The sequence below is a fragment of the Eulemur rufifrons genome, chromosome 29, assembly GCF_041146395.1.
Source record: "Eulemur rufifrons isolate Redbay chromosome 29, OSU_ERuf_1, whole genome shotgun sequence".
NCBI lineage: Eukaryota > Metazoa > Chordata > Mammalia > Primates > Lemuridae > Eulemur > Eulemur rufifrons.
This window is the reverse complement of record NC_091011.1, coordinates 75,785,530-75,929,708: the sequence shown is the minus strand read 5'-3', so window position 1 is coordinate 75,929,708 and position 144,179 is coordinate 75,785,530. Positions and strand designations below refer to the sequence as shown.

Here is a 144,179-nt window from a genome sequence, read left to right as displayed (position 1 = left end):
AGGGATAAACATCTTTAAATCCACAGTCAAGAAAACTCCTTATGTTGTTTTCTAAAAGCACAGCATCAGGTTATACCTAGGTTGCATTTATATGCAGGCAGTGTAGGCATCTTATGTATGACCTGAGGTTTTACTGCCTTCGTGTTATTCTCCCAAGCTATGGCTGCTGCCTGAGCTTCCATTCTTAGCCCATGTTTAAGTTTAAGGCTTTGATATCTGTAAAAAGTAATAGCTACATCACACATATTTCTGTAGTGCTTTAAATTTCATATGCATTTTCTCATTTGATTTTCATAATACTTCTGCTAGGTAAGTAGGGCAGGTAATACTGTCCCATTTTGTACGTTAAGACACTGAAGCACTGAGGTCCAGGGAGGTTAAGAGATTTGCTACTTACTGACAAATGCTTTTTCTAATCTTAACTGTATGTGTGTATGTTCTAAAATGCAGACGTTGGACAAGTAAGAAATGGAAGCAATAAGTAGTCATTTAGGGTACAATGGTGGGTACATTGATGGTTTAAAACGCTTGGGAATAGCTTGCCATTCAGAAAGGAAAGGGTGCAGAATGGGATGAGACCCAAACTGTTGTTCCTTTTTTCCTGAGAAAAAAGAGAAATATTTCTGAAGCTATAGCCCCTTGAGAAAGAAGCTTACCTCAAGTAGACAGAATGTGCAGAATGTACTAGTAATCTAAATTAATCTTTTGAAATGAATATGTTTTCCCTTAAAGTTTATGGTTTCTGCCCGGGCATAGTGACTCACTCCTGTCATCTTAACATTTTGGGAGGCCGAGGCAGGAGGATCCCTTGAGCCCAGGAGTTGGAGACCAGACTGATTAGCATAGCAAGACCTATATCTACAAAAATATTTTAAAATTATTTTGGCATGGTGCTACGTGCCTATAGTCCTAGCTACTCAGGAAGCTGAGGTGGGAGAATTGCTTAAGCTTAGGAGTGCAAGGTTGCAGTGAGCTATGACTGCACCACTGCAGTCCAGCCTGGGAAACAGAATAAGACCCTATCTCAAATTAAAAAAAAAAAAAAATATTTATTGTTTCTTCCAAAAATATATTTACTATCACCAAAGAAAGGAAAATATTTGGTCAAATACAGAAAAAAGTTTTATAAAATAAGCTGGTATTTAACTTTCAATTCTAGAGTCAAGATTATTTTGTAGATATTTAGATGTCTTTTTTAAACCTTCCACATAGTATTGATTTCCTGACATTCTTCATTCAACTATTTATCACTGATTTCTCTGGGTAGTACAAATATCAATTCACAATAAAGACTTTTTTCCTTTCTCATCTCAAGAATGGTGTCAGAGGCAGAGCAGTTACCATACTTCCTACATATGCGCCATTTCTCCCTCTGATGAATACACTCTACTCTGTGTATGTTCCACAGATACTGCAGGCCAGGGTAGAGCCCTCCTTCCTAAGCCTCCTAGTTGGCCTGCCTTATACTCAGAATGTCTTTGTATTTTAACATATGCTGATGAATTGAAACCTGTAATGGTGGAGAAGAAGCAATGCCCCCAGTAAAATACAGTAAGCCCCTGGTATCTAGTAATATCTTAAAACACCACTGCATCATAAATGTGAAAGCCAGAACAAGCCTCAAGTCTTCTCAATGTAGAAAGTGTACACATACACATAATTACCCAAATCCAAAGGTTAGAGTACCAACTACTTTCCCTAGAAGCATCCATTTAAGTGGCTAGACTATCAAAGAGAGAAGAAGGGAGAGAAAATCTGGCTGAAAGGTCACCTTTAAAAGAATAATTTAAACAGTTATCCTCATGGTTTATATGAGGTCTCTGGAAGCTTATATGGGTTGAGTACAAATAATCAGAGATACTAAAACTTCTATCTTTAAACTTTAACCTAGGGATATAAAACCAGCTACTTGTGACTTAAGTATTGAATTTAGAAATTCACACCTCCCTTGTCCACTTTCCATTAGTTGTGCTCATAGAAGCAATAATAACCCAGACGGCTAAATCTATAGACTCATCTACTTTTAACAGATTTGCAAACTCCCTCATATCTTTTTAGAATTTTTAAAAAAATTTTTTAATTATCATAAAAAACTCATAACCCAAAATTTATCATTTTAATCATTTTTAAGTGTACAGTTCAGTAGAGTTAAGTATATTCACATTGTTTTACCTTTCTTATACCTTTTTTGAAGCCAGTAATACGCATTTTTTCTTGACATTTGAGATGGTAAGGCCAAAAAGAAATATTGCCAATTTCACTTCCGCATATATGAGAAAATGACTCCATTTTAAAACATGCTCTCTGATTTTCTAACTGCCAGTTCACTGCCAGTCATTTCAATACCTTCTAAATGAACAATGGCAAGGAAGTACAATCAAAGTTGGGGGGCAGGAAGTGTAATAGTTACTGGTATCTCACTTTGACTCCTTCCTGCCTTACTTTGTTCCTTAAAAGAATAACAATAAAATAAGATAATCAAAATTTAGTCTGCATAAATGAAGAGTCTAAGTGGTTGACTACTCAAGGAAGAATTATGTTCCTAGCTAACAGACCATTAATTGGAATCAATTCTTCAAAGAGCATAATTAACCAAGATATGTCTCTTTTAGAGATAAGGAGGAAATCCCCCACCATTGGGCAAGGAGCTTCTTACCTTAGAAAGAAAAAATAAAGGCTCATCTCTGTACCCTAGCCTTGTGTAGACAAACACAGGCAGAGCATAATCATGGCATGTCATGGTGGAGATCCTCATAGATTCGTGCACCCGAAATTGTGAGAAGCGCAAAATGTTTTCACTGTCTCCAAGGGATTTCCTGACACCAATAGAAGGATACAAAGCAGCACTGCTATTCCAGAGCCAAGAGAGCTCATTGTTCCTCAAAACTTCCTCTTCTGGGCATGACCCAGTATAGTTTGGAGCATAAATATTATAATTGTGGCAATCAGGATATAAATAATAACCCCAAAGGCCCTTGGGTCGGCTCTTAATTCCCAATTTGATGGTTTCTTTCATGAAAGCTTTTGCACTTTCTTCAAAGGTTGCTTTGGCTAAATATTCAATATCAGTAGCTGATCCATTCCTTTGCATATCAGAAATAAGCTTTCTTGACTTCTGTCTGTAGACATCTTTTGTATTCCAGTTTCGGGCCCACTGTGGTCGCCAGTATTCCCAGTCTATAACGGCAAGTCCACTGAAATCTTCAGCAGGGATGTAGTAATTAATGTCTTGGTCAGCTTTTTCCAGATGTACTTGCAAACTTATGTTCTGGGGGAGACCCCCATTAATGGGGACCCCCTCTGATGTATACCAGGGATAGTATCCCAATCTATTAACATAAAATATAGTGACATTTTGCCCCCTAGCCTTGGCCAGTGGGCTTCCAATCACCTGAAACATTTTCAAATTCAATCTTAAATTATATTTTCTCAAACACTGATCTGTTGGAGCATTCCAAGCAGCTATAAAGGGTTTCCTTTGATAAATTGGAAGTCGGGCAGGTTTTAGAGAAGACATAGACTTCAGAATAAAAAAGATAAAGAGCCATGATGTGAGATGTACTGGTTGAACAACACAAAGCCTTAATTGTCCTTCAGATAATAGTTTCATGATAAGATAAAAATCTTATGTTATCTTCTGCTTTGATGCACTTGGAAGACCTGTGGAGAGATTTGATTTTCTATTAGTGATAATTTTAAGGAAAAAGACTCAACTATTGAATGAATATCATTATCATACATTTATATGTTTAAGTGCATTTTACTTAAAGTCTTACGGAGAACTATAAATAAATTGAGGTATAGAAGCAAGTGTAGTGATCTTGCTTCTATTCAGGGGCCGACAATGCAATTCAACAAACATTCATGAAGTATCAGAGCCTTTGTCCAGAAAACAAAATGAATAAGTTATGGTCCTTGCCTTCAAGGAACCCATGATCAATAAAGATGTAAAATAATATTCACTATCACTTTGGAAAACTCATCAAATCCCAGGCATTATGCTTATGTGCTTTATAAATGTGCATCTTGTTTAATCTTACAATAACTGTATAAGGCTTATAATTACATTTCCATTCTACAAATGAGGAAACTGAGGCTTAGAGAGATGAAGCGGCTTGCCTGATCATTGTCACATTACATGGAAGGCAAGGCAATGTAAAATTGCAATAATAAAAATGCATAACAAGTGCCACATGATTATTTACTAGAGCAATTGCTTCTTGTGGGGGTAAGGAGTAGGTAGGAAGAGAAAGTGATTCAGTGTCAAAGAATGCCTCAGAGAAGACACTCAAGGTGAGCCCGGAATATAGGTAGGCGCTTGGTCGGTAGGAGAGAGAAGATAGCAACTACTTTGTCAAGTTGCCTTTTTAGTCATCATTTTGTAAAACGACTACAAAATAATTATTTTTCAAAGAGCTCGTCAAAGGGTTTGATGGCATAAAATCTTTACAATCTCCTATATTATTAAGATGAAAATGCATAATGGTTATGCCTAATGCCTAGTGAGGTTAGGGTCTATAGTTGACATTTGTCCTTTGGCTGAGGGCCCAGGATATGGACCCCTTTCCTCTGTAGTGAATTCTGGACCATATGTTTCTGGGTGGAAGACATTAAATAAGCCAAAATTTCCAGATGCTTTCCCAGCCTTCCTTGCAGTTTGGGTGCTGGTATATGACCGTGGTCAGGTCAATTAGATGTGTCCTATTCTAGACTTTGAGTTGGGGTCTTGAGATTGGAGGAGGTGACAGTGTCCAGGAGCAGCAGGCCTGTGAGGGCATCCAGACCCTGATGTCCATGGTGTTACTATTAAGTGGCAACATTGTCCTGATGGAACAGCACTTTTCTGCTCAAGTAAGGGAGGTTTTGATTCAGTTGCTTACAACCAGGAACTCTGATTGATAAGAGGCTGTTTACTTGGAATCTGGGGCTTTTGAGAGTTTCCTCCAGCAAAGCCATCATGTGTGCGCTGCCTCTTGTATGTCATTATCATTTTTAATCACCAGGTGTCCCCAGCCAAACCTCATAGCATTCCTCAGGCCTAGGACACTGAGGTAAACAAAAATTTTAATTCGTTTATAAAATTCTATTCAAAGACATTTAAGAAGTCCTGAGTAAATGGATATACACAAAATATCAGTTTTTAAGAGCTATAGAGGTAGATATTTTCATCCATTGAAATAATCTGTACTCCCCCACAACACAAAGGTGAACAAGAAAGTCATAACATGTAACCAAAATGTTTGTACCCCCATAATATCCTGAAATAAAAAAATAATAAAAAAATTTAAAAAATTAAAAAAATTTAAAAAATTAACTCAGAAGTATGATATAATATACTGAAAGTCTAAATTACAGATTGGAGAGAATAGTATATTCAAGGGAATTTAATTTTATGAGTATGAAAAGAATTGTGGTACTCAAGACTGCCCTTTCTCTTTGGTTTTTTATTATATTCTGCTCTAGAGTAAGAATAATGGATTTGTATAAGGAGTCATTAATGGGGGGGGTGGGAAAGCTTATCTTTACGTCTAAAATTCTTGTCAGAGAAGACTATACATATATACAAAAATAATCTCTGCTGGAACACTTCCTGTTTTTGGTTTCATTCAAAACATAGTTGTCAACAGACTACTGTTTCCCTCTTGGTCAGCCCCCTCTTCACTGCTACAAAATGTCCCCATTCATTTATTACAAAGTTACCAAGTGACTCTCTCCTTCTACCCTGGAATGTTACTATTCTCCTTATTCCAAGAACTGAAGGTGCCTGTTAAACGCAGTTGGCAGGCATAGCTCCTGATAAGGTATGTGTGAACAGAATGAAGACAGGCAGAATCAGTAAGTGAAATTCTGTGCTTGTCTTCTGCTTGCTGTATGTCTCGGGTTTCTGCTTCCCACACAGCCAGGTCACAGTGCTAGCGCACCCTCTGTCACTCTCCTGATTAAACATGGCTTGCTGTCAGGATATCCCCTCACGTGGCACCTTCCAGACACTTACCAGTTCCCCCACGGTGCAATCTGTAGCTGTCTGTCTCTCTGTCCTCTTTCCTTCAGCAGGGAACCTCCCCAGGCCTGCCCTTGCTTCATAACGCCGCTAGACCCCTTTCCCTCACCCCTCCCCATGCCACCAGAGTCCCCACTGCTGAGCTCTGCCTGCATCTCAACTAGCTGTCGGAGCACAGCAACCCAGGCAATTGTCTACACATAACCGTGAGTCACCATCGTTCCTTTTCCTTCTCCCTTCTCTCTTCCACAATCTTCCCAGGGAGATTTGCTCCTTTAAACAAATCTCTAAGTGGTAGAATTTTAGGAAGAGTTGACAAGATATTGAGGATAGGGATGATGAGTGAGAAAAGATTAACCTGGACTTGTCCCTTAAATTTTATCCCAGTTTTCTCTCCTCAGGAGCAAGATTTGTTCTGGGAACACATATGAAGGACCAGTTCCCTTCCTTCAACAGGGAAACTTCTATGAAAACATTTTGAAGGCCCACAGACCAGTGATTTCCAGTGAAATGACACATCCGTGAAAGCCGTAGGGTAGAGGGGAGTAGCTTTCTCTTCAGACTCCTCTGGTGGAAGGAAGAGTCACAGTGAGGAAGGCTTACATTGACCTTGGCGTCACAGTTCTAATCTTTTTGTCCCACTCAGGGGACTGTGACAAAAGCAGCACAATTATGGGGCCTATCTCAAGTAGGCCCCAGGACCTCACCTCATTCCCATTCCTTATTCCTGATGATGGAGGAGATCGTGAAGAAGGTGGGGAGGTTCCCTTATGGGAGACAGGACCACCATGTATAGCTGCAAAGAAGCCTCTGTCCCCTCCTCATTCCTATTTCCCCTGTAACTTCTTCCCCTTAAAGCTTAGTTACTTGTGATAAATTTTTTTTAAAAAGTAACCCCCAGCATTCAAAAGCTGGCGGTACTAACATCTAGCCTGTATAATGCTCCCATTAGACAATCTCACAGAATGTCAAATTTAAACAAGTTTACTCTCCAACTACAATAAAATGAGACAAAGCAAGGCCACTTCTTAATTTTGTTTAAGCACAGAAAAAAACAAAGTCACTGTGCAACCCACAAAATACCAAACATCCCTCTCTCCTGCCAAATGAATGACTGCTGTCCCCTACTTATTCCTATTTCCCCGTCACTCCTTCCCCATAGAAGCTTAATTGCTTGTGATAAATTAAAAAGAAAAAAAAAAAAGAGTAGCCCCCAGCATTCGAAAGCTGGCAGCACTCACAGCTAGGCCATATAATGCTCCCATTAGACAATGTCACAGAATGCTAACCTCAGACAGGTTTGCTCTCAGACCACAATAAAATGAGACAAAGCAAGGCCACTTTCTAATTTTGTCTGAGCACAAAAAAAAAACAAGGTCACTGTATAACTCACAAAATACCAAACGTCCTCTCTCTTACTAAATGAATGACTGCTATGCTATATTGAATACACAAAATTGCTTCCCTTCCAGTCTTCTTAAAAAAAACTTAAGTTTTGATATATGAAAATGACTATTTCAGTATTACTTTTGCTAATGGTGAATTCACTATTATTCAGTGTGAAAGACTGCATTTTTTGTGAAGCAAGAACATTTTGCATTTTTAAGAAAGGCAACTTGAGAGAGATGTTTTTCTTTCCAAAAAAGTATATAGTCTTTGTCTAAACGTATTATCCTCCTTTAGGACTTGAAATTTCTTGCAGCCAAGATCAACAGCTTTCTTGGAAAAGAACACAAAGTCTTAGGACCACATTTTGAATAAAATGTTCCCTCTGTCAACCTATTTTCAACTAAGCTCCCTAAAATAACATAATAAGTTGATTTAAATCTTCAAATTTCCAATTAAAGTTTTTGAACTAAAAAAATAATCCAGTGATCTGTGAAATGTCAGTTAAGTCCTTTCAATGTCCATAATCAAGATTATAAATAAAACACTCCCCTTCACCAAAATACGACCCATGCCATTGACTAGGAGGGCGGGGATACTAGTCAGGGTGACCACACAGAAACTAGGGCTGGGAGCTGAGGCCAGTGTCAGGCCTAAGGACCAGAACAATGTTTAAACAGGAGAGTTGGATCTGAATTGTCCAGATCTTGGATCTGAATGCCAGGGTGTAAGACTGGAGCGGAAGGGCAAGCATTTGAGAGACAAAAGGTTTTGGCCAGATCACATTGTCCCGTCTGAGGTAAACATGGATTAATTTCAAATTCTGCCTCAATCCTGCCAGGAATGGCTTGGAAACTAGGGTTTGCCTGTCTTTGCAAATAGCACTCATCTTTCTGAACAGGTATACATATTTTAGCAAGGTAAGAAATTAGAGCAAAGTGAAATGTGCGGGAATCGACCTCAACCTGTTTGCAATGAAGAAAGGGCACATTCCTAGTGGAAACAGAAAATTGGAAATTTCTATCTGAATTACCAATGCACAAAACCTTTCACCTAGAAATTCTGCTTCTGTGCAATTCATTGCAGCATTGCTTGTCATTGTTTCAAAGAGTGGAAACAAATGTTCATCCTTAGGGGAAAGGTTAAATAAAGCACGGCCTTCTATACAATAGAATACTATGCACCAGTAAAAAATAATAAGGTAATAATAATATCTTCATTTTGATATGCAGGTTCATGAGATATTAATATATTCTTTAAAATATATATGTGTTTTACACTTGTCTATACCTATGCTTCAATTTTTTAAAAATGTAAGGTGTATATAGAATGTTGTCATGTTTCTAAGAAAGGGATATAAATGTATATACACATATATAAATAATTTTCATACTTAAAAATATCTCTGGAGAGATGTTCAAGAAATGGTTGTATTGCTTGTTTCCAGGGAAGAGAATTGGATGGTTAAGTGAGAAAACTTGGCAGGGGTTGGCTGAGATTTTTTTGGGAAGCAACTTCTGTTGGGATTTTGTACTACGTTGCTGTAGTAGCAGATTCAAAACCATTAATTTAATTAAAAAACTGAAAGTTCTTTGGATATATAAAAGAAGACGCAAATTGATTCTGACTACAGCGTAAGGAATCAGTCATGGCTTCCTACAGAAAGTCACATCTGAGTTGGATTTTGTTACAAAGATCATTTTTATAATGTCACATGAGAAAATGGTGTGCTTTTCTGTAATCTAACAAGAAAAGCCCTTTTCAGAAAATAAGAAGGATTTTTTTTTTAATTGAAGTAACCACCATTAGCCAGAGCTTTAAATTAAGGCTCTATTCTGACACTTGGGTATTACAAGCTAATTACAGGTTGGTTAATTCCCTATGGTAAAGGAAAACTAATGGTGGTTAATAGTTTAATAGGTGTTTAATAGAAACAACGGTAGGCTTGAAGAAATTGACTAGTATTATCGTGCACCACAAAATGGAACACATAATGTCAGTATGTTATTTATCACAAGTAGATAAATATGCTATAGAGTAATAGGACTCCTCTGATTGTAAACATGGTAAAACTAGTGACAACAGATAAAAGTATTTGAAGGAATTGGATAAGAAAAAGATGGTTGTTCTGTTTTATTTCCTTGGCTACATGTTAGTTTTCGTGATTTATCTAATCTGATTTTAAATAACTTGGGAAGCAAGATTGTATGTTACCAATTAAACTTCCACATTTTTCTTAGATTTTCTTAAGGACTTCAATTTCATTTTATTTTACCCAATTATATACCTTTTTGATGAAAATCAACTTCTGACCTTGTTTTTTATTCTTTAATGTTCATGGCATTATTTTAATTTATTTTTATTCTTCCTCAGACTTTCCTTTTGTAAATCCTCTCTCAAATCTGATTGTTTTCTTTGACTTCTGTCCAACTACCCTGGTGTGTCTACAACACAAAATAAGGAAATCCCAGTGCAATGTAAAGAAGCCAGTAAAGAGTAAAGGTCAAAATCTCATTCTGTGGAGCCAGTTACCATCAGCAGAACACACTAGAAATTGCTCCAGTGGCATCATATTTATATGATACATAAAGTATCTCAAGTAACAATGATTCTAATATGTGTCACATTTATTGGAGGAATTCTGAAAGCCATGAAACAATCGGGTGAACTCAGCGGCACTCTAATTCTATCTGCTTGGTATGTAAGATGGTTGCATGTCAGAGAGAACACATGAGAGCTATGGAAAGGAAGGTTTTATGTAACAGGTGAAATTGAGAATCAAAACTGTTGTTAAGTTAATTCAAGTCAACATATGCTGATGACAGTACAAAAGTTTTGTCTTGTAAGGTTCCTGCTTTGTTTTGTTTTGTTTTAATGTAAGGTTTGAAAATAAGAAAAGCTATAGGTTAGTTACTCAGGAGCTGGCAATACAGGAGTTAGAGATACTGAGTTTTATTGCCTAAACTATCTTATTCAACTAATAATTTTTCAAATGTTTAACTTTTTCTTTGATATATGTAGTTACTGAAGTAAACATCTTTTTCCTCATTATTAGGATATTTCTTGACTTTAAGATTTTCTGCTCTTCAGTGAGTTAAATTACTTAAGATTTCTATTCCTTGTGCTGTTTTGGTACATATTCTTTATTTTCTGGAAAATCTAAATCTATCTACCTATATGTATGTATATGCAGATGTGTATCTATTTATCCCCTTCCCAATTACTTGCAGATTTTGTTTTTTGGTGTGCCTGTTGATTATTATTTCCAAATATTCAGTCCCTTGAATAGTATTTGGACAGAAAATTTAAATCCTCTTTTCTTGACCAAAAATTATCTGCTTTCTGAACCTTTTTAAATGTTGCATGTTTTTTAAAAACTCTGCAATATTTGATCCAAATAATAGTTATCTAGTACTGCCCACCATCGTAGGTATGATAACTGTAGATTGAAGTATGAGAAACACACTTCATTAAAGATTATGCAAAAATAAAATCTTGATCAAATAAATTCACTTAAACTCTAACGGAAAATATTTATGTCCACAAAGTTAGCTTGAGGAATTCTTCACAACTATCAGTTATTAAAAAATATTAAAGTTGTGGCTTTCTCCTAAAGCCCTATGTTCCTATGGCTTATTTGTAGGTAGTTTACTAGCCTGCTTTGTGAAACGGATGCTATCTCAAGTTAAGAATTGGGTTATGATAATCCAACATACTGCAAAAGCTGCTTTTCCAAGAAACTGTGCGCGTAAAGAAGGAATGAAGCAAGCCTTGAGTGAGTCATTAAAGCAATATAAATTTATAATAAATAACAAGTTAAATGAAATGTAACTTGTAACCATCAGTGACAAATGTGTTTTTTAGGGTGCTAAGTTCATAAAATCAAGCTCACATATTGAAAAGTACTGCATTTGAAAACTAATAAAGTAAGGTAGACTAAGAAAGAAATTGGGTATTCCAAGAAATTAAAATTAGTTTTCTTCTAACTTCTTTAATTTCTAAAAACAATCTTTAAAATTTTTCAAACAGGAAAAAAAAGTATATTTTACCTTTGCTTTTGTTTGCTGCTGGTCCTGTAGTCACCTGGTGCAAAGCAGAGGTTGAATGGCAAAGGATGCCCTGTCACAGTTCAGAGAAACATGTTATTACAGAGGTGACTCAGTCCTCTAAGTTATACAGGAGGCTTGCATTAAATCTCTTTACAACCAAAGTTAGACTCTCTTAAAAGCACTTTGGTGTACATGACCATGGCTTTCTGAAAATACCCAACTGAAATTCACCGACATAAGAAAGAAGAAAGAAAACTTTGAATCTTTAGTTGAAAAATGGGAAGGTAAAGAAAACTGTGTATGTAAGATTTCCAAATTAAAGAGAAAAACAACAGGTCAAGTGCTTTGTATCGTACAACATATATTATTTAAAAAATAGATATTAATATGCTATTCTTGATGACAATGAAATAATTGACTGTTAGTGGGCATTAGGTACCAACCTGAGTAAAAACATGAATTTACTGGAACTAATGGCTCAAGATGATGAGCTGAGCACATGTATTTATTTACTATGCCATTTTCAGCATATATCATTAGAAAAAATACAATATAAAGCTGAAAACAAGAATGAGCGACATGACTCAAACCCTTAAAAAGTAAGAAATTTTTAAGAATTAAACAAACAAACAAAACCACAGTAGAAAGTTTCTCTAGATGAGCTATTCCTTCCATTGGAAAGAAAACCCCTAATATCCAAATGGATATCCACACCCTAAAATGGATGTGGATAATGGGCAAATTATCAAGGCAATCAATTACAATATTGCTTCCAGTACAGCAGAATCAGTTAGACCATTCGACTGCCCACAATATGTAGAATGGCAAGCAGTAGAGACGTTTGACCCCAAGGTATTCAGATATAGAGAAAGCCCTTCCTATAGAGGGTTCAGAGTTTGTATGTTAGACCAATTACAAAAGCAGAGCTAAAAATGGACATAGCATTTGTTCTGTAAAATTTGGATTCAGTGAAAAGGCCACACTCAAGGATCCAGAAGGCCACATATGGCCCCAAGGCCACAGGTTCCCTACTCCTGGCTGAGTCTTTCCAGTGGTCATGGAAGGGATAAAAAAGGAAAGGCTGCACAACCCAGGAGGGAATTATACTCCTTTCCCATGATAATTTTCTCTTGCTTTGATAATTATGGGGTTCCCACCAACCTGCCTGTTTTCTACTTACATGGTCCAGATGAAATTTTACTTGTCAAAGTGCCACAGCCTCTTTCACAAAGTCTTCAGTCCATCTTCCCATTCAATGCAAGAGTACTGTTGAGTAAACATAGCCAAACAAATGTGGGGTGAGGGGAGGGAGCGGAACCCCAGGACAGATTTTTCAGTTACTCTTATACTTTATAAATATAAATGGATGACCAAAAATCACCACACATTTGATACAAGCCAGAGTATAAAAGAGAAGAAATTAACAAAGGGAACAATGGATCCAAGAGGAAATGGAACCGAATAAAATGTATAACAACAGAAATAATTTTTAAAATCTAATTAATATTCTCAGAGAGATTTAAGAAGCTGTTGAATCTACAAACCAAAGCAAAAGTACTATGAAAAAGGAGCAATCACGTTACAAAAAAAAAGAGTTCTTTAGAAATAAAAATGAATGTCACAATATGGCAGTGTTTTGGTCCATTTAGTTTTGCTATAACAGAACACCTGAGGCTGGGTAATTTATAAAGAAAAGACGTCTGTTTAACTCAAGGTTGTGCAGGCTGAGAAGTTCAAGTGCATGGCCTTGGCTTCTGGTGAGGGCTTTCCTGCTGTGTCATAATGTGGTAGAGAAGGTCAAAGGGGAGGTGGTCATGTGCCGAGAGGCAAAAGCAGAGTAGTGTCCTGCATTTTATAACAACCCGCTCTTCTTGAGGGAACTAATCCAGTCTCACCAGATTCAGAACTCACTCATCACCTTGAGAAAGGTGCCACGCCATTCATGAAAAATCTATGCCCATGACCCAAATACCTCCCACTAGCCCTTACCTCCCAACAGTGCCACACTGCGGATCAAATTTCAACATGAATTTTGGTAAGAACAAATAAACCATAGCCTAAACCATTGCCAGTGGCAATCAAACTAGTATTCTAGAAAAAGAGATGAGTACATCTATTATACAAAGCAAAAAAGACAAAAACTTAGACTATATGAGAGGAAAGCAACACAGAATACCAATAGAGAAAAGCCAAGACTTATCTAATAGTAATTTTATTTTATTTTATTTTTTAATTTTTTTACAAAAACTTCACAGCACTTTATTTCAATCTTTATCCAAAAATGTAAAAAGTGTTAAAAAAACATGTAGTTTTGAGCTTCAGACACTAACTTCCAATCCTCATAGACAAGTAGGGAGAGAGGGTGGGTCAAGATAAAAGTTCAGAGTTCCTCTATCCCTAGAGAAAAGGGAAGCCCCAGGCATGATGCAAGACCAGGACCCTGTGGAAAACAGACCCCTTTTCCCACTCAGGCCAAAGTCTCTTGAACCCAATCCCCATCCCAAGCTCTGCTCTTCAATGAAGAAGAAACATTTAAAAATTCTTGAAACTTGTCTGGGAACATGCGGCATGGCACCCCCACTTGGCAGCTAGCTGACCTGCTTTTTGGCAGGAAGAATGGGGCAAAATTCACCTTCCGCGTCTCTACTCTCCTGGTAACAATCCGGTGCTGCCCAGCGATCCACACAGGGCCAGAGCCCGGCTTCCAGAGGAAGGTTGCAGGTGTCTGGAGCGGGAAGCCATCCCCGATGGGCATGGTCTGGCAGGAAGACGTGAAGGCTGACGCAGGAACAAGCTCCTTTGGAGTCATTCTTCACTCCTTGTTCCTCTCATATTTAATCCATCAGCAAGTCCTTTTCAGTTTACCTTCAAAATATACCCAGACTTCTACCTTGCTACTGCTCTGGTTCAGGACACTATCGGCTCTCACCTGGATTATGGCAATAGCTTCCCAACTAGTTTCCCACAATCTGTTCTAAATACAATACACACACACACACACACACACACACACCCCTACATACACACACACATATATATTTCTCACTATGATGAAATAAGATAGAAATTAATAATAAAAATGGGATACACAAAAATCCTAGTTTTTTAGAGGTTAAAATTATGCTCCCAAGTAATAATTTGGTCAATGGAAATTTTAAAGAATACAATTTCAAACGAATTAGAAAAATAATAACTGGAATACCACATATTAAAACTTATAAATACAGCCAAAGTAATTCTCAGTGTTAAATGCCTAGTCATTAATGCTTTTGTTGACCAGGCAATCCATCTAATTGCAGGGGACCAGGAAATGTAAGGAGTGAATGAAATTTTGGATTCATCTCTGTCACAGCCTCAGGAACATGATTCGCATGCTCAGCCACCTGCCCTTGCCTAATTTCAGCTCTTTATTTTCCAGGGTTGCTTTTAGATTCATGATAAATATGCTTATTCTTTTTTAGAGATGACCTTACATTTTGTGGTTTGAAAAGAATATTGCAAGGCCTTTATAAATATTTATTAAAGGCCAAATTATAGTTCTAAGACCACTGTAAGCAATTTTTTTCTCTTTTTTTTTTAAATGAAGCAGTGTTGATGGAACGAGGGAACACACCTACTCTTTCACTTGTTAAGAATAAGGCACCGAGCAAGTAGAAGGGTGGAGGCTCTGGTGATTGCACAGTTTCTACAACCACAGCTTACCTATAATCACTGGGCCTTCCTTCTGCTTTAAACACATGAGTGACTTAAAAGGTACATAACTCAATGTGTTGCAACTAGCTCTTCAACTACCATTGGCAGGTTTCCATTTATAAAATTCCTATTGCATGACAGAGTCTTGAGTAATGGGAGCTTGAAAATTTGATTATTAACACAAGGCATTTAAAACTTACTGTAAAAATTTCCTTCAGAAGCCGGCAATGTCTTTAGAATATGTGAGGAAGTAGCACCATCTGGTGGGTGAATATGAAAGGCAAATGGGGGAATTGCTTATGGAGGAATGGGTAATTATGGGCACTTCCTTCAATTATTATTAGTGCCACAGGTGTAGTTAAGCTTCTAAATAAAAGTTGTTTCAGAGTTGTAGAATTGAGACCTGAAGGAACTAAATTGTCTTCTCAGAAAACAGGGTTAAATAGAAGGTGGATGACTTTTCAAATTACCATTTCTGATTGATAGCTATTCACATAAAACCCAGGTAAATTAAAGCAGGCTCTGCTAATGGTGAGAGGTTTGTTTACAACCTGGCATTATTATCACCAGAGAGCCAAGTGCCTTGGAAATTTTAGAAAGTTTACGTAGGCTAGGCCAAGCCCCTTAGTGTAAGCCTCCAATTCACTCAGCACTTACTAGTAAAAAGCCAGCAGGGGGCCCTTGTTCACACCTATTTGTTGTCTAGTTTTAGAAATAATGGTGAGGGTTTTTTTTTTTTGACAAAGGCAAAAAAAAAAATTGTTTTTTACTTTTCAGCTTTCAGGTATTTGGGCTCCATTTACATGAATGAAGCTTGAGGGCATTATGCTAAGTGAAATAAGTCAGACAGAGAAAGACAAATACTGTATGACAGACCTCACTTATAAGTGGAATCTAAAAAAGTCAAACTCATAGAAGCAGAGAGTAGACTGGTGGCTGCCAGGGGCTTGGGGGTGGAGAAAATAGGGAGATGTTGGTCAAACTTTCAGTTATAAGATGAAAAAGTTCTGGAGATCCAATGTACAGCACAGTGCCTGTAGTTAACAACACCGCATTGTATACTTGAAATTTACTAACACAGTAGATCTTAAATGTTCACATCATAAAAGAAAAAGGTAACTATGTATTAATTAACTTGATAGTGATAATCATTTTACAATACATACATATATCAAATCATCAGGTTGTACACCTTAAATTTATACAATTTTATTTCTCAATTGTACTTCAACAAAGCTGAAAAAGATTTAAATAAAAAATGAAAAAGATTTAAATAAAAAATGAAAAAGATTTAAAAAGCAACAAAACAAAAAACCCCACCATATAAGTGCTCCTTTTTTAAAAGAAAATTCAATTTATAGACTTTCTTTCTTAAAAATTTTGTGAGAATCTTTAAGCCAAAGTGACAGAAGGATTGTGTCAGTTTTGGCCAGGTCTGCATGACTCTTGCTGTGCCATCCTAGCTCCACTAATGGTTTTCTGTTCCCCATGAAGTCAAACCTTACACTGTTCTGTGTTTGAATTGCCACTTGGTGCCTTCAGTGCCTTTTAGGGATTTATAAATTGTCCTTATTTTTTGCATTGGCAAAAGTTCAGAGTTCATCTAAATATAACTTCACAGAGGCTTTGTTTCCTTGCAATATAGTTTGCAAATAGTTGGCTTCCTGATTTCTTGTAAGTTCTGGGGAAGGTTTTTATTTATTTTCTTGGCCCTATACTCTTAATCCAAGCATCCTATCCTATACATCTGTCACACAGCACTCAAGGAACTGGTTTTATTCTGCTACATTTTGGTAAGAATCTCTAGCATGTTGGGTCCAAGCTGTAAAGAGCCCACCATGATGCAGTCCCATGACTCTTCCTAGGTAACTATTAAACATTCCACTTGTAGCATTTCTGATTACTCCAGTCATGCTTATAGCTTGATAGTATACTCCCATGTCCTGAGATGCTCTATGTAACAACATGACCCAAGCAAGTTTAGGTCTTAGATTTCATCAGTTAGTTTGGCATAAAGACAAAAATATATTTAAAGTCAACTGTCTAGAAAATACATCAAATTGTTCTTAAGCAAAGAAGACAAAGAGGAACTATATTCACTGAGAGTTTATCGCATGGCAGGTACTAGTTGCCTTAAGGAATATTTTGGACCAGGTCAAGTTTCGAGCACAGTGTGAGGTCCTCCGTATGTCTGGATAGCACAGCTTCCTGTTATAGAATGTTCCAGGAGTTTCTTGACCATTATAGAATCTTCTGAAACACCAGACACACAGCTTGTTTTGCATGGCCCTAGACTGTCTGTAAAAGAGAACTCAGATTGGGTTCAGCTGTTATGTTCAGGCATCCACAAACCCATGTAGGGGAGTGGGATCCCCTGAAGGAGGCTGGCCTGAAGGGACCTCAGAGCCAGTCAGAAAAGGTCTGGAAGAACAGGCCTGAGCTGATAGGTCCCTGAATGTCGGAAGGAGCAGTGGATCATGGTAGCAGGAGACTGCTCTGGAACGTCCCTGATATTGGTCCTTTCTCCCTAAGTACCAATGTGCTGTGGAAGGGGAAGTCTGGGATGTAAGAGATCTGTTTGTAGGGGCCAAACTATTCTTCTGAGAGAAATATTTCTGACTCTAGAGGAGTTTTCCTACTGGCCAGAGAAGGAGAAAAGCAAGGGATCAGCAGTCTAGGGGTGAGACAGGACATGAGAACAAAGAGACCGTGGGCAAACCTCACACACAGGACCTCCCAGACAGAGTAAATTAACAGGAGGGGCTTCTATCAAAAGACTGAGTTTTGTGCTAGTCAAGCAGGTGTGGGCTCAAAGCCTTTAGATTTAGGATATATTAATAATTATATATATGATAGCTACATGTCCTGGCAGGGAAAGCCTAAGGCTATGTGTGTTATGTGCGTTTAACCCTCACAATCAATTTTGCAGAAGAAAAACTGAGGCCAGGTAAGGCCATTTACCTAAGTGTGCAGAGACAATAAGAGGCAGAGCCAAGAATCAAAACCAGAGCCGTCTGACTGCAAAAGCTAGGATCTTTCTTCCTACACTTTAAAGCTTTTCAAGATATGAAAAATTCAGTGGAGCATAACCAATAAACATTTATAGTGTTCCAAATAATAATGATAAAAAGCAACATAAACTGAGCAATTACTACATGCTGTGTGATCTGCCTGGGCAATAGTGTGATTTACTGAGAAATTGATCAGTATCTTGACTTTTTTTCCCTATTGTGTTTTCATCAGTGAAAGAATAATGTCAAGGCTCTATGCCCTTGAGGTCTGTATTGCTCTTATGCCCAGAGTGAGAGTTAATAGGACTCATCTCAAAGCCCTCAGCCAATGAAAGAGTTAAACTGGACTGTCCCAAAGGGGATGAAAATGAGGCTTTGGGAGAGCGGCCCAACCCTGAAGTTATTTCCCCTAATGGAAACGTGAGGAGGACTGTGGATTTCTCCTTGTGCTTGGACTCAGCACTCTGGAGGTAACAAGTCCTTATATGGAAACGGATGTTTGAATACAAATGAGAATTGGCCATTAATGTTGTGTCTTGAGCACCTTGTGTAAGATCTTTGTGACTATGCAGTCAGCAGAGAGGAACATTTTGAAGGGGTATCATGTCAGCGCACCGAAGGAGGCTGTCTCCAGTGTATAACAAACAAACAGTGCTCAACTACCATTGTGCATTTGAAAGACTGAGCTGCCACCCATGCCTGTGACGGTGGTGTGCGAAGTGGCTCTGTATACAGCAACCAAATGGAGCCAAGGAGGAAGTGGCCATCCCTACAGACCAAGAACCAGGCCCTCCCCCATTCTCCCAGGAATACATAAGCCCCGGGGATTTCATAAGCTCCAATGAAAATAACCACAGTTAGTAACTGGTATTGGACTTATCATTGAGCCTGATAAGTTGTGATTTGTAAATGCCTTTATTTAGAAAGTAAAGAAATGTAACATTTCTTGCATCTTGAGTGTCAAAGAGCTATTCATACCTTTACACAGAGAGTAACTCATTTTCTATTCACATAACATATTACCAAAGGTCTATTATTCTCTTTTTACAGATAAAGAAATTAAACATTAAAGTTCAGCAACTTGCCCACACAACTGATAAGCCTTTCAATAATATGAAGAATTTAGGCCTCTCAAACTTGCTGACTTTTTGGGAAGTACTACAATACAGTTCATCCCCATGCCTTGAAAACTAATTCAAGGAGTCTGTCACCACAAACTACATAAACAAATTGTTACCCAGCATAAACAGGATGTATAGCAGAATTCATTCTTTAAAAAATGTTTATTGATATTCAGTGATATGTAGGACATAATAGGGTTGTTCAGAAATAGGCATATCTTAGAATTTAGTTGTATAGATAAAACATATATCAATAAAGGTACCTTACACTAAATTTCAAGAGAGGGTTACAGATAATAAATGCTATGGGAATTTGGGTGGGACCTAGTAGATAGTACAACAGAAACATCACTAGATAATCAGTAAGACGACATCAGTTCTAATTCTGACATCAGCTGTCCTATTTCCAGCTCCTTAAATGTCAGGATTTTAATTTTTGTGTGCCTCAGATTCATCAGTTGGAACCTGTTGATAGTAAGATGTTCCCTTCTTTCCTCACAGGATTTTTAACATTATATGTGCAAAAATATTTACAAAACTTAATAAGCTATGTAAACAAATGAAAGACTTCATTGTTTCTCGTATTGCTTTAGTGTTATGTCTTCATGAGTCATGATAGCTATGATGGTCAATTTTATGCACCAACTAGAATAGTAGAATAGACTAATGTGGGTGGATCTTATCCAGTCACTTGAAGCCTGAAGAGAAAAGACTGAAGTTCTCCCTCAGAGAAGGAATTCTATCTCCAGACTGTGTCAGACTCAAGACAGTGAAATAAAATCCTGCCAGAATTTTCAGCCTACTCACCAGCCCTCCAAATTTAAGACTCTCCAGCCCCCATAATCATGTGATCCCAAATCCTTAAAAATCTCTCTCCCGTTCTCTCTCTCTCTAGCTCACTTGCTCTTGCTCTTGATCCTTCTCTCTCCAACCAATAGGATGTATATACACACACAAACATATATGTGTATGTACATGTATGTATATGTGTATATGCACATACATCCTATTGTATATTGCTTCTATTTCTCGGTAGAACCCTGACTAATACAAAGGCTGAACTAACAGCTTACTTTGACAAGAGAAATGTGGAAAACAATGAAAAGAACTTCAGAAAGTACTATTTTACTTTCCATATATTTTCTGTTGGTCAAATTATGAATATTTATGAAGTAGCCAATAATAGAGCATATGTTTTATAATAATAACTTCCATTATTTCAATGAAATATGCACATTATATGCCAAAGTAGGAAACATGATGACACAAGACTACTCACTGTTGTTTGGGGCAGCTGATTTGCCTGCTGTGGTCTATGTGTGTCATTGCTCAAGGTATTCTTTGCATTGGAATATCTTCCACCCCTTATCCAAATGGGCTATAGCCTATTCTCTGAGGCACAATTCAATGACCCTTCCAAGCTGAAATGCTCAATTCTTCTAACTGAAAGTGGTCACTACCTTTTCTGAACTCTATTCCTCTTATACTATCCATCACTTCATGTACTGAATTATAGCTATTTATGTGTTTGTGCTGTTTCCACCTCTAGAAATAATCTTCTTGAGGGTAGCATTTACTGATAAATCATAGTTTTTATCAGAGCCCACTATACCTTCTTGCTGAAGATGTTTTGATAAATATGTGCTAGATAGATAAAACTTCACAGGCCATTTCGGTCTCTGGAGTTTAAGCCCTTCTCTTTAATTTGTGCTATAAAACGTCCTATAAGCAATTTGTATCAGAGTAACTGTAATCTTTTATGTATGGTAGTGGTCTGGTTGTGAATATTTATTAGGTAGTGAAAGGATGAAAAGCAGTAGCATGAGGCTTTAGCTATCTAAAGAAGAGCTTGAAAATTGGCTTAAAATGCATTTGCAATGAAGGAATTGTATGAACAAAGGTAGTAAAATAGCACAGGCTTTGAAGTGTTCACTGGTGACTGCACAGTAACCAAGGTACTTCCTTGTTCTCACACCAAATGTTCTTGACATTTGTCAGTGATATAAACTGACTGCTAAATATGTAACAAAAGCAAAGTACAAGTATCTGTGTACCCATCAAATATTTTACTTTCAAAAATATTTATGTGCCTTCCATGAACAGTGTGTACTTTTCATCTAAATGCAGAACACTTTAGTAACTTCACAATATGTGAATAGACACAGTGGCACAAAGAGAACGACTTTTCAGGAGTTAAAAGTAGAGCTGAGATCTATTTTAGATACCAGAATTTTAAAATTCCAATTTAGCATGTTTGACAACCAATATTCTGTGTACATCTGGGAAAAATTAATCAAAATGGTATGGTTAGAGAACAGAGATTGGTTCCTGAGTTCTATTCAACTAGCTTCCTATTTTAATGCATCTAAAAGTCCCTAAGACCAGAATTACTCTAGAAGACAAGAATAGTAACCCACAATGCATTCAGTTCATTGAGCCCATATTTACAGGCTGATAACATGTACTATGTTGAGTGCTGGGGAGCAAAGCTCCTGTCCTCAAGAAGACCAATGTGTATTGGGAGGGGCTGGACACACATACCAAGCCAACTGGTTAAGTCTTGATTGTTGCTTAATGCTACTTTTGGTTTTTCCTGCTGTTGACTCACTATGGTAAAATAAATTGTGGCTTTTCCTGTCTTGCACCTGAAAAGGTGAAGTTTGCTCTCTTTATATTGCAATTGCCCCTGCCCCACTCAACAAACACGAACAGAGGAAGTTAAACTGTTCAGGGCCATTGAGGAAAATTGTATTTCCCCATCTCAGAAGGGGAGTGGATAGACATTATTGTTTGAATTTGAAGAGAGGAGTGACTGGGCCCTAGAGATGATTTCCTAAGGTGGGCAGGGACTTGGGTATTATTCCCATTCAGAATCCCAATAGGCGGCAGAACTTCTGATAAGAAATGCATGTAGGTAGCTGGAGACCTGATATTGCTGTGGCCTTGCGAGTCTTGGAGAAGGGTTGTAGGGCCGAGCTGAGCATGGAGGAAGGGTACTCCACAAGCAACAGAGCAGCCTACCTTCATGCAAGCCACATGGGCTTGAGCAATGGGCCTGACAATTAGGCAACTAGAAAGAGATCAAGTCAAGAATCCTCTCCTCCACGATGATATAGGATGAGCTATGTAATGCCCCTGGGAATCTTGAGTAATGCTAACGAAGGGCCTTTTAGTAATTAGTATTAGGCATGTTGACAAGAGAGTTCAAAGTGAAATACATTTTGATTTTTTAAAATAAAGTAATATATCTTTTGCTTCATGCAAGTCTTATGGACAAAAGTCATATCTCTTACAGTTAAAATAGATATAAGATATAAATGTGATAAGTATCAAAATAGAGAACATACTGTGTGCTAGAATGGCTCATAGGAGAAAACAACTACCACATCTCCTACGTTTTTTTTTTTTTTTTTTTTTTGAGACAGAGTCTCACTCTGTTGCCTAGGCTAGCATGAGTGCCGTGGCGTCAGCCTAGCTCACAGCAACCTCAAACTCCTGGGCTCAAGCAATCCTCCTGCCTCAGCCTCCCGAGTAGCTGGGACTACAGGCATGCGCCACCATGCCCGGCTAATTTTTTCTATATATATATTTAGCTGTCTATATAATTTCTTTCTATTTTTAGTAGAGATGGGGTCTCACTCTTGCTCAGGCTGGTCTCGAACTCCTGAGCTCAAACGATCCGCCCACCTCGGCCTCCCAGAGTGCTAGGATTACAGGCGTGAGCCACCGCGCCCGGCCTCTCCTACGTTTTAAAACTTGTTTGACCACTTTAGTGTTTCTCCATTGGAACATGTCTTAAAACGGATGCATATTTTTAATATTCTATTTTTTTCCTTTGATTTGCAAAAAATTAGCTGATATTTTAGAATTAAGGAAGTATCATAATTTCCTGTATGAAAATAAGAGGGCAAGAAAGATATCATAGAGGAACTGATTTTTTAGTTGACTCAAAAGATGAGTAGTGAACAAAGTCGAGTGAGGACAGCATGTGTGAAAGTAGAAATATGTGGAAAAATCACAGTGAGTACAAGAAAACTGGAGCATCATTGGCAAGCAAATGATTTGGCACCTCTTTGAACCAAAAGTACTTATTGAGCACTTATTTAGAGGGTATGAAAAATTATATTAATAAAAAAATTTACATAGAAACAAATTGCTTTACTGATTGACTTCTAGTAGTTAAAGCATAGTCAATGTTTTGAAAAAATGTGACCACTTCATTAGAAGCACATTCAGAGACTAAACTTTTAAATAAAATGATGAATCCTGTTTCCATTAAAAAGTGTTATGGCCTACATTTTGAACTTTGGGATTCTGGCTATTTGTAACTGCTTATGTGTAAGAGAGCTCAGGAAAGGTAGGGTAACTCTCCCAAGGAGAGTTTTGGGTTTGGGAGGGGTTTTTGAGACAGGGTCTCAATTTGTGGCCTGGCTTAGAGTACAGTGGCACAATCATAGCTCACTGCAACCTCAAACTCCTAGACTCAAGGGATCCTCCTGCCTCAGCCTCCCAAAGTGCTAGGATTACAAGTGTGAGCCACCGTGACCCGCCTGATTGTTTCGCATTTTTATTTTTGCTCAAGGGCTTGCCTCTTTTGACTGCAATGGGACCAAAAATTTACATTTTGCCTAGGATAGCAGATCAAAGCCTACATCATCTGGCAACGTATTTTCAAAGTAACCCAAGCCTGGTAGCACTTTTAAAGGTTGGCACACAGTGAGGCTGTCCATGAGTCCCATGCCTTCATCCAGCTCTGAGTTCAAAGAACTTCAAGAAACAAAGGGGAAGGAAGTAAAGATGTGTTTGTGGGAGGAACGGGAAATGAAGGAGTATAGCACATTATTGTTTTAATTAAATACCTGACATACACAATCTCTTTTGATCACATCATTGCGATATAGATATTATTACCCCCATTTTAAAGATAGTGAAACTGAGACTGAGGAAGTTAACTTGCCTTAGACAAGGTTAATCAAATAGTAAGTAAGTAGAAAATTGAGTGTAGGTCCTCTGAATTACAACTCATGTACTGCCCACTACCGCACATACACGGCACAGTGGCTAGCTAATCCCAGTGAGAGATTTTTTTTGTTTATTCAGAGAAATAAATATATTTAATTTTTCAATAATTGTTTATGGCACAAGTATTAAAGCAAATGGAAGAATAAAAGTGAATTATCCAACTACTTTAGATTAGAAAAACACCATTTCTCCCTTTGTTACACGCTATAGAAGCAGCCCCAACACAATTAACAGGATTTTAGTTGTTCAGGGTAGAGGTCACACAGCTCAGTATCTGACTTATTCTAAGATATGTACGGTAACAAGAGCAATAACCACATAATCCAACCTGTGACTGCCAAGGTCTCTCCCACATCCTGGAAGGCTCCTTGTTTTCAATGGACTTCATAGCCATTCTGAAAACTGGCAAATTCAAATCAAAGCAGATGTGGTTTGTAAAGCTCTTTATAGAGTTAAGGTAAGCAAATTTATTTGTAGCAAAACATGGGCAATGAAAGTCCTTTGGGATAAACCTTACTAAGTAACATTGCTGAAACACTGTGGATTTTTAACCACAAAGTAATTCCCTAGTAATCAGTTTCAAATGCTGACAAGATTGTTTTCTTCCTGGCTTCCTATTTCCGACCTCTCTAATTCCCTTCTTTAGCAACAGTGAGAATATTCCAAAATAATTCTTTCCAAGGACTCTCTGTCGGCAGCTGTGAAACCTCTAAACTTCTGTTTTCCTTTGGCTAGTCATTAAGTGAGGTCAGTGTGGGGCTTATGTCACATTTTCTAGTTGAATTAATCAGCTTCTCAACTGGTAAAAAAAAATGTAAGGTTCTGGATTACTAACATCCCAAGAGTTTCAAAAACCAATTATGATTTTGCTATTATGTACTACACAAAAAGTCTGTGCAAATTTTCTGAAATATGTAGGTTAGACATAGTTTGAACTCATTTTTTGGAAATCTTATTTTAAAAATCAAGACCAAGCATACTTTAAAATACCAGGAAAATTATTTATTATACAGATGGAAAACTAAAAGATATCCAAACCACAAAATTAAACTCCTTTTTACAAATGTGCTCTGTTGCTGTTACATGGAGACACACACACACACACACACACACACACACTGTCCGCGGGTACTCTCTGGAGGAAGTTCTTGCTAAAATAGTTAGATTAGATTATAAACACAGTTTATGACAATTATTTTATTGAAAGGGAGTAACCAAAAGCTAGTGTGCCTGGTGATGATTCAGCATACCTTTCTTTGGTAGAGGTTTAACACACCTATGAAAGTTCTCTTCAGGCTCTTATGGAGTTATTTGGCTGTCCAGTACTAAAGGGTACTCACCCATGACATAAAATCTAGTAGTTAAAATCATGGGTCATTCCTTAAATAATATTTAAAGAGCCTTTACATTGGGGTTCCAATTATCTTTTTAACCTTGTATTTGCCCTGCGTCATCTCAACCTATTCCCAGCAGCACGGAAGGAATATGGACTTACATAGACTTTCTTGTCATTCCTTCTTTGTACAAACAACTCTCTGGGCCTAGAAATACTTACACTCCTTCTGTGTCTGTCAGCATTTTAATTTTCTTCAAAGCTTTACTTACAAAGCAGCTCCACAGTGAAATCCTTTTCAATGACCCTGAGAATTGAGCGGTTCCTTCCATACACTTTAATAACACTTTGTTTACACCTTGTTCTATCACTTAACACAATCGTGTATGCTCTATCACTAGATTGATTCCACTATTATTTATAGAATGCTGGTGATGTGACAAGAAGTAAAAATCAGATTATGAAAAACCAATCAACAAAAAATAAGAAAAAAAAATAAGTCCCTGCAAAGAGGAGGCAAACCAAACCCGATATTTACATGCAACTTGAGGTTACAGGATCATGTCTGACTCATCTTTGCATTTGTTCTAGCCCAGGGCTTGATGTATAGGAGACATAGGATGAATATTTATTGAAATTAAGTGAATTGAATCAGAATTTCAGAGCTGAAACTCAGATTTCCTGATCATGAATAAAAGAAAAACATTTCCTTAAGGAGATACCTGCTCATGTCACTGCTATGCTCTAGAAAAAGTCAAAGAGGTTATTATATATAAAGATTATACATTTATTGACATACTGATTAAAATATTATAACTCCTCCTATAGTATAAACCTGTTAGTCAAGAACCTGGCCTTGAAAAATTCTGAACGTGATTAGACTATTCTTAACTATGTTCTGTGGGATATTAATATGTGTCATGGGAAAACAGGAGTTTCATGATGAAATAAATTTAAGAAACATTAAGTTACACCAAGTTAAAACATGTTTTATTATAAGACTTCTCAGAAGCCCAGGATGTGTTGTAAATTTCTGAAAAGGGGGGATGGACTATGATTCATTTTCCAAACTTATTCGACCAACGAATCCTTTCATCAATGAGGATCATATGAAGGGTCACCATGTAATTTATTGCCCAAACTGGGACACTTGAGGGTGAAAGTGAGAGCTAGTTAATAATTATGCCAGGCCAACAGGTGCAACCTGGAATTGTGCCAGGCAAACCAGGATGTATGGTGAATCTACTCACAGGGGATCTGTTTTCTTTGGAATTCACTTTGGAAAAAAACTAAATTAATATGGTCAATAATAAACCTATTTTATGTTAATATACATCTTAGTATTTGTATTGAAAATACCAACAGGAAGATCATAGCTCATTAAACATAATGATATATTTTGCTTTTCTAGCTCAGGGATCCTCGCTATTTTTATACCACTTTTCCTGAAACTATGTAATTTGAAAGATAGGGTTATATTGTTGGGGAGGAATAATACACAATACACTTAGCAGTTAGAAAGACGGTGGAAGAATACTGGCTTCTAGCCTGGAGGCCACTCCACTCAAAATACTTGAATTGTATCGGTCAACAATCTCTTCTTTCTTTTATATTATGGGTATTGACCACACTGTAAATGATTTAAAGTAGGAAAAGGCAGCAGTATCTCAGGCTTTGATGCAAGGGGGAAAAAAGTTCATACGGGAATCACCATTTATGAAGTAACTCAAGTTCTAGACTATCAGTGTCCATAAAAACACAATAAAAGTCACAATTTAATTTTGCAGGTTCCAATAGCCCCCTTAAAAACATTTTAAATAACAAGTAGAGTTAATTTTAATAACATTTGAACTCAATATATCCACAGCATTATTTAAATATACCATTAATATAAAATATTAATAGGATATTTTACTTTTATTTTTTTCATTACTAAATCTTGAAAATCACAATTCTGACTAGCCACATTTCAAGTGCCCATGTGGCCAGTGCCTACCATATTGGAGAGAGAGCTCTAAAACTATTCTTAGACATTTTATATTTGGCTGTTCAGATAATTTCATATATTCTTAGGTGATAATTCTAAGAAGGCTATACACCTTACTGAAGAAAAAGGAACAATGAAAATAGTAGCTGGTATTTCTTATATTCTTATGTGCCTGCCAGTGTCAAGTGTTTGATGTATATTATCTGATGTAATCCTTGGCCCTATGTGGTAGTTATTATTTTTATCACTATTTTATAAAATAGGAAACTAAGGCTGAGGAAGAAGAAATAACTTGCCCAAGGAAGTTGGCTAGTAAGATAGGGCAATGTAGTACAGTCTATAATAAGAGCAAGGATGATGATCTTGTACCCTAGTTTCAAATTCCAGATGAAATCCTTAGCAATATGATTTGGGCAGCCTATTTACTGAGTAAAAGTAATCAGCTACTATGTAAGGATTTAACACAAAACCTGTCACATATCAAGCTCAATAAATATTGGCTGTGTTGGTATTTCTATTATTGTTAATGTTGTTACAAAGAGGCAGAGCCAGGAATCAAACTCTGTCTGATCTTAGGGCCTACACTTTTAGTGAAAACTACATAATTTGCATCCAAGCAACATATTCTGTATTATAGCTAATTCCAAAAAATGAAATAATTTTACTGGTCATTGTATGGTAGTTTTTGATGTGTATTTGATATGTTTGTTTTTACTTTGCGAACTTCCCAAAGATGTTTTAAAAAGCCAAAGAAATAGATAATAAGTTCTCATGTTTTAAAAATGAGCCAAGGTGAATCAGTTTGAACTCTTTAGAAGAAAAACGTTATGTAAATCCAACAAACTACAACTAATGCAAGTTTTAAATAATTATGACATTTCAGGCAATTAAGCTCGATTCTCTCCTGAATCTACACCATTAAACAGTTAATCTAGAGATGGAGCCTTTAAAAAAATTTTATTTTGAAAATGTTCAAACATACTCACAACAGAGAAAATTTTATAATGAATCCCCATGAACCAATTATGCAGCTTCAACAATTAATAGCACTGTTTGATTTCTTGAATACCCTCACCACCACCGTTATCTCCATTGTATTATTTTAAAGCAAATTTCACATATCATATTATTTCACCTTTTAACATTACATTATATACTCCCAAAGGTAAGGATGTTCTAGGGAAAAATCTCAGGCCTATGCTGAAGATGCTATTGTCCAAAGGACAGACTTAATCTGGGAATCTGTTTCAATTCTCCCTCATTGTCACTGTCCCAAGACATTTCCAGGTTGTAGCACCGGTATCAGAATTCAATTTGATCTTGGACAACAGTTCTCAAACTTTTTCTTCTTAAGACCCCTTTGTATTCTCAAAGTTATTGAGGACCTCATAGGGCTTTGCTTTATGTGTGTTATATCTATTGATGTTTACTATATTAGAAATTAATGCTGAGAAATTTTTTAAAATATTTATTAATTCATTTTAAAGTACGCTGCGTGTGGTATGGCCCATGCCTGTAATCCTAGCACTTTGGGGGGGCCGAGGCAGGAGGATAGCTTGAGGCCAGGAGTTCGAGACCAGCCTAGGCAACATAGTCAGACACCCATCTCAAAAAAAAGAAAAAAATTTATTTTAAAATAACAATAAAGTTTAGTTGAAATGTGGAATCTGGAACCTTATATAAGCCTGTTACATATTAGCATGGATAACATATTTGTATGTCCATAGCTCTATTTTCCCAAAACATAAGTAAACTAGTGAGAAGAGTGGCACTGTTTTACAGTTTCACAACTCTCTTTAATGTCTGCTTAATAGAATTCATTTGGTTATTCATATCTACTTCTGCGTTTAATCTATTGCGATATATTGGTTAAAGAATATGAATAAATATAATTAATTTGGGTAAGAATTCTTTTTTTTTTTTTTTTTTTTTTTTGAGACAGAGTCTTGCTTTGTTGCCCAGGCTAGAGTGCCGTGGCGTCAGCCTAGCTCACAGCAACCTCAAACTCCTGGGCTTAAGCGATCCTACTGCCTCAGCCTCCCAAGTAGCTGGGACTACAGGCATGTGCCACCATGCCTGGCTAATTTTTTCTATATATATTTTAGTTGGCCAGATAATTTCTTTCTATTTGTAGTAGAGAAGGATCTCGCTCTTGCTCAGGCTGGTCTCGAACTCCTGACCTGGAGCGATCCACCCACCTCGGCCTCCCAGAGTGCTAGGATTACAGGCGTGAGCCACCATAGAATTCTTGATATAAATTAATAATATAGGTGAAAGTTTGGAGATTGACAATCAAAGTTTGAAGAAGAATAGGATATTTAGATTGTGAAAGTATCTCCCTACTGATTACTTATGAGTTACAAAAACAAAACTTGTAATTTTACAGTAGAAAAACCTGTGGACATCATCTTAACCAAGCTGACATCACCCAAATCGCAAACTGACATCATGTGCTCCTGATGGGATGCCTGAGATCACAATATCACTCACCTGTGCTCCTGCCAGAAGATTCATAGTCTGCATCTCATCACTGGGAAGCTTACATCAAAACACACTGTACAAAGCAGTTGCCCCAGAGTCTTAAAAATATCACTGTCATGAAAGATGAAAGAAAAAAATGCTCAGTTAAAACTCAATTAAAAGAAACTAAGAAAGACATGGCAGTTAAGTGGAATACATGATCATGAATTGGACCCCAGTCAATTGGCAAAATTTAAATATATATTGTATAATAGGTAGTTGCATCGAATTAGTGTTAAATTTTATGAATTTAATCAGTTTTTTTAAACTTTTTTATTTCAGCATATTACAAGGATACAAATGTTTAGGTTATGTATATTGCCTTTGCCCCACCCAAGTCAGAGCTACAAATGTGTCCATCCTCCAGAGGGTGCGCACTGCACCCATTAGGTGTGAATATACCCATCCCCTTTGCCGCCTTGCCATCTGCCCGACACTTGATGAATGTTATTACTATATGTGCACTTAAGTGTTAATCAGTTAATACCAATTTGATGGTGAGTACATGTGGTACTTGTCTTTCTATTCTTGGAATACTTCACTTAGTAGACTGGGATCCAGATCTATCCAAGATAATACAAGAGGTGCTAGATCACCATTGTTTTTTTGTGGCTAAGTAGTACTCCGTGGCATACCTATACTACATTTTATTAATCCACTCATGTATTGATGAGCACTTGGGTTGTTTCCTCATCTTTAAATTTGTGAATTGTGCTGCTATAAACATTCTAGTGTAGAAGTCTCTTTTATAGAAAATCTTTTGTTCTTTTGGGTAGATGCCTAGTAATGGGATTGCTGGATCAAATGATAGTTCTATGTGTAGCTCTTTGAGGTATCTGCATATTACTTTTCACAGAGGTTGTACTAGTTAATCATTGTTTTATGATTTTGTAAGAGAATATCTTTATTCTTAGGAAATACTGATGTGTTTTGGAATAAAGAAATGTAATGTCTGCAACTGTCTCTCAAAGGACTCCTGATAAAGTTGATATGAATAGGTAGTAGATAGATATGGAGTGACAAAGCAAATGTGGCAAAAAAACCCCACAATTGATAAATCTGCTTGAAAGGTATATAGGAGTTTCTAGCCGGCCGTGGTGGCTCACGCCTATAATCCTAGCACTCTGGGAGGCCGAGGCGGGTGGATCGTTTGAGCTCAGGAGTTCGAGACCAGCCTGAGCAAGAGTGAGGCCCCGTCTCTACTAAAAATAGAAAGAAATTATATGGACAGCTAAAATACATATAGAAAAATTAGCCGGGCATGGTGGCGCATGCCTGTAGTCCCAGCTACATGGGAGGCTGAGGCAGAATGATCGCTTGAGCCCAGGAGTTTGAGGTTGCTGTGAGCTAGGCTGATGCCACGGCACTCTAGCCCTGGCAACAGAGTGAGACTCTGTCTCAAAAAAAAAAAAAAAAAGAAAGAAAGGTATATAGGAGTTTCTTGTGCTATTCTTACAAGACTTCTGCGGGAAAATTATTTTGAAATAAGTAATTAAAAATAAAAATAATAATTTAGAATTTTAGAAATTCAGCTAATATTTCTCCTGGTATAAGTTAACAATGACTTATAGAAACAAACAAAGACATTAATGAAGAAATTTGCCCTGATCCTTTTCTGAAATTTTCCATTTCTGAAATATAAAATAAGGAAATGGAAAAATGAGTTCATGATGGAATTAAAATAATTCTGTTATTCCTTAGCACATTTTTTAAACTGAATACTTTTTTTATCAAGACAAAATTCTTTTTATAATCAAAATGCACTTATCTAGGACACAATCCAAAGAGGCTCACAGTTTTATGAAAATAAACAAATAATCTTTTTAAATTAATTCAAATCAACAAGTATATAGTGAAATCAAGTGCTAACAATACATTAAGCACCTAGAAAAATGAAAAATAGAAACACAGAACGTATCCTCAAGGAGTTTATAATTATATCAAGCCAAAAACTTTTGCATGTGTGAATTAAAAAGCAAAATAAGTGGCATATAATTTAGTGCTCAAATGTTATGTCTCAGTGAGCCCTGTCCAACAGAAGTATAATGCAAGCCACATGTGTAATTTTTAATTTTCTGGTAGCTACACTAAAAAAGTAAAAAGAAACAGGAAGTTTCATTTTAGTAATATGTTTTATTTAACACAATATATCAAAAATATTATTTCAACATATAATCAATATAAAAATGATTAATTTTTTACATTATTTTTTATATTGTCTTGGAAATCCAGTATGTACTTTACACTTACAGCATATCTCTATTCAGACCAGCTACGTTTCAAGTATTCAGCAGACACATGAGGTCAGTGACTACCATTCTGCACAGAGCAAGTATAAATCATGGTGGGAGAATTTCTCCCATAAAAGTGACACAATGACAGTGTATGGCTTAGAAATAGTCTCATCATCCTGAGGATGCAAATGAGTTTTTGTTAATAGTAACTACTCAAATTTGGTTAGCTTGTTATTCTCCTATGTATTTCATAGGACAATGGTCTGTTTCAAAATTCCTTCACTGTAATTATTTTTGCAGAGTTTCTAGGAATATCCTATGTGTGGTCACAACCAATCCTTTCACCGACTTTAGTTGAGAGATCATTTGAAGGGATGCATCATTGCTGTCCAAGGATATGTTCCCCGGTACCTCCCACATCTGCAGTTTAAGGATCAGAAAGGGCAGGACAGTTCACTCCCAACTCATCGTGCTGGTGCTGCAATGTGCGCTGCTCCAAAATGTAGAAAATATCTCTCTCCAAACCTCATCTTCACTCATGAAAACAGCACCTTCAGCTTCCACCCAAAGCACCGCTCTCCCAGGGGCTCTGATTCAAAACGAGATCAAGAAAGAGACATGTTGCCCTCCGTTGCATTTGTTTCTAGTTCCCAGGCTCCCATGCATAAAATTTCCTCAGACTTCCTGCAACCCCAAACAAAAGTCCTCATGGCAACTAACCCATGGAAATCAGGCTCTTCTTAGGTTTTTCCTACCAGTTTGCAAAAGATTCCCAGGAATGCCTGAGTACCAGCAGTAGGCCCAATCCAGTTTGAAACTGAGATCTCTGCCATGTAAGGATTTACAGGCAAGTTAAGATAACTTGAATGCAGAGAAATATAGAAATATATCTCGCTTTGTATAGTAAACATTTTCTTGAAACTTCTATATAAATTGAAAATGTGTAAATTAATTCTGTTTTAAAATGGATTAGAGAATGGTTAAGTGTTGAGTGTGCCTGTGAGAACCTCTTTTAATCCGATTCCTCTCATTTTCCAGATGAGTAAAGTGGCCTGGCCAGTATGAGCTTGCAAACTGGAGGTACATGGTATTTCCTCTGTTTTTCCATTCGGCTGCAGGTCTTCCAACTTCTGGGTTAAGGGGTTTTCCATTACGCCAGTTGCCTAGGGAAGTTTGCTATTTTAAAGATTCATCTGGAAAGTGACCAAAACTTTTGGAGTGTCATTTAACAAGGAGAAAAAAGACAAAACAAAATCCAGAGATTAGAATCGAGAAGGCTAAATCTAAGTTTCTGTCACAAATGGGCTGCACACAGCATTTTATATTATACATGGCACAAAGCAGAGTGACTTTGGTGTATTTTTGGTCTTATTCCAGGTACAACAAAGTCATTGGTTATTTTCTATTTATAGTTCTGGTATGGAATATAAAACATAGATTCTCATGGGATTTAAAAAATGTATAACTATTTTCTTAAAATATTTGAGTTGTTCTCCCATTCAATCATTTATGCTTTCAAGTGCTTATTTTGCACCTACAATGAATGAGACAAGAACTAAGCTAGGCTCCAGGTAGACAAAGTAGAAAAGACATTTTCCTTGCCCTCAAGTTGCTTGTAGAGGGACATAAAAACGAGAAGGCAAGCAATTTCAATATTGTCTATGGGAAAGATGCTCAAAGATGAGATACCTAACCCAGAGAAAACTTCCTGGAAGTAGGAATATCTAAGCCAAGATACTAAGTATGAGTTGGAATTAGCAAGAAAAAGGGTGGTAAAGGAGGTGGGAGATAAAGAACTTTGAGGTGAAGAGTCAGAAGGGAGTGTTTCAGAAGACCCAGAGGTGAGAGAACACAAGTTCAAGGAACTAAAGAGTTTCAGGGTTGAGAATGGCAAGAGATGAGGCAGGTGAGATATATGTGAGTCAGATCAGAAAAAGCCTTAAAGAACGCTAATGATCTAGACCTCATCCTGACGGGAATGGAAAATACTGAAGAGTTGCTGAGTAACTTGTGACAAGTCTGATTTGCATTTCAGGAAGATCCTCTGCTGCAGCATTGACTATGAATCAGAGGAAAAAGAGAGATTCATTAATTAGCATTTGCAGCTATCCCAGTAATAAAAGGTAGGCATGTGATCTAGGATGATGGTAACAGAGAAGGGCTGCCGAGAACAGCAAAGGACAGATTTAATGGCAAGAAAAGGCAGAATTGACAGGATTTGGTGGCCAATCGTAGGTCAAGGCAGGGGAGCATACCACACTGAGTGAGCAAAGCACAGGGGCAAGAATTAAGCATGTGAGGCAATGTCGCATTCACCCTTGATTCCCCCTGCGGAGCAGACCACCACTCGGGACAGAATGTGAAAGAAATGTTTCATGGATAGATGAATGTGGATTTATTGAGTGGCTGACTAAATGAAATCATTAATTAAGAAATCAGGGAACTTGAGGACGAGGTTAAAACAAAAAATGACCATTGCTTAACAAGAAGAAAGCTCAGTTTGAACAATTAAAAATTCCCATCTAGGTGGAGATTTCTTTGATATCTGGATAATGAACTTACAGGATTTAAGTAAAGCAAATAGTAACGGTTGACTCAAACAATCACTCGGTTGCCGTAAGAAACACATGTGTGCACACACACACCCTAACGTAAACTGGAATTGTTAAAATATCATGTAGGAAATGTATATTAAGTAAAAACATTCTATGTGATCAAATTTATCCAAAAAAATATAGGTTCACTGAAGTTATTCTTTTTTGAACTAGTATAAATTAAGCAAGTATAAATTAATACAAAATTTTAAAATCAATAATGTAAATTCAGATAGTGATCAATTTATACTTATCTCAATCTTCCATAGAAAAGGAAATAATTAAAGAGAATAACAAAGAAAACATTATTCCTAAATAGGTAAGTATTAAATAACTGAGATAGTAAATATTTATTTTTTAAAAAATGTAGGACTAGGCTTAAATCTGATAAACCCCAGTTTGTATGATTCTTTCCTATATAAGTACACAGATAGAAACTCATACAAGAAGAGCACATGGACTATTTGTGACATTAATAGCAAAAACTTCTTAATTGACTATAAAATCTAAAGAAGCAAAGAATAAATCTGAGCAAGAATCAGGAAAAAAACTGAAGACTTCCAGTAGCTTCCATGGGCAAGAATAGATTTAAACCATCATAAACATATAATAATGAATACTGGTTCCTATGACTTAGGTAAAAAAAAAAAAAAAAAAAAGAAAACCAAATTAAGACAGCTAATGATTCTTAGGAGACATTGTGGTGTGTCATGAATAGTTGGCACTATCGGTTCTTTCCACGGGTGTGGCCTGGCCTGCCATCAAATTCAGTTTTTTCACTCTAACATCAGCTGTCAGCTTCATTGTCCCTCACTTGGCAGATAGCCCTCTGTGCCCTTTGATCTATGCACCCCACCCCACTTCCTTCTAACTTGAGGAAGAAACTTCCCATGTAGCTTTCATCAGGCAGAGCTTGGCTTAGAGATAATTTTCTATAATTCTCTTCCAAAGATCCCTCATTTTCCACTGGTTTCATTGACTATTCCACAAGTCACAATTTCTTCACCACACAGATCCAACAAATGGACTGCTTTGTCCCTAATTCTTAGTTTCAGTCTCAGTTTTTTGTCTAGTCATTCGTTCCCACCACTAAGATGAAGGACTTTTTTAAAAAAAAAAAAAAAAGAAAGAAAAAATCTTTAGTCTATGGGTTTGAAATTTTGTATCAAAAGCATTGTTTTTTATGGTTGAAAATCCTATTATTTGTGCACCAGTCTCTCAGATGACAACTGTATCTAGATATCAGAGTATCAGGTGTCTCAGGTACCCATGATTATGTTCTTTCTACCCATCAAGATGCCCCACTTTTAAAATCTGGAGCCCTCATGCCCAGTATTGCCTCAACCATAGCCGGGTTCTATCCACCAAACACTCTGCTTCCAGTCTTAGTAACTTCTCTGCAAATCCAATTGTATTGTCAAGGTTCTCTAGAGAAACAGAACCAGTAGGAGATAGGTATATATATATCCAGCCTTCAAACTTGTCCTGAATTACACCAGCTTTCCTGGGTCACTAGCTTTTTATATGTAAAAAGCAGATTTATTATGAGGAATTGGCTCATAACTGGGGAGGCTCAGAAGTCCCATGATCTGCCCTCTGCAAATTGAAGACGCAGGAAAGCCGATGTAATTCAGTCTGAGTTAGAAGGCCTGAGAACTAGGGGAGCCAGTAGTGTTAATCCCGGTGTGAGAGCTAGAGAAGATGAGTTAAGACGTCCCAGCTCAAGCAGACAGGAAGGAAGCAAAAGTGGTGAATTCCTCCTTCCTCTGCCTTTTGTTCTATTTGCAACAGATGGGATGATGCCCGCCCACACTGGATAGAGCAATCTACTGTACTGAGTCTATTAATTCAAATGCTAATCTCACTCAGAAACATCCTCACAGACACCCTCAGAAATAATGTTTCACCTGGGCACCCTGTGGCCAGTCAAGTTGCCACATAAAACTAACCAACAAACAAGTAATTGGTGTGAAGTACAAACTATCCATAACAAAAATGCCAGGATATGATAACAACCAAAATGTTCTAAATTGCAACCAATGCATTGATACTGTCAGGGAGGTGACACAATACAGCATAGTTCCACCACTGATAAGCAGAAGAGAATTACAAGCTGGGTACCTGAAATCAAATACAAGTTCAAGTATAAGTAATAGCTTTGGAATTATGTAGGAGAGCAGCAACTGACAGATTTCCCTGATATTCAGTAAGGATGATTTCTTTCTTTTTTAGAGCAAATGAACTATGAATCCATGAGTTACAGATAAAGACGTACAAGCAATATATTTCATAAATTTCACCAGTGGCCATACAATAAGGATAATCTTTATGTAAATGTAATAAGGAGAGAAATGTTGGTCATGGAGAGAGGTCATGGGCAATCAACTGGGCATTTCACCATCAGTCACAAACAAGATCAACAATAAGATGCCTTAGCTCTCACTATTAATGTCAATTTATACTTTTGCATCCATATCCACATGTACATATATTACCATAGTTCTAAGCTGGGCAGATAGAAAAAAATGTTCCTAGATGAACATTTTCTGTTGTCATAATAGGTGGTGCTGCTGGCATCTAGTGGGTAGAGGCCAAGATGTTGCCAAACATCCTCTAATGCACAGGACAGTCCTTCAAAACAAAGAATTATACAGTCCAAAATATCATTAGTGCTAAGGTACAGCAACACTGATATGTAGTTATTGAAATCTTTATACAGGCAGACCTCATTTTGCATGGTACCATGTTGTCCGAGATTTGGTCTCTGTAAAGAGTGTGGAAACAATTTCAATAGGCATGAGATCCATTTAACATGGTACCATGCAAAGCAAGGACTACCTTTATTTAGTTGTCAGTTGAAGCTGCACTATCCATGATATTATAGCAAGAAAGAAAAAGCATTTTTAAAAATAGATCTCTTCAGCCTGCTCTTCCCAAGGCAGAATATTTAAATTCATGATGTCTGCAACTGGACTTCTCATTTTCTTTCTAAGATCTCTCTTCCTCGCTATCTTTTTCTATTAATGGTGTTACAGCAAGTGTTACAGTGGGTGGTGCTGAGGACAAACCAAGCAGCACACGGAGAGTCGGAGAATCAAGGTTTATTCGCTGGTGGGCTCAGAGGGGTCTCGCCACCAAATTCTGACCTCCATCTACCCGATTTTTCCCCCTTTTATTAAGTTGGGGTGGTCCTAAGCATTGGGTCTCAGGTAACTAAGGTAATAGATTAGTTGATGTGCCAGGTAATAGGTTAGTATTATGCTGATGCGGGTCTTCCGTGAGGGGTAGGGGTCTCAGGTGGCTGATGGAGGTTTTCCTTATCAATGGAACTACCACTATCTTTTTCTCTTCCTTCTCCTTAAGCCCCCCAATAAATTGCCAAGTCCTGGTGATTCTATTCCTATTACATTTACCACATCTCCTCCTTCATATTCTTAACACCACATCCCTAATCCATATCTTCCTTTTACCTTTCACAGACTACAACAACTTCATAATGAGGCACAGAATCTCTTTTTAATCATATCTAATATGCTTTATCCATTTTAAGCCTATGTAATAAATGAAACCTATTTACTAATTAATTACTTTCCTTAAAGCACGACCCTGATCATATAAATACTTGGCTTAAAAAGTTCTATTACCTCTCCACTGTCTACAGAAGAATCTAACTCCAATGTATTCTAGTTTCATTTCTCAGCACTCCTCTACATGACAAAGGTCCCTCCTGAGCAGGATTACAGCACTTCCTTATGTGATTACACCCTGCTCTTCCCAATCTCTGGGCCTTCGCTCACACTGTTCACCTTGCTAGAAACCTCTTCCCTGACTCATATCGCTACCTATTTTTCTAGAACTGTCTAGCTTTAATTTACCTTTTCTATGAAGTTTTCACTAGAACTTCCATGGTACATTTTTTTTTTAATATCCCACTTAAGGCAACGATTTCCAAAGGCCAGGCCACAAACTATCAATGACAAACCTTTTTCCTGTCCATGACAAAATGAGATACATAAGATCAATATAGTGGATTTTTTATAGAGGTATATTTATTCAGTTTAAAAAGTTGTCCTTTATTCTGACATTATGTCTATTTTGATATTAAAATACCCTCTCTCTTTAATGATTAAGCTAAAAAAAAAAAAAAAAGCCTTACTTGGCAAAAATGAAAGCTGATAACCATGTTTGTCATCTCAGTTTTTCAAGGAAATTTCACTGGTCTGTGAAATCCAAAAGTCTGCATATCATACTTTACCTATAATTCTTTTTTTTTTTTTTTGAGGGGCTGTCCTGTGCATTAGAGGATGTTTGGCAACATCTCTGGCCTCTACTCACTGGATGCTAGTAGCACCACCTATTATGACAACAAAAATATCTCCCTGGGGGCAAATGGTCAAGTTTTAGTAAATGGTCAAGTTTTTTGGTTTTTTATTTTTCAAATCTCTTTCCCTTATGGATTTGAAGTTGCTATTATTACTCTAGCAAATTATTTACAAAAGTACTAGGTAAACTGCAAAGTAGAGAGATGTTTGCATGCATAATCTCTTGCACTGTATTGTTAACTACAGTGGACACTGTGATGCATCACCCAGATCCTCCTTCCGGGAGGACTTGTTACCCCAGCTGCTGAGAGGGCTGTTGGCAGAGCCTTCAGCTGCCAGGTGCTTCAGGATTGCTCCAATTTCAGAGAGCCACCTCAGTCAAAGTCATGCCCTTGTCTTGGCAGTTCACACCCAATGACTCATTGACATCATCTTGAAAATACTCAGAAGGGCCATTATAACTCCAAAGGTTTTCTTGGACTGGGTAGAACTGTTGCCTGGTCTGCTCCACAATCATTCAACTTTTCCTTCCACCTACTCCTGCTTCCTTCCCCTCTCTTCCACAGGTATAGATCCCATGGAGTCTCCCATACACAATCTACTAACTCCATCTCAGAGTTGGCTTCCTATAGAACCCAACCTGCTTTATTAATTCTTTGAAATCCAAAACTATGTTTTTAATCTTTATATCCTCCTAAGAACTTTACACTGTATCTTGATCATGGTAGATACTTGATGAAATAAGAGAAGTTAATTAAGGTAGACCGTTTTGTTTGAATGTATAATTCTTCTTAGGAAAAAGGAAAAAAAAGATGACTAAATAGACAGAGTTAATAAAGTCATTATTTCTGTTTCTCTCACTGTGACTATATCACAAAAATTCTACGTCAGTATTGGTAGATTCTCATGTTGAATTTATAAGCTGACATGAAATATAAAATTTAAAATTTCAAAATAATATGACATACACTTAGAAAGGCTTGTAGGTCTCTACAAACAAACAGACACTGGCATACAAAAAGGAAATTTTTAGAAGGAAGAGGAGGCTTGTATACATCTTACCCAGGACAGAAGAGAGGTCAACCTCATTTGCCTGGTTTCATCACAAAAGGAACTGATGGACAATCTCCTCAGCTAGTCATCACAATGAATCAGCTCCATTTTTGGTTCCAGAGTAACTCCTCTTAACACTAAAATTTCAGGGAGGGAATTGTTTGCTTGGCCTGACTTAGAGCACATGCCCAGCTGTTCAAAGACAGGACATCTGGATCAACAATCCTATCAAGACTACATATAACAGGAGAAGAGGTAGCTCCTGAAATGGCAACTGAAGTGCTATTATAAGGGTGGTGCAGATGTACAGTACACGCTGATGAATCTGCCTGCCTTACACAAGTCTATCAGGTGACATAAGCAAAAAACATCCTGAGACTCATGGTCTCAGGATGAATCAAGGAAATATTGTAGCAGCCATTGCTAAGTGTAACCAAAATGCCCTTTAGTTTTACATATTCAGGAGTGCTAAATAAGTGGAAACATCTTAATAAAATAGACAGACAAACCAGAAAGTAGAAAATACAGATACTTAAATTATATCAACCAAACCTATGAAAATAAAGTGAGGACAGATTGCTTAAATTATTGAAATCAAATTGTCTGGAGTTTTTTTGACAATGGAAGTCTGATCATAAATGTTATTTATTTTTGCTGTAGCAATATAATTTCACAGCACCTATAATTCTGGATATATTAAGTGGCTGCCCAATACGAGATTACTTATTTTCTTATTCCTTTAAAGTTAACCTTAATCTTACATGTTTGGTTCTTTTTTAATTTATTTACATATCTTTGTGGTAGGATTGTCAGACAAAATACAGAATGCCTAGTTAAATTTGAATTTCAGATAAATAGCAAATAATTTTTTCATATAAGCAGTTCCAAGTATTGTATAGGACATACTTATGCTGAAATTATTCAGTGTTTATTTGAAATTCAAATGTACCTCGATGTCCTGCTTTTTCCCCCCTAAATCCAGCAACCCTACTTTGTGATATATATTCGACGTGTTTGATGTTTTTGGCTCTCATTTACCCTACCACTGGTACCATACTCCTCATTTCCTTTAGAAAACTATGTATCTCACTATTAATATACGTGGTGTAGATGGAACTGACCCATCTCCCCTAAGTACGTGATCCAAGCTTTATCAATCAAACTGCAAGGCCATGCCACAGTGATTGGTTTGGTCAGGCCAACAAGAGCTGACTAAGACTTTTGCTCTACTTGTGGAAAAGAGGAGTTTTTTGTTTTGTTTTGTTTTCTTTCCTTGTTGTTTTTCCTGAAATTATTGCTAAGCCGGTTGGTGGTATGTCCTGGAACTGCAGGAAGCCAGCACATGGACAGAGCCTGACCAAGAATTGTGGCTACAAAGGATAAAGCTGAAGGATGAAGAATGAAAAGCCAAGACCTACTGAAGTTACTGAGCCCTGGATCCAGCTAAGCCTGAAGAGGTATATCTTGGACTTTTCAGTTATGAGAATGAATACATCCAATTCATTTTTTTAAACATAAGCTACTTACACATAAATTTCTGCCAGCTGCAGTTGAAAGTCCCTTTTAGAAAAGATATTGTGAAGTAATAAAAGGCATATACAATAAAGTTATTAAATAGAAAATCAGAACCTAATGTAGGAGGACAAAAATGAGCCAATCCTAAAGGTTAACATAGTTTAATATTTTCCAGTGTATGATATGTGTACCACTGATAGTACATGAAATGATTTTAAACAGCACACAGATAATTTTTTAATAGTTTAATATTATTTTAATGTGAATTAATTATATAGCTAGCACATCACACCCAAGTGTTCTTTTAAAATATATTTGTTAAAGTAATGAAATAATTTTATTAAAATTGTAATATAAATCATTCTTCTGGAAGTATGAGGATATGGCAAACATCATGAAGTGTTATGCAAATGTCCCCAAATTTTGGAAACATTGACATAATTAATGTGATTATGCATCAAATTTTGTCTGAGTATCCTAGTAGCCAGGGGTGGGGCAGGCAATGGGGGAGAAATACATTATTTTATAACTATTATCAGAAAAGAAAAATTATGCCAGTGTTTCTGGAAAATCTATTCATTCTCTGCAGCTAAATTCCGAAAGAAACTTCTCATTTACTACATTTATAGAAAGATTATTAATTTTTATTACTTAAGAAAAATATCCTCAGCGATGGTTTTAAAATCAAATAAAATAATCAATATAAAGCTAATTCATAGTGTTTTTTCTTATAACAATCTTCTATTAAAGTCAAAAGTTTTAAAAATAGAACTTAGTGCATTGGTTCCATGAGAGACTTAAGTTAATATGGTACAACCACAACAGCCTTCCAGGGATTAAATTATAATAATAACAAAAAAGCTTAGGTTACCTAGGAGTTTCAGTGAAGTGCATTTCCATTGAATACTTTCATAAATCCCACATCTCTTGCTGGGTTTTGAAAGTAGCTGAATAGCAAACAATTAGGGTTTATGCTGTCTGAGGTAGTTTTAGAATACTTTGGGTTATATATTACTAACAGATTCATATGCTTTGAAAATCTAGAGAACAAAAGATAACTATTATTTAAGACAAAAGGAAAAAAGGCTTTTTATAATTCAAAGATTTCTGTAGCAACTACAATTAGGAACCTTTCATAATAGCTAAGAGATCAGCATAATGTCCTTCAGAACAGAATATGAGTTGTTAGAAATCCAAGTGCAGTGTTTTCAAGCCTTTTCAATTAGGAATTATAGGAATAGAGGTTGCGGAGTGGGAAATCAAGAATCTAGTTGTTGAAGAAAGAACAAGTAATATAATGGAACAACAGCAAGAGGCAAATGAGGGAAAGACCAGCAGTTGGCCTGGTAATGCATATCATGGAAAGGAAATTAAAATAGCTTAAGGAAGAGTAAGATGATAATAAATGAAGCCTAATCTAACAAGAGAGAGTGATAGTACATATCCAGAGAATAAACATATCCAGAAAATAGACGTCCTTGGAACAATGGTCTGCCTTACTAAGGAAGCAGGAAGAGTACATTGTTTGCTATTTTTAGGGATAAAGTAGTTTCAACCACAGCCTTGGTTTAAATAAATATGAAGACTAAGATAAAGAACTGCACTGTTTTGGTAGTGAATTAGTTGAAGAAATGCTGACTCCAGAAAGGTGGACTACAAAAGCAGTTGTTCCTTTAAGTTTTGGATAAATTTAAGAGTTTATATTTTTTATTCCATAAATATTTGACTTCTAATGGATTAATTTTGAAAAGACAAACTATTTCATTAGCAGATATTACTTCTGAAAAATTTATGGAAACTAAGAAGGGAATTATGGACCATCTATTAGAGTAACAGATCTTAAGTCCCTTTCTTACCACATTCCCCACAGAACTAACAGATATCCAATACTATGAGGAGCAGTAATTTCCCTACTTAATTTATGATTGTATTTAAAACAAAATATATAGTTGCAAAAACCCCTAATATATAGTTAATTGTATCATGACTATTTTTATCTATATCGACATGACCCCTCTTCCTTAGCCCTGCCCCAATCTGTTCAGAAAACAAGAAAATTCTTCTATATAGACAAATCATCTCTTGGTTATCATCTTTCTTCATCCTCGGAGTAACAATTTATTGTCGTATTTATCACTTATAGCTTTGTTAATTTAGAAGAATTAAAATGCAATAACTGTCAGAAATATATTTATTTTTCCTTGAGAAATTGGCCAGGTTTTTGATTAATACATATTTTGAATGATGAATCAAATGTTCAAAACAAGTAGCTTCTAAGTATTCGATGTTGCATTTTTTTACAATAGAGTATCTTTAGTCAAACTATATAAACATAACATGTTATTCCTGAGTAGTCCAGCACTATAATTAAATGTATTTCTATCGTTAAGAGACATTGCCACTTTCAAAAGAAAATTTTGTTTTCTTTGCTTATGAGATTGTTATGTATCAAGAGTGTCTGCGAAAAGGAAATAAGATTGGAGAGGAAGCTAGTAGCTGGCAAAAGGTCTTCCAATGAAGGTAGGAGAATTTTGAAGGAACTTACCTGGCTGCAGAGGATGACTTTGACAAATAGGTTAGAAGAGAAGTGTTAGCCACAATTCAAATATTTAGCGTTAGGAGCTCTGAGATGATTTAGCGAAAAAGGAGATTGAGAGCTGTATAAGAAACTTGCAGTAGTTTCTTAGCACTCTGAACAATCTTCCCTTTGTGCTCCCTCCCTTTCATTCTCTCCCTCCTCTTACATGCTTTTAATCATTAGCCAACAAATCCTTATTGACTATTCTCAATCTGTGCTAGGCAGTGGAGGATCATATTCATGCAAAATACACAGGCTTTGTAGCAGGTGCTGTTTCATATATTACTTCAACTTACTTCCTACAAGGCAATGATAGGTATTATCTCCATTGTACAGATAAGAGAACTGAGGTACAGTGAAGCCAAGTAATTTGACTTATGCAGAGCTGGTCTTCAACTCAGGTCTGACTATAATGTTTGCATTATTTTCATCATATTATGCTGTCTCTCGATGAATTTTTATACACATTTAATCAACAGCTGACGCTATGTAATAAACCAAACATATCCACATATTCTTTTTTACTTTTTTGGCTTTTCCATTTTTAGGCATAGGGGAATGAGGATCAGAAGAGGAAACAAATAAGTTTAATTTATTTTAAGCTAGGATGGAATTGCATGCAAGTTGCGACGTGGGCACAGAGGAACAAGTGGTGACTCACCTGGGAAATTCAGAGAAGGGTTCACAAAAGCGGTAAATATTTGACTTAATTATTGAAGGAAAACTCACCTGACAGACAAACTTGGGGAAACAGGAGAGGGGACATTCCAAACAGAGGGAATAAGGTGTGAGATGTTATCTTATGCAGCAACCTGGCATGATACCAAGTGGAATGGGAAAATGGTCTAGAAGAACAGACATCTGCATGAGAAATGAGCTGACCTGTGAGGCTCGCAATATCCTTCCAATTAATTCCCATTTGCTTTAGTTAGCCTGAGTCAGATTCTGTTGTTTGTAGAAACCTTCGGCAATTATGAACTTGAAATCTTAAGTGATTCTAAAATTTGTACCATGAAGGTGGTACTGCACTGAGGTCTGTATTAAAAGTAGGATTTTTATGTCCAGAGGATTGTAATTCTTACCACCCTCTTTTCTAACAGTTGGGCTTATAATGAATGTATGCATTTTCATACCACCAAAAACATATTTGTAATAGTGAAAAAAATGTAAAATTGTTTATATTCTCTTATGCACTTTTACCCATTGCTTTCTAAAATACTGGATGTTTTTTAAAACCAAAAGACATGGGATTGATTATATAATTTTTAGCTGAAAAGGACCTTAGCAATCATTAATTCATTCCTTTCATTTCACAAATGAGTAAACAGAAGCATACAAAGGTTGAGTGACTTCACTAAGATTATATGACTAGTTACTATCAGAAGCCAAATTAGAATAGCTAATCCCCGCTTGCCCAAGTGCCTATTTTGCCAGATGTGAACAATGAAGACATTCCACCTACAGACTCTACCCTATCTAGGTCTTAAACTGACAAGAATAAATCCCAGTGGTCCATTACCAGTTCCCTCCCCCCAAAAGGAATGTGATTCAGACATACTTTGTGTAATGCTGTCTGCATTATGTGCTTGGGGAGAGGCAGGAAGGTGGTTGGTTGGTGGTTGGTTGGTGGTGGTGGTGGTAAATTTAATCTCCTGCATGTTATCTTGAAGGTCAGTCCATCAGAATCACCAGGAGAGCTTGTTAAAACATAGATTGATGACTCCTATCCCTAGAGTTTCTGATTCAGCAGATCTAGATGGGGCCTGAGAATTTGCATTTCTAACAAGTTCTCAGGTGATCCTAATGCTGCTAGCTGAGGAACCACATTTTTACAACTACTGGTGTATGTCCCTCAGTCCCTAGTGATGCTGGCTTACTGACTTTTTGCCCTGGTTCTTGTTTTCACTTCAGTTTCCAATACTCCTTTGTACTGAACTTGCTTCCAGATGCTTCCAGACTTGCTTTCTAAGCCCAAGTCCTATTCTGGCAATCACATCATGCTAATTATTATCGGAAATCCCTAACAATATACCACACATTTCTCAATGTTAAGAATAAGAAAATGTAAAGATGAATAAGACATGATAACAGCTTTCAGAGAACCTTCAGGCTAATAAAGGAGACAGATATTTAAAAAGTAATTATAATTTGCAAATGGAAAATCTGTATATCACTGACTTTGACAATATGATATATTAAAATAACTTACTTCGATTTTCCTTAATGAACCAACTAAATAGCTATTTATAGATAAATGATATCAAAGTTTATGAATCTATAGTATCAGTCCATTCAACCATTAGTAACTTTCCAAGGATAAATAAACTAGTTAATGTAGGGGGAAAACATTGCTAGCTCTTCTTAAAGACTTTGTATGAGTACAGAAGATGAAATTTTTAAAAATTGCTTACTTTTTTACAATTTTATTATGCATGTAATGTAGTACATAAAAATGCTATCATCTTGATAAAATTGGAAAGCAACCATTATGTTTAAAATTTTATATTATTGCTTTGTCTTTAAAAAGACCCCTTCCCTAGTCATTGAATGTCCTGAAATTCCAACTATCCCCAATTGAATTAACTAGCTGCTGAGTACCTTTTGAACACCTTTTCTGTGTTCAGAGAATTCCTGACCTTATGAATCTGCAGATCCCTAAAGTTGAAGCTGAAATCTTAGGCTTCCTTGCAGCTAGGGCACAGGCATGTAGCCTTTCCAAATCAGACACACCCATGGGCAACTGCGATTTGAAAGCACATAAAGTGAACAAGCAGGTGGCACAGGGAATCCATTCTGGCAAGGGTAGCAGTGGTACATCCAGCTTTTAGAAACTCAGGAGTGATTATAATTTCTAATCCTCAGCTTTAGTGGTGGATTTACGGTGTCTGTGCCTAGAGATGACAACAGTCAAAAACTTACTCAAGGAGTTCCGCAATGAAACTTGGATGTAATTAGTCGCTGGGCAGAGGATGAATTAGGAAGTCTGACATTTGACCAACAGGCATTCCAGAAAGAGAACAGGAAAAAATTGAGGGGAGAAAATGATGTGAAAATAACACAAGAAAAATTTCCGGAACTGAAGGACATAAGTATTTAGATAAAAAGGGCCTTTTCAATACCCAGTACAATGAATATAAAAATATCCCACTATGGTGCATCATCAAATTTCAGTATTCCATGAACAAAGAGAAGATTCTAAAAACTTTTAGAGGTAATAGAGAGTCACATACAAAGGATCAGAATCAGAATAACATCATATTTCAACAGCAATGTTGAAAATTAAAAATCAGTGAAATAACACCTTCAAATACTGTAGAAAACTGATATTCAACCTGAAATTCTCTACCCTGTTAAATTATCAGCCAAGGGTGAAATTAGAATAAAACTATCAGATATGCAAGTTCTCAAAATTTTACTTTCTAGGTACTTTTTCTTAGGAAGTCACTAAAGGATGTACCCTACCAAAACAAAGGGGTAAACCAAGATAGATAACATGGGATACAAGAAACAAAGGGTTCAATACAGAAAGGAGGTGAAAGGAAATCCCAGTATGTTAACTAAAGAAAATTCCAGACAACAGCCATGTAGCAACAGTCCGGACTACTATGGGATGATGGAGGGCTTTAGGAGTGAGGTCTCCGATTAAAAAAATAAACTTAGTGCATCTAACAGATTCCTGATACATTTGATTATGTGGAACATAAGATGAGGAGAGATTTTATAGTTAAAAATAAAGGGGAAATGAAAAAATTAAAAGAAAATTTAATGAAATTAATGAGGAGGAAAACAATCTCAGCACAGTTAAATCAGTACAAGAATGTAAATATAATCATAGTGCAATACATGACTCATTACAGAATAACACACATTATCCTTTTTGATAATGATTTAAACACAAATTGTGCTATAACTATCAATATATTGGGGGAGAAGAAACAGGGAAGCAGTAGTTTGAAAGAAATCGTCAACATTTATAATAGGAAGTTAATAGATAATGCTTTAAATTGATCAATCAATAAATAGCAATTATCGTACTATTAAGAAAATACATATGAAAATACCAGAAAAAAACAGTTCAAAGAGTTCAAGGTGAGCAAATGGGGATAGAGAGGGGAGCATGGAGCTTCTATGTTTTATAGTATTATTCGATTTTTAAAATTATGTGTATTCATCACTTTTATAAAAATAAAAATTGATTTTAAAAATGTTAAATGGTAAAGACCATATTCTTTACCTCAATACTTCCAGTGAGGTAGTGGGACATGTGACATCTATAAATTATCCCAAGTATCCAAGCTGCCTACTCATCTGTAGTGGAGATTGACCTTGAGCACATCACAGTAAAGCAGCCAATGTTGTTCCTCTCTCATTTGGAATAATTAAATGAAGAGCTACTGAATATTCATTAAAGTTAAAGAGCAGCAGCCAGAAAACCGGTAAGCAGCATCCTGGGAACTATAATATATTTAGCTCTTCAAATCATTTCTTGAGTAAGGTATGTATCAAGTATCTGGAGACTAGGCCATATAGTGGTAGTAACTCTCACTGGTAATTTACTAGCATGAATAAGAATCCAATTTTCCACAAACATCAATAAGAAATTAGAATGGTTTGTAAATAAACTACCTATTCCTATAAAAGTAAGCCCCAAACAGGCTTATACTGAAATGCATTTTAAAAGGGGAGGAGAAAAAACAGTTTGCTATTAAATAGTTACTTTTCAAGATTTTAGTTGATGAAAAATAAAACATTTAACATTTACCTTGGGAGAACATGTACCAGGACAAATTCCCTTAAGCACTGCTATATGTAACATTTACATAAAAATGTGCAGAGATATTTTGCAACATGAATATTTATAAACATATGACACTGAAGGTTGCATGAAGGTAGTAGTGTTCATTGCCCATGCTGAATCCAGATTTGCTGTTGTTCTGTCTCTAAAATTCGGTTCTGCCATGGTCAAGCAGCTCCTCAGTACCAGCAATTATGGCTACAATGGCTGCTGAATGCCATTGATCCCTGTGTGTAGTTCTCTCTACATTCCCCCACCCTGAAGGGTGTCACTAGGCTTTAAATTATCAACAGTAGCAAGGAGGACAGGATGCTTCAGAGGACTTGTAATAGTACATAAACAATGACATCTGTAAAGAAGAAAAATGGATAACAAAGAACCAGAACAAAAGGAATTTGCAAAGAATATATAATGTAACAGCAGGAATGCATCTGAAAACATGCCCTCATTTCCATAAATAAGCTACCCTAATGTTTTCTGTTAAAGTGAAGGCTTTACCTTAAAGGATCATAGCAAAGAAGGAAAGAAGAAAATAAAAGTACTAGAATATATTCTACCTGAAAAAAGGAAAGTCAAACGGAAGAAATTAAACATAAGAATTGCCTTTTTCTTAGTTATATATTCATATACCTTTAATATAGCATATGCATTTTACATGTATATGAAGATAAAATCCCTACAGTCTTTGTAACCTAGCTTACAAACTTGTCAAGATGTTGAGTTGAAAGGAAATAGAGTGCTTATTTCCTGGATCAAATCCAATCTCTTCAAACTGGGTTAAAAAGAATTTTGAGATAAGAAAATAACTTGCCAAAGAAAACAGAGAGAAAGATGTCTTGTGTTCTGCCAGATATAGGATATGCTATCAAGAATGAAAGGAAGAAAGGACTAAAACTTTTGAAACAAATAACAGCCAGTACTGCCTGGTCTCAGGATTAAGCCTGGAAAAATAGAATCCTTTTTACATGGTGTTGGGGGAATCCTCCAATATTGCTTGTTCACATCTCAGACAAGTGATGAAGTCATATTTCCAGTGAAATGTTAATGCTTACATTTTCTATATTTTATGAACATTAACAAATATTTGGAAAAGCCAAGAGGAAAGCAAAAATAAAGGGTAGAAAATAAAAAATAATTTCGGGGACAAAGTACTATAGTTAAAATTTTGAGGAAAAATTGAAGAAATGGTTTGGATTTGAAAGGTCTATGACAGTCATAATTTTCAATCTTCGCGTCTAAAGAAAACAGAACAAGGGCAAATAGTGGTAGGCTAATAAGAGATTGTGAGATGGCTGGAACTCAACAGTTCTCAGCATGGGATAGATTCTTCAAGGCATCGCTATGGTCCATTCACGCTATTATTTCATAGCTTCTTCTTTTCACAGCCCTCTCCCAATTCTCTCTCCTGTTTTCAAAATAGTTTGGTGACCTACAAGTTCTAAGAGGCATTTCTAGCATAAAAATTATCTTTCAATTTTTATTAATTAAAAGTTAATAGGATTCCATCCCTGGATGTGTAGTTATTAATAGTTTTGTTAATTTGGCATACTGGGATATATATAAGCTATTAGGTGTAATATATAGCCTAATCAGAAATTCTGCTAACAAAGGGATTATGCCTCAAGTTCATCACCATATAAGAATTATGTATTGTAAATTTGAAGGACAGTTTTTGCAGAATCAGACTTAGATTGAAGAAAGGTAAAAATACATATTTCAAGTCAAATTTTGATCCTTTCTTTAGTTCAGGGAAAGTAGAACAGACCATAGGCAAAAACTGTCAATGATAAACAACTAATAACCACTATGGATCAGGTACTTTATATGTGCCATCTTTTTTAATGTTTTATAATTTATTTTATTTAAAACATTTTTTAATAGACACCTAATAATTATACATATTTATGGGGCACATAGTGATGTTGCTATACATATAATGTGTAGTGATCACATAAGGGTAATTAGTATATCAACATTTCAAACATTTATCATTTTTCTACTGGGAACATTCAATATCTTTTTAGCTATTTGAAACTATTTAATGTATTATTAACTACAGTCATCCTACAGTGTTGTAGAACACTAAACTTATTCCTCCTATCTAGCTGTAATTTTTTATTTCACAACTTTGAAGTAAGTGTAATTGTCTCTCTATATACTACATATTTATGAAACAGAAATTATTTTCATTTTAGAGATGAGGAAACAGACTCACAGAAGCAACTTGTCCAAAGTCCATGACGTTATAAGAGGCATAACATGAACTACTACTTCGGCCTATCTGAAGCCTGTACTTTTGGTACTGTACTTGTTAACAGGTTTAAAACATAAGGCTCTAATTCTTATCATTTCTCAAGAATTTTTAATGCTTTCTACTATAACTGTGCTTGAAATTTCCATATTTTATGTGAGAACGCCCAAAGCTATACAATCTCATTTTCCCTTGTACATTTATTCCTGCTCAGCCAATTTCATTAAGGGCAGCTTTAATTTTAATTTTTTATAATGTTCTCAAAATTCATTGAGATAGTTTATCAATTTGTTTAGTACATCAGAGATTTCTATTGGGAGCTATCAGAGATGTTAAAATCAAAGTTTTCCCAGTTTGTCATAGATGTTTTAACATAAAACTTTTTTTGTTTATTGAAATGGAGTATTTAGCCAACATGATGAAGTTTATGCAATAAATGCTAATACGTTAGCTGGGGAGAACAGTCAGATGCCTATTTTATGATTCATTGCAATCTGTATTATTTATCATTTCTATAATGCAAAATTTTGTTTTACAACAGTTGTTTAGTATTTAATTTACAGAACAAAGGAGGTTACCTTAGGTAACTTTCAATATTCTGAGGCATACAAATTAAAAAAAAAAAATTGAGATTTACTTCTAAGGACTAAACCAGATAAAGCATTTTTCTTTGTGACATCCCCAAGTAGGCACATTTATCTTGGCTAAAAAGAAAAACAAGATCTTTAGAGGCTGAGAGAGAGAAAAAGATTGGGGTGTGGGGGGAGATGTTTTCCAATTCAGGAGACAGGAAAAAACATGTTCAGGGACCTTAAAGGAATTTGAATTTAAATGTCACAAATACATTTATCCCACGTGACACGCCAGGTGGGCGGCAGAAGTCAAGTGCATTTGGTTTTTGTTACATCCATCAAGGAGATCTATTTCCCAATCCCGGGAGAGGCCTGTTTGTTCCTCCACTTCCACTGCTGCAGTGTGGACAAAGGTTGAGAAACCCCAGGCACCTGCGCCTCTGACCGAACCCGGCGAGGAACACAAGGGAGCGCGTCTCTTCTCCCAAAATTTCCGCCTCCAGTGTCCAGGCCTTTTTGACTAGGGGCTTGAGCGTCCCGCTTCCGCGCCCACCTGGGTCCTCACAGACGCTTCGCAAAGGTGTGCGCCCGCAGAAGGGAGGCCGGCTGCTCAGAGGCGGAGACGAACCTACATCCTCTCTTCAAGCAGCTGTCGCTGGGTCCGGGTACCCATACGACCAGGCGAGAGGCCAGAAGCCGAGGCTGGCGCCGCAGACCGCAGTTCCACTTCGCCCGCGACCAGCGCCTCGGCCGGAAGGGGGCGGGGCCTCGGGCCGGCGCGGCGAGGCCCGCCTGGGGTGGTGGGTTCCGAGCCGCGCGTTTCCGGTGCGCTCCCCCGCGTCCTCCGTGCTGTGGTCTCGTCCGCCCCCGCTGCCATGTTGGATTGTGCGGCCGCCGCCGCTGCCGCCGCCGCTGCGGGAGGGTTGGAGGAGGAGTTGAGAGTTTAGCGCAGTCGCCGGAGTGCGAGGACAACGACCATCCGGCACGAACCTAGCCGGGCGGGAGCTGGGAGCTTCCCTTTCTCAGCTTCTCCCTCCCTTGGCGACCTCCTCCCCGCGCCGGAGGAGCCGCGGGATGCTGCGACTCTGACCCCGTTCTTCCCCGCCCCTGTCACCGAGAGGGGGAACGAGGGCTCGCCCACTCGCCGGAGCAGACGGCCCTGGACTCCCAGCCCCGCCGGCGAAACCATGAGCTCCGGCCAGCAGCAGCCGCCGCCGCCGCGGCGGGTCACCAACGTGGGGTCCCTGCTGCTGACCCCGCAGGAGAACGAGTCCCTCTTCACCTTCCTCGGCAAGAAATGTGTGGTCAGTGGCCAAGACCCGCGTCGCCACCCCTGATGTTGCCTCACGGGCCCGAGCTTCGAGGCCGGGAAGTGGGAGTGGGGAAAGAGGCGGGAGCGGCGCGTGGAGGGTCCCGCAGCCGGCCAGGCCTCCCGCCGGCCCCGGCCCCGCGTCGGCGCCCTCGCCCTGCTCCCAGGGTGCGCGCCGGGGCGGCCGGACGCCGCCTTCCCGAGCCACTGGGGAACAAGGGAGTGTCACCTCCGCAGGCCTGCGGTGGAACCCAGCTTGGCCGGGCCCGGTCCGCGTCCTTGGTGCTGGTTAAAACTTTACTTTCAGGCCACAAGGGGATTTTCTTCTTGCACAAGCTGTTTGATCTCAGGAAGTGGGCCCCTGTTCTGGCTCTCGCTTCACCTACTACTTGATCTGGGGGTACTTTCCGTAACAATGCCCGGTTTGAAGAGTGCATAGATCTGGTAATGAAGCGGATCATTGATGGCTTTTAACCTCCCTTTAAAAGGATTCCAGGAGCGAATGAAGTCGAGTGCAGGTTTCTGGGCACTCTTCCGATCAGAGTAAGGGCAAGAAATGTTACTGCTCCCCGTTGCAGAGAAACAGGGTTTATTTCTCCAGCAATCTTGCCTAGGCCTGATTTCTCTTGGCCTCACAGATTTTTTTTTTTTTCCTTGATGGGAGGGGTGCTGCTCTCCCCGCAGCCATGCGCAAGGAAACCTCAGTCTCTGGTAGTTCTTGGCCTTTGGGGCCGAAAATGATTCTTAGGTTGAGTCTGTGTGGTGGATTCCAGCCCCAGATGGCTGGTTGGGAGCGAGCAGTTCTGCTGTGGGAAGGGGAATGTGTGTTGTTGACGGAAGCATTCATTACATTGGCTGCTGGCGCTTCTGGGGGTGGGGAGGTTCTGCTCCGCGGTGTAGGCCTTGTTGGGATCTTACTGAGGGTGACTGGCTTGAACTGTGGTTTGTTGAAATGCTGGCTGGGTCCCTTTCTTCCTTCTTTGCTTGCTAGCACCTGCAGAATATATACCACTGGAACCCAGGAAACACCTACGGAAATTTCAACAGAGCAGTACCATTTTATAACTTTTCTTAGTAATGTGAGATAAACCAGGCTACACCTGCTTTTTTAAGAAGCTAGAATTAGACAATTTCTGGAAAGTTACTGGATTAATTGTTAACTTTATAGGTGTCCACCCTTTGTATCTTGTGTCATCTAGTTGGGAGATTGAATCGTTCCCTTCAATTTCAGTTGTGTTTCATATTTCAGAATTTAGACTTTAAAGAACATTGAGTTTACTGACTAGAAGAATGAAACAAGAGGGATGGCTCAAAATCAGAGTTTAGGGTAACAACTTTAAAGATAATGAAGTCACTCCTCATCTTCCCCCACACACTTTTTTAAATAAATGAGAAAAGTCAGTGAGCAGGAAGTCACACAGCAATTTTGTAATGTAACAGAACTAGAAGACCGAACTCCTGATGCCTAGTCTTGTTATAGTTCTCACCACATCATGTTGTTTTAGAAGAGTTTTTTTTCTTATTATTGATTTATTTCTAAAAGTAGCATTCAAGTCATTTTTTTCACCAAAAACTAAAATAATTAAAACGTAAGATTCTTAAAGCAGCGGTAATTTTTGTATATTTTCAGCTTAGGAAAATCTCCAGCACTTTGAATGTTAATTCCCTGAAATGAGAAAAAAAAATTCAGTTTTGCTGGTTTATTACATTTGTTATTTAATCTGTATCAAAAAGGAAGTAGAGGTTTTATGTTTTACATACCGGACACATTATTTTAGGAAAGATGTTACATTTATACATTTGTATACTAATTGGTCTGTGCTTACCTATAGTATTTACTGGTTTCAAAAGATAATATAGAAGAACATTGTGGTAAAGATAGCATTGTGCATTGGTTAGCATAAGCAGATTGCCAAATAGGCTGTCAGTATTCAGTGCTCAATTTCTTTATCTTGTCTATTATTAATCAGCTTTACCTTTTGAATTTCTGTCATTTAAAACCACACAGTTGAAGTTACCTGTTCTCGTAGGATGAAATTATTTGGGCGATTAACTTTAAAATTTGAATTCCCCGGTTAATAAAGAGTGAAAGAAGAATGATATTTTAATTTTTGGGAATAAATTTCCCCCCTTTGCTTACTATGCAGCCTTTTGTAGTGTAAAACAATACTGAGATAAATAGTCTCATAGTAAATCCAACAATGAGATTTGCAGGTTAGACCAAATACAGAGCTCTGTCTGAGAATTCAAGAAACAAAGGAGAAGTGGTTAAAGTCCTAGCTCTGGAGGGGCTTCATTTCTTCTTTCATCCAAAAAACATTTATTGAGTAACTAAATTTTGAGATCAGCATCAGGGAAGGTTGATACTTGCCCTCAGGGAGCTTACCAGGTCTAAAAAGGGAAACAAATATATAAAATGATGAGTAAGTCAGTACTTCAGAGTTCTGTGGAAGAGGCTAGATGTCACAATGGAAGATGCCTTGGCTTTGTAATCAGCAAACAGCAAACATAGGGTCAAACTCAGGGTCATTTAGGACAAGTTTCTTAACCTTTCTGTCCTAGGTTTGATTTTTTTCATCTGTAAAATAGGGATATTATCTCATGGGGTGGTTGTGTAGATTAGGACTGTGTTTAAATATATGGAAACTATTTTTATAAAGTTTCAGGTTAGGTGATCAAAGGAGAGGATGGTTGGAGAGAGGATTAGTAAAACCTTAGAATAGGTGACACTTGAATATTTAAGATTACTAGGTATTCCTCAGGTTGATGAGAGACGTGATACAGCTTGGAAAGTTGGGAAACCTACTAACAGTTTGTTACAGAACAAGAAGGGTTTCTGCTTGGGTTCTCAAATTTAGGTATGCATTGGAATCATTGTAGAAATTATTAGAAATGTATATGGGTAGGCCCAATTCCTAGATAATACTTAGGTTCACTGGGTATGAGGTGGGCCTTAGAGATTTTTATTTTTAGCAAGCTTGACAGAGATTCTGACATATCCCAGTTTGAGAACCACTGCTGAAGTCCACTGTTTTGTTAGTGGGTAATCCTCAAGCACATAGGAAACCTTCGGTCTATATTTTGTGTGTTAAGGTTAAATTAAGTGAAAACAAGCATTTTTTGTACAGCATTTCTCTGACCCCTTAAGATATCAATGTGCATTTCATAGCTATAGGAGGGAAATACACTTGAGGAAGTATTGCACAAGTTAGTGGGTAACCACAATATCAGATTGACTTTTAGAAAGTTTTATAGGAAATGTTAGAGGCAGTATTGAAGGTGAGTTGAGGATTGTGAGAGTGGAGGCAAAGAAGATCAGATATGTGTTTACAGTACCGCACATGAAATATGATGAGCGCCTGAATTAAGGCAATAGTGGTGGGAATTCAAGGACAATTAAAACGTCTGCAGCAGAACTTAGTCCTAGTTAGACATAGAGGGTGAGGGAGGGAATTTCGCTAAAAACGGTACATTATAACCACCTCCAGAAAAAGTATGCAGAAATGTACATATCTCATTAACTGGAAATATGCCTAGATGTTAATGAGACTCCAGATTGGTGATTGGTTTTCATCGAGGAAGTGAATCTTCAGTAAATCTATTATGCCACAGTTTTTAGAAACATTTTGTAGAAATTGAGGTTTCATTTAAAGTTATATGTAATACATAAGTATTTATGTTATGTACTTTTACATAAAGTGAATAGTTCTGATGCCACTCATTAGCTGGCAGTGTTATAACAGGAGAACAAGTTTTACAGAGCCACCTCTGGTCTAAATGGATTGGGATTGATAATGTTGTTGACCATTACATTTCCCTGCTGTACTCACCTGGCTTGTTTTTTCAATAGTTAGTGATACTTAAGAGGGCATTTTTAGTAATCGACTTTAATCTTCATTTCTTTTAATTTTTCAGCACTTGCTTTCAATTATATTATCTAGTTAGTTTTCCTAACTAGAGTTCCTAGTGTTTCCTCACACTGTATATAATTATGAGAGATAGACTTATGCCTAGGTAGTCTATAATTTTTATAACATCTAGCACACAGATCAGTGAATACTTGATTGAATAATTATACTTGCTCCCTTTTTTATTCCTTAAGAGGTCATTCAGCATTTCTCATTGCTTGATCAGGTTGTTAAACCTTTCGTTTCGAATGCAGAAGGTATCTGGACTTTAATCTTTGTTTATTAGGAGAACAAAATGGTTTAATTCTGTTGCTTAATGAATATAGGTGGCGCAGTATGTTGTTTCTGTTCTAAATCAGACCTTTTAGATAGTGATTCTAGATAGAGGGAGAAATGTGCTTAGAGGGATGGATCATGGTCTTGCATGGTGATGGCCTGAGTAAGGCACAGCTGGTGGGAAGTTAGGGCTGGGAATGTAGTTCACCTTGAGTCACGAGGAAAGAGAAAAAGGTTAAAATTCACTGGATTTGGAATTACAAAGATGAGAAGATACCCTTGTATAGTATAGAGGAAAAGATGAGCACAAAAGTGTATGTAATATAGGGTGGACTGTAAGCACAAGAAGAGATTCAGAAGAGTCCAGCAGGACTGGGTTATAAGTCCTGTTTCTGGTTATTCTTAGCTCTATAGTGTAGGTGCATTTCTTAATCAGTATGAGCCTAAATGTCTAGATTTGTAAAATGGGCTTAGTCAAGGATTTCAAAGAATAGTGCAATAATTATGTAATTATGTACTTAGAGTACATGGCACTTACAGAGTGTTCTAGGAGTTTGAAGAAGCATAGAGTGTTCTAGGAGTTTGAAGAAGCATATGCAAGAAAGTTGTTAATAATATTCAGTACTCAGTTTAGATTTCCTGTTGCTGGCAGGGAGGATTTAGAGTAAAATTTTGAACTCTATTATAATATTGTTTTAATTTAGGTAAATCAATTCTTAACAATTTTGTTTAAAGTCAGTTAAGGAGCAGTTTGAATAAGTCTCTTTGGGGAGTTTTGGGCAATCAGAGCCTCCCTGGCTGCTGAGTGAAGAGAAAGAAAGGAGTACTCATGAAAGAGTTAGGAGTTCTGGATTTTAGTCCATGCTTTGCTGCCATTAATACCAAGAGACAGCAGAACCTCAGAAAGAACTTCTCTGAAACCCAATTGGATGCCTAAATTAGGCATTTCTGCTTCTTTTTTAGATGTGAAGGGCTAGGTTTTATCTTTTACTGTTAATATCTTTCTTGCTTTCTCAACCTCTGTTCTTGTTGTGGTCTGGATATTAGAATTATTGAAGGAAAAATATTACTGGGCCCTCGTTCCCATGCCTCTGGAGTTCTGCTACTCCCTTTTTGGCCCCCTCTCTCTCCTCTTTGTTGTGGACAGTTTTAGGAATTTTAGTTAAAATAACACTTCTTTAAAAGTTATCTTTTATGTAACACAAACATGGTATCTGTGAATAATGTCAGATTGTCAAGTTTAGAAATAAAATGAAATCTCATGCTTAAAAAGCAGATTTGACTAGGAAATTCAAGATTATCCACATGGTATATAATCAGAGCATGCTAAAGTGTTGGCTAAAGTGCAGAGTAGGGTTCCACTTGTAGTGCTGCTGAGCAGCTTCTACCATGTACATCAGTTTTCTAGTCTTCTAAAACATGATTTTTTAAAGTCTGTGTGAAAAGGGGTAAGAGTAAGATTTTTCCAAATGAACATGTGCTTGTAGTTGTTTGTTTTGCTTCTGTCCGTATACCATAGATTTTTTTTATGAATAATTTTAATGGAAGCGTGATGGTAGCTTGTTTTAGTTTTGAGTAGAAAAAGTAAATTTTAACAGAGGAGATATAGTTGAGCTTTTTAAAATTCTGTCTAGAAGTAATATTATAGCTTTGTTCCTTCCTGTAGATAAGAAACCCAGCATTATTAATAGAGTTCACTTTTACTGTAAAATTTCTGGAAACAAAATAAATCCATATATTCTTATTCACAGTAATAGAATATACATTGTTATTTATAAATGTAATTCTTATTGATATATGAACAATCTAGTATTTTAAAGTATGGTAAGTCCTTAACATTGTTAGGTTCTTGGAAACTTGACTTTAAGTGAAAGGATGTATTAATACAACCAGTTTTACCATAGACTAATTGATATAAACAAAAATTAAGTCCCTATAGCATATTTCTAGTCACAGAAAATCACCAAAATTCTAAATAAAGACCAAAACAGTTTTAATATTAAACACCAAAATAAATGTGAGCTATACATACATTAAGAAAGGTCAATAAAAACATGGTAATTATTTACCCAGTTCTTCCAGTTCAGGATCACGGGTGGTCTGAGCCTGTCCAAGCAGGTCAGGTTGCAAGATGAGAACCAACGCTGGACAGAACACCATTCCATTGCAGAGTGCTCTAGCTTCTAGGACAATGTAGACACACAAATGAACCTAATGTGCACATCTTTGGGATGTGGGAAGAAATCTGAATACCTGGAGAAAACCTATTGCAGATGTGGGGAGTATGTATAAACTCCACACAGACAGTGGCCCTGGCCAGGGATCTTTTTTTTTTTTTTTGCTCTCATCATTAGAGGACCTGCTGTATTAAGTACTGTTTAGTAATTAGAAGATATTTGGCATATTTAACTGTATTCATAAATGAATAACAAAAAATAAACCCCATTTTTATTTATTGCATCTATGTCAGTATTCTCAGAAGTATTAGAAGGTTGCAGCACCATAACAGCAATATAGGAGAGTGAAATTAATTAGAAAACATCATTTTCTCTATGGAGTTAATGTGTTGTAGAAGAATTGTGACCCTTTTTTAAAGAGACCAAATAATTGAATGTAGAGTGGAATAAATCTAGAAAAGCCCCCTTTAGAAAATAGGATTAATGAAAGATCTGTAATAACATCATATTTCAATTACTATGACCTCCTGTTAGTTTAATTGTTTTTTGCTGCGATTTGAACGTGTCCCCCTAAGTTCATGTGTTGGAAACAATCCCTAGTGCAACAGTGTTGAGGGGGTGGGACTTTAAGAGGTGATTAGGTCATGAGGGTTCTGCCCTCTTAAATGGATTAATTTGGTTGTTGTGGGAGTGGATTAGTTTTTCAGGGAGTGAGTTCTTGATAAAAGGGTGAGTTTGGATCCCTTCTTGTCACATGTTCTTTTGCCGTTCCACCATGGAATGATACAACAAGAAGGCCCTTGGCAGATGTGGGCTCATTGACCTTGGATTTCCCAGCCTCCAGAACTGTAAGAAATAAATGTCTGTTCTTTATAAATTATCAAGTCTCCGGTATTCTATTATAGCACCACAAAATGAACTATTAAGAAGACATTCTCAATATCCTTGGCTTCTTGGTTCTTCTGCCATGGTGATTTTTTAAACTTATCATTACTATTTTTTAAAATTAGAGACAGGGTCTCATGTTGCCCAAGTTGAAGTGAAGCAGCTGTTCAACAGGCACGATCATAGCACTCCGAAGCCTCGAACTCCTGTCCTCAAGCGATCCTTCCACCTCAGCCTCCCAAGTACATAGGACTGCAGGCGCACGTCACTGCACTTAAACTTATTTTTAATTTGACCTGAAGATTTACTGTAGAAATCCGTCTCTGGAGAAGAGTACACATTAAAGACCAGCTAGATTGAAGCAAAGAGGAATGTGAAAGACATCTAGGAATATAAGATGCTGTTAAAAATGATATGGGGAGATTTATAGTATCACAAGGCAAATACACAGTAACTTTAGGACAATGAAATGTTTTTCAAGTTGCATTTTAAAGTTAAACTTTTAGATTATTTTCTTTAGCCTATTGATATGACTGATTACAGTAGTTGATTTTTGAGTTATTTTCATTTAGTTCAAAATATTTTAAAATTTCTTTTGAGACTTTGACCCATGTGTTATTTAGAAGTATTTTGGAATTTTCTAGCTGTCTTTCTGTTATTAATTTCTAATTTAATTCCATTGTGATCTGAGAGCATACTCTGATTTCTATTCTTTTAAATTTGTTAGGGTGTGTTTTATCGCCCATGTGTAGTCTGTGTTGGTTATTATTCTATGTGCGCTTGAGAAGAATGTATAGATTTTGCAGTTGTTAGATGAAGTATTCTATACATGTCAACAAGATCCAGTTGATTTGGTGTTGTTAAGTTCAGCTATCAGTAATCCTTACTGATTTTTTGCTTGCCAGATCTTTCAATTACTGATAGGTAGGTGTTGAAATTTCTAACTAAAATGGTACAATTATCTATGTTTGTCCTTGCAGTTCTCTGGGCTTCTGCCTCCTGTATTTTTATACTCTGTTGTTAAGCACATACACTTTACAGATTGTTTTATCTTTTTGGAGTATTGACACCTTTATCATTATGTGTGCCCTTCTTTATCCCTGATAATTTTTTTTTTTAACTCTGAATCATGCTATGCCTGACATTAATATAGCTATTCCAACTTTCTTTCAATTTAGTGTTAGTATGGTATATCTTTCTCTGTCTCTTTGCTTTTAATTTATTTGTGTGTCTTTATATTTTAACTGGGTTTCTTGTAGATACTATAGTTAGATCTTTTTTTTTTTTTTTTTTTGTTGAGACAGAGTCTCACTTTGTTGCCCAGGCTAGAGTGAGTGCCGTGGCGTCAGCTTAGCTCACAGCAACCTCAAACTCCTGGGCTCAAGCGATCCTACTGCCTCAGCCTCCCGAGTAGCTGGGACTACAGGCATGCGCCACTATGCCCGGCTAATTTTTTCTGTATAGATTTTTAGGTGTCCATATAATGTCTTTCTATTTTTAGTAGAGACGGGGTCTCGCTCAGGCTGGTCTCGAACTCCTGACCTTGAGCAATCCACCCGCCTCGGCCTCCCAGAGTGCTAGGATTACAGGCATGAGCCACCGCGCCCGGCCTATAGTTAGATCTTTTTAAAAAATCTATTCTGACAGTCTTTGTCTTTTAATTGGTGTGTTTAAGAGTATTCATATATAAGATGATTATTGATATGGTTGGATTAATATCAGCTGTATTTGTAACTTTTTGTTGTCCTTGTTTTTTTTTCTTCCACTCTTTTTCTGCTTCCTTTGATTCAAAATTTTATGTGATTCCATTGTCTCTCTTCTCTTAGGATATCAATTATACTTCTGTTTAAAATTTTTTCAGTGGTTGCCCTATAATATGCAGTATACATTTACAACTAATCTAAGTTCAGTTTCAAATTACACTATACTGCTTCATGGGTAGTGAAGGTACTTTATAACAGAGTATTCCCAGTTTCTTTCTCCCATCCCTTATAACAGCAGTCCCAATCTTTTTGGTACCAGGGACCAGTTTCATAGAAGACAGTTTTTCCACGGACCAGGGATGGTTTTGGGATGATTCAAGTGCATGACATGTGTTGTGCAAACCTCTCTGCTAATGATAATGTATTTTCAGCCACTCCCCAGCTCTAGCATCACCTCCTCAACTCCACCTCAGATCATCAGGCATTAGATTCTCATGAGGAGTGGGCAACGTAGATCCCTCATATGCACAGTTTATAGTAGGGTTTGCACCCTAGGAGAATTTAATGCCACCACTGACTGACAGGAGGCAGTGCGCAGGTAGTGATGCGAGCGATGGGGAGCAGCTGTAAATACAGATGAAGCTTCGCTTGCTTGCCTGCCACTTACCTACTGTTGTGTGGCCCCGTTCCTAACAAGCCATGGACCAGTACTGATCTGCAGCCCAGGGGTTGGGGGCCGTAGCCTTATAACATTGCTGTCATTAATTTTACTTATCCAAAATTTATAATAACCTAAATATTTTGTTGCTTTTCTTATTTTAATCAAACTGTTACCTGTTAGATCAATTAAAAATAAGAAATATAAAAGATCTTACTTACCTTCATTTATTCCTTCTCTAACAATGTGTCCTTTATATATATTTGAGTTTCTGACCTATATCATTTTTCTTCTCTGGAGAACTTTTTACCATTTCTTACAAGGCAGGCCTGCTGGTAACAAATAACTTCAATTTTTGTTTGAGAAATTATTTCTCCTTCACTTTTGAAGGATAGTTTTGCTGGATATGGAATTTTAGGTTGGTAGATTTTTTTTTCTTTTAATACTTGAAATATTTCATTTCACTCTCTTCTATTTGCTTGGTTCCTAGAGAAGTCAAATACAATTCTTATCCTTTTCCCTCCACAGGACAAGCAAATTCCTCCAGTAGGAATTTTTAGGTTTATTTGAAGGCATGCTGAATGAATTCTTAATTTTTTGAGCCTCTCTTTGATGCACCTAATGATTATGATCTTTTCCCTGTTTTTGAGAAAGACCTAGGAAAGTTTGAGAAGCTTTTTAACTCTTTCATTAAACGTACTCTGAGAAATTATAATCTTATATTAAGGGGGCCCAAAGTAATGCTTATAGTATGTACCTATTCAGTAACTATTTATTGAATTTAACTGTCAGAAATTCACTATCAGAAAACCTGTAAATCAGGAATTGGTTTCATGCATACACCCACATACATACTCAAAGACTCATTTTAGTATTACATTTTAAATTGATTTGGTCATGTTGTATCTTTTTATTCCATAACCTTAGATCAACCTGTTCATTTCTAAAAACAAGAATCTTCCACAGAATGCTAGGAAACAGTTTGAAGGAATCCAAAAAATTATGTAATACACAGCTGTTAGACTTTAGAAAAAGCTCTAATAGCAGTCAAGTGACTTATTTAAAAAATATTTCTTTCTTATTAAAAATATAGTGCTCATTATTAAAGATTTAGACCTTCAATGTCCAATATATTACTTAGTAGCCATTAGCCACATATGGCTATTGAGCAATTGAAATGTGATTAATTCAAATTCAAATGTTTAGTAAGTATGAAATACTGGATTTCTAAGACGTAACACAAAAAAGGATGTAAACTATTTCATTAATATTTTAATATTGATTACATGTTGAAATAGTGATTTTTATGTATTCAGTAAATAAAATTTATTAAAATTAGTTTCACTTTTTATTTATATATTAGCAACTAAAAATTTGAAATTGGTTATTTGATTCACGTTATATTTCTTTTGGATAGTTCCAACTAGGCAGTTCACAGGGCAATAATGATAATAGATAAAATCCATCATCCAGAAATAACACTTATTAATGTTTTTATCCAAATCCTCCTAGGTTTTGTTTTGCATGAACTATTGAATGATGATGACACACATTATGTACTTATTCTCAGCAAACACACCTCCACAGGCACAGACATGAATTTTTTATGGACATTGTTTCATGTCAGTGAGTATTTCACTATTATGGACACATTATAGTGTCCATAATACATTATGTGGACACATTATGTGGATTCACCAATTCCCTAGGGATGGTCAGGTTTTTTTTTTCTCTCTCTCCCCTGCCAACATAGTGTTGCAGGGTGTGTGTGTGTGTACACATATTTTATCTATCTTCACAGACTTGATCTGTTACTTTACAAAGTTCAAGAAATAGGTTTGCTAAGTTAAAGGGTAAGCACTTTTTGAAATTTTTTTTGCCCTGCCAAATTCCACTTTCCAATAATTTGTACCTTTTATAATGATAATGTAGTGTATTCTTTGTAGTTCTTAAAAGTACCAATCCCCATGTAACATTAAACAAATATAAGTAGCCATATTTTTTGTATTTAATTTCATAAAAATTGTTCTGAATTTTAAAATGTGATTTTTTGAATGCTGGGCGTGATTTTGAATGCTGGACATGATTTTTCTAAGTATTTTTTGGGATATCTCAATTTGAAAATGAAAGTGAATGAGTGAGAAGATGAATATAATAATGTATTTTGCAGTCAAGTTTATGTATTTCCCTTGTAAAGTGAGGTATTGTTTCTTTTCAAATAAAGCAAGTAGGAAGGTTGCATTAATATTTATTGTTAATAGGAACTTTCTCCCTAAGTTATGTAGCTACCTTGAAACAAAATTGTGTCAAATATAAGAAGTCAGTAGTGTTTCGTGGTTTGCTTTAACACTTTTTCAGATAGTGATACTTTTCACTTACAAATTAAATTATAATTTTTATACAGTAAACTGCACAGATTTTAAATATTAAGTTTGATGAATTTTGACAAGTGAGACACTGTATAACCAGCACTTCAGAAATAATATTTATAATATCTGTAACACCTCAAAGAGATCCCTTGGGTCCCTAGTAGCCAATTACTTCCTAATTCCTGCCTCTCCCTCACTTTCCTCTCCACCCTTGGCAATTGCTTTCTGATTCACAACCTTATGGCTTAGTTATGCCTGCTTTGGCCTCTTTTACTCAGAATATTTTTGAAATTCATTTATGTTATTGCATACATGTTCCTTCTTTTTTATTGGTCAGTAGTGTTTCATTGATGAATATTCCACAATTTGTTTATGTGTTTTCCTGTTGATGGAGATTTGAGTTGTTTCCAGTTTTGGGCTATTATGAATAAGGTTCCTGTGAATGTTGTTTTGGTATGTGTGACATGTTTTTATTTCTTTTGGACAAATACCTAAGAGAGTAATTACATTGTCATGGGGAAGGTATATATTTATCTTTATAAGAAACTTTCAGATAGTTCTCCAAGTGGCTGTACAATTTTTGCACTTCCACCAATAATGTATGAGACTTCCAGTTGCACCATATTTTCTTCAACATTTGATCTGGTCCTTTTGATTTTGGCCATTCTAGTAGATGTGAAATGATATCTCAATGTGGTTTTTATTTACATTTCTTTGATGATTAATGATATTGAACACCTGTTTGTGTGCTTACTGGCCATTTGTGTATCTTTGTTTTTTATGTAGCTTTTGAGGTCTTTTGTTCATATATACAGTGGTTATTTATTAATGATTTGTAGTAATGCTTTATATATTCTGGACACAAGACTATTGTTAGAGAGATGTGCTTTAGATATTTTCTCCCAGTTTGTAGCTTGCATAATATTTTTAAAATGATGTTTTTTGATGGGCTAGATTTTTCAGCGTTGATAAGGACTAATTTATCATTGTTTTTCTTTTCTAGAAAATGCTTTTTGTATTATAAGAAATCTTGGCCTACGCCAAGGTCACAGTAACAGTCTTCTACTTCTTTTAGAAGCTCTGTACTCCTAGCTTTTTGTTTAGGTTTATGATTCATCTCTAATTTTTTTATGTGAAATTCATATGAGATGATCATATGAATTTTTTCTTTTCAGGTTCTTTTTTTATATAGTACTTATTTGATACAGTACCATTTGTTAAAAAGCCTTATCTTTCTTCATTGAATTGAATTGGAGCCTTTTTCATAAATTAGTCGACCATGTATGTTTGGATCTATTTCTGTATTCTAACCTGTCCCATTAATTTGTTTTTCTGTCCTTAATGCTAATATAATATTGATTTTATTATTGTAGTTAAAATCAGATATGGTTAGCCAACTTTTTTTCTCTTTTCAAGATTGTTTTGCCTATTCTATGTCCTTTGAATTTCCATCTAACTGTTGAAGTGAATGGGTCAGATTTCTTTCCTAAAGTCTGCTGGGATTTTGATTGGGATTGAATTAATCTATTGATCCATTTGGGGAGAATGGATATTGTAACAATGTTGAGTTTTTCAATGTATGAAAATATTTCAATATTTATTTATTTCTAGGAATTGATTTTTCTATGCTATTATAAGTGATACTTTAAAATTTTATTTCTAATTGTGAGTTGCTAACATATATAACTATATGTATTTTGGCCTTGTATGCTACACTGTTGCTAAATTCAATAATTCTAGTAGCTCTTTTTGCAAAAATTCTGTAGTTCTTTTTTGTGTTTGTGCCCAAACCTGGCATTCCATAATATTTTTTTATGGACATAACCATGTCTTCTGTGGGTAATGCCAGTTTTACTTCTTTCTTCTCCCATCTTTGTTCCTTTTTACTGTTCTTACCTTACTTATTTGGCTTGGACTTCTAATATTAATACAGTATTGAATATAAATAGTAAGAATGGACGTGCTAGCCTTGTTCTTGATATGTGTGGGGAAAGCAGGATTTTTCACAAATGCCCTTTATCAGATTGAAGAAGTTCCCTTCTGTCTAGTTTGCTGAGAGCTTTAATCATGAATGGGTATTAACTTTTGTCACATGATTTGTCTGTATATGTTGAAATGATCATATGATATTTTTCTTCATTCTGTTAATGTAGTGAAGTACCTTGATTTTAAAATGTTGAGCCAACCTTACATTCCTGACTTAAACCCCACTTGGTAATGATTATTCTTTTTTATGAATTGCTGTCTTTGACTTGCTAATATTTTAGATTTTCACATCCATATTCATGAGGTATTTTGGTCTGAAATTTTCATGTAATAACTTTGTTTTATTAACAGGATTTTGTTAACAGGATTAATGCTGGCTTTATAGAACCTTTAAAAAATATCCTTTAAATCTCTAGCTAATATGTAATGATGAAATTATGTTTGCTTTAAAACACTCATCTGTTTATCTTCCTTTCTTGTGACCAAAATTAACTATTAGGGATTCTTATAGACTTAATGTTCAGTTAAAATTTTTGGTTTAAAGAAGGAATTGATATTCCACCTCTGCCATTTAGAAGCCAGTGGGACATATAATTTAAATGTTTTTTTGCACTGAAACACAGTACAGTGGTTAATACAGGCTCTGCAGTAAGGCAAATTTGAATTTATAACCATATTCCGTCTGTTGCTACCTCTGTGACAATGGGCAAGTTACTAAATCTGATTCGGTTTTATTTTCCCCGTGTGTGAAATTGGTTCCTTCTAGGGTTGATGTTAAATAAGAAAATACAAGTAAAGTTCTCAGCACTGTGCCAGATACAAGTATTTAGTTCTAGATAGTTGATCTTAATATTTTTATTTGGGATACTGGTGAGGAAAAAGGCATATGATAGTTCAAGAAAGTGGTTTGGTTTTCGTTTTTCAGAAATATATCCCAATATAAATTAAAATAGAAATATGTTTCAGAGGTGTAAATTCCTTGTAAAATTACATGTGTTCTAATTGTTATCTTTGCGTATCTTTACAGTTTTCAAATTATTCCTTTCATTTCTTTAAAGATTGGCATCTTGAGTTTAGAAGTCCATGCCTTGTATTTTCTTAGCACGGTAGTGATGGGCATACTTAATATTTATTGAGCAATTAACTAGAACATTACGTTTATGTACATTGTATGTGCCACAACAATGTATAATATAAAAGATGGAACACCATCTATTTTTAAGACTGACTTGAAAACCACAAAATTGTTCGGTTAACCAAATGTACTGGAAATTATTTCCTGCTTTTGTGCTCATCTGACTATTGGCCTTGATGTGCTTTGAAAATTAGTTGGGGGAGGACATTCTTTGTAAAAATGTATGCTGACTTTGGTATGCTTTCTTTGTCCCCAGACTTTTACTCCCCCTTCTATGGGGGAAGATGTGGTAGAAGCAAATTCCTGTGGTTTTTGGCATTTAAAATATTAGGAATAGGGATGCATTAACAGGTTTTTCACCATGTCATATAAACATTTATGATGAATTGAAGTGCCAACAAGAAAATTGTCATTCTTCTAAAAAAAATTGAATACCACAGATTAGCAGTTTCTACTCTTCTGAAAAATTTATTTAAGATAATTTTGATAATGTAGCAATAATCAATATGATTCTAAGAAAGACACCGCTTTCAATTCAGCAAATGAATGCGTGCAAAATGTATATAAATTCTGTGCTAGACTACCTGGGGAATGGACACGCCTGGAGCTCTGACTTGGGGGGAAAGGCGGTACATGGGCAACGTATGTAACCTGCAATTCTGTATCCCCCATAACAATAAGATGAAATAAAAAAAAAAAATTCTGTGCTAGGGATTAAGGATACATAGTTGAAGAGTACATGGTCCTTGTTTTTAGAAGGTGAATTGTGTATTGGTGAAGCAGACCCCCACATGGGAACCTATAACAAGTCATTCTGTGATCAGTGCTTCATTAGATGTGTAAATGAAATATTATGGGAAAACAGAGAGGGAGAAGTATTTGCTTGAGGAAATCAGGAAAAACTCGATTGAGAGAGTGATATTTGAACTACATAATATGGAGTTTGAAAAGTTTCCAACATGATATTCTTACAGAGTAAACGCCATGAGCTGAGAAAAGTATGGCATGTTTGGGGGGGAGTGGTCTGCAGATTAGTTGGCTGCTGTCTCTGACATCTATTGGGTTAATAGCAAGAGATGAGTATGAAAGTATTGATTGGCTCAAACTAAAAAGAGCTTGAATCCTTGAAGAAGAGTTTGGACCTTATTTTTATCAAATAGGAACCTGTTATGTTTTGAACATTAATCTATATATTAAAAGATAGTTGGCAAGAATTCATGAAGGAGAGAATAAGAGGCGGAGTCTTCTCTTAGGGAGCTGTTACAATACTTCAGGTCAAAGCAACGTTAAGTTTCAAATCTCATTTATATACTTGTATGTAATAGCATATACATATAATGCAAAAGTTTGTCATTTCTTGTTGAATCTCATTAAAGTATCAGATATGAGAATATACACAATGTATACTTTAAGAAGTGTATTGTTAGTTAGGCTGGCTCAAGCAAAAAGGAATTTATTGACTACCAGAGGATCCCATGGAATCCAAAACAGAATTGAACAATAAGGCTTCAGCAACAGCAGGAGGTTGGGAAGCTCTGAGAAAAACAGCAGGAATCGGTGGAGCTTCTTTCCAGACATCTCCTCCTCCAACACATGAGTCTTGTGTCTCAGTTTGGAATTCTAAATTCCTGGGAGAGGATCTTAATTTAATTGGTTGAGCTTAGCACAGGTCCTTGTCCCTAGAGAGACGTCTCTAACATTGGAAGTATTGAGGGTGGGGAACAGGCAGTGCCTGCAAGATAGGTTTGTCATATATGTACAAGCTAGAGAAAACCTTGTTAAAATATAGTACATGGTTATTAATTCGATTTCTCACTGACCTAAACTTGTTTTAGATGCCATTGTGTAAAATATTTATTCTCTACTGTACTGAAGTGCTTTTTCAGTTACAATTCTGATCGCAGATTTGCAGATAGTAAAGATGTGAGGGTATCTTTCTTCTTTTTGGAAGCTTGGGCTTTTTTATGGTTCTCTCTATTTTAATTGACTAACTTGCTGAAAATAAAAGAAATAGTAATACCAGTCCTTTAATTACTAGTTTCTGTAGGCTAGTGATAGAGCTTTAAAATGAATTGATTGGAAATATTGCAATGAACTGATAAATCTGATAATATGAATATCATAATAATTAGCATTTAATAAGCACATAGAGTGCCAAACAATGTTCTCAGCACTTTATGAGTATTATTATTTCATTTAATCCTAATAACCCTTTTATGAAGGGACTGCTCAGAGCATTTTACGTATTAACTAAAAGTTTGTAATATTATTGCCATTTTATAGATGAGAAAACAGGGATAGGGTAGTTTACTAATTGCTTAAAATCACGTAGCTATTAAGTGGTGGAATCTATCCCAGAGTCTGTACTTTCAGTCATTAGACTGTTCATCCCTGGGACATCCCTGATTCTCTGCCCTCACCTGTGTCCAGTCAGAATTCAGGGCTCCCTTCTCAGGCCTTCCCAGAGAACTTTGGTTCTTGCTTTCAATTTGGTACTTGCTTTCACTTTGGTACTTATATCATACTTTTTTATGGTTATTTTTTTTAAACATGTCTCCTTTACTAGGTTATTAATTCCTTGAAGACAGGGACCATCTCTTAATTATCTATTTTTTGCACATAGTATTTGTTAAATTGAATTAATGCCCTGTTCAAATTTAGTCTCTAAGTTAGACATTTTGTGAATGAATATGATTTTGTTAATTCGTTTTATTATGAACATTCCTTTGTATAATGATCTCAACTCTGACCTTCCCTTGACCTTCTAAATTCCATATGACCTTCTAAATTCCATATGTTGTTCTAAGAAAGTATTTGCATAAAATCTCTTCCCTAGGACTTCCCAGAGCATTACTGTCCAACAGAACATTTTATGATGCTGTCTACTATGGTAGACACCTGTGGTTATTGAGCTCTTGAAATATAGCTTGTATGACTGAGGAACTGAAGTTTTAGCTTTATTTAAATAGCCACATGTGGTTAGGGCTACCTTATTAGACAGTGCAGCTCCAGAGAGCAGAAAGAAAAGGAGTCCAGACCCTAACAGTAGCATCTTACTTCTTTCCCTTCCACCCCCAGCCACCCAGATCTGGGGCTTACCTGGAAAGGACAGTAAAAGTGTGGAAAGCTTGTTTGACTCGAAGTGAAATCATTCCCAAATAATTCAGACATTTTTAAAACTATAGGACATTTAAGTTACTAAATGTGTACATGGGATCTAAGGGTCACCTTTTCTATTTAAAGAAAAAATCATCAGCTTGTTTTTGCCTTTATAGTGCATAATGCAATTTTATAGAGTAGTATTATATAAAATCCTCACATTCTTTCCCCTCCTCCTCCGAGTTCTTGATTTATTAGTGGTAAAGATGTTTTAAAAGAAAAAGAACATGACGTACTTTTTCCTTTTAATGCAGTCAGCTTCCTGTTCCTTTGAGGGGGGTGTCAATTGAATATCTAATTATGCATGTTCATTGAATTGCAGTAATAACTGGAGTTAGTCAAATGTATGTTGACTCATACATTTTGAATAAAAGTTGGTTTTTGAAACTAGCCGTGTTAAGCTTTCTGAGACAGTATAAACCCTAGTTTATTAAATAAATAATTTATTCAGCTTATTGACTAGCTCATTATTAATGTTTTATACTTTAATTCTAAATCTCTTAAGTTATGAATAGGATATAAATCTTAAAAACAAAACTTGAGAAAGGTTTCTTGCCCTTTTTGTTTTTGCCTGTCCAATTCTTATATATAATGTATGGGAAAGTCTCAAATGTTGTTCTTAAAGTCCTTAGTTAGATCATGTGTTGAATTTAAACTGTTTCTGGTAAAAAAAAAAAAAAAAAGTCCTTATATTTTTACCCCATGCTTTCAGATTCTCATGTTTTGTTCATTTGCTTTCAGATTTACCTTACCTTTGCATGTTCTTCCCCCACCTTGATTGTATATGTGTAAGTCAAGCAATTTAATTGTGCCTATTTGTATAATATATACATATATACCTGTGACTATCCTTAAATGCTTGGATAATTAAGAGTTGCTGAATATAGAATAACAAATATGGAAGATAAAGCCAATTGAATTTTAATTTTGCTTATCTTGATTTGTTTAAGAGTTCAAAAGAGAAAGTTTGTGAAAGAAATCATAGACATTGGCCTTCATTATAGACATAGGCTATCTCCCTATAGTAACCAATGTTTGTTTTTTGTTTAAGCCATTATAGGGACTGTAGTATGTTATTCAGCAATGTTCACTTTTAATTTTTAGGGGGAAGGCTTAAAAGGTATTCAAAATTCTTTCTGAGTTACAGTTTCTAGGTCAGAAAGATGATCTTTTTTTCCCCCCAGACTTGCACCATATTGTAACTTGAATAGATCTTTTTCTTCCCTTTGTGTGTGTATTTTTCAAATCAATATTTAATTTTGGAAAAGCTAAAATAGTCACATGGTTTATAAATGAAAACATATGAAAAGAAATTAAGTTTCTCTTATATCCGATCCTACATTTGCCTTGTCATCCCTTCCCTGACAAAACACATACGCACAGACAAAACCTCTAAACAGCTAGGAACTGATACTAGTTTTGTCTCTTCTCAGACAGTTCTGTGCATACTTAGGCAAATGCAAGTTATTTATTTTGTTTCTGCTGTTGTGTACAGAGGTCACCATACTCTACCTTTTGCATCTTGCCTTTTTTCCACACAAGTGTATCTCATCTATCTTTTCTTAAAGAGCCTATTTTTTAAAGCAGCTATATAGTGTCATATTGTGTAGCTGAACTGTAGTTTATTTCATAAGTGAGTGGGTGTTTTTCTTGGTGATCTAGAAAATTCCAGTTGCCTGAGTAATTTTGGATAATTTTAAGGTCTGAAGATTTGAATTAGTAAGCATAAGATTTAAAATACTTAATGGTTTGTTTTTTGTTTTTTTTAAGAGACAGGGTTTTGCTCTGTTGCCCAGGCTAGAGTGGAGTGCAGTGGCACATTCACAGATCACTGCATCCTTGAACTCGTAGGCTCAAGTGATTCTCCCACCTCAGCCTCTTGAGCAGCTGGGACTACAGACATGTGCCACCACACCTGGCTAATTTTTAAAATTTTTCATCGAGATAGGGTCTCGGTGTGTTACCCAGGCTGATCTTGAACTCTTGGCCTCAAGCAATCCTCCTGTTGGCCTTCCAAATTACTGGGATTACAGGCATGAGCCACCTCACCCAGCCTAAATACTTATTGATTCTGATAGAAATCTTTCTAAAGTGTGTTACCCCTTCAACCCTGATTTAGTTAAATAGACCAAATACATTACTAAACTTATTTCAGTTCTTATATGATAAATTGTATTGTCTATGTGAACATTTTGGGTACCGTATATTTTACTATGCTATATTTCTTGCTCCAGAGACTTTTGTTACTGTAGGATGCAAATTGTCTTATCCTGTTGTGTCTTCTGAATTTATTCATTTTTGACCATAGTGAGACTTGACTTTTAGGGTTGTTGATGGCCAGTTATAGCTCTTTTTTTTTTTTTTACACTGTTTATTTTTGATTCTGTAATATTTCTCATCCCTGCTAATAGTCAGAAACTTTCACTTTAGTGTTTTGTAGATTTGTTCCTATTCTTCTTAAGTAAGACTGAGCAATGCTTGCCTGTATTTTCTGAGAATGTGGCATAGACTAGAGAGAATTTATGGCAGTTCTGCTGTCAAGGAAGCATTAGATTGGGCTTCCTCCCAGGAGAGTTGTTATTAGTATCTGTGCCTCTTAATGTGAAAACCCCTGTATTAGCTATCTCAGATATCATAATTTTTCCTGTTATAGTTTTTGGTTTTTTTTTCTGAGGAGAAATTATTTTAGTTTCTCAGCATGTTTGCTTCTTATTGGCCTTTGACTCTATATTTCATCTTTTTTAATGGCATTTCCTATTCACTAAAAAATATTTAACCCAACCATTTGTGTAGCTTGAAAGGACCTATTTACCTGACCAGACCACTGACTTTTTTGAAGAGAATCTTTTTGGCAAGTTTCATTGATAAGAGGAACTGCTTCTTCCTTCTGATTTCTGATGACTAAAGCTGAACACAGTGTCTTGTTAGGCAAGCTTATGGTGCTTATCCTCATAAATAGTGAGCTGTGACAGTAGATTAAGTGTTAACACTTTGATTTGCTTTTAATTTTAACAATTATATAGTTGCATGCCATGTGCCTGGTATTGAGCTAGATGAATATAGAAATCAGACAGGACCCTATTCTCAAGGAATTGATGATGATCTGGTGAGGAGACCTAAGTGAACTGATTATAATACACTAATGTTTATAGTGAAGGCACTTAGACACTGTGGAAACTCAATGGATAGGCCTCTGTTCCACACTGAGGGAGAGTGGGGGATGGGGTCCCATAGATGATATCTGAGCTGAAGTTTGAAAGGCAAGCAGAGTTAGCCAGGTAGAAGGTTGAGAGAGGGTGTTTCACTTTTGGGAGTATGGATTTTGAAATGGAGAATCAGAATATGACGGAGGATAATAACTTTTGAGACAGTTCCATGTATCTTCAGCGGATGATGTGATAGATAACAGTGAGGTTGCACATGCATTTCTTCTTACGATTGGAATCACATTGTTTTCCTCATCATTTTGCTAATATTCTGCACTGATCAGACCACATGTAAAATATCTACTTCATTTTAACAAGGGTGACGAGACCGATAAGGGATTCATAAACTAGTTCATAAGAGGAATTATCAAAATAAATTTTACCTTAAAAAGAGATGACCTGAGAAGTAGTGTTGTTGGGAGCACTTCTCTGTGGAAACAAAAATGTCATTGCCACTACACAGAAATAAGAAGTATACTATAATTAGAGGACACTTTATATGCCTCCAGTTTTGTGTCATTGTAGCTACAGTGCCTAGCATTGTGCCTGCCACATAGCAAATACTCAACGGATGTTTGAATGAAAGAATCAAGAATACAATAACTATCGTATTGTATTCAGAAAAGAGATTTAGGTTAAGCATTAAAAATTTTCTAACTGAGCTGCTAAACAGCTAAAACAGTAAGATATTCTTATTGCTAAAACAGCTAATTTTTCCCTGAAGTTGTGAACTGCCCATTACAGCAAGCATTTAAGCAAATGCTATGTGATCATCTATTAAGAATGTTACGTGACGTATTCTTGAGAGTCTCCTGCTACACATACCCATTGGCATTTCCCACCTACCTTATTACGTGGTTTTTTGAAGTTGCTTGGCCTTGGTTTTAAGAAAACCAAGATAAGGTCACTGTATATTAAGAGGTTATCTCATTAAGTATGGGTTGGCAAAATGAATATATTGGCTTATATCATTGTTCATTTGCTTCACATAAAAAATGCTGTTGTTCTGGATTGATGTGTCATTTTCACACCCTAAGCAAGGCTGATCCAGGTTTTGTGGTCTGAACCTTTCATACAGTTTGGAGGGGCTTTTCCTTAAGAAAAAGGATCCAAAATTAAGTATAAAAGTGTTTATTTAGTATAAGAAAAGATCACAACAAATAAAAAATACCATAAACGTCACAAAATTTAGAAAAATAGTTTATTACTCATTATTATAACTTATTACTAATTTAACTTACTAGTAAGTTATTATTAATTAACTACCTGATATACTTCTTTGGTACTTTTTTCCTGCCTATTTTGGCCACATATTCATTGATTGCTTCTTTACATGACAACAGTTTTATATTTTCTTATAGAAAGGGCCTTTGTGTTTGGACAGGGCTTGACAAACTACTGTCCATGGACCAAATCCAGTCTGCTTGTTTTTTTTTTAAAATAAAGTTTTACTGCAGCACAGGCATTTCTGTATTATCTCTGGCTGCTTTTGTGCTCTCCATAGTGGCCAAGTTGAAAGAGACCATCTGGCCCACAAAGCCTAAAATAATAACTAACTGGCCTTTTGCAGAAAAAGACTCTTGCTCTATCATATTTGTTCAGAATTTATTTGTTATTGATAGTTGTGAAGCTGAAAGATAATTTTCGAAACCAATTACTAGTAATGCCACATCTGTAATTTCCTTCACTTTGCTTCAAGGATGCTTCTTGCCCAGGGAAGAACTTTATATATCAATTAGCTGGACTACCCCAGAAGTGTCCATGAAGTTTGGTCATATTAATAGTGTACCATACCCAGCAGGAGCTGGGCAGTGCTCATTCAGATCCTTAGCCTTGGGGTTAAAGATTGGGTCTAGATGCATCATGTGGTCCAGGAGGGACAGGACAGGTTATTGCCTTCAGGGATAGCTAGCTAGAGAGGAGCCCATAGGCATGAGGTTGGGGTTGCTGTTACCTCTTATGTGTCCCCAAGGGAGAACAAGCCAAGCCTTTCAATTAATTAATTAATTTATTTTTTGAGACAGAGTCTCACTCTGTCACCCAGGTGAGTGCCGTGTGTCTGCCTAGCTCACAGGAACCTCAAACTCCTTGGTTCAAGGGATCCTCCTGTCTCAGCCTCCCAAATAGCTGGGACTATAGGCATTACCACTACCATGCCCGGCTAATTAAGCGAAGCCTTTTAAGAGGATCTTCCAAGTGAAGGACCATGAAACTTAAACGTAATTGTCTTCATGGTAAATCTACTTTTATCCCAGGACATAACAGCTTATGTCTGTTTGGACTTTTTTCATAAAGATCCTTTCTTCCATGCACCTACAATCCTATACTTTCTACCACCCTCACTGCCAAGCCCCACTTCTCTTTTTCCTCCCAGAAAATAAGGTAAGAAACAAACCAAATTGGGGAGAGGGGCAATAGAAGAATAAAATTATGTTAAGGATATATGGTTCTTGGAGGATTATTTAGAGTATTTGCTATGTGGCAGGCACAATGCTAGGCACTGTAGCTACAATGACACAAAACTGGAGGCATATAAAGTGTGCTCTAATTAGAGCAAAAATATAACAAATGAAGAACTGGGATGAATTATTGAGTAGTGTATATTGAATATAAAATTAACAGCGAATTGGGAAGTTCATACAAACTGTATAATATATATGTGACCTTTGGCAAATAAACTGATTTCATCTGTAAAAGGAAGGGATTAGATTAAATGTTTGGTAAAATTTATGGTGAAATGTTATTAGATGCTATTTGGGTCTAGAATTCAGGAAGACACCAGTGGTCCTACCAGTGACCATAATACGTAGTACCTACTTTACCTACTTTTTCACCTTGTCATACCAAACTGTTCTTTGAGGGAAGAGTAATGGCAAAGTAGTAGCAGAGTAAAAGAAAACTCTCTCTCCCTCTCCCTCCCTCCCTCTCCCTGTCTCTCCCTCTCTCCCCCCCCTCCTCTCTCTCTTTCTCTCTCTTTCTCTTTTTCTTTTCCCTCTGTTATTATCAGGACTTGGGTCTCAGCCGGTAATGTTAAACTTTGGTGAGCTGAGGTGGGAATCCTAGGGTACCTCCTTCCCAACTTTGTTCCCTGAAAATCCAAACTTCAGGTTTTACTATATAATTCAACCAACCTTGTGAGAGAGACAGGGAAGAGGAGACAGAAGAGGAAAGAGAACAAAAACTCCTGCTAAGCAGGTCCACTTAAACTACAAGGAAGGGAGAGGCAAAAGAGCAAGCCACAACTATGAGCTGCCCTTTTAACAGTGTCCTCACCCATTTGCAAATATGACCCAGTCTGTGATAAGATCAGTATCCCTCTCAACCTTCATTTGTATATGGCTGTCCTTAAAGTAGAAACTTATGGAGAATAAAGTGTAAGCCTTGCCATTTATAGTTTTAACATCTGTAATTTTAATTGTTTGCATCTAATGCTAACAATCTATGCCACATAGTAATTTACAGTTTTCTAGATGTATAAATTTAAATTATAGGCACCATATGAGATTAGTGTATGGTTGTGACTTAGTGAATGAGCCTAGCCTACTGCCCAGGACACACCTTTCAGTATGACTTTTGTATATAATTTTTTAAATAGTTCAAAAAAGAATATGCACTGGTAATGAAAGTGAGGTCTAAAACTTTAATGATTTGTAACTAAAAAATTTTGATAACTTGTAATTTTAAACACATGTCCGGTAAAAATGGAATGGAGGAAGAAGCTAGAACCATCTATTATGGGCCATATGTTTTTAGTATATTAAAATAATCCCCTACATCTATTATCTATTGCTATAAACAAACCACCTAATAACTTTGTGACTTAAAGCAGTATCAGCATATTTCCCATGATTCTGTGGTTAGTCTGCTGGTGCCAACGAGGCTCGCTCCTGCACTTGCATTTAGCTACCACGTCTAATGGGGACCGGGCCCAGAAGGGATAGGTGGAATGGGCTAGGGCCTTGCTCTCCGTGTGGTCTTTGGTTTCACATTTTATGGCAGCAGTTTCAAGAAAACAAGCCACAATGTGCAAATTTACTGATGTCCTTTTGGTTAAAGCAAGCAAGTCAAATGGACAAATCCAGAATCAGTAGGGGTGGAGAATATGTAAGAACTTGGGTTAAGGGCCATTATAGGAATAATATACTATTATACCACATCTTTCTCCAGTCAAGGTTTCCAAACTGTGTATGGGTATTTATCTCTTTAAACCACAGAATTGAACCATGTGTGATATTACTTTAATATTAAATCTGTAACTTCTTCCCATGCCACTCTTCTCTTTCTTATCCCCTACCCTACACAGTTCCCAAACCTTCCCTAGCACTTTGCCATGGCAGGGTCTTTGTTGATGTGACTACTTAGAATCCTCTTTCCTCCCTACTTCATCTGACTCATCCCTTTTCATTCTTCAGGTTAAATGTCAATTTAGGGAAGCCTTCTACACTAGTTAGGTTTTACACTTTCCTTGCATACTGGATTTTTCCTGTATAGCATTTGTAATAGTTATTAATGCCTGTCTCCTTCATTAAACTGCATGTTTCTCAAGGACCCTATCTGTCTAATTCATTTTTGTATTTGACCCCATTTTCATTCCAGTTCTCATTCCCCAATTATCACAGTCCCTTGTACATAGTAAGTACTTTATAAACATTTGGTGAATAAATATGTCTAGCATGATAGTTTTCTTAAAAATCTACTAAGATCGAAAAGACTGGTCCTTAAGATGGCAGCTGTTTTTTATTTGGCTCCATTTCTCATCACTGTTGTGATTCTGTTTGTTACTTTTTGCTTTTGTCCTCCTCCTCCTCCTCCTCTTTATCCTCCTCCTCCATTCCTCCAGCTTTGCTTTTTTTAAAATTAACTGTTTCTTGTGGTGTCTTCTGTCTTTGCTGTATTCTTTTTTAATCTCTACTGGTTTTGTTTGTATGTTTGTTTTGTTTTCTCTTTCCTTTTCTGGTTATTTCTCATTTTGGAAATCACCAAGTGGTAAGACCCCTCATTTTCTCTTCCTGGATAGTTTTTAATGGTACTCACCACTTAGGAGTTGCTTGTTTACTGCCAGATGTATTGTTTTTATTTTTTAAATTGCTGGTTTCTGTATTGGGTTTTTGAGGTTGACATATAACTGAGGTGTTGTCATACTTCCATTATTTAGAAAATTGCCTGAGATCACTGCATAATTAACTATAAGAATTCAACCAAATTCTTTTCTTTTATACTTCCTTCTATAATGTGTAGATTAAAATCTCACAGTCATCTCTCGGTATCCACAGGGGATTGGTTCCAGGACTGCCTGTAGATACCAAAAGCCATGCATACTCAGACCCTGCAGAACTCGCCAGTATGAAAAGTCGGCCCTCCATATACTCTATTTTTGAGCAGCATGTGGTCGCAGATGTGGAACCCACTGATATGGTGGCTATTTATTCAAAAATAGTCCGCGTATAAGTGGACCCATGCAGTTAAAACCCATGTTGTTCAAGGATCAACTTTATATTTAGTATAATAACGGGTCATTTCTTATGAATGTATCATCAGAGCATCTAGGAATGTATTTAGAGCTTAGCTTTTATGTAATGGGGAAACTTAGGGTAGATTTTCCCAGATAAGTTTTTAGACATTAGGGCCAAGTACACACACAGACATGTACATACATATAAAAGTTGGAGTATTTGACTATTAATTTAGCACAAAGTGATCATAGAAAAGACTTAATGCTTATGATTTTTTCCCATACTCAGTTTACTTTGGATATTTCTTTAAAATATTTCTTTAAATGTTTTCTGTAACATTGTATGTTTTTTAGATTATTAAAATAATTATTACAGACAGTTATTTAGTATTAAGTCATCTTAGTATTTGTTGTAGGACGTTAATTGCTAAAAGCAGTGACCCATGAGTTCTGGTATTTTCCAGTCTTTCCTGTCATTTGCTTATTCTGTAATTAAAGAAACACCTGTTTTCCTGATCTAAAATTCTTATTCTGATCTGTTATATAACGTAGTTGTTCTAAAAATGTGAAAGGAATTTAAACAATAGAAATGCTAGATGTTCGTGGGTTAAGTCTTATTCAGGATGGTGCTCCTTTTAACAAAGTTGTTACATGTATAGAGGAAATTGGAAGAAGTGGCAGTCTTCTTAGTTTTGGGTTGGTGCGACAGTGGCTAATGTATACACAGGCAGTAGTGACTCTGAGAAGAGAGCCAGCTTCTCAAGATTGTCATGCCTGTTAAAGAGGGCTAAGAGTCCTACAGTTTTTATGAATGATTTGTGCTTGTTAAAAATTTTTATTTTGAAATAATTTCATACTTAGAGAAAAATTGCAAATATAGCAGAAAGAATTCCTATGTATCCTTTATCCAGATTTGCGAAATGTTTATAACATTTACCATGGATTGATCTCTCTTTCTCTCTCTTCCTCTCTCTTCCTTCCCTCACATGTGTGTGTGTGGATATGCATGCATACATGCATGTTATTTTTTTCTGACTAGCTTGAGAGTAAGTTGCAGACATAATGCCTCTTTACAATATTTCAGAGTGTATATATATATATCCTACAATCAAAGTCATTCTCTTACTATCACAGCATCATTATCAAAATCAGAACATGCAATTTTCAATTTAACAAATGTTTGTTTATTTGGGGACAACGTATAGGTGGAATGAAAGTATGGGCTTACAAAACTATTTTAAGTGCTTGAGGGAATTGCAGTTTGTTTAATGAGTAAGAAATCAATAACAAAGTTATTCTGTTTTAGAGTAGGATCAATGAAGAACAGTAACAGAAGATACACAAAAAAGTACTCTAGAAATGTGACGAAAAAGCAGACAATCATTTCAACCTAAAGAATCAGGCAAATACTTCTTGACTGGTGCAAAGTTAACTAATCCAAGAGAGGTGGAAGTGCCCTGTGGAAGTACAATGGGAGGGAATTCATTTTCCCAGAATACATCCCCTATCGTATTTCTGCCCTTGACAACCAAAGTTGTGAGGGTGAATGTGTTATTGCAGTTACTCAGTAGTGAAATATCAGGAATACATAAGATATGATAAGTTCTATTTCTACAAAAGTTGATACAGTACTTTTTTTTTCTTTTAATTAACAAATTTTAACCTTAACGTTATTGAGCTAATAAGAAATAGATTTCCCTTCCTGGGCACGTGTTCTTAGGTTGTTTTTCATTAATATCTTCTTGATTATGAAAGACAAGAAGTAATGGAGTTGATTAGCTGTAATTAATTTAAAAGAATGGAAGGAATGTTTTTAAAAACTTAATTAAGCCACTGTCAATCTAGAGTTTAAGGGATAGTTACTGTTTAATATTGTCTAGCATTTATATACTGTATTAAATGTGTGCAAGCTGTTCTTATAATTCTGAATTAATCAGAAAAGGCTTTACAAGGTACTATGGTATGTCATTTTCAGACTTTGCCAGTTTAAAGAAAAAAGTGAAATAGATACACTTAGATAAGATTGTAGCAAATTTTTAAAAATCCAGCTACGGAAAATTGCTTATCAATAGTTAGGTTTTCAGTTTTAGAATAAAGTTTATAATGCTAAACCATGTCTATGTGGGAAATTGTAGCATTGTTAAATGACTATTTCTTAAGGAGATGTTTTAAGAATTTGTTTTAAGTTTATATAAATGTGGATTTTTAATTTAGGATTTTTTTGTATTTTTTGTAAGTTCTTGTATGTAGCCACACGATGTATTACAACATTAATATTTGGTCCTTTGGCAAGGGGGTTTTCATAATGAAATTTCAGAGTCTATTAAAGAACATATTTTTTGTTCATAAGCTATAACTTGTTTTCTAGTTAAAAAGTAAAGTAGGGAGATTTTTAGATCTTCGTCTTGGCGTTATCTAGTTTCCTAATTGTTCTTCTTTTAAAAAATGATTGCATTTTGACAGTAATATGCTAAAAAAAAGGCTTTAATTTATATGAATTCTCATTAGAAAACAAATTTTCTCACTTGATTTTGAATTTTTCAGCCTGGTATTTGATACCTTTGGATAATGTATGCAAAATCCATTTTTCTGAAGTTTACAGTGCTAGGGGCAGGAAGCCTATGGTACTATCATCCTGAGATTGTACACTTGCAGAAAAATACAGGCATGTTTTGAGCAGGCCAAAGGTGTACCTATGTTCTTCAGTCTCCTCTTTGAAACCCAGTGTCCCAATATACACATTTTTTATGTTTCTAAGTTTTCAGAATTTTTAATGGCTCTTCTTGTGGAAATTTTCCTACTTCTTTGTGTCCTCATGACTCTGTGGGAAATTCAAAGATGAATTTAGTCTGTAAAGGTAAAAATGTACATTGAACACTGTTATGTGGGCAAATCTTTATGAACTTTTGATCTTACATTTCTGACTTTAGTATTGTTATAGAATGTTTGTACATATAGTACTTCTTTAGAATCCTTACCAAAGCAGGCAGTCCTCAGGCATAGCTAAGTAAACCTAAATCCACGTATTTCTAAATCTTAATGTCATCTAATTTTTATTACAAAGCCCAAATTCCATTGAACTAAGGTACCATAATTACTTAGCTCCTATTTTTAGTTATTTCTCTTCTTCCTATTTAAAAAACCATAATTAATATATGTCCATATGAAATATTTTTATATTTTCATTAAAATACAGATATCTTAACTTCTAAATTATTTTCTTGATTTGTAGCTTAGGCATGAGGTTACTAGATCAGGAAACATGATTTTTGCTTTCAGAGGTTTTATAAATGCTATTATCAGTAAATGTATGTATCACTTTTACAGAAACTAAGATTAGTTATATTCTAAGGTTGTAATATAATAGAAATCTAATGTAGACTAAACTGGAAGTTTCCATTGTTTGATGATACAGTCTTGAGGAAGTTGGCAGCAGTGGTGTACTGGAAAACCCTAATGCCCTAAGGTGCATGTAAGGAGTTAGCTTCTCTCCTGTGCATTTGAAAGGGTTCTCTCGGTACTACCCTGGGCAAAATCAAGATAGTAGTCACTTAAATCATTTTTCATATCAGTGTAGCTTTCAAACTGTCCACTTGTGCAAATAACTTAAAATCTTTTTTCCTCTCACTTTTGCCGTTTTTAAAAAAGAAGGATGATAATCTACCTTCCAGGGTGATAACATATTAAAAGTATATGGCATTATAATTAGTAACTATAAATCTTGCTTTCAAGTTTGACTTACACTAAAGTGATTAGCTGCTTTATAGAAGTCAGTCTTTACCAATACTACTATTTCATTGCTTAAATGGTTCACTTTATTGGGAAATTATACAGGAGTAAGAATACAGGATTTGAAGTCACAAATTGCTTGGATTGGAATATGGTTATTGTATTATTAATTACTACATAAGAAATTACTTCAAAAAGTAGTAGCTTAAAATAGCAATTAATGTTTATTATCTTTTTGTTTCTGTGGGTCCTGAATTCAGGAGCAGCTTAGCTGGGTAGTTGCAGTCAAGATATCAGCAGGGGCTGTGGTCATCTGAGTATTATTTTGAATGTAATGGTTATAAATTTTATATTTTGCAGACTATGTCTTCAGCAGTAGTACAGTTATATGCAGCAGATCGGAACTGTATGTGGTCAAAGAAATGCAGTGGTGTTGCTTGTCTTGTTAAGGACAATCCACAGAGATCTTATTTTTTAAGGATATTTGACATTAAGGTGAGTTTTGTTTTGCTTTCAATTTAAACTGTAGGCGATTAGGTTTTCTGCCTCAATTATAATTTACTATAGATTTATTTATCCTGTATGTAATATTTAAATTAAAATAATATTAGAAGGATGAAGCTTGGTTTTAGATATTAAAGTATGGACATGTGACCAAATGGGACTATGTCCTAACTCAGAACTTGAATGGTTTCCTATTTTATCTTCCCACTGCTACTACATATTAAAGCTCATTTTTAGAAAAAATTATGCCTTTAGGCCTTGGGCTTTCTCCACATTCTCTCTTTTTCTAATGATACTCTGTTCCATCTTATCCATTATAGAATAGCATACATAGTCCTTTCAGGGAACAACAAAAGAATATTTTAGCTTGGTGTGTACTGTTATTTAGCCCAGGTTTAAAGCATTATACAATATTTATAAAAATATATTTGCTACCCATTTTTTCTTATGTTGTTTCTCATAATAGGTGTATTCAGATTTTCACAGCTTTATATCCCTTACTCCCAATCATAAATCATATTGTCCTATGATTAGATGCCGTTTCTTAGGTATTCATCTCTTATAGTTGTTGTAAAAGTAATTATCATTTTGCTGAGGTGAAGTCTTCATTAGTTCTTTTAAATTCTTTCTGTAGATAAGTTTCCATGGTTAATATTTATATGTGGCAATAAGTATAATGGGATTTTAATTACCAAACACTAAAACTGCCTTTGAATTCTCGCGCACTAATGTGGTCAGACAGATCACAGTTGAACGTCTTTACATCTCTGGCCTCAGCTACTTTATTTGTAAAATGGGATGACCATCTGGGTCTGTTACCAAGTATTTCACTAAGATTAAATGAGATTTAAGTTACTGTACTTTGTAAATTACTGCTGCTTCCTTTTTTTTTTTCTTTTTTAAGAGAGAGGGTGTTGCTCTGTAGCCCAGGCTAGAGTACAGTGGTGGGAGCATGGGTCACTGCATGCAGCCTTGAACTTTGGGGCTCAAGGGATCCTCCACCTCAGCCTCCCAAGTAGCTGGGACTACAGGTGCATGCCACCATGTTGGGCTAATTTATTTATTTTTTTGGTAGAGATGAGATCTCGCTATGTTGCCCAGACTGGCGTTGAATTGCTGTCCTCAAATGATCCTCCTTCCTTGACCTCCCAAAATGCAGAGATTATAGGCATGAGCCAGCCAAACCTGGCTGATGAGTGCTTCTTAATATCTCCTTCCCCATACCAAGACAGCTGAGAGATGTGACATGCTTCTGTTAGTAACCGTGGCTTGTTGTCGTAGCGATTCTGCAGGATGGAGAACACAAGCATGGTTTGCTTTGATATATTTTTCGTCACCAATAAGAAGCACTATTTAGAAATGGAACACAAATACTACTCTACTAAAACTCAGAAGGGAATTCCATTACAGTGGTCATAATGTTGTGTACATTATATTTTACATATTTTAAAATTGTGATCTAGATGGAACCTTGCATTTCTGAATAGGGCAATGATTATGTTTCTCTAACCATCTATTTCCAGTTATAGATAACCATTGATGAACACTCACAATTAGCCACCTTTGGTATTAAAGTTAAATGTATTTTTTATACTATGGTGATCGATATGGCTATTATCCGTGGGTCTCTTATCCATAGTTTAAAATTGATGTGTTTTAATCATCAGTCTCTTTCTGCAGCATGATTGATACTACTTAATACCAGCATTTAATTAGCAGGCAACTCTGTAAAAGTTAAGAATTCGAAGATTGTTAATGAGCAGTACAGAAAAGATACATTTGACCGTCCTCCATCTATTAATATAAAATTGAGGAAGAGAGTATGATGTATTCCTGTAGTATTTGATGGCTCATGGTCTAAATACTGTTAATGAATTATGTATTGGTAATCAGTGCATGTATAAAAATATCCTATTCCTTCTACGTAAATTGATGGTCTCTAGTAATTACTCTGGTTACGTATTTGACCAAGTAAATGTATTTGGAAGTGCTTGGCTAATGAGATTGTATCTTAACATACTGAACTAAACTTGCTTGATATGTAGGTTTTACAAAAGAAACGTTCTCTAGTGTTTACTGTTTTGTTATTAAGAAATTACTGATTGAATTATCTGATGCTAATTATGTTATACATATATGTAATATATGTGTTTATAAAAGTTATTGTCTATATATGTGAACAATTCCTCAATATGAGCTATCTGCTTTGTTTTCCTAGAGTTTTTTTTTTTTGGTAGTTCTTATTTTAATTTTTATTTTTTTCTAGGATGGAAAACTATTGTGGGAACAAGAGCTATACAATAACTTTGTATATAATAGTCCTAGAGGATATTTTCATACCTTTGCTGGAGATGTAAGTCATATTTTTCTTTATTGCCATGTTTAATTTTTCCTTTGCCTTTTCTGATCCAAATTATTTATAGAGCCCTATTGAAAGATCAAATTCAGTGTACTATAGTTTTGCTGAAAATGAAGTATTTAGTTGATTATTTGAGTGTCTACTGTGATAGGTAACTTGGTAGTCTTTTATTTTAGGTTCTCCTTGCTTTTTGCCTTCTGAAGTTACTCAGATCATAAAATAACGTCTGCTAATAAAGTCAGCCTTTTTTCTTCAGAAGTGTACTTCTGTCGGTCATCATCACTTTTGTTACATAAGGCTAAATTTATGCATTTTTGTTCTTTCACCTTTTTTATGAAAACGTTTCAGACTTGTCAAGTTGCCCTTAATTTTGCCAATGAAGAAGAAGCAAAAAAATTCCGAAAAGCAGTTACAGACTTGTTGGGCCGGCGACAAAGGAAATCTGGTAACCCTCCCTTTTTTTTCCTTTTTTAAAGTAATTACTTAAAATGGGACAGCAAACTACAGCTCAAGGGACAAATGTGGTCCACTGCCTATTTTTGTAATTAATTTTATTGAAACACAGTTATATTCATTGGTTTACATTGCTTGTGGCTACTTTTTTGCCACAACACAGTTGAATAGCTACAACAAAGACTCTATAGCCCTCAAAGCCTGAAATTTACCATCTGGCCCTTTATATAAAAAAAAAAAAACATGTGATGGTTCCTACCTTAAAAGAAATGATATTTTTTTATTGAGAACTAATTTTTTCAGATTTACTGAAGGACCCATCCTAGTAACCATTTTTGTTGATAAAATTCCATGTATACTGATTCTTAAATTATATTTTTAATGTCCTCATTTGTAACTTACATATTTTAAAGTATTTAATACTTTTTCAACAAAGACTTTAGGCAAGTTTAGAAGCAAATAAGTAGAGTTGCAAACAAGATCTGTAAACATTACCTGTCTATTCTGTCCCTAATGCTATATACTATAAAACCGTAAGGAACTTAGTTTAGTGCATGAAACAACTCTCACATATATAAAACAATTAGAGAATATGCAGGGTAGTGTAGAGCTTTATTGGTGTAGAACTGTTGTTTAACAATAATAGTGTATAAAGCTTTTCTCTTTTAAAGTGGAGGATGATTAGGAAAGGTGAACGTCTCTAAAATTATCATCTTAAGCAGATTAGTTTTAGGAGAGAACATATGGGAGTTGAGATTGACAAACAGATACTCTTGAAACTAGCCATGTCCATGCACTCCTTGAAAAGTTTTTCTCTACTTCCAGGGGTACGTGTTACCCCAGTTTGAAGATCACTGTATTCAAGGATGTGCTTTTCCCAATAAGAGGAACTAAAGCAAGAAAAGGCACACACGGAAAATAGCCATCTAAAAACATATATTCATCTTTTATACGTCTTTATTGTTATTTTAGTAAGTTTCCAAGAGAGAGGTGAGGCAAAAATGAAAATCAAATGAACTAAATTGTTGCTTCACTATTGCCATGTTACTACTATATTCTACTTATTGTGAGTGAATAGGAGAATTATTAGGGGCCTATTATTTTTTGTTACTTTTGGGGACCAGGGGCATGTATCACTTGATTCCATGCTAGGAAAGGATTTAATGCTATGGTATTGAAACCACAACTTTAGGAATAAGTCACTGCTTATTTCAATGGCATCCTATGGTGCTAGGCCAGGGGCTTTCTGGGGCTCCTTTCAATCAAAATGTGACATTTTCAATATAAAAAAGGGCAAAAAATACTTCTTAAAATATAAAATAATTGATCTTGAAATTGACAAGTTAAAAATGCCTTTCACCTGGCACAGGCATTTTGTTTTATATAGTTCTTAAACTTGTAGGCAAAGTGTTTCAGAAACAGAAAGATCATAACATTAGGGAGGCAGCTGAGTCATCATTGGATAGCCCTTTATGCTGAGTCAAACTCCATCGTCACCTCTCTTTAACTTGGACACATGAGGTCCAACTTGTGGAGCAACAAAGAATTAGTCTATTTTCTTTTCTTCACAGTAGCCACTTAGTATTGGGAGCCATCTATCCTACTCTCCTTATTTCTTCTCTTCTTTAGTCTAACCAGTTCCAGTTTCTTGAACTATTCCTATGATATAGTTTATAGTCTTTTCATCCTAAATACTATGCTCTGAATCCACTATAGCTTTTACATCTGTTTCAAAATATGGTATTCAGATTGGAACACAGTACTTCATAGGTAGTCCAAGTACTGTGATACTAAAACATCCCTCAATTTGATTAAACACTGTTCTGATAATATTGCTAGCAAATGCCTCCCACCATTAGCTCACATTCTGATTGTTCAACCAAATCCTCACCCTCTTTTCACTTTCAAGCCAGGATGGTGTCATAAATCTAAGTAATTGCTTCTTAGAATTTATATTATACTCTGAACTTTTATATTATTATGTTTCCATTTTTGTGTCATCCACCAATTTAAACAGTATTTCCTTCCTGGGTACAGAGATAACATCACCTTGGAAATTGGGGCTTGACGTTTATTGACATAGGCAGGACTGGCTTACTTAAAATGTTTAAGAAAGTTACTTTATCAGATCTTCAGATAGAGTAATACATTTATATATCCCATTGCTAGGATTGTTAACTTGTGTACCAGTTGAATCCTATTGATTTTGGTTTGTGATTATTTATAAACTAATTGTTGTATCAGTTATTTATAACCTCAGAAAGTTTTATGTTAGAAAATTTGTGGAAATTACATTTAAAATTCTTCAACCACTTCTGAACTTTCTTAAAGCCAAAATAGTGTCTTGTTCTGAGCACACCTGGTATGTAAGAATATGAATGCAATGAATTGATAGACATTCTAGTTTTCCTCCTACCTAATTAATTGGTTGTAGCTTTTGAGTACTTTTGGTCTGTTCCGGTGCCTAGAGTTTTCTGGGTATTCTCATCCCCTTTGTGCTTTCATCCAGTCCCATAGCTTTGAAAACCATCTGTATGCTGATGACTCCCAAAGTGTTATCTTAGGTACTGACTTTTCCTCTGACCTTCAGACCCTGTCTGCTCAAGTTGGGTGACAGTATGGACTTTAGACTTAACATGTCTGGTCAGAATACTTGATCTATCTATGTCCATATTTCTAACCCCAGCACCACTCAGATCTGTTCCTATTCCTCTTCTATTCTTTCCTGCCTCAGTAAAAAGTATTTGCTCTACCTCATCGCTCAGGCTTACCATGATCCGTTATAAATCCTATCAGTGATTCCTGTTGGCTGTACCTTCAAAAATATGTCCTGGATCTGATTATTTCTTACCAGCTCTGCTGCTGCCATCCTAATCCAAGCCTCTGTGATCTGTCATTTAGGCTACCACTCTAGCTCCCCGAGTGGTCTCCATGCTGCCACTTAATTCCTTCTATTATCTCTTTTCCACACAGTAGTCAGAGTAAAATTTTAAAAACATAAATTAGATCATGTCACTTGCCCTATTCAAAACCCTGTAAGAGCTTCCTATCATATGCAGAATAAAATCTATAGTCCTTAACCACAGACTGTGGGATCCTACGTGATCCAGTCCCTGACTTTTCCTTCTGACTTGTTTCCTTTTACTGTGCCTTTTGCTCATGCCAATCTAGTCTTCATAATGTTCTTTTATGCTGTGCCCTCCTTAGGGCCTTTGAATATATGGTCCCCTTTGTCATTTTATTTAGATCTCTTCTTAAATGTCATTTCTTCCAAATGTCAGTTCTCCTTAATCACCTGTACATCAATTTAGTAGTGAGAGTTTAAGTGAGTTCAGTTTTTTATGTTTGTGGTGTATTACATATGTCTAATAATGTTTTCTAATTTATTTTCTAACAGAGAAAAGACGAGACCCCCCAAATGGTAAGCTCTTTTACAATCATTGATCAAAAAGATTTTAGATTATAGTTTAATTCTTATGGAAACATGTACCATACATTAATACCTAATATTTAGTATCTATGAGCAAATACTATAGTTTCTTGTGTTCTTATTTTAAATTAATTAATGACAGGTGAGACTTAGGAAACATACAATTCTTTGGGGTTTTTTTTTTTTTTTCATAACACAAAGGAAGAACACATAAGGTGAAGATCACTAATACTTATATTTTAATTCTGTATTCACAGTTGATTAAGTTTGGAAACTATACAGTCTGGTTTTAAGATCTTCCCTAAAGGCAGTAAATTTTATCTAACATTTGTTGATTTCCTACTTTAAGATTTATCCTTTTTTCTTATTTCAAAATAGTTATTTTATACTTTAATTTACTGTAATAGTGTGTTTAGAACTAATCGTAGCTCCATGTAACACCGTTCCTTAACTTAATAACGAACACTTGAAATATTGTGAATTCATTTTTTAAATATTTAATACCAGAGAGTAAAAGCAGAATACCAAGATGTAAAAGATAAGGTCTTCAACGGTTTTCATCCTGAATTCCATAAACTCTCCCTGAAATTATGTACTAAATGTTATAAGTATCTGTGTTCTTTTCTCTGGAAAGAGGATCTATGGTTTTCATCACATTTAAAAGGGTCCCTGACTATGAAGGTAAAGAACCATTGCACCAGGAACCTTCATTATAATAACAAATAAAGCTGCTTCTTTTTAAAAGCATCTCAAATCCTCTTATTAGAACTTGGAATGATTATTCAAGGAAGACTTCACTACATAACACAAAGTTGTTGTTCTTCTTCTTCTTCTTGTTTTTTTTTTTTTTTTTTTGGGGACAGAGTCTCGCTCTGTCACCCTGGGTAGAGTGCAGTGGTATTATCTAGCTCACAGCAACCTCAAACTCCTGGACTCAAGCGATCGCCCCCGAGTAGCTGGAACTACAGGTGTGCACCACCACGCCCAACTTATTTTTTCTATTTTTGTAGAGACGGGGGTCTTGGTCTTATTTAGGCTGGTCTCGAACTCCTGACCTCAAGGGTTCCTCCCACCTTGGCCTTCGGGAATGCTAGGATTACAGGTGTGAGCCACTGTGCCTAGCCCAAATTTCTAAATCTATGACAACTATTGGGGATTGTTGGGAATTTGTTTCTTATATATTGCCTTCTGATTTTGTCCTTAAATTTGTTTTCCTGACATAAAAACATGGACCCAATGTCACTGTGTTAAATTTTGAGTTATTTATCTTATTATTAATTTTTAAAAAAATGACCACCTTCAGTAGTGCTTACCATGTGCCAAGTATTGTACATTTTGACTTTCTTTTAAATGGAAATATTAATGCTTACTTCATAGGGCTGCTATGGGATTAAATGAGGTAATCAAAGTACTTATGGTGCTTAATAAATATTAGTTATTCTGATGAAGATGATGATAACAATAATAATAGCAGATACTATTAAATGATCATTTACTACCTGCCAGGTGATTTTTAACAGCCTTGTGAAGTAGCTCTTCTTATCCCCATTTTATAGAAGAGTAAACTCATCTATGAGGCACAGATAGGTAACTTGCTCAAGGTCACATAACTAGTAAGTGGTAGATCAGGATTCAGCCTCAAATGTTCTAACTCTAGAGGCTGGCCCCTTAACCACTATGCCTCAAGATGATCTTGAAGGATAAACTGAGACTTAGAGAGGTTAAGTCTCAAGTAACATGTCTCAAGATACATAGCTAGTAAGTGGCAGAGACAAAAGAAGTAGAAGCGGCTGAGTCACAAGTCATTCATCTGTGAACTTTTAATGTAGTGTTAGAATTTTTCCTTGATATGTATCTAGTGTTTTAATCTCTTTTTGAATTTATTAAATTATTTTGAGTTCAGTGAGCTTGTACAGTATTAAGCACCAACAGGGAAGACATTCTAGTGGTACTATCTAAAAATTTGGGGGGAAGTAACCCGAGATTTTAAGTACAGATGTTGTAGAAATCATATAATTAAAGTTAAGGATGTAAATGCTTGTCCCTTGGTATCTATGGAGGATTGGTTCCAGGATTCCCATGTACACCAAAATTCACTGTGCTCATGTCCCGGGTATGAAATGGCATAGTATTTGCATATAACCTATGCACATCCTTCGTATACTTTAAATCATCTCTAGATTACTTATAATACCTAACACAATTTAAATGCTGTGTGAATAGTTGTTACACTATGTTGTTTTGGGAATAATGACAAGAAAAAAAGGTCTGTACATGTTCAGTATGGATGCAACTACTTTTTTTTTTTTTACATTTTTGATCTATGGTTGGTTGCATCCATGGATGCAGAACCTATGGATACAGAAGGCTGACTGTTTTGTAAAAACATTTCATTTTTTCAATGCATATAAGTTATATTTCTGAACAAGCACCTAATTTCCATGAATAGGTAGAATTTGAAAATTCTTTATGTGACAGTGGTATCTCACAATTTTATTACCCCTACTAAGAGAGTCACTTATAATTAAATGAAATTTCTGTCTTTGAGATTGCTATTGGTTTTTTAAAAATCTTTAGTTATATAGTTTTAATCTTTTGGTGCAGTGGTCCCAAACTTTTTTTCATTAAACAAATGGAGAGGTTTTTTGTTTTAAATAGTGTCATTAAAGGGCAAAATTATACAGCACGTATTGCCAATACTTGTGTATTTATTTATAAAATATACATATGGTATGGCATTAATATATTACATACACAATAAAAAATGGAAGTTTTAATATTTTTTCCTACTTTGCAGTCGATTGATTATCTTACTCTCCCCACTAGGTGGATACCACTGTTTTGGAGGCAGCATTACTGTATTTGGTGTACTACCACTAGGTGGCAGTGGGCACCTTAACCATGTCTTGCAGGTGTCCACCGAGGTGCCTTTTCTCAGATCCTTATTTAGGTTATCAGTTTACCAGACCTTTTCAAATTGCAATTATTAAAAGGACAATTTATGTGGAATTTACATATATTCCTAAAATGCAATTCAGTATCTTCCTCACTAACTCCTTTAATTTCTTTATTGATCAGTCTCATATTTTAGCTTATATGCTTTCCAATGATACGTTCTCAGCTTCATGACTACTTGACATCAGAGGCCTTTGGGCCACCTGTTTCTCAAGTATTTTACCTTGGTGAGAGTTCTCTGCTTTTTATTTAATTAATGGGAAACTTGAGTTCTTTTAGATTTAAAATTAGCTAGAAATGTCAGTTCATAAGAATATTTAAAAACCTTTTCCTGTGACAGTTGTCCTTAATCAGGAGATAATTTATCATTTGTTTTTTGAAAAATAAGGAAAATATCCCCCTTCTTTTTCAGGGGGTCTGAAACAGCTACCAAGGTAGGTGGTAGGCGTTCTTAGGATGAGTGTAATTTCATAAATGGAATAACTAAACTTTACTAGAAATGACACAAGAGTACATATCTGTTACCAAATCTTCATAAACGTTACACTATTACAAAATGATTCTTTGCCTTAAACATGTTATCACTTTTTTAGTGTGTCATTTTTTAAATAGATATTTAATTAGGCTTTAGAATACCATTTTAAACTTATTTCCTAACATCTTCAAACTCTTAAGTTAATAATTATTGTTAACAGAAATAACCAAGAAACTAATTTCTTGGATGTGTAGAAAATCTTTTTTTCTAAATTCTGAAAGTTGTTAGTAAATATTTATTGAGTGATGAATCATTGGACTGCAAACTGAGAGAACTGATAAATTGTTAAAGAAATAATGTATTATGACATTTGTAAAGTTAGCATTATCAATCACTTTGTAGGTTGACTTTTGTGTAAAAGGTAGACTAGTTAATAGAAAGGGTAAGGGGCTAGGAACCAAGATAGCCGAGTTCACCTTTGCCTCTGATTGTAAACTTTATGCATCTCTGTAATCTAGATTTTCCTATGTAGCCTTATTTAAATAATGTTTTAACTAGTACTAATGGAATTTGTCTGTAATGATTCTAAAGAGGTAATGCCAAGGCTTTATAAACTGCGTGGCAGATACGTAACAGTATATCTATGCCTGATTTTTGGGGAGAGGGAAGAAGAGAAACAGTCAGACTACAGTAGAGCTAAACAGTGTTATTCATTATACATACCACTTAATGTTTTGTTACTGTCCTCTTCCTTCTTGAACCTTCTTTAGAGACAGCTGAAGTACTTTTTCTAGTAAGTTATAAATCAGGCTTACAAGAACTTTAACTTACTTTTCAGAAATAATATACTAGCTTGGATAATTTAAACCGTTAAATTTAATCCAACTCTTGTTTTCATTTGGATCACCTGTAGTATAATACAGATTGCTTTTATATAAGCTAAAACAGCTTAAAAATATTTTTTGTTGTTTTTTTCTTAAAAACCAATTATGGTGGTTTTTTTTGGTTTTGTTTTTTACTGGTGAATATGTCTGGTGGTTCCCTTATAGTTGCTATTTAAACACCTGTTTCAGGAAAGGGTGGTATAAATAGAGTGCTTAATTCTGATACTTCTAAATCTATCTTAATTCTTAAACTTTATTACATGTAAAGATAAGAGAGTAAATAGTAATTTATAGCATCTTGTTGTGGATGGTGTTGCTGATACTGACTGGTGAAGATAAGTTATAAGAACAGGGAGGGCAGAAAGGGAAGTAAGAAGTAAAAATAGGTCACTAGATCAGTCTATAAAGGTATGAGTGTGACCCCAGTTCAACCTCTGACCCTTGAATTCTGGATTTTCTCAATAAGTCCTTAGTAAATGCTAAAATCTGATAATGGAACAAATTTGAAAAGTTAAAGTTTTAATCTCCTGTTGATTTAATCAGTCCTTCAGATCATTCTGCGCTACTTAACTAACCTTTACTTCTTCATCCAGTTATTTTCGGTTTATTCCTTGACACTGAAAGAGCTTTTAGTGATTTTGTCCACATTATTCACTAGCTTCCATTTTTTCTAAGAATTATTTTTTGCCAATATCAGCGACTTCCCATGGATTTTTAAATGAAATTATAAATAAAACATTTAGATCTTTTATATACTATATTTATATGTAAATTGGCTTTCAGTATTAAAGGAAATAGCTGAATTTTGGTAATATTAAAATATTCATCTTTCCATATTATTTACCTGTCTGATAAGGTGACAGATGGCTTTCATGAATTTGTTTTAGCTCTGTTTCATCTTTAATAGTAGAGTTGAGAGAAAATAGGTTATATATAATTTACGCATGTAGGTAAACATTTTTCTTTCAGATAACTTTAAAGAATAGGATACATTTGAGATTTTTAATATAATTGAAGAATTACAGTCTAATTGGCATTTAATAATCACCTAATATATATTAACTTATAACTTTGTAAGATTTCTATTTGCCATTCTGTGATTGTGTTAGGGGTTTCCAAGACGGTCTCCATGGTCGGTGATTCACCATAAGGCCTCACAGGACTCAGTATATAGTTGTACTCATTGCAAAGATTTATTACAGTGAAAAGGTATAAAACACAGTCAGCAAAGGGAAAGACACATGGGATAAATTTCGTAGGAGACCACACACAAGCTTTTCCCAGTGTAGTCACAGACGATGTGTTTAAATCCTCCAGTAATGAATTGTGACAACATGTGAAATGTGTTTAAAGGAAAAGCTCATTTGAGACTTAGTGCCCAGGGTTTTTATTAGGGACTAGTCATGTCAGTATCCTTTGCCTAGCACATACCAAGATTCCAGACTCCCAGAAGGAAAGCAGGTGTTCTGTGCAAACCACATTGTCAGCACAGTTTAGGTACAGTGAGCCTACTTTATTAAGGAATGATAGGAGCCTTTTTGAAATCCAGGTTCCCAGATACCAGCTAAGGGCCAACCTTGCAAGTGGGCCTAAGGAGAGCAGTCTTAAGCTTGCTGTGTGTTAATTTTTTTCTCTGCACAATGGTAATAGTGTTAATATTTTATAAATTTTGAAAGTTGTCATTAATGTAATCACCTCAGAGAAACTTGATCTGATAGGAGGTTTTGTCAGAGAATCATAATATTAAAATGGGATCTCTATGGAGTGTGTGTTGTCTTTTAGTTAAATTTATAAGAAATTTTTAAGTTGAATACTTTGCATTCAGACTTTCTTGCTTATAAGAACAAGAATATTTCTGTGATTTATAAGACAAGTTTTGTGCTACATTTAGCATGACTTCTGAAGATGCTATTGATATCATCTGAAAGTGCCTGAGATATTTTTACGATTGATCCTTGCAGAAGATGAATGTTTTAATAATTTTTCCATTTTAAGTTTTTGAACTTAAAAAACTCTGTGCTTCTCATAGGGTTTATTTGTACTGATGGGAAAAATATTACTGGACTTAAATATGATAGTTTTGGAGAAAATGGTAGTAAAAATTTTATAAGTACTTTTTCTTCATGGACTAATAGTTGAAACAGAATTAGGACTAGATTTTTTTGTCCAATTTAAAACAAAGTAGATGCTTCTTTCATTAATAACTTTTTTTATCCTTGTTGTTCTGTGATATATACCATTTGACCGATGAGCAGTGTGTTGGGTATGAGGCTACTATAGTTAAAATTTAAGAGATCAGACCAATTAAATGGAAATTGTGGTTGGAAGTTCATATTCTTTATGAGATTTAATGTTATAAAAATACAAGTTTGCTTTGAAATAATGCATCTATGCTAGTGTGTTTAAGAATTTATTAGAGGTTTTTGAGATTCAGGCAGTACTTTATTACTTATAAACAAATTGTAGGTTTAAATTAAACCTATTTTGGCTTTATTTGTAGGTCCTAATCTACCCATGGCTACAGTTGACATAAAAAATCCAGAAATCACAACAAATAGATTTTACGGTCCACAAGTCAACAACATCTCTCATACCAAAGAAAAGAAGAAAGGAAAAGCTAAAAAGAAGAGATTAACCAAGGCAGATATTGGAACACCAAGCAATTTCCAGTGAGACAGTTCTTTTGTTGTTCTTATCTTCACTTTTGATGTATTCATTGCTGCTCTTGACTTGTTAGAAAATTTTGTTTTCTTTTTGGGAGGATGCTTACATTCATCACTTACATATTTTTTTAACTATGAGCTTTGTTGGAGCTTTTGGTTATTTTTTAAAAGGCAAATTGCTCAGTAGATGTTCTTTTAATCTTACATTTTATTTACTCTTCTACCTATCAGAAGAGAAAAATTAAAGTTGTTTCTTCTAATTATTGGACAAAAATGATTTCTTACTTCGCTTTATAAATAATATTTGGAAATTGCCTAGAGGCATTTCCTATAGGCAGTAAAAACCTTTAGTATTCATATAACATATTTCAAGCATCATTTTATTAGCTCATTACAAAACTCATGTCCTCTAAAATATTTGTATTCTTCTGCTATTTTGACTTTTAAGGAAATAGATGTTCAGAGAGAGCATAGTACGCAAAAATGTTTAGATTGAATTAGTAGCAGAGCCAGGGCTGGAATTCTGGTCTCCTGACTCCTTGTATGTAGTTTTTCCTAGAATATGGTTATGTCTATGAAAACCATTAAAAAAACCATTCAAAGCCAAATGTTTATTGGATTTCACATATATTATGGTTTTAATGCCCGTTATTTTATTTTCCTGTATTTTTCTATTTTCTCCTTTAGGCACATTGGACATGTTGGTTGGGATCCAAATACAGGCTTTGATGTAAGTATATTTTCAAGGCATGTATATTATTACTCTAAATATGTGGGAATGTTTTAGCCTATCTTTAATTTTTTATATTTATTCATTTTTGTGGATTTTAGTGTCTATATGAATGTACTTGTGTTTTACGTATGTATACCACTGAGGTTTGAAACCATAGTATTACTCATGGCTAAGTCTCTAAAAACAAATTTTTTGAATTCCTTGGCTTTATATACTATGTAAGTGAAATCCTTGTGCTTTGAAAATCAAGAGAAGAAAGTCATGTCTGCTAAGTCATAATTTTGGGGGAAAATATGCCAAATTACTGGAAAGTAGTATAATCAAATTCTGAATATTCAGTTGTTGAATTATCTAGATCTTTTCATTCTCTTACCGTTTTTGGCAATTTCATTCATTATTTTATAGCACTGTGAGCAAGGTAGCTGAAATTGCTGGTAAAAATTAATCAGGGTTTGAATAAACTATTTTGAAGAGAAATATTATTTGTGATTGGGGTCAAAAATCCTTTTGGTTATTTTTATTATAACTACACTTTTAATTCCACAAACATATATTGAGTGCCTCTTTGTGTTAGGCACTTTACAAAGTGCTTGGGATTATAGGGAGGTCCTTGCCATCAGATTTTCTAATTGATTTACTTTTTTTGTGTTTTTTCATGATTATGCATAAACTTATTTAGGACAAGGTGAAATAAGTAAGCATTGGAGATGTCTGAATAGGTTAGTAGAAATCTCAATGAAATGTCCTCTTTTTGAAAAGAGGGAACGAAAAAGAAATAGGATAAAACAGAAAATCTATTCTTTATCGGTTCAGTTTTTTTAATAAGAACGTTTAATTAGCATATAAATAATATAGCCATGTTAAAAGTTTATAAACTTAAAATAATTTCTTAAGAATATAGCTGAGAATTAATTTTTATCACGCTTATTTTTAGAAAATTGAGATAGATTTTTTATAGTTAGCAGTTATTTTATCTGTTGTAGCTGAATAATTTGGATCCAGAATTGAAGAATCTTTTTGATATGTGTGGAATCTCAGAGGCACAACTTAAAGACAGAGAAACATCAAAAGTTATATATGACTTTATTGAAAAAACAGGAGGCGTTGAAGCTGTTAAAAATGAACTACGAAGGCAAGGTAACTTATTTCTATTTAGGCATTTTGGTCTGTTTTTCTTTTGAATCTTTTGAGGTCAGTTTAATGGAAGACAGCTACATATATTCGCGTGAACCTTTCTTTGAGCAGCATGTTTGAATTTATGGACAAGTTATGTGGCCCATCGTACTATGTCTTACATTATTTCATATAACTAAAAAAACTTGGCATGGTTTTGTTTTAGTATTAAAAATTCTTTTATTAAATTCATGAAAATCCATACAAAATCTTTCAGATATTCTATTTTAGAATAAGAAATTATGGTTGCCTAAATGTTTTACTTATTGAATCCTAGAAATCACTTACTAAATTTTTATTATAATTCAGAAGCAACAATTTAAATATAATCACTCTAATTAGTAATGCAAACATTTTCAGAATATAAATACTATAACTTTCTGTTAATTTTGAAATACAAACTGTTTTTCTTGGATAAAGTCTAAAATTTTCTTTTTAGTACCTGAGAGCACAATTTGCAACGTAAAAGATCTGATAGTTTATTAAAGCACCTCGTATTTTAGTTGTGTCTTAACAATTATATTAAAATGCAGATAAAATAACTCAGTTTTCTAATATGACAGTCATGCCTTTGCCATCTTTTAATTTGGGATTCCTTTCTTTTCTTGTTCCTAGATTTTGCATACTCATAATACGAAGTATGGCAGAGTAAAACTTTCAGTTAAAGCATTCTTCTGAAGATTTTAACTGTCATTTTAAATTAGATATTTGGCTTACCTATTTTCCTGCCAGTGTTCAGTCAGTCTTTGATTGGTTGATTGATTCAGTCATTCGTTCATTCACATACTCAGTAAACATTATTATGCCAGCACCAGTCTCAGGATATTTAGATGTAAAGATAAGGTTTCTGCCTTCAGAAATCTTACAGTCTAGCATGGAAACAGATATGTAAGCAAGTGTAAGGTCATAAGTACTATTGTGGAAACACAGTTCTTTGGAAACTAGCATGATGCTAATTTATCTTAGTTTGCGAAAAATTACATTTCCAACTTCTGTGGATTTTTAAAAAACACACCTTGGGCGCAGTACCGTCGTTTCTAAATGTTCCCAGTTGGGTCACAATTACTGATAGTGTGTAGATAATAGCAGGTCTTGAGAACTTTTCTGTGTTCCTTGACTTTCTTTTTCTCCACTGTTACACCCACCTACACCTTACACTACCAGGTTTAATGTGCTCAGCGTCTCTCAGCTCTCTGAATTTGTAAGTTTATGAATTACTCTTGAACATTATTGGATCATCCATACTGCTGCCCTGTCACCTGAATAAACTAAGAGTTGACCATATTAACTTGATTAGGCTTGTTTTTTAAACTTTATTATTACTGCTTTTTATTTTACCTGTTTTTATAATATTAAATTAGACAAGGTCTTTCCTTAGTTGAATTACTTAAAACAAACCAAAAAAGACACAGGCATTAAAAAGCATGCTTTGGGAACAAAGGATAAGGTCTGAAAAATTCTTACTGTATTCAAGAACCTAACTCTTAGTATGGAACCTTTTAGATGCCAAAGAATGATTTTTTGTAAGACAGATTTTTTTAAAAAGGATTAGTAGAAAGGCAAATTAAGTTTGTTAAGGAAATGTTTTCTAGGCAGAACACATAGTGTAAATTAATATTAAAAAGTATCAAAAAATAAATTAGAAAGGGAAAAGTTGATGAAGTTGTTTTAAAAATGGCTTTATAAAACCTACTGAATCAAGTCTCTTGCCACTTTGTAAAATAATGTGATCAGACTTATAAAAAGGTAATAGACTTGTGATTTTCAACATTTCTTTGTGTGCAATTGTTTGAAGTCCATTAACTCATAGCAATCTGTTCTATAGGTTCACCACAATGGAGTGGTATGTATGTGAGACATTTGACCCAGTGCTCTAAATTGTGCATGCTGTGATATGTTGATTATCAAAGCAACTAAAGCTCATATGTCCTACCTCCAAATCTAACTTTCAGTGAGGTTTTGTACCCTGTACTTAAACTAATGTTTTGGGCATATGGATGCTAAAATAAAAGAAAACTAATTTTTATATGAGCCCAAGCTTATACTTTGTAATTTAGATAATTTCACTGAAATTTTGTGGATTAAAAAAAAAAAAAAAAACACTTTTTGCCCACAGCACCTCTGTTGTTTTATTATTACTAATTATATTTATTATTTTTAGTGATTGCTTTTCACATTTGCCATTTTTCCAGTAACCTGTATAAAATAAATTTACATTTATATATTAATTTGGGTTGGGGAGGGGGAACTAAACATAAATAAACATACAGTTCTACACATGCCTGTTCAGGTAGTTACCAATATTTCCGTAAATTTTAATTTGTGTTAAGTAAAATTTTTGTTTGTTTTATCTTGATGCAAGCACATGAGAATAGTTCTTTAATGTTTCTTGAATTCTATAATACTGCATTTTTTTAAAGTATAAGTTAATGTTATTTTATAATTTCTTCTTGTAATTCCTGTAAATATCTAGAGAGTTATTTCATACATACCAGTACTCTTAATATTAATAGTGATCTGAAATGGTATTTATTTTTAAGTGTATCAATCTTTTTTAATAGTATGCCATCAAGAAAGCTTTTTTCTGTAAGCTCCATTCTTTCTTCTTTTTAACTACACTTTGATAATAGCAGTTTTATAACTTTTGTTTCATGCTTTTTACTTTGTTTTTTAAAAATCTAAAAAATACTATTGTAATTCTGATTCTGGTGTTTGTGGTGACTTCAGAGTTTTGAAAATCTGTAGACTACAGACTTTCTCATAGTGGTGTGTGGTGTCTGCTTAGAAGACATTTTTGTGCATGTAAACCTAATTAACATCATTTCATCTGTCCTTTCCTCTCCTGTTTAATTCATTCACATTTTTACCTTGGGATATAGCATGTCTTTTGCATATTTTCTTTTAATGTAGATATAATATAGACTGTAAAAATTGAAAGTTGTTAATAGTTGTTTTCATCAAGAAAATACAAAGAAGTTTGCTGTCACTTTTCAAGATAATAGAAACCCTGAACTTGTGCTACACTCAAACTGGATGTAGCTGATAATTTATTCACTATAAATTAAGGCTCTTCCTTTTCTTGAGCAAAGATTTAGTGTTATTTGAATGGTGTTAGTGGAACCACAAATTATTCCAATAAATTTATTTACTGCAAGCTCAAGAGAACATTAGTTTTTTGTTATGTAAAACTCATACAAAAAATGATGAATCCAAAGTTGTTAGTGAAACCACAAGAAATGATTGTCTAAATACCATATGGAATAGGATAGGCTGACTCCTTTTCCTCTTGAATAACATGATCAAATCATAAAAATGTCAGTCTAGACAAATGTCATTGATATTTGAAATATAAAACTAAAACTTATTAAAATGAAATTTTGTATATGTTTGAAGGGTTTGATATATCATTTAGAGAGTATACATAATACATATATGCCATATCATCCCTTTTTTCGTCTTGATTGCAAAATATGTTAGAAAAGGGCTTTGTTTTTAGCTAGTTTTAAGCCTCCTTCTTTGAGTCCATTTATAAAATTGGGTGAATTTCAGTTGCAACACCCAGACTTCCACTGTACCTTGAGAGTGTATCATAGGAGCGTGCCACTATAATAGTCTATGTCTTAGTGGGATAACTCTTCCTGCTTTCAGCTTTATATGATTTCCAGTTTGAAAAATTTATATACCAGGATACAATAGCTATGTGAGTATTAGCCTTTCTGCATGTTTCATCCAGTGTTTATAATTACATTTGATAAATTTTTCTAGCATGATTCCCGTGATTGTCACAGATGAAATCGTAAAACACTGTTTTATTCCCTTTGAAATGAGGGCTTTTTTTCTCTCTGGTGTTATTGCATTATTGAGCATCTAATTTGTTCTTTGTAATTAAAATAGATATTTATAGTTGAATAGGTTGGTTAGGAATATCCATGGATACCACATTATACTTTGTACCGGTAAATACAAATAGCTGTTAGGGATTCTAGGATTTCTCTACTCCTAAAAATATTAATTTTTGTTTTTCAGTGAATGGAGAAATAATGAAGTATAATATTACATGAGTTTATGTATACTGTTGGTAAAACCATGAAGTAAAATAAATTTTAGTACTTTAAGGTTTTAGTTATATTCCTCAATATAGTTTAATGTTGCTCTGCTTTAAGTTTGATTTACTATTATATCTTACATTTTCACTTAAGTTGAATAAGAATACAAATATTACTATAGAATAATGGTAATTTTTTTATTAATAACTTTAATTTTTCACTTTATAGAAATTCTCAGTTAGCTAATAATCAGTTTATATCTCCTGAATAAGTGATTGAACATTTCTACTGAGCAAGTAGCCTCTCACAATACCATAACTAGAATTGTAGGCTCTTTTAGAAATATATGACATTATACTGTAAAGTACAGTATAAAGTACAAATATAAATTAGATGACAAAGGCTTACATTTTAAAAGGAAAGCATTATATTTGGGTTTTAGCTCAAATTGATGTTAATAAATTCTAATATGTTATACCACGCCATATAGTTATGAATGTGAATTAATTTTGTTAAAAAACTAAAATATATTTGATTCTTTAAAGAGGGAAGGTATTCATTGATTTTTACTAAAATGTAAAATAATGCTTATTAACCAAAATGTTTAATTTCATTGATATGATTTTGTTATTACATGAAGTAGAAAAGGGTTTATTCTCCTTACCTTCAGAACTGGTCCTAATTCCTGAAAACTAAATTCTACTGTTTTAGCCAATGTTTTTCAAGAAACAAAAGGAAGGTGATCTTTAAGCTGAAAGTTCCCAAATAAAATTGAAAATTAAATGAAAAGATGAGGCCCTTTTTTCTTGATATTATTTTGTTTTCATACTTGTTAAAGTGAGTTGCTTTTCAGTATGATGATTATGGGGGGAAAAAAGCATGCTTTCTTTTTTTCTGTTTTCATTTCAGCACCACCACCTCCACCACCATCAAGGGGAGGGCCGCCTCCTCCTCCTCCCCCTCCACATAGCTCGGGCCCTCCTCCTCCTCCTGCCAGAGGAAGAGGTGCTCCTCCCCCACCACCTTCAAGAGCTCCCACAATTGCACCTCCACCACCACCTCCTTCCAGGCCTGGTGTAGGAGTTCCTCCAGTGCCGCCAAATAGGATGTACCCTCCTCCACCTCCAGCTCTTCCCTCCTCAGCACCTTCAGGGCCTCCACCACCACCTCCACCTCTGTCAGTGGCAGGGTCAGCGGCACCACCCCCACCGCCTCCACCTCCTCCTCCACCTGGGCCTCCTCCTCCTGCTGGCCTCCCTTCTGATGGGGACCATCAAGTTCCAACTCCTGCAGGAAACAAAGCAGCTCTTTTAGATCAAATTAGAGAGGGTGCTCAACTAAAAAGAGTGGAACAGAACAGTCGACCAGTGTCCTGCTCTGGACGGGATGCACTTTTAGACCAGATACGACAGGGTATTCAACTAAAATCTGTAAGTAATCTGTTCTTTTCATTTTAGATCATCTATCATAATGGTATTTTAAAGTAATTTATAAGACATTTTGAAAGGTTTATTCTTTTGTATTTTTCCTCTTGCTATTTAGCTTTTTAACCCTATGGATATGTTAATATTTTTATGTACAATGAAATGCACAAACTTCTAATTCAGTTTTGATAACTATCTGTAACTGTGTAACCCATACTTAAAATGTAGATCATTTCTGTCACCTCAGAATGTTCCCTCAGGCCTTTCCCCAGTTAGTTCTTCCAAAACCAATCACTAATCGCCATAGATTAGTTTTACCTATTCTAGAATTTCATATAATTTTACAGTTTGCAATTCATTGTTCTAGACTTTACTTTTAAATAAAAGATACTTTAATTTAATAAAAAATTCTTATTAAACTATGGGAAATTAAAAATAACCCTACTTGAAACCAACTGCAATCACTTTTATAAATCTAAACTAGTAACTTAATAAAAATTAAATCATATTCTAAAGTTTCCATGTTCTGAAATTTGGATTAATAGAGAATCAGACTCATAGAAAATTGAAATAGTTCTAATAGAATTTCTGACAGTAATGGCAGATAATTTAGGATTATCTGAATTGGGTGAGATGATCATTTAATCTTCCAGAGGTCAGAAAACTTTTTTTTATAAAGGATCAGGTAGTAAATATTTTAGGCTTACAGGCCTTATAGTCTCTTGTTACAACTGCTCAACTCTGCTGTTGTATCACTGAAGCAGCCACAGACAGTACCTAAATGAATGGGCATGATTGTGTTCTATAAAACTTGTTTTTGGACACTGAAATTGAATTTCATATAATTTCACATCACAAATATTCTTCTTTTGGCTTTTTGTTTTAACCATTTAAAAATGTAAAAACCATCCTTAGCTTTTAAGGTATAAACAAACAAACAAACCAGGGGAAAAAACCAAAAATCCAGAGGACAGGCTAGATTTGGCCCATGGGCTATAGTTTGCTGAATCCTATCCTAGAGCCTAACCTGTCTATGTTTACATACTTTCTTCTGAGCTTTTATATGTATTGTGTTAACAGGACTTAAGGTAGGTAATGGATGGTAGATTTTCCTATGAGGAAAATGAAGATAACAGAAGGATATTTTAACTGAATTATTTTGCAATGTGAGGAATTAAAGTAACTTTCTAGATCTCAGAAGCTTTGGCTAGGAGGAGAGTGATGGCTAGGAAACAATTAATTGAATGAAAACATTTAAACTTATCATAGCATAGATTTAAGAAGCGTTTGAACTTTAAAGTACATCTAGATCTTTTCTTTACATGTATTCAGAATGGCAATCATTTTTGCTCCCTTTGGCATTTAGTTCAGACTGAAGGTTTCCAAGGAGCAGTTGAAGAACCTTAAAGAGTGGGTAGCGGAGAGAATTAATGTCAAAATGACCACAACTTAGGTTAATAGCAGGTTTTAATAAGGTCATTTGCTTTCAGCTTTTGCGTTGGAATCATTGCTAGCTCCTGCATCATTCTCATTCCCATATCTCCCACTCCTAGCCTACCTTTTTGTTTTTTCTTTTCTATTTCCTTGTCACAAGCTTTTGTTTTTTTCTCTCATTTAGCTATAATAAGGTGATATTTTATTTTTAATGAATAAAATTGAATCCTCTTTTCTTAATTTAAAAAGTTGGCAAGTTAAATTTATCTTTTTTTTTTTTTTTTTTTTTGAGACAGTCTCACTGTGTTGCCCAGGCTAGAGTGCCGTGGCGTCAGCCTAGCTCACAGCAACCTCAAACTGTTGGGCTCAAGCAATCCTCCTGCCTCAGCCTCTCGAGTAGCTGGGACTACAGGCATGCGCCACCATGCCCGGCTATTTTTTTCTGTATATATTTTTAGTTGTACAGATAATTTCTTTCTATTTTTAGTAGAGACGGGGTCTCGCTCTTGCTCAGGCTGGTCTCGAACTCCTGACCTTGCGCGATCCACCAGCCTCGGCCTCCCAGAGTGCTAGGATTACAGGTGTGAGCCATTGCGCCGGGAGGCTAAATTTTCTATTTACTCTCACCATTATTTATTTCCCATCCCAACCTATCCCTCCTACCCCCCACCAAAAAACCCCTGTCAGTTGATCTCTAAATTTCTTTTAGAGAGAAAAATATTTTCCATTCTAAGTGTAGGATAGTAGGCCATTTTTATCCTAGATAATCACTTTCCCAGCTAGGTACAGTGGCTCATGCCTATAATCCCAGTGCTTTGGGAGTCCAAGGTGGAAGGACTGCTTGACGCCGGGAGTTCAAGACCAGCCCCGGCAACGTAGCAAGACACTGTCTCTACAAAGATAAAAAAATAATTGGGTATGGTGTATTCCCCTTTACTTGGGAGGCTGAGAGGGGAGGATCACGTGAGTCCAGGAGTTTGAGGTTGCAGTGAGCTATGATTGTGCCACTGCACTCCAGCCTGGGCAGCAGAGCGAGACACTGTCTCATCATCATCATCATCACTTTCCTTTTGATAGCATTCAGTGTATTATCATAGAGTGCATAATCAGTACATTATTGGCATGTTATACATGTGATCTTAGTCCGTAATTTTATGTTTCAAAAACATAATCATTCTGTGGTTGAAATTTTTCTGGCTATGTTTCTTTAAATTTTCTGTATAAATCATCCATTCTGTGATGAATATGATGAACATAAAACCACAGATTTACTTTTAAAGAGCTAGCAGGAGGTATATAAATACTCACCTATTTTGAATTTGAATAATTGAAGTGTTCATAGTACTTCAAATAGCACCTTCTCTAAGAAAGTACTTAAAAAAATGTGTCTGTTGACTCTGTGTTTTTACTTTGTATTCTCTCCTTTATATTATCAGATTGCTTAAAGGTAATCTAAATGTCCTGGTTGTTATTGTACTTCTTTGAGAGCCTCATACAGAAATACAAAGCTCTGAAACTATTTCTGTTATCTTTTTCATTTGTGGCACTTCTATACTGGTAACAGTTAATATATAGTCCCTGAAACATAAATACTAATGAATGAGTTTGTATTTTCTGGGGACCTACTTTGAATTTTGTCAAAAAAGAAAAATAAAGGTCTTAAGTCCAGAAAGAGCAAGTAGTATTAGGAGAAGAGTTGTAAAGACCAAAATGCAAAATTTGTCTTAATAAAATAATTTTTTTGTGGGAAATGATTTAGAATGTCAAATAAATAAAAATATACATTTAAAAACTTAGATAATTATTTGGTACAGCTATGCTATTTCATCTTTAATTATACCAATATTATACCTTTACATACATGGATAATAGAAGTCCACAGACAAAATTCACAAAATGAATGTGTAAAAACAACTCCTAATTCTGGTCAAAGTGCACTTAGAGCAGTACTTTCTAAATTGTATTTTTCTTCCCTGAGCATGTACAGATTTCCTGTAATCTCTCTTTTTTAGTCTGAGTGTTGGAAGAAGAGATAATTTTGTATGGACTATCATCCTGAGAAATTAGATTTTAATGAGAGTCTTTGTTTTCTGAATGTAGTTTGGAGCAGATGGATGTACTTTAGTTAGGGATAGTTAGTTGCCTTGTGAGGCAAATATATTTTGAAAGCTTTTTAACTGATCTCAAAAGTTATACACTATGAGAAGGGAGTTTCATTTTGAATTACAATATATGCTTATTAGTTATAACTATATCATATGAAGTATAAATATAACATAAACATGTAGAGCTGAATTTTCTAGAACATAAGTTTCTATAGTTGCTCTTAGATATCTTAAATAGGCATCCCACTTAACAACTCTAGGAATGTAAATACTACGCTAGGTTTATAAAATATGCCTTTTGGTAATAGTTTTAAAGTTTATCATCTAAGGCTTTTTTTGTTGGAATGAACAGAAATAACTTAGCTGCAAGGGCAAGTATCATTCAGGAAAGGATTGAATTGTTAATCTAAATATAAACATTGATTTGGAAATGTATCGAGGGCTTATAGATTAAGAAGAAGAGGAAGTATTTCTTGAGTAATTCTTTTAAGACAGCAATTTATTTCTCCTTAATTTGTTTAATCCTGTCTTAGGCTTGATTCTTTTTAATTTTCTTTTAAGATAAGTGATTCTAAGATAGTAAGACTTCCTTGAAACAGAAATTCTTTACTAAGGATTTTTTATGGAGTTTTGCTAACTTTCTTTTCCAAGGTATGTGATGGCCAAGAGTCTACACCACCGACACCTGCACCCACTTCAGGAATTGTGGGCGCATTAATGGAAGTGATGCAGAAAAGGAGCAAAGCCATTCATTCTTCAGGTATTTATGTGTGTGTGTGTGTGTGTTATTTATTTGTTTAATAAATTTGATACTCTATTATTTTTGTTTTATGATTATCACTAACTTTCTCTGTGGTAATTGAGTAACTTGCTAATGTTGGTTCTAGGATATATTTTAAAAAATTATTGTCTCTGTGACTAGTCTGTCTGAAACTTAATGGATGCCAGGACACCACAGCAATAAATATAAATTGGAAGAACAGCTTCAGAAAAATGGCAATTTTGTTTCCTATAGCAAGAAATACTTAATAGAATCCCTAGCAAACAACCTCTAAACAAGGCTTGAGATCTTTGCATTTCATATCGCTCTGACATTCTTAAGACATAACAAATTCAAGAGGTTTTCTTGATCTGTGAGGGTTAGGGCCAAGAATTTAGATAATTTCCACTGTTTCTAGACTTTGCTAAAGAATACTAATTTTTTTTTTTTATTTATTTTTTTATTTTATTTTTTTTTTTGAGACAGAGTCTCACTCTGTTGCCCAGGCTAGAGTGAGTGCCGTGGCGTCAGCCTAGCTCACAGCAACCTCAAACTCCTGAGCTCAGGCGATCCTCCTGTCTCAGCCTCCCGAGTAGCTGGGACTACAGGCATGCACCACCATGCCCGGCTAATTTTTTCTATATATATTTTTTAGCTGTCCATATAATGTCTTTCTATTTTTAGTAGAGATGGGGTCTCGCTCTTGCTCAGGCTGGTCTCGAACTCCTGAGCTCAAACGATCCGCCCACCTCGGCCTCCCAGAGTGCTAGGATTACAGGCATGAGCCACCACGCCCGGCCAAGAATACTAATTTTTTAAAACCTTTTTTGTCATTTCCTAAAGATTTATTTGAATAAACCAGTACTTATTCTGAGGTTCTTATTAAACATATACATACCGCCATATAAATGAATATTGCTTTTAAAAAATAACAAGAATATGGATTTTGCTGACTGGAATGGTGGAGGTTTACTAAAGAGTTTCTCCAACATGATGTGCTAGAATCAGATCTTTATTCTTATTAGATCTATTATTTAATCTCTGAACCTCAATTTTTTTTATTTGTTATATGGAGAGAATTCACAAATGATATGATTGATGTGAGAATTAAACAAAATAGTATGTAACTAACAAGCAGATTACCTAGCACATAGTAAGTGCTCAATAAATGTTACTCCTTTTCTTTGTTTCTCTGTAAGGATGTGGATAGCTAAGATCCTTGAGCAATATTTATTATGGACATACTTGTTCCTATACTGCATTACAGAGATAAAGCAGGCTAATTCATTTCATAATTACTTACTGTGGAATAATAATAAAATTTTAACAGAACAACAAAAGTCCCTGCCTTCATGGAGAGTGTATTCTAAAAAGAGAAAGAGAAGCAATAAACAAAATAAATTAGAAAAAAATACATAGTGCTTTAAATGGTGACATGATACTAAGAACAAAAATTTTTCAGCTGAAAAGGGAGATACGGAGTTACAGGCTATGTATTGGGTGGGAGGTTCATTTTAAAATGGGATGATGAAGTCTAACTGAGGTGACATTTGTGAAAAGACCAGAAGTTCAGGGAGTGAACCAGGTAGAAAATTGGGAAAAGTGTGTCATATGGAATGAACAGTAAATGCAAAGTCTGTGAGTTTGAGAAACAACGAGGAGGTCAGTATGGCTGGAGCAAGGAGGGGAGGGAAAGAATAGTAAGGAATGAAGTATGAGAGGAAGTAGGGGGCCAGTAGTAAGGCTTTGAGAGCACTGAAAGTATATTGGCTTTTATTCTGAATGTGATGGCAGGGTCTTTAAAAGAGGAGTGGTAATGATCTAAGTAAGAGATGGTGGAGGCTTGAACCAGGTTTATAGCACCAATGAGAAGTGGTTAGATATTAGTTATGTTTTAAATGTGAACTGGGTTTGCTGATAGATAGGAAGTGAAGTTTGAAAGAAAGAGAGGAGTAAAGGATGACTGCAAGGTTTTTGACCTGAGCAACTGGAAGGGTGAAATTTTCTTAATAGAGAAAGTATAGAATAGGAAGAGAAAGTTTGAGAGGAAAAATTGGGAATTTTGTTTTGTGCATATTAAATTTGAGATACTTATTAAAAATTCAAATGTAGATATTGAGTAGGCATTTGGTTAGGAGTCTGGAATTCAACAGGAAAGGTCTGAACTGCTAATATAAGTTTGCATATCAATAAGACATACATAGATACATGGTATTTGAAGTTGTGGGACTGGGTGAGATCCAAGAAGTGGATATAGATAGAGAAGAGAAGATCTGATAAGATCTGAGGGCTGGTGAGTGTGGTATATAGAAGCCAAGTGAAGAAAATGTTTGAAGGGTGATCATCAGAAGTTCAGATGCTTCTGATATGTCAAAGATGAGGACAGGAAATTGAACTTTAATTAGAAGGGTAGAAAGAGAGACTGATAATTGGGACCGCCTACTCTATTTCCTTTATGGCTTAGTATTGACAAGGTTCCTGCCCATCACTAGAATTGATAGCTGAACAACACGTCAGTTGTATTTTTGACACCTTTTCTTTAGAAACAGTCATTAAAGGGGGGCCTTTGTTTTCCTAGGTTTGTTTTACTACTCTAAATGTTTATTTAGAAAACATTTATCTGCTATAGTTTACATTATTTTTGTCAGCAGATGGCCAAATTTTTCTCTGAAAAATGTGACCTTCTAACCTGATTCATCCTAAAAAGTTAGCTAAACTTTAAAGATATCACAATTGATACTGAAAATACTATAAAAAATATGGTTCCTTAAATTGAAAATTGTTTATAGGCAATTTTCTCACTCCACCTTTACCCCCAGGGTAGGTGTCAGATAGCATGCAGCAATAATTTGACATCAGTACTAAGTCTCAGCTTATCTGTTTGTATATCTGTCTCCGTACCACTCAAGGCAGGAAAAGTAGGTCCTTCATCAATGTATCGATGAATGAATATAGTGACTGGCATGGAAGAGAACATTATTGAATTGAGCCTGATGGCAAAAGTTTGAGATGGCAAGAATTCAGAATTCTTAGAATTCAGACTTGAGAGTAAACTCAGGTGACCAAACACCATGAAGTTCAGGCTGAATAGGAAAAGAAAATTAAAAAGATAACTTCAGATGTGGAAAATGCTCAAGAAAAATCTTGATAGCTGCTGATATCAGAGATAAAGTAAAGATCCTCATTCTGCCTAGAAGAGGGAAATGTAAGGTTTTTGTGAAATATATGATCATGAGGAAGCATTTATTGTGTTCTGATGTCTGTGGGTTCTGCTAAATACTTCGCTACAGTGAGTTTTTTTTACAGATATAATTCATACTATATAATTGTGATGATGTAATGAATATATAGCATGCTTTTTACTTATTTCTGGTCCTGTTTCTTTTAAATATTATTCCTGTGGTAGTACCTGATGATGGAATTATTAGCTACTTTTCTCTTCACCATAGATCCTGATAAATTCCCATCTTTTGTCACTGCAAATGGCAGCATAGTTGGGTATACTGGATGCTTTTCATCCAGGTAATTTTGTGAAGCATGTCTAATAAAAACTTTGGGTTGGGTATTATTTCCCTTACTAGTAAAGTAAACACAAAAGTTAACACAAAGTCAATTGAACTCCTTTCCAGATAAGTTCTGTAACAGTTTAGACCTGACCACCAGATTTAAATAAATAAAAAATAACTATTATTGTTGTAAGAACTTAGTTTGGGACCAAGCCAATTTATCTTTGTACCTGTCTGGCTTCTGTTTATTTTCAAGTTCTAATACTAGAGCTCAAGTACTTTATAAGTACTTTATAAAAACCTTCAAACAGTCTATTTTATATGGGGAAAATGAGCATCTAGCCCACACATAATGTCACATACTCAGATCTTATGGGCTCTTTATCATTGTGAAGTGCAATTGCCTAGCCACTATCTCACTGTACAAACTTGGCCTTTATGGGTTTTATGAGGTATATATATTTAAGAGGCTAGTAATTATGGAAAGTTGATATAATGTAGAAGTGTGCTCATAGAATTTGATGACATCTGAATTTTTATTCATTCTGTGAACAAGTATTTATTGAACATCTTCTGTGCAGCACTGTTCTGGTGTTCAGAACATGACAATAAATGAGACAGACAAAGTCCTTGCTATCGTGGAGCTTATATTCTAGTGTGAAAACTATTGATCCACAGTTAAATAGAAGAATTTCAGGTAGTGGTGAGTGTTATAAGGAAAATAAAATGGGATAGACAGTTACTGATTGTGAGGAAGGGATATACTTTACATATAGGATGGTCAGGAAAGAAAAGGAAGTGTTTTTTTTTGTGGCACCTAAATGATGAAAATACTCAGCCAAACAGAAAAAATTGCTACTGCTAAAGCTCTGAAGCAAGAATAAGCTTGGTAAATTTGAGGGACGTAAAGAAGCCATCTTACTAGAAATAGTGAATTGAAGGAGAGGGCATTATGAGAAAAGCTTGGGAGAGGAGGAGAGAAAGTAACTGGGCAAATCACATGGGGTCTTGTAGAGTGAGGTAACATCAGCTTTTATTCAAATAGCAGTGGTCAGCCACAGGAGAACCTTAAGAAAGGTAGCAACATGATATTTTTAAATCTTAGAATTTAAATAATATCATTCCATTTGCTGTGAGGTAAATAGACTATAGAGTTGCAATAATCCGAGCAGAGTATGGTAGTGGTGTGAGCAATAGCAGAAGTGGTGAGAAGGAGCAGACCTGATGACTGGACGGTGAAAAAAGAGGAAGCAATTATAAGTTCTAGGTTTTTGGTCTGTCACCTGAGAGGATGCCATTTATTGAGATGGAGCAGACTAGGGTGGCGGGGGAGAAGAAGGTTGAGGAAGGAGATAAAACTTCAGAAGTTTTGAGTTTGAGAATCCACATGAAGGATACAAGAAGGCAGTTGGGTTCATGATAGGCAAGTCTGAAATTCAGAAAGGACAACCCAAATGTGATTAACACATTAACAGACATACAGGTTGAAATTTGTTTGGTAGATGCTAAGGCACAAGGACCCAAATCTTTTGACTCCTATCTTAATCTTCACTTTACTTTTGAATGATCAAAGCCCTCCCCAGCTAAACCGCTTGTGATTTGTCAGTTATTCCAATGCAGATGCAGGCTATCTGGAGCAGTCTTTAAATTTGAGATTACATTGTTTAAAAAATATGTATTTTTATATCATCTAGTACTCTTTAGCCAGATGAGAGAGTCAAGTTCCCATGTACATATGTGGGTTGGAACATACTTCACGTAAGACTGATTTTAGTGGAATTTCAGCACTTTCATGGAATGGACTGTCCCAGATTTGTAACTGTTCAATGTTGTATTCACTTCACAGTGTATCAGGCACCAGCATTGCCATGGATTGCTTTCAAATAACCCTTCGTATAGAATTTTATATATATGTAGTTCTTTGGATGTATGTTATAAAATTTAAGCTATTTTAGTAATCTGCGTCCTCCAAGAATCAAACAGTTTGTCTTTCAGGAGTTAATAGAACTCACCCAAGAATTATTTAATGTCATTTTATTCTATGGATATATTTTAATTGTTTTGATGATTTGTTTCTAGATGAAGATGAAGATGAAGATGATGAAGAAGATTTTGAGGACGATGATGAATGGGAAGACTGATCTATATATTATATATATTTTTAAGGTGAAATACTAAACACTACTTTCTGTCTATGGGTTCTGTAAAATTATCATGTAAATGTTCTACCAATTTGCTGTATATTTTTGTTGCCTTTTTTGCTTTTTTTTATTAATCTGTGCAATACCTCATTTAATCTGTAAAGGTTTGTCATAATCCTCTACAAAGCTACTCCCTGTTATTGTGTGCAAGTTTACACCACAGTGCTCACTTGACTTGTGAATATTTTTCATTCCATCAACAAGGGAGTTTAAATATTATATGTGAGACTGACAAAAACCTTAATGTAATTTAGTTATAATGCCAGAAGGAAAACACTATTTTCATACCCTACTTTTTCTGTACCTAAATTTTCTTATAAAAATCTAGTATAGCACTACGTTCTTTTTTAAGTGATGAAAACCTTAGTTTCTTTAGCCCCTTCATTTTGAGTACAATGCTACATATGAATGTTGAAGCTGATAGATTGCACAGTTCTTTAGACATCACTACACTGATGCAGTTTCTCAAATTTTAGCAATATGCTCTACATAAAATCACTACAGAAATACTAGTGGAAAAAATCAGTAACACACCTCTTATAGCAATACTACCTGTTATTGGTACAGCAGTGGTATTTGCAGGCTGGATTCATAAGGAACCCTATATACCTGTTCTTGACTGAGGTTATTTTTATGCTATAGCAAATGTGGTAGGCTCTTTTTGACAAAAATTTAAAAATATTTTTGGTATTCTGAAACAGAAAAGTTAATATTTAAGTTGGAGTTTAGGGCGCTTGGGGAGTAGTTTCACTTTACATAAACTGAAAAGGGTATACATTATGGTTACACCAGTATTTGGTTAAAGATGCTATACAAATCAGAATGTTATTAAGATCATGTGGAATTTAAGTATTTTTATTTTGCAGTTTGTGTGGATTGAGGTTAATCTAGTTGGCAAAGAAATGCACTGTAATGCTGAACCTAACATGCCATAATTTTTATTTTGATAATTTCTCAAGGTTTTGGTCAAGTATCATGTGAAGGGTTATATTTTTCTTAAAAGATGGGTGGTCCCAATGTCAAATTTTCTTGGAACACATAACTGAGTGATAGATTTTTTTTTTAAAATAAAACTTTACAACCTGCACATTTGTTATGCATACTAAATGGTGTGTTAAAATTAGGGTTTCCTTGCCACTCTACAATACACTAATCTGCCTAAAGGTGGTTGTTTCATATTTATAGTGCTAATTATCACACCTACCTACTTTAAATTTTAGATAGAAAATTATCTGATTTAAATACAGACATATTTTTCTCACATTGAGTCATATGCAGAATGTAGTTCCAGATGTATTTCATTACTATAGTCACAATATCCAACTAAAAATTATGCTATCTAGAGTTGTACCGACCAAAATCTAGTATTGGCATGATCTTGACAGGCTGGACCTGCAAGATGTGGCTTGAATTTTAACCAGTTATCACATAATCTCTAGTGATCATGCATCTAGTTATCATAAGAAATAATTTAAAAGGTTTTGTTGCTGAAAGCAGTAAGTGGTGCAGTAAAATAGTTAAGTTATTCAAAGAATGTTACCTTCCTTGCAAGAGTAATTTAAAAACATGGGAAAGATTCTAGACTTTTTGTTTCTTGCAAAAACAGTGCCCTCTGCTGCTAGAAACCTTTTTCTGCTTATTATCATTTTTACTGTGGCTTGAGCTCAGTGAGTCTGGTGTGGATGAGGCTGAACAACTACTAACCAATAAAATTAGGAATTTGTGCAAATGATAAATGGAACATTATTATTTTAAATAATGTTAAGTATTTTTCTTTTCTTTTTGACATAAAAAAATTTAAATTTTCTAGAGATGTCTTTAAGGTAATGCCAATTTAAGATCTCTTTTAACTTTTGGCCAAGGAATTCAGGATCTTCCCAGCTAAATTTGGTATATAAATATTTATCAGGAACTTTTGAGAAGAGAATATCAATTCTTTGAGCTAAAAACACAATTTTAAACAAGTAAGATGAATGTGTAATTTGCCAAAGGTAATTACGTTTATTCTTTTTTCTTAAAGAAAAAAAGACGTTTTGTTGTTGTTATGCAAAGTCTGAATTACTATTGGTTGAAACACAGCAGCTGTGGAATTCAGTCCAGGCAGGAAGACTGAATCCACTTTACCAAGTAAGATAAAAGGTTGCATGTTTCAGTCCTCCACCATCTTGCACTGTGGGCAGCACTGTACCTGTGCATTGTCTGAAAGCCTCCCGCATATACTCCAGCTAAATGATTTGTCTGGTAGCCTTCGCATTTAACAAACTAGCATGAGGCTTTTTATATCTAAATGCTACGTGATAGACAATTTCTGCTAGCCACATATTGTATGTATGAGATTCATAAAGACTTTCAATCATTTCATTTTCAAACAACTGAAATTTTGTTTAGTATGTGAATTTTTTTTGAAATGTATAGTGAATAGGATGTTGCACTGGTGGCAATTCATCATGGAGCATAATAAAATTAATTTGACCCAAATAGCATAAAATAGTGTGTTTTTATTTGTTTATTGTTAAGAGATAAAAGTGCGTAAAAAAATTTCAAACTGCATAGCAAAGGGTACATGGCAGGGAATGATAACGGTTGAAGTTTTCAGCAGACTGCATGCCCTGAGAGTTAGAGTGTGCCATTAAATAAACATGGTGAGCAAAAGAATGTTACACCCTGTTCTGTTGGGAAACATGACAGCTGTTCAGTGGCTCCCCTGGAAGCCACTGCTGTGGCATACAGAGCATGCACATTGCAAGGTCAAACTGTTTGGAATTCTTTCATGTACCAAAAATATTGAAGTTTTTAAATCAGAATGATATTAGAGTTTACTGGTAGTTTCAATAAATGCCTAATATTAGCAGTTTGTGTGAGATATAGATACCTTTTAATAAATAGTATCAAAGAAGGTGTTCATTTTAAACAGGAAACTCTATTTTTGATAAATAGAATTTTCTGTTTCACTGCTCTGGCACAAGTGGGTGTCTGAAGATTAAACTGAGTTATGGAATCCAGTGTGTAGGATGCTACAAAATGCCTTTTAAGAGCTTTATCCAAGTTTAACAAACATTTAAAGAATAATTTTTTTTCTATTAAAAAGTTGTTTCTGTTATACAAACAGTTGAGAATATATTAAATTCTTAAAAAAATGTTTTTTAAAGAGAAATGTGCCTCAGAATTGTTCCTGCCATACATTTTTCTAATCAACAGAGATTCCTGAAATAACTCTTAGCAATGGAGTTCCTAAAGGACAAGCATAGAATAAGACCTATTTATAGTACAATAGAAAATCCTTTATGGAAAAGTTGGGAAATTTTACCTTGCCATGTTTATTTTATTGACATTGTCACATCCCACCTCCAAAACAGTGTTCTTTTATAATCTCTTGGTCATTTATTCATGGATTTTTTTTTTTTTTAACTTTTTAGGGAGCCACTGGGAAAAGGTGTAGTATTAATAAATGGACTGTTAGAAATGTGCTGGAAATATACTTTGTAGCTAATGCTAAGACTGCCTTTACTTCTGTATGTAATAGATGGTAGCCCTCCATTGCTGTGAGGAGCCTATTGAAAAATTTGTCTTTATAATAAAATGTGTCCAGATTCATCTACCATAGCTTTTAAAAAAATGTGTGTCAATGATTATACTTACTATTGATACTGTATTTGCTTTTACACAATCTAGTGGAAATCAAAACTGGTCACTGCATCACCATCAAGGTTGACAAATTAGGGTATGAATAGCAATTATTTTGAGTAAAATATAAAATAGTAGTTTATAGGTTGTTTTCATTTTAGTCAGATTTTGTGTATTGGAGAATTTTACTAAATTTGAAGTGGCCCCTGAATTCTTTAACAATCACCAAAATCTTCTACCTTAGGAAGGGTTTTTTTTTTTTTTAAGTTTTATAGACGAGAAAGTTCAGTTTTAACAGTATCAAATTTCATTACGGAACTTGAACAAAACACATTATTTTCTGTCTTGAATTGGTTGGCGTATCATGACCTAAATTTAGTTTTATCTTAGTTATTGCTATGTGTGAGGCTTTTCATCCAAACCTAATTCTAATGATTTTTTTAAAGCATCATATCACCATATTTAAACAGCTATTTATTAAGAACTAAATATGTGGTTTACATTAAGATACAACAGTGGAGTAAGATAGATCCCTACCTGCTAGCATCCTTTAAATCTAAAATACTTATTTCACAACTGAAAGACATTTGGAGACCATTGAGTTATATCAGAACAAGCAGGCATGTGGATTCCACCAAGCCCATGCTCTGATTTCACAGGTGAGAGTACCGTACCATAGAGTGGTTGGGCTTGCCCAAGGTCAGTTAGAGGTATCTAATATTGCATGCCAGATCTGAGACTAGTTCATTTGTTCTTCTTCATGCACCATAATGTTATATCCTTTTCTCTATTTTTTCTTAAGGATAAATTGCAGATTTAGTTTGTTTCTAAAAGATTTATGGCTATGTCACCCTTTCTTTCTCTCATAATATCTGGGTGTTGATGGAAGCCATCAGCATCCTGTGTCCGCCTCTGCCCAGAAAAGCTGGCTTGCTTTGAGGAACCAGTCTCTGACTCGGAAGCATGTGATTGTGTTTTGGCTCAATGGTGGTGGTCACTCTACATTGCCCAAGTATTTGGTCATCACAGGGCACTGCTGTCATTTAGTATTGAGTTGAAATAAGGTCGAGCTTTTCATTGTATATCAAAATTATTTTTGTTTTTTATGAGTGTAAATAGAAATTGTGCTCAAACATAATTTTGTAAACCTTTATGATCAACTTTTCTGACAGAAAATTAGTTTGAAAACATAATAATCTTATTGAATAATTTTCAGTCAGCAGCTGCACTGTCAATTTAAAGACCGGGAGTTCTTCCAAGGAACACAAGGACAAACTGAACACTTTAAATGCAATTTCCTGGCTTTATTATGAGAGAAGGGAGATTCTAATTTGGTTCCACGTACTTCGACATTATTGGAAAAGAGGCAGGAAAATAAAGCATGGATCTAGTAGTCGTGGTGTTAGAAGAAACAAGTGAAAGTAAAAGGTATTATGTCCAGTTCACTATAGGGAAACAAAGCTGTTCATGTCTCAATTCTATAGTTGTCTGTAAAGCAAGTATAATTTAGCCCATTAAATCGGCTTCTGACGTAAAAAGAAACAACTTTTTTTTTTTTTTAGCTAGGGTGGAAGTCTAAGAAGGCAGAGAATAGAAAGAATATGTGTTTGTAAGCTTTTTTTTTTTTAAGATTGATGATTGAGAGAATGCTCAGCCAGTAGAATTATTAATAAGAATGGTATTTGAATCTCCATTTTGAAGGATGAAAACTTTTAATAAGAAGAAGCTGATAAAATTATTTTTTGTTTATTCAACAAGGATGTGATTGTATAAGGGCCAAATTTTACTCAGATTATTAGCTAAATCTCAATGAACCCCAGACCAGCAGTCCCCAACCTTTTTGGCACCAGGGACTGGTTTCATGGAAGACAGTTTTTTCACAGATGAGGGGTAGGGTTGGGGTGTGTTGGTTTTGGGATGATTCAAGTGCATTACGTTAATTATGCAGTCAAACTGCTCTGCTAATGATAATCTGTATTTGCAGCTACTCCTCAGCACTAGCATCACTGCCTCAGCTCCACCTCAGATCATCAGGCATTAGATTCTCATAAGGAGCATACAACGTAGATCTCTCCCATGAACAATTTACAGTAGGGTTCACGCTCCTACGAGAATCTGATGCCACTGATCTGACAGAAGGCAGAGCTTACACTGTGATGTGAGTGAATAGGAGCGGCTGTAAATACAGATGAAGCCTTGCTTGCTTGCCCACTGCTCACATCCTGCTGTATGGTCCAGCTAATCTTTCTGTTTATTGTAGAAATGGAGTCTCGCTCTTGCTCAGGCTGGTCTTGAGTACCTGAGCTCAAGTAATCCTCCCGCCTTGGCCTCCCAGAGTGCTAAGATTACAGGCGTGAGCCACCGCACCCGGCCATTTATTTATATTGATGTATATAAAATGTAGTTATAGAACCACCCTGACCTTTGGAAATTAAGAATTTGCTAGGTACAAGGAGAAGAAATTAGTGCACAAATTCTCCTCAGGCTGACTCCATTTGTTTTGAGAAATCTCTTTTCAGCCATAAGTTATGATTCTTAAGAAGTTTTCATGACTGCACTGAGCATCTAATCCAATTAGAAAATTATGGTAAAACACAAAAGCGTAAGGAAGAGATTTATATTTGTAATCATTACCTACAAGACTGGCAATGGATTCAGTGGTGAAAACAGGCAGTTTTATGCTGGGTTGTTCATGTGAAATTTCTGTATAATTTACCTCTAAATATGGGGAGAGTTTAAATCACTGATGTAATATAGGAAATGTATGCATATCCTTTAATCGTTTTGTCAAAGCTAAATCAGCATTTCTCAATGGCTGTTCTGGAAAAAGCACGGTTAGACATGGAATTTTGGACATGCACAAATCTCAGTGTTCAACATGCTGTTCAGAGAAATGTAGGTGCGGGTGGCATTTCAGACTAATGATCTATTTCTTCTGAAACAACTGGCTTGAATAAATAGGTACCTTGACAATGGTATTAATTGACTTACTAGAACCGTTTTGGCCAAGTCTTCTGGAGGAGCAGAAATCATACTATGTAGAGTTTAAAATGTAGAAAACTACCTTTCCCAGGTGTTTGGTTTCAAGGCCTAAATTTCCAATGGCATTTTTTTCCACAGCATCTTCTCAAAAGATAGAAACTACTGTACAGTGTTGAGCACAAAACCAGAATAAACAACAGGCTTCTGAGGCTTAAGGGGCTTGATTCTCAGTCTTCATTTACTGCTTCTCTTGAAAGTATTGCCCCCTTAAATCACTCTCCAGCTTTGCTTTTTCTCTGATTTATGGCAATAACCTCCATTCTGCTTACTACTTATAGAAAGTATCCAATACAATTTTGTTTTATAGTTCCTACCATTCCCTCTTACTTCCCTCCCCTCTTACAGCAATTAATAGTAACTGTCAGGTATTAAAAGGGCAGGGGGCATATGAAATGCACAAAGGAGGATTTGGTTTTGCATGTGTGGGTTCTGAAACTTAAAGGTGAATTGATATTGGAGGATGGGGAACACAGTGAAAACTTCACGGACTTCTTATAATGACAAGAACACCCTCAAATATTGGCCCTGCATTGTGGTGGCAATACCTTTACCAGTCCATAGAAGTGTTTTTCTAATAAACACTTTCCAAAAGGCACAGTCGACACCTGCCCACTAAGTTCAGATTTCCCCAGTGTAGAGTGCCCTCTGACTTCCTCAGGGGGGCATCTTCTGGCCTTGCTTCCTTTCTAGAGAGGGGGTGTTACATGGGCCCTCACCTAGTTTCTGACTGGACTACTTTGGATGACAATGATGAAGCCCTTTAAAGGGACCGCCAAAAGTCTAATGGCTGTGCTCACTCCATCCCCAGGCTTTTCATCACTGAGATGTTTTTCCTTTGAGGAAAATCATGTTGAAAGCATTCATTATAATACTAACCAGTACTTATTAAGTGTTGGGTACTGCATGAAATGTTTTATATGAGCAAGACATTCCAATTTTTCAGCTAAGGCAAATGAAACTTAGATTAAATAATTTGCACAAAGTTAAATAGCTAGTAGATGGCAGAGCTGGGCATCAAACTCAAGTCTATCTTAATAAAAACCCTTTACCACTATAGTACCCTGCCTGCCAGGTGGCATTAAGACAACAGAGATGGTATGGATAAAAAATAAAAGTGTTACTCCAATATTTTCAACTATAGAAGGCTTGGGATTTTTCTGCTTATGCACATGCAAAGACCCAAAGAAAAATGCATTTTGTTTTCAAAAGAACAAAAATGCAACAGAAAGAAAAATATAATCATAATCATGCAGCTAAAGCAGCAGCCACTAAGGCAAGCATAGGCAAGTTTTGAGATTAGGACAGCCCCAGATTTTTGGAGTATGTAAATAGAATACCTTTTATAATTTCTCTTTGGTTTGCTCATCCCTGAACCGCATTCCTTAACTCCAGCACCATTAAAATACTTTTTTTCCATTTGAAATATCAGATTAGGTAACTGGTATGTTTGAGTAATCCCAAGTGCTTCATAAATGATTACACAAGAATTTATTTGGAATTACCTCAGAGTCCTCTTTGTGAATTTGAAGTAATCTCTGCCAGTGTCATCTTAAGCATTTCCTATTTCTTTCATATTAACCCAATGGTGATTTTTAATTTATGGATGTCAAGAACAACTTGGATTTGTTTCCCTTTTTTTTTTTTTATGTTTTGCTTATTTTTTTTAAAGTTTGCATTTTTTAAAGGCAGCTTTTATTAATGACAGCTGCTAGGGTAAAAGGATTGCAATCCATCCCAACAAGTTCTGACAGGTCAAGATTCCTTAAATTTTCTGCACACGTCTCTGCAAAGAGTCACCGAAAATTTGTGGCAGCATTTAGAGAAAAAGTTGGTGAGTATTACCTTGCTCCTCTTGAATGTGATATTTTCAGCCATCTGCTGCTTTCCTGCAGAGTCTCCACAACTCCCAATTGATAACTTGTTGAAAAAGCAAGAGTTGCAGAAGATTGAAGTATAACTTCTAGAAAGGCATTCACAAATAGGTACAAATAAATGTATTTTCCCTCTGACACTTCCCCTTAAATGGGATTTAAGAGGGAAAAACAAATGCTTCAGTTCTCCAATTTTACTTCAATGTAGTGTCCTTTTGACCTGCTCTTTGTTGAATCATTTGTTCATGTGAATGTATTGGATTTTAATCTGCGGTGCTACCACTAACCCACCCCCAGCTTGAAGTGGAATTATTCTATGATCAATTCAGGAAAGATAGCTTGCAAATTGTAACCTGAGAGTGACTAGATAATTTGTTTTTGTGTTTATGTAACAGGGATTAGTGGATCATCTGAGATTTCATTCAGGGAGAGAGAGAAATTTAGCAGTTTATGCCATGACTACAGTATTTTGATGTGAGGAGATTGCCATACTTTTCAGGTACATGCCTAATTTTAAAAAATTCTAAATATATGACTCCAAAAACGTTGTGGTGCTGTTTAACTTGTAAAGATTATATAGTTAATTAGACAATGTGTCAATCTGGAACAAGTGATAAGTCATCTGAAAATTATGCCAGAGTAGCCAATGTACAAAGAGATAATACTTCAAAGTAGAAACCTCAGCTATAAGATTGCAAATTTGTCTAATGAACTCAAGAGTTAGGGTTTTAAAGATTATAATAATTTTTCCCCAGGATGGTTTATTTAGGGAACAGGACTTCCATTTCCAGTTGTCAATCACTGGCTTGCCCAAAGGATCTCCCGACTGAAGCCTGCACAGCCACTCATGACTACAGCCTGACCACTGCCCCCAGATCACACGTAGTAAAGGGGTGGAGTCTGAGGGAGGAGGATTATTAGCAAGAGTGGATGTGGATATATTTGGAACTCTGCCTCTAAAATGTGGCAATGTTAGAGTGAAATGGAACAGTGAAATACCTTCACTGGCTGCTCCTTAGTGATACGTACCTTGGAGCCGCTGAGCCTTCATGGGTAGGTCCTGCTCTGACCTAGACTTTGGGACCAGTCTCACCCCTATAACCCTGTTTTTCAACCATGAGCCTTTTTGATTAACATAAAAATTTTGAATTCAGAATAAATATTTGTGGGTAAAAACAAAACTGAAGACAAATGATTTGTTTTCAGGTTGTACACAACAAGACAAGACATTCTTATATTCGTCTCCTGTTGCACCATTCCCCAATGCCTCCACTCTGGAGACCCTTATTTTATAAGGCGCTCTAGGCCATTTGCTCTTGAACTATCCAAACAGGACCAGTGACTAGTACTCTTGTTTTGTTCCTAGGCTCCACCTGTCCCATCTGAGCTACTCCCTTACCTCCTTGCCTGCCATCTAGTTCAGATCTGGAGTATAGCTTGCCTAGCCCATCTCCTTCCCTGCCAAGGATGGAGGTCAAATGCCTTAAGCCCCATTGCCAAAGTCTAGGTCACTGCTTGCTCTGGTTGAACCCCATGGTTACATGTCCCACACATGCACCCACCTCCAGCACCACCACTACAAGGACCCCATGGTAATGACTTTCCTACCTAGACTGCTTTTTATTTGCTGACTCAATGTCTCTCCACATAAAGCCATCCAAATGGGCTCTGGGCTTACCCACCATTAATCCATGTTTTGATCCACAGATCTTGGTATCCTTCTTCAAGACGTAAAAGCCATGGAATACAGCAATTCCATCAATAAGCAGTTCACTTCATTGGGGAGCTTACCACGTTACCACAGAGTCCAATAATATTACACACTAAATGTATTTGAGGGTCAAATACTTAACATTTATTCTCCCTCTTTGGCTTGGAAATATTTTGGTATGTCAACATGTCATCTAAGTATATGGTTTTCAAAAATAATATCTTTTCTGTCATGAAGTTCCAAAACGAGTGAGCGATTGGGGTGTTCTTCATAGCTAAGCAAAACCATTCATATAATATCTGGTCATTGAACAATGGAAAAGGATCCCTTACTACTGATGGCCAGCGTGGGAGGAGGAGTGAGAGGATACTGGCATGTCATCTCTTCGTTGTTGAGTAGCCAATTATCTCCATCTATTCAAATATATGTATTGAGTCCTTGCTGTTTTTAAGGCCCAAAGATAAGATATAGTGCTGGACCTCCAGGATATCAATCCAGTAGGGTAGCACAAAGATTAAGACATGTATACAAACAGTATAATGCAAGGCAAAATGTAGTAGGTACCATAAAACTCTGAATGAGGGACACTGAAGACTCGGAAGACAAACAAATTTCACAGAAGTGAACCTTGAAAAAATAAGTAGCTTATTTTCCAAGGAGATGGAAAAAAGGGCATTCTGAACTGAAGATGGCAGGAGCAAAAACAAGGAGGTGGGGAAGCCAGGATGGTGTGTGAGGAGCAAGAGCTGAGTCTTAGGCTGACTGAAGGTGTTGAGTGAACTAGAGCCATTTTCTATCAGGCAAATCATAGCCATTGTACAATATCAGAAATACAGAATGCCATTACCATAAAAACTACCATGTAAGTAAAGTATCTTTTCTAGGGGTCATTCATTCACTCAACAAACATTTATCAGCTGCATTTGACCCTGGGACACTAACAAGACCAGGCATGGCTGATGTCCTTAAAGAGCTCATGTGGCAAGTACTATGTTAGAGCTTGTCATCGATGTTGAGTCTATGGAAATCAAAGACAGCTAATTGTACAGTGGGAAAACGGGAGGGGTGAGGGTAGAGAAAACTGCAATGAGTTATATGCAAGACCGGAATACAGCAGGAGCAGGTTTTGGAAGAGGAAGATGAGTTTAGTTTTAAATATATTATGTCTGAGATGCCATTTGAATCTGTGGGTCTAGAATTGTAAGGGTAAAATTTATGCTACAGTAGGGATGTAGGAGTCATGGTGTGAATGGTATTTAAAGATAGGGGTTTAGATGAGGTCACCTAGGGAGATTGTGGAGTAGAACACAGGCTCTATTGAAGGGTGTGTTTTTCCCCATCTCCTTGGGTCAATAAGCTAGTCATCTCTCAAAGCCTTTTTTGAAGGATGAGTAGGTGTTAACCAGATGTAAAGAGTGGGAAGGGAATTCCAAACAGGTAGATGGCATGTGTAAAGGTGTTTGTCAAGAGGTGGGCATCACTTGTTCAGTGAACTGCAAGTTACTCAGTAATGGCTCAAGCACAGGCTACATGAGGACAAACAATGGAAGATGAGGCAGAAAAATAATCAAGATCATGTCATTCTGTAGAATATGGGTTACCACAAAAGAATTTTAAGCAGGTCACTGAAGTGATCAGAATAGCATTTTGGAAAAATATCACTCTGGCACGTTGAAGGCAAATTGGGAGTGAAAAAGAATGTAGACAGAGAAAACAGGAAGCAACAGCAATACAATAGTCCAGACAACAGATTGTCAATGACTCAGCAAGGGTTTTGTGGTGGTCAAGGAGAGGATGTACCATTTTACAGAGGGGAGAAAATTCTATTCGCAATTATAACTTTAGGGTGGCTCCTGTTAAATAAAAGACCCTTTAATCTGCTGACCACATTGACCAGTTTGGATATGCAGAGATAGAGCTAGAACTGCCTTTGGGGAGGAGAGAGCTGAATTTGCTGTGCATAGTAGGAAAAATTTAGAATTCTCAAGAGTAATCTAGGAGGGTAGTAATGAATGAAGCAGAATCATGAGAAGAGGAAGGGAGTGATACACTAGCAAATAAATGCAGACCGTTTTGTGGGATTAAATAGCCAGTGAGAAAAAATCTCTAGTGGTGAGTTAACCAGAGGATTTTTACTAACAGGGCATCTCTCTGTTCGATTTGAAGTGGTTTGTGTTGCTGTAATGTCAACTCCATATTCATTTCCCCAATTTTCATGCAATATTGAGTTTGTGGAAATCAAGAAAGCGGGCTAAAGTGGTCAATGTGGTTTGGAATGGAGACATTAATCATCGGTTTGCAAAGTGCAGACTTAAAATATGGAGCCAAAGGGGGCCACAAGCAGATAGGCCTCCCCCTGCCCACACTTCCATCCAGGAATTCTAGAACTTCTGCAGAAGACTTTGGACTGTCAAAGATGGAATGAAGTTTTCAGTCTACTTTATCTGGATCTTAGATATATAAGTTTATATAGGTATATATACGTGAAATATTTTTTCTCATGTCAAGTAAAATGACATACCAGATGTGCCTTCTTTATCCTGAGACTTTGTAGACCCTCTGACTCTCACGTTTTGAAGCATTGCACTACACTCTTCATCTTGGGGAGTCATGCCATGCTACCCCTACAGTCTGATTTTCATCTCCACTGTCTTACGGACTTGCTCTGACCCAGGTCAACAATTCTTGTTAACACTTTCAAGCTCTAGGACTCATTGAGGCATTTTATGCTATTGACTGCTCCTTCCTTAGCGCAGCTCTCTGCTTCGCAACACGACTCTCCTCTGGTTTCTCTCTGTCCTCTCCAGTCATACTCAGACTCTGCTACTCTCTACAGTCTGCGGAGTTGGTCTCATTCAAACCCCCACATCCTTACTGCCAGCACAAATCCCATGCCCACCCACCATTCTAGATCCATTCAAGCGGACAGGCACCTCAGACATAGTGTATCTTAAACTGAACCCATCTTCCTCTTGCCAAACCTGCTCCTGCTATATCCCTTGTCCCATTTTGTGGCATTTTGGATCACCCAAATTCCAGGCCCAGCCAAGAATGCAGGGGTCAACCTAGACTCTGCTCTTCTGTTGCTCCCTGCCACCTACATCTAACTAGTAACCAAATTCTTTGGCGTTGATGCTTGCTTAGTCACTGTTCTGTCGGTTGTGACCTCCTCACACCTACGAAGTGTTCACAGTTAGAGTCTGTATCACTTTGTTTTTAGACCATTATACTGGTCTCCTAACTCGTCTTCCTGCCACCAGCCTGGGCCTCATTGAATCTGTGCTGCTTTTGGTTACACAGTCATATTTTAAAAGCGTATAAAAAACATCATGTCACTTCTCTTGAAATCCTTTGGTTCTCCTCCTGGCTTTCATAATTAAGTTCACATTCCTTAGCTTACACTAAGTTGTTCAGGACAGGTTCCTGTGGCTGTCAGCCCAGACCAGCCTTTTTAAGCAGACATAGAAATTTTTACCAGATTTTTGAAATGCATCTTACTAATACAGGCTCTGTGGTTCATATAGGCATGTAATTTGGCTGAGAGAAACTTGGTAAACATGACAATTTGGTCAAAACCTAATTTCCAGTTTTGGTGTACCACAATGATGCCACACAACTCTAGTCTATCTGGGAGATGCCTTTTTAGCTGTGATTTGTCGGCCAATCATTTCTTCCAAGGGCTTTTGCAAAAGTTAAAAGTTAGAATAACTGAACACTAAAGGATGAGCCAAAACAAACAAAATATGTAACACCAGAGAGAAGACCAATCAAAATAATCTATCCAACAGTTACTGAAATTTCTTAAATAAAATGAGGTTGCTTAACAGTATGTAAGCTATCTTCCCCTTTTTGTAGAAAAAATAGTTGTAGGTATGTTCAAATATGCATTTAAAAGGATTCAAGAAGATATACACTAAAAGCAGTATTGTTCTGTGTGGGTGGGAGTATGGGGATTCTTTTTGTCCTTTTGTGTATATTTATGTTCTGATTTTTCCTAAATGATCACATACAATAATAGTCTTATTCTTACTCCACCCAAATTTTCAATACTAGAAAAAAAAGGCTGAAATATTAACTTTTTACCAAATTGTTGGTTTTATAGAATTACATTGTCTTATGATTTCCAGCCCTTTTCTATAATACCCTGTTTCCTCAAATTGAAATGTCCTTCCCCATTCCCTACCCCCATCACGAGATTTTTTTTTTTTTTTTTTTTTTTTTTTTTTTTAGCCTGGTGATGTCTCTATTCTTTAAAAATCCAGATTAAGTATCACCTTCTCTGAGAATATTTCCTTTACCCCCATATCTGCTTTAGGTCAAGGTTTAATGGTAAAATTTGGCTCAAATTCATCCAACACCTATTTTTGTACAGCTTGTGAACTAAGAGTTTTTATTCTTCTAGAAGGGTCGATTTCCTTAGGATTCCCGGTGCTTTGAGGTAGAGGGCAATTTCTAATTTGACTTGTTCTTTCCAGCACAGAGGAGAGTGCCTTGTACATGGGAGCCACTTGATAAATAAATGCGTGGGTGCATGAAGGAATGGTGCATGCTCCCTCCTTACATGAGAGTGTAAGTTACATGAGGACAGGGGTTTTATTCCTTTTGTTCACTGTGTATCTCTAGTGTCTGGAAGAGTATCTGGAACATGGTAGGCACTCAGAAAATATTTGTGGACCTTAAGTCCATCAATGTTGGTATCATATTTCTGAGTTTTGTAAGTCTTAGATTAATTCTTAATCTTTTAGAACATGCTATTTGGCAATTTATCAAAACAAAAGTCCCCCTTAGTAGCCTCAGAAAAACAAAAAAGGGACAGTTTTAACTTTGTTGTGAAACAAAGTAGTTATGAACTCTTTGCAAGAACATGTTGATTTACCCGTGTCTTTAGTGCATCTGAATGTAGACATTGCAACCTGTTATTACTGCTTCCTTTCACTCACTGGTCGTAACTATCTCATGGCAGGTATTAAATCAAGATCCTGCTGACACTGAGTTATTAAATACCTGTGGCAGCAGGGCTTGTGAAGCAGAGTGGACTCAGCATCCTGGCCCTGTTGCAAAGCAGGATGAGCTGTACTTGCAGAGATTAATGTGCACATATTAATCACAGCCTAAACACTTCATCTGCTCTTGGACAGTTTCCCTCCCAGTGAGTTGAAAGCTCTTTATAGAGGATGAACTAATTAGTTTTCCTACCAGCTCGATGAGTTTCCAGGGAGGATGAGCTAGGATCCCTGTTCTGTGCTGAATAATGATCATCATAATACTTTGCATGCTCACAGTACTGAATTCTGAAATAACATGTTCTAAAAATGTTTTTTCTTAGTGCTAAATGTACCCATTTAATATCTGATCACACCATACATACTTGTCTTATTATGGACTTTATAATATTTTGTTTTATAGATTGAATGTGAAAGTCTATATCTTAAATTTTGTGATGTGCCTAGTAAGTGCATGTTGTTCTCTCCTAAGACACAAAAAGCTCCCGAAAGGCAGCCTTTTAAAATGCAAAGGAGAAAACATGTGTCCTAATCACTCACTTGTGGTGAGAAGCCCTGGCCAGTCTCCCCATCCCAAATAGCACCCAGCAACACACGCTGGCCTTTCCTCTTCACTCAGGAGGGCTGCTGCACACCTCCCTTCTGGGATTCCTGCATGGATTAATCAATGACCCAGTTTATCAGCAAACTTTTTTTGCTCCTCTGTCTTATCAGAATGGATTTAGAAGCTGTTTACCTCTCACTCCTCCTCTTCAATTTAGAACAGCCCCATCCTTGTGCACATACAAGGGGCAGGGGAAAGGAAGGTCTGTCTTGTCTTTCTGTTCTAAATTCACACACACACATGCATACACCTTTTTAAAAACCTAAATTTTAGCCTTTGTTTCTTTGAACAACAAGAATGAACATAATTATGAACACTGATGGAAAGCGGTCAAAATAGTGAAATTACTACCAAAGAAATGGAAATCTCCACTGTTCTAAGGATGGGGAGCCTGATTTGTGTCTGGATGGAAGCAGAGACGTGCAGTGATGTAGGAGTGTGGGCTTTATGGTCAGGGACACCAACATTAACCTCTCTACGCTTCAGTTTCTTCATCTCTAAAATGGGGATAGCACCTCTTAGTGCTGTTGTGAAAAGTGCATGAGACAACTTAGTTCAGAAAATGTCCCTCACCCTCCCCCACCACATGGAGCCAGGCCACTGACTTAAGTCACAGGACTCTGAAACCCTCTTTAAGTGATTGTATCAGTGATCCTTATTCAGTAAGAGAATGGCTGAACAGTAGAGACACACTAAAGGAACAAGACTGAAGAACTGGTGGAGAAATTTTCTAGTGAAACACAAGCCTCTCAGTTGTAGATAACCCAAAACTCTGTATATGAAACAATTCTTGAATGAGTGGCCCAGAGAGCTTGCCAAGACCACAGTCATAATCTGTAGGACACAAAGGATACATCACTAATCATAGTTAATACAAAAGACTTTAGAAAGGATTTATAGCTTTTCATAAATTAGAGTGGAGGACTAGCGTGGAGTGAAAGCAATTCACTACATCTTTCTCTGTTTGATTTCAGACCCTTCTTAGGTGCCAAGGGCAGGGTGGAAGGATAGCTGGGGATTGCAAATACAGGTGCCCATGTCCCCAAATGTATTTTGTGAATGTTGGCATCATCACAATTTGTGTAGAGCAAAAAAAAAAAAAAAAAAAAAGGCTGAGACCCACTGGACTAAGGCTTGTCCAAGGAGAATATAAAGGGAGACTTTGAATAGTTCGTCTTTAGCATCAGCTACAAGGTAGCTTTGAATTTAGGGGGCTTATCTTCTAGGCATTCCCCTAGTATTCATTTCCTTCCTACCAAGAAACTTCCTAACTTTCGATTTCTTTTTCTTCCAGAATAATTGATTTTAATAATGGTTAAGTTGACTTCTGTGTACCTATTGGACTTATGGAAATATGGGAGCATCAGCTGCCATCCTGGGTCTAGCATCCATAAATGCAAGATGGTAATGGCCACATTGCCGTCTTTTCCCAACCCTTTATCTCATTATCAAAAGAGGCTTTTAAGAAGGTTCTTGATTCTAGTCCTTTAAAAAGAAGTCTGATCAGATTTTCTTAGACATGAGGAAACAAAGAATGCAAATGCTAAGGACCCAAACCTTGTTTGGGTGAGAATGTAATATTTTTAATATTCAGTAACATTACATACACACCTGAAAGATGTATCAACTCACAGAAAAGTATTAGTTTGGCTTTAAAAAAAAAAAAAGGGAAAACTTCAAATGTATTGGGATTACAAAAATAACAGCAGATTTCATTAACTCGTTATAGCTCAGAGTTACCAACACATCCAGAGATATGAAGAGCATCTTTAAATTAACTGCTTCTTGCCAATAGAAATCTCACAACATAAAAAAGAAGTTTATGTTCATATTTACAGAAGAAAAATGCTATTGTTTCTTAAAATTCTCTTTGGAATTAATAGGTGAGGCTATTTTTAAAGTCAGGGAACATTTCAAATTGAAGAAGTTATTTTAGAAACATCTCACAATCCATTTTATTTAATACCACTGAACAGTTCTGCATCCTCTTCTAAAGATCGTGTTTTTATCGCAGAGCTTCTGGAACTTCCACCTACAAAAATAGGGGATTTTCTTTCAATGAAACAACACAAATGATAGAGTGAAAAAATACCTGTTAGGGTATGTCTCTAGCCGGATTCTCTGAGAGGAACTCAAACACAGACTGATTATTGCTGCATAATTTATATTATAAATTAGGTATCAATCACTTGCAACTCTGGGGTAAAAGTTTTGACAAGTGATGAATCCTTTTGGGAGGTAGATTATACTCCCTGATTTTCTTATTAAAGGAATTGGGATTTTTATATGTTGGGGTGTCTTAAAATGGTCCTGGCCCTTATAAGACTCAGAGGCTAAGAAGGTGGCCCAGCCATACCTCTCCAATGGAACTGTCCTCACTCACATGCCTGCTCCTATGCTTCCAACTTGGTATGCTTACTCCCACACACTAAAATACTTTAAAATATTAATACGTTTTTTGAGAGGAGACTCGAGTACCATCATGCAATGGAGGCCAACTCATTCACTAAATCTGCACCCGAATGTCCGTTCTAAGGTCACTCACCCGCCTCAGCTGTCTCATGCTGCTTCCCCGAATCGCTTCCATGAGATTCTCATGAGCTGATCTCTGTGGGGTAGAAGGTCGAGAACTGTCTTCCGTTTTCTTCTCTTGCACTGACCTCAGAGAATTTTTTATTTCCTTTAGGACATTGTTTGGCTGTTTCTTAACCTTTTTCCCTTTTTTCTTTTTCTGTCCATTTTGTAATGCCCGTTTGGCACTCTCCTGTTGTTTGATGACTTCTGCAATGTTTCGGGTGACGAGCTTTTTCTCTGGGAGTGGAGGCGGAGGAGGGGGCGGCGGTGGAGGTAGACTCTGGGGAGGAGGAGGGGGAGGAGGAGGAGGAGGAGGAGGAGGAGGCGGGGGGGTGGCAACAGGAGACAGAGGACGGCTCCTCACAGTCTGGACTTTCCTGGGCGCTTTGGGGGATGACCAGGGAGAGTGCCTGGGCGATGCGTACGGGGAAGAGCCAGGCGTTCCTCTTTGCCAGACTTTGGTCCTGAGATTGGATCCTCCATCACAGCCCTCTTGCTGTTTTTGCTCCTGCCTCCGCTTTTGCCTCTGTTTATCCATATTTCTTGTCAAAATGCTCGTCATGCTCATCCGCGGTCCCGGGAGCTCGAAGTGGTAGCCCAGCCGCAGCAGCGTGGTGTTCTCCTTCAGCAGCTTGACGATCTCCATCTCCACCTGGCTGCCCATGATGTGCCGCTGGTTGTGGAAGCGCAGCTCCGTGAGCACCGTGTTGTGCTGCAGCGCCCTCATGATGGCCAGGATCCCCTTTCCTGTGATGAAGTTGGACTCCACGTTGACGCTGGTGATGTGCTCGTTGACTCTGAGCATGTCCGCGATGGCGATGGCTGCGCTGTCGTCGGCGCGCGTGTTGGCCAGGCTGAAGGTCTTCACCACCGTGTTGTCCTTGAGGGCCTCAGCGAAGCGGGTGAGGGTCTGCGTCGTGATGTTCTCGATATTGTTCAGATTGACTTCCGTGGTGTCGGGGTCGTTGTTTTTAATCTTGTCCAAAGCATCCTCAGTAACCGTAGGATTTCCACAAGGGTGAATGGCGGCTGGTGGCTCTGTGTTCCTTCTACTGCTGTCGTTGGTCAAATTTATGTTCTCTATTTGACTTTTAAATGTCTTTGGCTTAGAGCTGTCAGAATTGACACTATCGTAACTGACAGTTCCATTAATACCTCTTGCGGTTTCAATTGTTCTTTCCTCTTCATCACTGTCTTCCTCCTCCTCTTCCTCCTCTTCCTCCTCCTCTTCTGTATACACCTCCTCAGAAACCTCACTGTTAGTTTCAGTGAAGATAAGCTCTTCCTCACTCTCCTCTTTTTCTTCTTCCGCAACCTAAAGAGTATGGTGTCATCATTAAGTTTTTCATTTTTAAGCACATTTTTAAAAATTTACAAAAGTAGCACATGGCAAGTATTACAATACAAAAGTCTATAATTAAAAAAAAAAAAGTCAGCAATCCCCTGCTTCTGATCTCCTTAGGTGTGGTGACCAAGGTTAGCATTTTGTTGCATAACTCTCAGTAGCTTTTTATATACGAATATTTCTTTTGTTTGCTACACGATATCCAGAATTCAATTACTGAATAAAAATTTATTATCATCTTGTCAATTTGAACAAATAAGTCAGAACTTCAGCTTTGGAAAACCCCTGATGAATTTTCAATCTCTTGACTGCCGACTCTTAACTACTCGACTCCTCGTCTGCTTCAATTTAGCAAATTCAACCCTCCGTCTGGAATTACCCCTCTGTCCTTCCTTACTTCTCCGCCCCAAACAAACGTTGCAGCAAAAATATACAACACGTTAATGAGTTCCCCTTTTTGATGTTCAAAAATTCTTCCCCAAATTTGCCATCCACAGTAGATGTGACAAGAGCCAAGTGCTCTCTGCCCTGGCTTGTCTCAGTGTAGACAGAAGCAGGGGTGTCATTTGCTCCTCCAGCACTTTTCTGCTTGATGCACGAGAGTCCGGCACCGGGACGCGGAGACTCCACACCACCTGAGGGCGCTGCTGCTCCGGTCCCTGGTCTGGGGAAGAGGAGCTTAGGGGGCGGTGCTGCTGCTCAGGACAGCAGGAGGTCAAAACCCCGCTTTATGCAGAAAACACTCAGGTCACCCTTTCAGCAAATCAGCTTGCAACCTGCAGTGAGGTCAGGGTGAAATGAGATGGGCTGCAGAAGACAAGAAGATAATCACCCGTGGTGCTCGCTGGATTCTAACCAGTAATGTGGAAACAGCACAGAACAGGAGAAACTCTTGAAGTAAGTCTCTGCCCAGCCTGATGGTCTTAAATTATTTAGCAGGTATCAATTATGAAAGGCTTTCAGGCAAACACAATTTCGGTCTACCTTTGTCTTTCCTGTTTACAAGACTTACTGTACAAAGAAGCCCACGTGTCTGTGGCCATACCACCCTGAGCTGCCCAATGTCGTCTGAGCTTGTGAAGCTAAGCAGAGTCCTGGTTAGTACTTGGATGGGAGAAGCCCAAGTGACCTTTCTTTCTCTTTTTCTTGCTATCCTTTCTTTTTCTTTTCTTTCTTTCTTTTTTTTTTTTGACAGAGTCTCGCTCTGTTGCCCGGGCTAGAGTGACGTGGCATCAGCCTAGCTCACAGCAACCTCAAACTCGTGAGCTCAAGCGATCGTCCTGCCTCAGCCTCCCTAGTAGCTGGAACTACAGGTGTGCACTACTACACTTGGCTAATTTTTTCTATTTTTAGTAGTTCCTGGTTAATTATTTCTATTTTTTAGTAGAGACGGGGTCTCTTGCTCAGGCTGGTCTTGAACTCCTGAGTGCAAGTGATCCTCCTACCTCGGCCTCCCAGAGTGCTAGGATTACAGGCGTGAGCCCCGCGCCTGGCCTTTTGCTATCTTTTCTTATTAAAAAAAAAATAAAGGAAAGTCTAAAAATTGATGACAGAGCCCAGTGTTCCCTCATGCTATCTGATCAGTCCTTTCTCTTTATAATCTCTGAAGCCCTAGGGCCCTCCTCTGTCCTCAAAGCCCTGATTCTTCCCTCTACAATGGCAACTTTTTTTTTTTTTTTTTTTTTTTTTGACCCCCAGGGCTCCTGCTGCCTGAGGCATGTGGATGAGCTTTAGAAAACACTGTACTTGTTTCCAGGTTTGTTTGCCTGGTTGCTATCACAGAACAGCTTCCAGTTATCCACTTGTTTGGAGTGGCAGGCACCAAGTGATGGCCTGGGGAAGGGGTCAGCCACTCCTGGGATGACCTGCCCAGTCTTAATTTACTCTCTTCTTCAGGAGCAGGAGAGAAAGGGATACTCAGAGAGAGGGAGAGAGAGAGAGAGAGAGAGAGAGACAGAGATGTCTGGTGGTAGCTGGCTGCAAGTCACAACCCAAAAACACCAAAGAAAGAGCTTGGCTCTAGCTAACCCTCTTGGCATGTGTGAGGAGAGTAGGAAGACTTATCTGACCAGCAGAGGAATAAATGGATTAACTGGAGGAAGGAAAGAATTGTAGGCTGAGTTCTCACCGCCCCCCCCCCGCCCTAAATCCTGTATAATTCTATGCCATCTCAGCTCTGTGTGTGTGCATGTGTTTGTAAGTGTGTGTTTTTAGCTGTTTTAGTACTTGGAAGTGAGGGGGTCTGTCTCAAAATCCAAGGTGTATGGCTTTTTATGCCACCATTAAATTTTATCCCCTTTGTTTTTACAAAGACCTTTAGGCTCTAACTGCAAGAGCTGTGTTTCCCTCAAAATGTATCTGGAAAGATAATTATTTAGCAAAGTGAGTTGTCATGTAACATCTAAATGACACCTCACTTGGAAAGCCTTCTTTGACACCCCCCTCAAATTAGCCCTGCAATACAGGCTCTCATAGCATTCTACCTCCCCCATAAAGTATCCATCAACTTTGTTAGGTTATTAGTATTAGGTTATTAAGACTGTTAGCTGGGTGAGGGCAGGGCCATGTCTGTTTTGCTCACCTAGCACAGTGCTTAGCATGTTGTAGGAGTTCAATGAATATTTGTTTCCTGAATGGATCTAAGTTGACATTGATCAGCAGCAGCTGAGAGTCAGGTCTAGCTCTAGGAGAAAGCAATGATAGAGGGGGATGGGGGTGGGTGGTAAGGAGACCAACTCTCCCAGTTTGGCTAAGCCTGAAGTGTTGCCCAGGTAGCAGGATTTTTAGTTCTAAAATCTAGATAGTCTTGGAGAATCTGAGATGGTTAGTCACTAGGTGGGGGACATCTGGAAAAAGCACACCAGAAGAGAGAAAGGTGCCTAGAGATGGGAGGTAGAAGGAAGCCAAAAACAGACTTTGCCTACTTTGTAAATGATTCTGGCACTAGGGGGACTGTTCTATTGCAGATTTCCTTTATGCCATGGCCTTGGCGTTAACGCTGATACGTTGGAGAATGGAGGTGGGAAGCGGGGGTAGGGTGAGGAGGTGGGGGATGGTGAGGGGTGGAGTGGGGAGAAGGTGGATGTTGGTACACTTGGAGAACACATAAAGCAATGAGACGGAGGTGGCCAAGCATTTCTCACGGTCACCTCCCTGACATCATTCCTTGAACCAAGAGGCAAGAGGCTTGGTTTTCAGTTCTGGTTCTGTTTCTGCCCGTAAAGAACTGATTGACTTTAGACAGGCCACTAAACCTCTTGGGTCTCAAAGAAATTACAGTATACAGTTACCCTTGAACAACAAGGGTGTGAACTGCACGGGTCCACTTATATGTGGATTTTCTTCTGCCTCTGCCACCCCTGAGACAGCAAGAACAACCCCCTCTCTTCCACCTCAGCCTACTGAACACGAAGACAATGAGGATGAAGAACTTTATGATGATTCACTTCCACTTAATGAATAGTAAATATAGTTTCTCTTCCTTAAGATTTTCTTAACATTTCCTTTTCTGTAGCTTACTTCATTGTAAGAATACAGTATATAATATATATAATATTCAAAATATGTGTTAATAGACTGTTCATGTTATCAGTAAGGCTTTTGGCCAACCGTAGGCTATGAGTAGTTAAGTTTGGGGGGAGTCAAAAGTTAGATGTGGATTTTGGACTGGGGGGGTTGGTTGCCCTAACCCCTGTGTTGTTCAAGGGTCAAGTGTAGTTGAACAGTTCTTAACCTTTAGTGCGTGTCATAATCACCTCGAGGGCTTGTGAGACAACAGATCCTTGGGCCCCATCCCCAGAGTTGCTCATTCAGCAGATCGAGGGGAGCCCTAGAATGTGCAGTTCCAAGAAGTTCCCGTGTGATGCTGCTGATTGGGCATCCACAATCTTGAGATGGTCTTTGTGCCAACAGAACTCAGTTTGAATTTCAGTTCTACTTGCAAACTGTTAACGTTGAATAAGTTTCTTAACCTCACGCAGTCTCACGTGCAGAAAGGTAAGAAGGAAGGGAGATAATGTGTATGTAACGTGAGGAAACGCATTGGCACCTGTGCCCGAGGTGCAGCAGATGCCCCTGCTGGGGGAGCTGGGCCACTGGGTCTCCTAGGGCCCCTGGGAACGTAGCGCAGCGTAAGTTTGCGTGAACCCAGGTGGGCAGCAGGCCGTCATTCTACAGGCGGTGCACTTGACTTTCATAAGCCTTTACAGGGCACCCGATAACCAAGACCCCTCACCGCTTCTCATGCTCCCTACCATGGCGCTTTTCATGCAGCTGCCCCCGACCCACCCCTCAGCTGCTTTGAGTTTTTCCAGTGGTGGGAATCAGATTTGCACCCCCCATCAGCAAGCTTCTGCTCAGCACTCCCTGTGACTACAGACAGCTGGCCGGCGGGGAAAGTGTGGTGGGAGAAAAGTTAACTAGCCGAGAAAGGAATCAAAGTTCATAAACACGGCAGCCTTTCTAATTGAGCTGATAAGCCATTGGCAGTGATCAGCAGAACCTTTGGCAGGCTCAGGTGGGTTTTGTCAGCAGCTGACAACAGGCTTTGCTCTTTGGTTCCCACCACTGTCATGACATTATGACATTAAAATGCCTTTGTTGGGTTATTGCTACAGTTGGCTGTTATGAGCTGGATGTTCTGAGACAATTTTATTCTTTTTATTAGGGGAATTCTTTAACAACTGTAATAAAAATGTCATTATATTTTATCAGACTTTAGATACTCATTCCCACATCATAGGGAAAAAAAAAACCCTCTTAAAATGATGGTTGTGGAGGAATTGACTATCTTTCCTCCTCACCTCCCCTTCTAGCTCCTCAATACGGTGGCTGCTGTGGCCTTGGCAGACACTGGCCAGATCCCAGTGGCCCTTCCTACGATGATTGACATGGACAAAGCTCACACATATCTTGCTGCAATTGTGGCCCACATACCCTATCATCAAGATCAGCTAACAGCGCCTAGATTAGTACTGTGGAAGTCTTGCCGTCGGCTTTAGGCCAATTTGACTTTAGACGATTCCTGTAGAGTGCAGGGGTTTTAAACTGTTGTTCCTGGCTGACCTGTGTCCTTCCGTAAATTCAGGGAGAATTTCTTTGTCATATTAACATTGCATTGCCATTGCTCTTTTCCTTAAGCACAGTCTTTTGAACTTGCTTCTGGTATTGACTCATTTGGCAAATTCAAAGTAACTGTTTACTAGGCAGCACACAAGAGCTTGGTAGACTTGAGTTCCAATATAAGCACATTTCCTGGCCTCAGAATCACCATTATAAAGTAGGAAGGAGTCTTAGCGATCATCCACACAGGTGCACTTAACCTGGGTCCTCAGATGGGTTTCAGGATGTGTGTCATATGAAAATCCTATGCAAAAGGATTGTATATATTTGCATAAGTACATATGTATTTTCTTGAGGAGAAGGTCCATAACTTATCAAAATCTCAAAAGGGTTCTTGATTCGCAAAAGAAACATTGTATCTAACTCCCTCAATGGACAGAGAGAAAGAGAATCCTGAAGAAGTGACTGTTTAAGGTCTAACAACCTAATGACGGAGCAGGGACTAGAAACAAGGCCCCCCGACTCTCAGTTCCATGTACTTCCCACCACCCCACACTTCTTGGTGTTGGAAAAAAAGAACTATTTTTACTATAGCCACTATCACAGTTAAAGCAACCAGAATTCCCATTTTTGTGCTTATAGGAGAAAATAAATGTGCTTAATTGAAACACACACACACACACACACACACACACTTCAGAAACTTACATGCTATATCACCAAACTTATAGCTCAAATAAAACTTCCGTTTAGAAAAATATTTAAACCCATACCTTGGCTGTGAATTATTTTCCTCTTGAGGTTCCCATTTTTAGTCAATCAAAGAACCCCAGTTAAGCATTTTACATATTATGATCCATTGGGTGGCCACAGAAGTTACATGACCATCTCAGCCTAAGAAATTTTTCAGTAGCAGGTACAAATGGGTTATAAGAAGATTAGCGTGATAAGGACTGAGAAGTTAGAGAAAGCGAAGATGCCTGGGTTGGGGTGGGGTGGTGGGAGTAGCCAGGGAAAAGTCCCAGGAGCCTACCTTTCCACACTCCCCCAGCCTCTCCTTCTCCAAGAGTTTTTGGGACTCCTTTTCCCAATAAGCCATCAGTGCCTCTCTGCTGAATGTCCCCGTGGGGGTTTTCTCCGTCAGACTCTTTTGCCTTAGCCCCACGGGGAGGTTGTGATCAGGTTCAATGTCTTCCAGCTCTCGCTCCAGCTCCTTGAGTTCCTCAGCCGACAGAGAGGCCAGGAGCTCGTCCTCATCGATGGATTCATATTTACTAAGTCCTCTTCTGTAGCCAAAGGTAGACATGGTCCCTGCTTTGTCAGACCCGCAAGGAGCTTGAAGAATCAGGCATTCAAGGCTGCCAGCAGCAGGCAGAGAGGCAAGTGGGAAGGCAGGCCAGCAACTGTGTGTGCGAGGAGTGGCTGCAGTAGCCTTTTAAGAGTGGTGAGACAGGGCTGTGACAATGTGGAGAGGGGTGAAGGCATGCGCTGTTTTAAGCATCAGACGTCAGCTAGACATTTGAACACAAAGAATGTCACATCGGTGGTGGATGGAGGTCTCAGAACCAGTGGGGATTATTAACATACTGGCCAGGGCCATATTTAGCTGAGCTGATAGCTCAGAGGACAGGCAGAGAGTGTTTCAGACAAGGAGCAACATAGTTCTTGCTGTGTGTTCAAACAACAGGGGAATAAGGTTTATTTTGAAAATGACTTACTATCACCACAATGGCCATGAAAAGATCCTTTCATTATCATTTTAGGGGTAGAGGCATGTCTCTACAATACTCTGTGGGTAGTTATTCTGGTTCTTCTATAAACATTCTGTGGGTGGTATTGATGGGAACAGAAGGTCATAATGATTTAGTACTTTATAATTGTATTGCACTTTGCAGTTTACAAAGCACTCTAATTTAGTTCCCTAACCTAAGTCCTGTGAGATGAATAACATGATTCTCATTTATGGATTTTGGCAACTGAAGGCACGAAAAGATTAAGTGAAAAATTTGAAGTCAGACAGCTGGAAGTGCAGAAGTAGCTTTCTCCACTGCGCAAAATGGCTTCCTTCTTCTCACCATAAGTAGTAGCAAAAAACTAGACTTGCAAATAAAACTCCAGAAAGACAAATAAAAATACTGGGTATGATTTATTAAGGACTGGACTTAGAGACACTGTGTCATTCCAGTACTAAACATTTTACAAGTTTTATATCATTTAATCCTATAATACTGTAAGGTATATATTATTGCCCATATTTTACTGGTACTGGCTCAGAGAGGTTAAGTAACTAGCCTGGGAACACAGAGCTAAAAAGTGGTAGAGCTAGAATTTGAACCCAGACTTTTACCTGGACTGAAAATTGAAGAGATGCTAACTTGAAATTATATATGAGGACATATTCTTATAAATGTGTTAAAATAGATACATTGTTTACAGGAATCCATAAGAAAAATACCATTTTAGCACATAGATATATAAAAATCTATTAAAATGTGTATATATAGAAATATACATTTATCAATACATCTATAATATATAATATTTTGTTTATTCATTCAGCAGTTGGTGAAACTTTGAGTTGTTTGTAGGTTTGGGTTGCTATGAATAATGCTATTGTGAACATTTACAATGCAAGTCTGTGAGTGGCCACATTTTCATTTCACTTGGGTAGGTATGTAGGAAAGGAATTACTGGGTATGTCATACATTTACTTTTTGAAAAACTGAAAAACCGTTTTCCAAAATGGTTGTACCGATTTACCTTCCTGCCAGCAATGGATGAGAGTTCCAGTTTCTCCACATCCTCCTCTATTATTGTTTGTCTTTTTAATTATAGTTATTTTAGTGGGTGTGAAATAGTAGTTTTAATTTTCATTTTCCTGGTAACTAATGATGTTGATCATCATTTTATGTTTTTATCAGCCATCTTATCTCTTTTTTGGTAAAATATTTATTCCAGTCTTATGCCCATTTTGAAATTGAGTTGTCTTCTTATTGAGTTGTAAGAGTTCTTTATATATTCTGAACACAAGTGCTTTATCAGATATATGATTTGTAGATATTTTCTCTCATTCTGGGTCTTTTCTCTTGGTGTCTTTTGAAGAGCAAATAATTTTAATTTTGATGAAGTCCTATTTATCAATTTTTTTCTTCTATTGCTTGTGTTTTAGTGTTAGGAAATTTTTTCAAACCCAAGACCACAGAGATTTACTCATGTTTTCTTCTAAAAATTTTGTAGTTTTAGGTTTTTGTACTTTCTACTCACTTTGACTTAATTTTTGTGTATGTAAAAGGTAAGGGTATAAATTCATCTTTTTGCATGCAGATATCCAATCATCTTAGCACCGTTTGCTGAAAAGATGATCTTTTCCCTTATTAAATTACCTTGGCACCTTTGTGAAAAATTAATTGACCATAAATGTAAAGATTTATTTTTAGACAGTCAATTCTGTTCTATTGATCTATCTGTCTATCCTTATGCCAATACCATATGGTCTTAGTTACTGTAGCTTTGCAGTTCATTTTGCGCTTTGAGATCGGAAAGTGTAAGTCCTCTAACTTCATTCTTTTGCAAGAATGTTTTGGCTATTTTGATCTTAACTCATTGTGGTATTCTGCCTCCAAAAATAGCTATGACACTTTTCAATGATGCTAATAACAGAGATGATGATGATGAAACTAGAAATTATGAGTTCATTGGTTTTTTTTATAGCCTGTAGCATATAATTTTGTATAGCCTCGGTGGCAAAACATCTTTTTTTTATTTGAAATGGGTTTGATTTTTGGCAATGACATCAAGTAATGACAGCCAACTCTGGTGGATGAGATGAGTTATTCAGCTGTATAAAGACATTTTAGATAAAAGGATGAATGAGGATTACAACCATATAAAAACTACGTGCTTTTTAAAAAAAGAAAAAAATACATATAAATGATAGCACAAGTTCATTCTTTTAACAATTATCTATTGAACATGTCTGATATGTTGACCACTGTGCAAGTTTTGGGGCATATAATTATAATTATGCACAAAAAATACTGGAATTGTGTTTTACTCTCTATCTCATGTTTGTAATTTTTCTGTAACATTTTTATATTTTTTTGCCAATTTTTATTTGCCAATTTACTAAATACACATTATATACTAGATTCTGATTTAGTTGCTGGGGTTAGAGCAGTGAACAAAACCAACAAAGTCCCTTCCTTCATGGGGCTTACATTCTAGTTGGGGGAGACAGACAATATATAAAC

The 144,179-nt window shown here is 36.3% G+C and overlaps 3 protein-coding genes across 3 annotated transcripts in view; 1 reads left to right on the top strand and 2 right to left on the bottom strand.

Moving 5' to 3' along the window:
• The window catches only part of HYAL4 (hyaluronidase 4), a 7,848-nt gene extending 4,238 nt beyond the window's left edge, over positions 1-3,610 (bottom strand). The window contains exon 1 of the mRNA XM_069461656.1: positions 2,657-3,610. Coding sequence (XP_069317757.1) covers positions 2,657-3,610 — 954 coding nt within the window. The remainder of the gene's footprint in view (positions 1-2,656) is intronic.
• Positions 3,611-52,186: 48,576 nt separating this feature from the next.
• WASL (WASP like actin nucleation promoting factor) lies at positions 52,187-117,591 on the top strand. Its single transcript, XM_069461835.1, has 11 exons — positions 52,187-53,341; positions 84,350-84,484; positions 86,760-86,846; positions 87,201-87,297; positions 90,703-90,726; positions 97,550-97,718; positions 98,400-98,442; positions 99,429-99,582; positions 104,574-105,094; positions 109,279-109,387; positions 114,973-117,591. Exons 1-11 carry the CDS (start codon positions 53,225-53,227, stop codon positions 115,032-115,034), a joined length of 1,518 nt encoding a protein of 505 aa, XP_069317936.1. The 5' UTR covers positions 52,187-53,224; the 3' UTR covers positions 115,035-117,591.
• A 14,956-nt stretch (positions 117,592-132,547) lies between these two features.
• LMOD2 (leiomodin 2) lies at positions 132,548-141,334 on the bottom strand. Its single transcript, XM_069462335.1, has 3 exons — positions 140,963-141,334; positions 133,495-134,838; positions 132,548-132,981 (listed from the first exon to the last, which is right to left on the bottom strand). Exons 1-3 carry the CDS (start codon positions 141,233-141,235, stop codon positions 132,955-132,957), a joined length of 1,644 nt encoding a protein of 547 aa, XP_069318436.1. The 5' UTR covers positions 141,236-141,334; the 3' UTR covers positions 132,548-132,954.
• Positions 141,335-144,179: the final 2,845 nt, after the last annotated feature.

Bases quoted from the DNA above. Each gene is read 5' to 3' on its own strand.
- LMOD2 (XM_069462335.1), bottom strand. From the start codon at position 141,235: ATGTCTACCTTTGGCTACAGAAGAGGACTTAGTAAATATGAATCCATC. The intron at 134,839-140,962 runs GTAGGCTCCTGG...CATACTCTTTAG, and splicing joins GGCTGGGGGAGTGTGGAAAG to GTTGCGGAAGAAGAAAAAGA. The intron at 132,982-133,494 runs GTGAGTGACCTT...CTATTTTTGTAG, and splicing joins GCATGAGACAGCTGAGGCGG to GTGGAAGTTCCAGAAGCTCT.
- WASL (XM_069461835.1), top strand. From the start codon at position 53,225: ATGAGCTCCGGCCAGCAGCAGCCGCCGCCGCCGCGGCGGGTCACCAAC. The intron at 53,342-84,349 runs GTCAGTGGCCAA...TATATTTTGCAG, and splicing joins TCCTCGGCAAGAAATGTGTG to ACTATGTCTTCAGCAGTAGT. The intron at 97,719-98,399 runs GTGAGACAGTTC...TTTCTCCTTTAG, and splicing joins GGAACACCAAGCAATTTCCA to GCACATTGGACATGTTGGTT.